The 117,363-nt window shown below is 30.9% G+C and overlaps 3 protein-coding genes across 7 annotated transcripts; all 3 read left to right on the top strand.

Moving 5' to 3' along the window:
- The first annotated feature begins 11,482 nt into the window (after positions 1 to 11,482).
- Positions 11,483 to 40,563, top strand: Npl4 (nuclear protein localization 4). Its single transcript, XM_087163193.1, has 15 exons — positions 11,483 to 11,574; positions 14,710 to 14,790; positions 15,969 to 16,084; positions 20,031 to 20,243; positions 22,013 to 22,061; positions 22,386 to 22,474; positions 24,414 to 24,537; positions 25,621 to 25,800; positions 27,098 to 27,250; positions 28,652 to 28,778; positions 31,381 to 31,541; positions 33,904 to 34,077; positions 36,662 to 36,778; positions 38,532 to 38,643; positions 40,050 to 40,563. Exons 1-15 carry the CDS (start codon positions 11,572 to 11,574, stop codon positions 40,187 to 40,189), a joined length of 1,839 nt encoding a protein of 612 aa, XP_087019319.1. The 5' UTR covers positions 11,483 to 11,571; the 3' UTR covers positions 40,190 to 40,563.
- Positions 40,564 to 46,631: 6,068 nt separating this feature from the next.
- LOC107446740 (uncharacterized) lies at positions 46,632 to 65,327 on the top strand. Of its 4 annotated transcripts, none has more exons than XM_016061470.4 (12): positions 46,632 to 46,762; positions 50,690 to 50,785; positions 51,641 to 51,992; positions 52,738 to 52,856; positions 53,741 to 53,779; positions 56,608 to 56,709; positions 58,425 to 58,620; positions 58,738 to 58,917; positions 60,306 to 60,518; positions 63,452 to 63,555; positions 63,806 to 63,895; positions 65,006 to 65,327. In XM_016061470.4, exons 2-12 carry the CDS (start codon positions 50,708 to 50,710, stop codon positions 65,189 to 65,191), a joined length of 1,659 nt encoding a protein of 552 aa, XP_015916956.3. In that variant the 5' UTR covers positions 46,632 to 46,762; positions 50,690 to 50,707; the 3' UTR covers positions 65,192 to 65,327. The 4 variants fall into 4 exon arrangements, with proteins under 4 accessions (XP_015916956.3, XP_015916955.3, XP_015916958.3 ...); XM_016061469.4 differs by having other exon boundaries at positions 46,753 to 47,315; XM_016061472.5 differs by lacking the exon at positions 46,632 to 46,762 and adding an exon at positions 46,797 to 47,972.
- A 9,199-nt stretch (positions 65,328 to 74,526) lies between these two features.
- Positions 74,527 to 113,777, top strand: LOC107446744 (properdin). Of its 2 annotated transcripts, none has more exons than XM_016061486.4 (9): positions 74,527 to 74,686; positions 76,866 to 77,042; positions 79,972 to 80,145; positions 86,358 to 86,534; positions 89,343 to 89,528; positions 92,937 to 93,125; positions 95,210 to 95,362; positions 111,813 to 111,847; positions 113,627 to 113,777. In XM_016061486.4, the coding sequence occupies exons 1-9, from the start codon at positions 74,626 to 74,628 to the stop codon at positions 113,708 to 113,710; spliced, it is 1,236 nt and encodes a 411-aa protein (XP_015916972.2). In that variant the 5' UTR covers positions 74,527 to 74,625; the 3' UTR covers positions 113,711 to 113,777. The 2 variants fall into 2 exon arrangements, with proteins under 2 accessions (XP_015916972.2, XP_015916973.2); XM_016061487.4 differs by having other exon boundaries at positions 74,545 to 74,686; positions 76,869 to 77,042.
- Positions 113,778 to 117,363: the final 3,586 nt, after the last annotated feature.

Here is a 117,363-nt window from a genome sequence, read left to right as displayed (position 1 = left end):
GTGCGCAATTAATTTCTCATATTTTCTAATAATATTTTCTTTGGAAACAATTTATATTACATCCAGAAAAAAGAAAAGTTAAGATAATTCATTAGAGAGTATTTTATAAAATAAACTGTAATGAAAACTTTTAAAACATACCACAAAGCAGGGTTTGTGATTTTTTTTTTTATAAAATAAGATTTTTTTTATTTAAATCGGACTTTTTTTATTTAAATCAGATTTTTTTTATTTTTATTCAAATACATTGTAAGAACTTTAATTTTTCATTAATAAAAAATTTTATAAATGTTTAATCAAAATTAAATTAATATTAAAATTATATTATGACAATATTTTAGAAGCTCTAACTTACTAAAATAATTTTTCATTATAATGCATAGCAACCATTTTGAAACAAATGCATGAAGAAAATTTAAAGACTAGATGAAATAGAGAATTTAAAGAATACTTCAGGGGTCTATCTAGGTTTTTTGAGAGGTGCATATTTTGTGAAAACTTAGATATAATTTCTGAAAACTATGTAAGGAAATCAACACAAAAATATGGTGAAAATATAAATGTATCGTTTCTTACGAGACTCAAAAATAAAATTTTTAAGAAAAAGTATTTCGTGAAACCATCGCTTTGAGTTGAATTTGTGAAGGTACCGCTAAATGGTAGTAAATTTGGCTTGAACAGACCCTTGTTCTTTAACTATTAAAACAAAGTTTCAATTAGAAAACCAAATTTTTTTTTTTCTTGATTTTTAAAATGACAAAATAAATGTATCAGATAGTGTTTATAAATGTATTCATTTTTAATCCTACATCAAAATAGATAAGTTCAGCTAAAAAAAATTTTTTAAAAACTCTATGTACTCATTGGAATTTTTTTCACAAAATTTCTTTATAGAAAATCTGATAATGTCAAAGATACTGTAAACATATTATGAGAAAAAAATACCAGTTATCAGTTAATAATCCCATTGCTTCAAATAGAGTTTGAAAGGCATATGGAGTATATTTTTGGCATATCAGAGTAATTTCTTTTTAATATAACCACAAGTTTTAGAAGTATACATTCAATCAAAACGTAGAGTTTCAATTAACATTACTTGCTTTTCTTTTTTTGGAAAAAATTTCATGTTTATTAATTACTTTCTACAGCTATGCAAGTCTATATTAAGACTGCATTAAATGTTTACTTTAATCTGTAATTTCGAAGGACTTGGAATTTAACACACATCAAGAAAGAATTTTGTTAACTAAAATTAATTAATGCAGCAATTTATTTAAAATAAATTTTAAAACTTAGAAAAGAAAATAATTAAAGTATCAATAATTTAGAACACTGTTTTTTAACTTTAAAAATCAATATATATATATATAAAAGTCAGTTGATTTAAATCAATGATTTCTTTAAAAAATCATTTGATTTAAATGGTGATTTAAATCAAGCTTGTAGCAACCACATAACTAAGCTACAACAGCGCCACCATGTACAAGGCAGTGGATGCTCAGACATCGAACTGAATGGACCTTCCTTTTATTTCTCTTTTCTTAATTAATTAAATTTATGTTTGTTTGTCCGTGTGCTATTTGTGTACTAATAAAATATTTGGCACTAAGCTTTTTCCCTTATTTTTAACCCCCCGAGATCTAGCAAGGGCCACACTGGCGCCCAACGTCTTCTGTTCGAAATAGTCTGAGCGTCTGCTCAATAATTTTTCAGGTAGAAAACCAGGGAAACCCTTTCCCGTTCATCATTGTTTTTGGAAAATCCTTTTCCTGCAAGAAATCATACGATTTGATATGTACCAGTGGTACTGGTTTTCATAAAGATACTGTACGGAGTCCCGCATCCGTTGATAAGTATACTTTTTACAGTAAAATATTAAGTTAAATATTTACAAACTATTGAAACTTAATGAAAATATTAGTGTTATGTTTTAAAGTGTATATATTGTGCAAAAGCTTAGAAACTGCATTCTAAATATTTAAGCATTGAATTTTTCTTCATAAAGGAGTGTTTATACAATGTTATCGTAAGGGAAACTTATGTTGATGATTATCAAAAACTAATGTCTTATTTGAATTATATATATTTAGTACTTTTTAAAGAGCTTATCCAAAGCTCTATAATATGTGTATTACTTTGAAGAAAAATAAGATAGAAAATTGCGAAAGCTCATCCGAGCTTTATTTTGTTGTTATTGCACAGTTGCTTTTGCACGATTGAGATTTGTTTACGTATTTTTGAATATAAGTTCATTATTTTAATCATAAAGTGTATAAAAGTATTTCAGAATTCACCCCGAATTCTATAATTTTAGTTAAGTTAGGTAAAAACTGATTTATTTTGTTTCATGAAAGTGATAAAAGCAAATATTTAGTTTTATAAAACATTTTTATATTTATTGAATGTTTATTAAAGATGGCGACCTAAAGTTAGAAAGTTTCACTTTCAATCGCCTACGCAATCATTCTTAAAAAGTATATTAGTAATTCATTCCAACCAGGAAGTTGTGGATTAAAAATACTATTTAATTCATGGATAAATGAGAATATCTTATTTATGTGTTTTGAAAAATGTTATCCCAATAGAAGGTTTATAAAATGAGTATTTTATTTTATTTTATTTGGTGGTTTAAGATGTCATTTATACTAAGCTCTCGTAACATTTATTGAAATAAATTGGATGTTTTATTTCCTCAAAAGTATTAAAAGAAGAAATCAGTTCTTTATTTTTTTTGTGATTATATTTAATAATTATGAAAAAAGATACATGTTAAAATATTATTCATCGCAATAATTTTGCGTATTGTTAATAAAATTACGTGTTATGATGTAAACATTTAGAGTCATCTATTAAATTGAGCTTTATATTTTTTTTGAACAAATATTTTACACATTAACACACTGTTTAATTTTTGCGAAATAAATAAATGTTTTAAAAGTTATAAATTTTATAAAACTGTAGAAGTATTCTCTATTGCTTCTTTTAATGATTTTTTTTTCTGAATCTTCAGAATAGAGATTTATTATTTTGCAATCTTGTTTAGCTTTTAAAGAAGATTATTAGAACTTTTATTTCAGTTTTATTTTCGTATAGTAGTGTTTTCTGTGTTTAAGAATGAATAATTTTATAATAAATTATCTTGAATCAGTATTCGTGCATAAAAGTGAAGGTTGATTTGTTACAACAGTTAAAAATAATATTCCATCATAGAATTTTAATTCATCGTTCTAAGTAAATATAATTTTATTTCTATCATTGAATATTTTATGTGGTAAATACAAAATTTTTTAAGGATTTTTGCAATTTTAAAACTCTTCAGACAATGTTAATTTATTACATGTTTTAATATTTAAATTTCATATATCAAATTGGAAGTGAAGGTAAATTTAATTTGAGGTATTTTAACTGATTTTAAAATAAATAAGTGGTACTTATATTAAGATTTATAGGACACTATAAATCTTTACACAGGACACTTTAATAGACATTACAACTATTACGAAAATTTCGAACTATTCTACAAAATGGCTTACCTTGCGAAAGGTCGAAAGGAAGACTTACGACGATTGGCACAAGAATTGGGTTTGAACGTAGGTGAAAATCTAAAAGTCATCCAACTAAAGGACTTAATTGTCGAGTCTGAGGGATACGACGAAGAGTTAACAAAAAATTTATTAACCACTTTAATAGAAGAGAGAATTTCCTTTGAAAAGGCATCTGAATTACAAGATATCGCTACGCAAAAGGCAAATGAGCAAGCTCAAATCTCTAAACAAAGGGAAATGGAGCAGGAGCGAATCGCCAAAGAAAAAGAAATTGAAGATGAGAGAATAGAAAAAGCAAGAGCTCATGAACTTGAAACTCTTAAGCTACAACTTGAAGCCCAAAAGTTGTCTTCACTTTCACCGGCATCACCCGTTCTGAACGCCGATTCACCAAAACTTGAATTGAAAAAGTTGATCCCCAACTTTAATGCAAAAGAGGATGACATTTCATTGTTTCTCAATCTCTTTGAAAGGCAACTAAAGTTTCTAAAAGTTCCAGAAAAACAGTGGGTTGCATATTTGGTAGGAGTCCTACCCAGTGACGTTGCAAAGATCATCGCTCGAGAACCAGATGAAAAGGCTGAAGATTACAACTTTATAAAAGATATCTTACTGAAAAGATTCAAGTTAAGTGCCGAGCGTTTTCGACAGTTATTTGCAACTCATAAGAAAAACCCTGATTGCACATGGAATGATTTTTATTTTGAACTTCGAAGCTATTTCGAAAATTGGATTAAGGAGGTTAATGTTAATACATTTGAAAAGCTAAAAGAACTCATAATAACTGATCAGATAAAAAAGAAATGTCCACCAGACTTCAAGGAACATTTTTTGGATGATTGGAGTGAAATCATCTCGCCAATTGAACTTGTTGGAAAATTAGACGCATACGACAATCTTCGTCATAAAACAAAAAGAGAAGGACCAGTGGTTACCACTAAGAGACCATTCACAAAAGCAAGAGAAGACTATCCCAGATTCAACTCTGCGAAGAAAGAGGTCTTGGTCAGAAAATTCGAGAAGCCCAAGCAAGAAGAACACTCCTCTGTTTACTGCTATAATTGTGGCACGCCAGGATTTATCAAGTCGAACTGTCCAAATTGTCCTCAAACTGAAAAGAAGATTTCAACTCGTTTCCATAGCATTCAGCTGAACAGTCTGTCAACATCCAGCCAGATGGCAATCCTCGAAGTAAACATCAATGGAATGTGGGGAACAGCATACGCAGATACTGCTGCAACTCATACCATAGCTGGTGAAAGCCTCTATCACCTCCTTAGAGAACAAGGGACTCGTTTCGAAAAGTCAAACCTTACCATGACTCTGGCCGACGGTAGCCAGCCAAAAAAGGAAGTTTTCAAAACCTATGTAAATATCTATCTGGAAAGAAGAAGATTTTCAATGCCAATTTTCGCCATTCCGGAGGCCCAAAGAAATAATACTCTGCTTGGAATTGACTTTATAGAAAAAGCAGGAATCGTTCTAAATCTCAAAGAACACTCGTGGTACTTCAGTAATAGGCCATATAAAACTTTCCCATTTGTGAAACTCGATATTTCAGAAAATCCTGATGTACTTCAACCGGAAGTCAAAAATCATCTATCTGGAATTGTGGACGACGCTACCCCAACGAATCTCTGCAAAAGCCTGCCAGAAGCTGAAGACCCTTTCTCTGAAGTTACGAATAACGCTACACCAGCAGAAAGTTTTCCACTCCAACGAGAGGTTACAGAACAGTTTGCTGATTCTGTTGAGACCAGTAAGGCAAAGAATTCTACTTTTCTTCAACCACATGAAGGGAAAAATCTTAACTCTAACCAGAGAAGACGACTCAATGCTTTATTGAATGACTACGAGCATATCTTCCGTCCAGGGGGAGATGCTACACCATATATCGAACACCGAATCGAAACAGGGAATGCAGCTCCAGTTGCATCGGCACCCTATAGACTCTCTCCTGCCAGAAAAGAAATCTTAAGAAAAGAAATTGAAAAACTCCTTGCTACAGGAGTTATCGAGGAATGTGACTCTCCATATGCCTCACCTGCAGTTCTTATTCCAAAATCAAATGGAGAATTCCGTTTATGCATCGATTACCGCAAGCTTAATGCGGTCACCAAAGCAGATCCATACCCATTACCTCGTATGGACGACCTTCTCCACAAAGCCAAACATACATTATACATGTCAACTATTGATTTGAGTTCCGGTTACTATCAGATAAACATGCATCAACCAGACAAAGATAAAACTGCCTTTGTATGCCAGTTTGGGGTTTTCCGATTCAAAAGAATGCCCTTTGGTCTAAAAAATGCCCCTGCAACATTTCAGAGGCTTATGGACATTTTTCGAAATGGCTTAAAGGTAAACACCCTCGCTTATTTAGATGATATCATAGTAATGTCATCCACACTTGAAGATCATCTCGAAGATCTGCGTTTAGTGTTTGAACGTCTTCAACAATTCAACTTGTATGCTAACCGAGAAAAGCGCAATTTCTCTTGTTCCAAAGTCAAATACCTCGGACATTATATTACCAACTCCGGTATCGAAGTAGATCCTGCCAAAGTTGAGGCCATTGCTAGTATCCCGCCACCAAAGAATGTGAAACAGATTCAATCCTTTTTACAAACATGCAGCTGGTATCGAAGATTCATTCCTCAATTTGCTGCGATTTCTTGTCCTTTGAGCAATCTTACAAAAAAGCGGACCACGTGGAAGTGGGGTAAAGAGGAACAGTCTGCATTTGAGTTCCTTAAGAAATGTTTAGTTTCTCCACCAGTTCTCAAGCAACTTGATGAGTCACAACCTTTTGTCATACGATCCGATGCATCCAATTATGCATTAGGTGCTGTTCTTCTTCAGGGACACGGTCCAGATGAGCATCCGTTAGAGTATGCAAGCCGTTTGCTGACCCCAGCAGAACGAAATTATTCCACAACTGAAAGGGAAGCACTTGCTGTGGTCTGGGCACTCGAAAAGTTTAGAGGATATATCGAAGGAGCGGAAGTTACTGTGGCATCTGACCACCAACCCTTGAAATGGCTTCTGAGCCTTAAATCCCCTACAGGTCGTCTTGCAAGATGGGCATTACAGCTACAATCCTACAACTTAAAAGTTGAATACATCCCTGGTAAAGCGAATGTCATTGCGGATATGCTTTCCCGTCCTAATTGCGTGCATGAAAAAGCGACCTGTGAAATCTGCACAATCATCGTGGACTTACCATCTAAAAGAGCCAGTGATGTTCGAGCAGAACAGTTGAAGGATGAAGATGTGAAGAAAATAATAGACAGCTTTGAAAGTGGTTCAAGAGACGAAAATTTTGCAAATTGGACTCAAAGAGGTTATGTCATGAACCAAGGTGTTTTATACCGTTACGCTCCAGATTCTGATTCAGAAGAAGCGCAGTTAGTCGTCCCCATTCACGAACGAGAAAGAGTGATGAAGGAACATCATGATGCCCCAACCGCAGGACACTATGGTGCAGAGGGCACATTTCACAGAATTTCAACCAGATATTACTTTCCTGGAATGCGCAAGTACATCACGGATTATGTTAAAAACTGTAAAGATTGCAATAGATACAAACCAAGTAACCAAAAACCAGCCGGTCTTCTAAGAACTCCAATTTATTCCCAAAGATTCGAAACATTGTCGATCGATCTTTTCGGTCCCTTGCCTGAAACCGCTGACGGTAAAAAATGGATTTTCATTATCGAAGACCCAACTACAAAATGGGTTGAACTATTTTCTCTCAAATCTGCCACTGCTCGAGAATGTGCCATGACACTTTTAGAAGAAGTTTTTCTACGCTATGGCCTTCCCCGTAGACTTATTAGTGATAATGGAACTCAATTCGTAAGTGCCGTACTCCAACAACTTTGTTATTTACTTGACATTACACAAATACTAACTCCTGTATATTATCCACAAGCCAATCCAGTTGAACGCAAGAATCGAGATTTGAAACCCAGACTTTCTATTCTTGTGGGTGATGATCATGCCATGTGGTCAGAGAAACTTCCGATGATACGTTTTGCGCTTAATACTACAAAGTGCGAAACTACAGGACAAACTGCAGCATTTCTGCAGTTCGGCAGAGAACTACGAACTCTCGATGACCTAAAACATGACCTTAGACCAGTTATTTACAATGACAATTTTGTTGAAGAAATTACACCATACTTAAAAAGATTTTCGAAATATTCGACACAAATTAAGGATTTTATTGAAAAGAAGCAAGATCGAAGAAAAATATATGCCGATAAAAGAAAAAGACAAGTTGCTCAATATGCACCTGGTGATCGCGTGTGGGTTGCTTCACACCCTGTAAGTAACAAAGCTAAACAAAAATCAGCTAAATTTGCACCTCGTCGTGACGGTCCTTATATTATACTTTCCCAACGTTCACCAACAAGTTATGAAGTTTCAACTCCTAATGAACCCAATGTTTGTGTCGGAACTTATCATACCTCTTCCTTGAGTCCTTACGTTCAAACTCCTGATACTGACACTCAGCCAATATATCCGCTTCGTAAGCGAGGTCGACCAAAAAGACCCCAAATTAATACCCTTTCCCAAAATCCACATCCAAGTGTTGCTCTTTCTGTCTCCTCGCCGGGACGTCGTCGGAGCCAGAGGGGGAGACTGTAGCAACCACATAACTAAGCTACAACAGCGCCACCATGTACAAGGCAGTGGATGCTCAGACATCGAACTGAATGGACCTTCCTTTTATTTCTCTTTTCTTAATTAATTAAATTTATGTTTGTTTGTCCGTGTGCTATTTGTGTACTAATAAAATATTTGGCACTAAGCTTTTTCCCTTATTTTTAACCCCCCGAGATCTAGCAAGGGCCACAAGCTGATTTAAATCAACAAACTCTGCCACAAAGCTCCAAATATAAAAATGTATTTTGGTTTCAATAATATTACCAGTTTCATTATATAGATCCCACTCTACTACATACGCATTTCAAAAAAAATGTCTATACCCTCATCCGAAGAATCGAAAATTATTCCTACTTTTTTAAAGATTGTGCAATAAAATTGATTTTTTTTCATACATGGTTATTTGAACTGTCAACTTATACATCAGACATACCAGTAATTTGCTATCTCATAATCTAGAGAAGAGATAGGATTTACTGTTTATAAACATTTTTAAAGGTTCATTCAAGAAGTTCATATATAAAGTAAAAATGAATTATTTAGTTACATATGATAAAACCGAGTTAAACTGTCAATTGTCAAGAACTTGCCGACCCTGTATATGTCGACTTCAATAATTAGAAATCTGACAAAGTGCCCCTTACTTTTTCAAGTAAATCGAAACAATTTTCACGAATTATCGTTGATTTCAATTTAATTTAGTTAAAAACAAGCGAAGAAAAAAAATTTATTAAATAGAAGAAATGCTTTTAATTTCTTTATTTCCAAGTGTGAAATTTTGAGAACTATTTTAACTGTGTATTTCAATTTCTACCCTCACATAAATTGATCATCCCTGCTAGGCAGTCAAAAAATTATATGGAAGTTTTTGATTTCTAGAAAAAGCCTTCTTGAATAATAGCTCTTCAGATATCAGTTTTCAACCAAAAGGAAATTTAGAAACAGAAAATTTGTTTTTTGAAAAATAACAAATTCTTTACTTAATAAAACACCAATCAATTGTTAGAATATCATTTGTAAAAAAATATCTATTTGAATCAAACTTTAAAGCGTTGTTTTGAAGATTCCTATTTTGCAATCACTGTTAAAAAGTTTTTATTGATTCAGTTAAGGATTTCAGGGTTTTTTTTTCTTTCTTAAAAAGAGGAATTTACCTCTTTTTTGTGAATCAACTGAGAACTATGTGTCCAGAATTTGAAAGACTTAACTTTGAAGATGTTTTTTAAAGATACTTATATACATTTAAAATTAAAAATTTCTAATAAAAGTTCAACAGAACGAATTTCAATAACTTTAAACGAAATAAAAATATGTTAGTTAGTTACTGAATAAATTTGGAAATTTCGCATGTATTATTCTCTGTAGCTTAATTTGCTGTTACTTTAGATGTGTTTGTGGGAGTGTTTTTGCACTCATTAAATGCTGCTGCTAGAAATAAGAATAGAACATAGTAAAATCCTTTTTCAGTCTAAAAGAGTAAGAGGCCCCTAAATAAAATTGTTTTAAACCTATAATAATAATAATATTACTAAAGATGAAAACATCCTTGAGAATGATCCAAAGACATGCCATCGCAATTTTGATCCTTCTACAGACGGGTTGACTCCCCTACTTTGGTAGCCAAATGACCTGCGCGAAGTTGAGCACTTTACAGCAGAACATTTTAGAGAGGACCGATACCGCTCACCCCTGGTACCAACGCAGTCTGATCAAATTCATCATCCACCTACTTACTGACCGCAGCCAGTGATGCTTGACTTCGCTGTTCAACTGGCTACCGTGTCTTTACGATCAGTCCACTAATAGGCTTGTTTTAAGAGGCACCTGTCCCTTGGAATTTACAATACATTAAGTTTTAAGACTATAGACACAATCGGAAAAAATTCACTTTGATAAAAGCACCCCAAGCTTTTAGCACGGGAAATCGAACCCCTGTCTAAGCCGACGTAGATGATTGTTGTTGTAGATAATTTACGTCGCACTAGAGCTGCACATTGGGCTATTGGCGACGGTCTGGGAAACATCCCGGAGGATGATCCGAAGACATGCCATCACAATTTTGATCCTCTGCGGAGGGGATGGCACCCCCGCTTCGGTAGCCTGACGACCTGCGCGCGAAGTCGAGCACTTTACGGTAGCACAGTTTAACGAGGACCAATACCGCACACCCTCGGTACCTACGCAGACTGATCCAAGAGGTCACCCACCCGCACACTGACCGTAGTCAGTGATGCTTGACTTCGGTGATCTGCTGGGAGCCGTGCCTTAACGATTAGTCCACTGTGGGACCCAACGTAGATGAAGTCTCAAAACACTACATCGACTTGGCGGCCAAATGTTTATAAATTGCGCACGAGAGAAACTGTTAGGACAAGCTTGAATGGCATATGCGTGTGAGGGCAATCCGCACTGGTTGCGATTTTTTCGCAGGTGAATGATAACCTGATTATCGAGTTTTTTACAAGTAAAAATATTTTTCCAATCAGGTAGTCATACGCCTGCGTTTTTTTCACTTGCCAAAAATCGCATCCACTGTGAATTGTCTTATTGCTGCATTGGCTGCAAAAATAGTTCTGTTCAGCGAGTTAAGGGCCACCCTGGAAAGTGCATTTCATTAATCAGTATCTCATATTCTCTAGACCAGGGGTGGCGAACCTTTATACACCAACGTGCCATTTTTTCTAAAAAAATGTTTGATGAGGTCATAGACGTGCCGTCAAATAATTTTGACTTCGTGATTATTGGGAAAAAATTAATACTAAATATTATCAACTCAAAACTCTTTATTTACATTGAAAAAAAAAATTTGCACTGGCTCAGTTATACGCGTAATTCAACTTAAAGTAACATCAGTGTGACTTCTGTTGTTGCAGATTAGATGTTAGTTATTTATTGTTAGCTTATTTTTTATGGTTATTAATTGTTTTTTTAGCATTAATTGTTAATTTTTTAATAATAATTGTTTATTACTTTGTGTGTTTTTTTGTGAATTTTAATTTAATTGTTACATATGCTTCATAGTGTAATACCATTTGTGTAATGACAAATGTGATCGGTGGCGTGCCCGAAATATTGTGTCGGGTGCAGAGAAAAATTTCATGCAGAGAAAAATGTCACTTTAATCAAACGCGTTTGAGGTTCTCTGAGGTATGTATTTTGATAGTGAAAATAAGCCACTGACTGTAAAATCAATCCTAATTGGTTTCTGGCAACAGCAACGAAAACTACAGTTTCAGTTAATGTTATCGCGACCGTAACGTTTTATATGTAAACATTCCGAATCATCTTGAAGGAATAATATTTTGACACTTTTGTGATTTTTTAAGCTAGCTTTCTTACCTGCAAATATAAAATGGTAAGTTTGTATTATTAAATGCGTTTCTATATAATTAAAATTTATTCATTTTGAAATTAAATTAAATTTTTATTCTGACTTAATTTTTGATGAGTAATGGTACCTTTGTGTTACTTCTTTTATTGTTTTCCTGTGTCCATTAATCGATTAGTGTAGTCACAAAATTTTCTACGGGTTCTTTTAGTCATTCTTGATAGAATATAATGTTATGGTGGGTAAATTTTTGCATGTTTCTTTCTTTAAATTTCTTGCGTTTATAAAACTTTTAGATTGAACAAATTCTCTCCTTCACTATATGCTGATCTAAGATAAACGTAATCACATTCCTTATCGGTTGATATTGTAATTCGTGCTTGTTACTTTTAGGATATGTTTTAACGCTTTTCTCCGTTTTTCTTTACTGTCTTATTGTGTGTACCAATAATGAAACAAAGCATATTTATCTTAATTATACCCGGATACTAAGTTTGTTTACATAATGACAGGGTTTTCCTTTAACTCACATTATTCATGGGTTATTTATCGGTTTTTAATGTTAATGTTTCGAATTTTTTATTGTTTAAAATATTTAAATAAATTATAAACTTGAACTTTACTGCGATTTAGAGTATGCTATGTCTTTTGTGTCATAAAATATTATAGTTTTTGCCTATTCTCGCTGTAATTATTGGAAGCAAGGATCAGAAAATTAATCATTAGGTATAAATAACTGTTTTTGACTATTTCTATGGTTATATTTATTTTAGGCATGTCCAAAATTTTCCATAAGTATTTTGGTTCCTTGTGCAATGAATTCATGGAATGCCTAACTATAGAGATAGTCGCTCAGAAAAAGTTTAACAATACAAATGATATTTTTCCTTCTTTGAAATCCTCCAAAGATTCCAAACCACTCCGCCTTCCATACCACTGATTTATTCATTTTTAGCCAAAATTGTACTTAAAACTTTTTATTATTATTATTATCATGTGTTTTTTGTTTAGGGGTGGGGATCAGGTGGAGGAAAAAGCATCCTGTAGAAAGTAATTAAAAAACTAACAGTTGTTATTTATTTTTCATTTTAAGTAGGAAATCATTCTTTCTTTGTTACAACTGTTCATGTTTTAGAACTCTTCATCCTTTTAGCCCATAAGAAAGATTTAACAGTTAAAATCTGCATTTTTCTTTTATCCAAATCAAATTCATGACCATATTATTATCATAAATTGATAAAAAAGCTAAAATAGCTAGTGATTAAATCAAAACAATATTGGAATTCAGCATTTCATATACAGTGAAACCACCTCTCTGCAGCGACCACTCTGTTCTGCGGTAAAATAGTCATTCCTAGAGGTTACCTCCTTTGACTTCAAAATTGTTGTGACTTTTCAAAAATGATTTTAATTAGTTTCATTTTCTTGGTACAGGAATGCCACTTCTGTTGGTGTCATGAAAAGACAGATCTATGAATAAAATTTAACGTCTATAAAAATGATCCCAACTGATGTACAAAAATAAATTTACCAATTATGCATGATAAGACTTTTTTAAAATAAAGAATTATGTTATTTGTTCAAGTTCACATTTAATTTTATATCATAAAAATTAGTTAGCTTTAAAAATTGCTTTTTTTTAAATAATTTTTTTCTAATTAATAGTATTCATTGACAGCATCGTCTTTAGTGCATTCTGACAGCAATATGAGGTTATATCGTCAAAAAAGGGCTCTCTAAATAAGCAGGGCTGACGAAAAAAAACTTTTTTTCTTTCAAAAAGCGCAACCCAGACGGGTTTTTTGATATGATTAGTATATAACCTAATTACATAGTACAATGATTTTATTACTAAATCTATAACAGCATACAGTGTTAGTATTAAAAAGCTTTAAAAACAATTTAAATTATTATGCCAATTCATTTTATTTTTTATTAGATAGGATACAGTCGAAAATGTTTCTCAGTTTCAACTATTTAATTTAATTTAAATTCTTTCTTATGAATATTTTAGTTTGGTGATAACTAAAAGACTGTCCTATCAGAAAGACACCCTATATTCTTTCCAACACATTAGCTCTTTTTATTTCCTCATTTTTTACAATTTAGGATTGACCGTTATCTGCATACAAAAAATGAGATGGCCTTTAATTATTTATCAATCACACAAAATTTTTAATTTTAAAAGTGACACAGAACCTGAAACAAACCAGACAATGAGAATCTGCGTCCATATGAAAAAATTATTGAAAAAAGGTGTAATCAAGCTCTTATTCCTTTCCATTTTTTTGCTAATATGCTGAATGGCTAATTTTAGCTCTGAGTTATAAATTTCTGCTACGTTAAAATATTTTTTATTCTTTAAAATATAATATATTTTCATGAAATGAAAAATTCAAAAATGTATTCAAATTTTTTCGCTCAATTTTTTAGCATGTAATCAAGATTATTTACTGAAAATAATAAAATCATTTTAAAAAAATATTTTGAAATGTGTGAAATTAGTAATGTATGTAGTAATGATAAGGAGAAAAAGGTTAGCAAACCTATCCTTTTTTTTCTCTTTTTGTTCTTTAAAAAACATGTGTTTCGTGTTTTTTTAGATGCATTTATTTTTATAAAAACCCACCTAGTTTTTTTTGAACAGGTGAGTGGGTGACAGCCCCGTAAATAAGAGCCTCACACAAATATTTTAAATGCATTTTAGTCTACTTATTTGTTTTGCTAAATGTTTTTATATTTTTTCATGTTTCCTTATTTGACTTCTTCCCCATTTGGGGCAGATGTTTGCCAGTCTCTGGGAAAGGTTTTAATAGTCTTTAGTAAAGGTTTTCTTCAACTTAAAATCTATGGAAAAATTCTGTGACTCCTGAAAGTGATCGTAAATAGAGGTGGCCTTTCCTAAAGGTTTCACTGCAATATAATTCAGAATTAATTAAGAATTTTTCATCACTGTGTAGTAGTGATGAAAAATTCTTAAATGTGTAAAGAGTAGGTTTGCCCAATAAGAAGTTGTCTATAAAGAACTTTGGTGTATTATCTTAACTGTTTATTACATCCTATTTTCATTGTTAACAATGAATTTAATTGAATTCAATGAACTTACAGGATATTAAAATATATCTTAAAGTAATAAAAATTTGTGTTTTTCTTTTAATATAGTTGGTTGCTGTTCAGTCGTCTGAAGGAACAAAACGTATTGAATGTAATTCTTCTGAGAGTGTTGTCTCTTTTGTAAATAAGGTATCTATATGTGTTGAATAATTGAACACTGTTTAACAGATTATGCTTGAAATTTTTACTAATGCAAATATATTTCATTAGCTGAGCTGTAATGAAAGAAAACAAATGACATACCTCCACGTTCTTAATAAAATTTTAAAAAAATTTTAAATTTTGCATTTTTTTGCTATTTGTATTTATTTATTGTAAAATTTGCCGATTATTACTGTAGTTAGCTCTGTAATAGTCATAAGAAAGTAAGGTTAACTTAAGTAATAGCAAAATGCAACACAAGATAGATTGAAAAGGCAGACTACTTTTAAGCTGTAAATTTTTGTAAAGAAATGAGGATTTCCTGTTTCAGATAAAAAAAATGTAATTTGGAATATGTGTCTTCAACTAAAGAATTTCCTACTTACTTTATCTGAATTGTTAAAGTCTTATTTTCAGTTAGTGAAATGTTACCTGGTTCTTCAATTAAACACTCAGTATAGCGTTTTGAATTTTTGTTGTTGTTCATTTTGTAGTTTGTTAAGATTTCTTTCAGTTCTTTTAGAGTAAGTCTAATAACAATATCATTCATTGCTAAATTTGTCGTTTGATGAATTCCGATATTTGCTATTGAAAAAATGGTGAGCTTGAAAATCAAGAGAAAGAAAAGACTATAGATAACTCTAAAAAAGAGCAATTGACAAAACTCCTTGGATTTACAATAATTGTTGCAAAATAAATTTTAAAAGCCATGTGAAAATATGAGGCAATTATTGCCAAAAAAAAAAAAAGAATTCAAAATGAAATCATTGCAAACAAGTGTGTCAAAATAATCTCTTGTAAAAAGCGATTACTAAAATGTGTAATTCGATAATCCGGTCTTGTAAATATATATTTTTAAAATATCAGGGTGTAATGTAATGTGACCAAGTGGTATTTTAGAATATTATGAAATTGAAATATTGTGTTGTTCTTTGCTCTATAACAATTGATATGAACCTTGAAATCTGCCTATAACTGTGTACTTCTGTATCTTAGACTTTTGTCTACCATGTTATATTTTTTGAAGTTTCAAATGGAAATTTGGATGGTCTCTCAGACCACTTGAATTTCACTACCTAAATTATTCCCCAATTTCAAAGGGTAATGACTTTAATTTTGTTTATAATTTTTTTTCGTTTCCATTTATGTGAAAATTTGTTTTTCAGGTTAAAAGTGCCTTTGACATTGAGGCTACTCTAAGCTTCATTTTATACAAAGACAGAAGTCGGAAACATCCTCTGATATCCACTGATAAAAAACAGATATCTCATTATGGCATAAAGTAAATCTCTTTTTTTTTTCTTTTCTATAATTCTATTAAAATAGAACAGAATATCAAAACTTACATTCTTATTATGTGCTTATCTATCAACAGAGCATTATTTTCAGTATTTTCTATTTTCCTAAATCATTATACCATTCTTCATAATGCATGTTTGGTTACATTTATTATTCAAGGTGGTTGCAGAACAGGGGAAATATAAAAAAGTCAGGGAATTTTATCAATCCAGAGAAATGTGAGAAAATTCAATTGAAATAACCAAAAGATCAAGGAAACTGAATAGTGAAAGTTTCAATCTCATGATCATCAGAGTATTATTTTAAATATCCTCCTAAATCATACTATTCTTCATAATGCATGTCACATTATTAAATAAATTGGTAATTCAGGGTGGCCATAGAATAGGGAAAATATAAAAAAGTCAGGGAATTTTATAAATCTGGAAAAAATCAGAGAAAAGTGAGGGAATTCAATTAATATATAACAAAAGTGTAAGGGAAAGTGAATTAAATTAAGCTTGAGGTTTGATTTTATCTTAAAACATAGATCATGTAGTAAGGTTTTGAAATTAATACAATTCTGTTAGCAATTATAAGTGTTATGTAATATATTCTATGTATAAGAACAATTTATAATTAAAAAATTACTAAAATTAATGCCACAGATTCAAAAAAAAAAAAAAAAAAAAAATCAGGGAAATTCGATAAAATCAGCTTAGAAAAATCAGGGAATTTTTTTTCCTAAGTCTTTGCAGCCACTCTGTTATTTGTTATTACCTTCATCTTTAGTTCTGTTATGTAAACACATGTGCACGGGCTACATCCTGCAGGGGTGATTGTGCTCCGGAAAAAGTCCGGATTTCCGGAATTTTCACTAACTGTGATCCGGAAGTTTCCGGAAATCGAAGGTCCAGTTGTTTTAACAAATCATTGATCACAAAAGTTTCCGGAAATCAATGGTACAGGGTTGCCTCCGGCGACTAAAAAGCTACTATTTTCGGCCTTAGGCGACTATGTCGCTTTTTTACTTTTGGCGAAGTTTTTTCGCAAAAATGAACATTACTTTTCAGTCCCCTCGCTAATACGTGCGTAGTGCTGCCTACCACGTGCATGTGCTCAGTGACGTCATCACGCTAATCACTCCCTTGTTATTTAACCCCACGGAAGAAAAAAAAAATCTGCTTTCCTTCATTATTATCTCGTTCAAGTGGAAGCGTATTTTATTTTTAATTGTATATCTATGTGATGGATTTTCTACCATACCAGTGTCCTTCCTCTTTATAATACATTTCAGGTAAGTGAGTTTTATGTTGAATTAGATTTTTCTTAATATTCAAGATATTTTTCTTTAAAAAAATTTGCCAAATTACATTTTATTTTTTGTTGCTGATATTTTTAAAAATGCATCCTTCTTTAAATTTTTTTTTCAATTGAAACTGTTTTTTTTTTTGTTTTTTTTTACTTCAACAATATATATATATTTTTTTTACCTCAAATTTTTTTTTCTCCGGATTTTTCCGGAATTTTGACTTGGGCTCACAATCACCCCTGATCCTGGTACATTTGCAGACTTTCTTAAATTTTGTAGATAGTTCTGTTAAATAAATTTTCTTTTAAATAAAAATACATTTAAGAAAAATCACATTTGTTTACTTGTCTCACTTTTATAAATAATGTTGGCTTTTTTTATATTTCTAAAAATATGCATATTATTTTTTATGCATGTTTTTGATGTTCGATGTTAAAATTGTTTAAAATAACTATGTTTAAGTCATTTTTGGAATAAAATCATACTGCTTTTAGCAAAGAGTTTGCAGATACTTTCCGCTTGCATTTGCAGGTGGTATATTATCTTTTATATTTTAATCTTACTTTGAATTATTCACAAGTGCCTGATAATTCTTTTACTTTCTATGACTATTACAGGGAAGACACTAGGCTTTCAAAATCCCGGGTCCCTGGGACCCATGACTTTTAAAAAACTGGGTCCTTTTGAAAAAAAATGGGTCCTTTACATAATTTTTTAAACAAATACAGTAGAGAACCATTTTTCCGGTATCCAGAAAACCGGGAAAAATTTTGCTCGATTTTCCCACCATTTTAAACTAGAACGAAAAAAGCGGAATTTGGACTCATCCTTGAAGTTGAGTAGAGGAAAATGTAAGGAAGGGGAAAATTTTTTTTCCCCGTTTACCCAGAGAAACGTCATTTCCTCTGTGACCTTGAAGGCAGGGAAGGGAGGAATGTTTTATTTTTTCCTTTAGGCCGTCAATCAAACTCAAGGGTGTGGCATGCTGATTTCGTTTTCTGCTTGATTTACGAGGGGGGTGGGGAAAATGCATTGCATGCATATCAGTGAACAGAAAAAGAAAAGAGAAAAATATATTTATTTGACATCAACTAATAAAAATAAAATCTTTTTCTTTTGAATAAATTCTCATTCTTTGGAAGTGCGGTATCAATTGGTTGCGGTTTTTCATGGTGTGGAATCACATCTGCAGTAATTAAAAATGTTGTTTTTATCAACAAAAATAAAATAAAATAAGAGGAGAATTGTTTATTAATTTAAACATAGGATTATTTTATGAAGCAGATTACAGTTTTGTTTTTCTGATTCCACTATGTTTGATTTTTTTTCTTTTCGCGATAAATTTCGCACTCAATAAATTAATTCTTTCTATTCATAAATTTCATCATTAGGTTTTTTTTTTTTTTTTTGAATTCCGTTTATTTTGCCTTGTTCCGGGTTTTAATATTTATGCTAGTGCCTTTTTTAACTATCGTTTAAATCATTATTTTTATTTCATTGTCTGGCAAAGTCATACTTAAATAATATGTTATTAGCTTTTTAAGATTAAGAAATTAAAAGTAAATAACTAAATGTAGCACACATACTATAATGTATTTTTATTTGAAAGCTTATCTTTTACAATCACGAATAAAATTGGGAAAGCATTCAAAATAAAATAAAAGAGAGAAAAAATCTTTAGTACTCTTGAAAATATTCCTGTACGATGCGACCGCCAGCTATGAATTTTTCGCCAAAATGGAAACCCCCATCTTGGAACAAGTTTTCAGAGCCCAAACAATAGACTAGCTCTCTCTACCCTAATATCTCCTCTAAGTGCTATAATGGTCAACATTTTGAGTCATAGAACTGGTTTCCCACCTGTGTGTCTAACATGTGTTGATCTAACTCTGGAGACAGGGTTTTTTTTTTATTTTTATACCGAGGATGCATACCGATTTATTTTTTGCGTCCCAATTTTTCGATTTTATTAAAATGTTTCGATATCAAAGATTAAAAAGTCGGGAAATTTATAAACTTTCTTCAAAAATTTACGCGTCCCGCGGGACGCGTAGCGATCATTTTTTTGCATCCGATTTCAATTTTTTGCGTATTTTACGCGCTATAGCGCGTAAATGTCTTCCCTGTATTAGTTTTTTAAACTTCTGTTAACGTCTGTTAAACGATGGTTATAAAAAAAATATGGAAATTGGAGATACTTCTCTTTTTAATATTACACACTTATATTAGACTGCGAGACAGCACATTTCTGATTTTTTTTTTCAGATTAGGCATAGGATTTAAAGAAGAAGAAAAAAATCACCTTGGAAATACAAATGAGAAATGAGTGTATTTTTTGTTATATGTTTGACTTTTTAAACTACTTGTACTCTTTAAATATGATTTATTAAGCAATTGTGTGCTTAATAAATCACATAAAAGCAAATAAAAAGCCTTCTTATGATTATGATTATTATCTTATGGTTATGATTATTACCATTATTTAGTGTAATGTTGTCTCCTAGAACTCTCTTTTTTAGAACTAAAGTAAATACTACTAAAATTTTTTATCTTGTTTGTCACTAATATTACAGTATTATTATCTAGTTTTCGCTACTGATTTTATACAATTGTTTTTACACTAAAATCTTTTTTTAAGGCATGGTGACACATTATATTTAGTTCTTCAACAAGGAAGTGTAAATAGTAAAGAGGATTCATCATCATCATCTAAGTCACCATCTAACGATAGAAGAAAAAATTCTTTATTAGATGTCAATGAAGGAATTTACACTAACCTTGTCGAAGATACAGTAGATACTTATTTATTTAAACAAAATGGTAGTATTGAGAGAGAAAGGGACCCTAAATTGTGAGTATACAAATTTCATATTATTATTGTATCATAAAATAAAATTTAGTTCCTTAGGGGGGCTGTTGACAATTTGGTATTTGTTCCTAAAAACTGGCAACTAAAAGATATTACGATTTGTACACACTTTCACTAATCCTTTAAAATGCCTCTATTAGATTATTTTTTGAAAAAAGTTAATTAAAATTAAATATAACAGTTCATAAATTCTATTTTGTGATTCCTTATTACTTTTTCATGTGGAGAAGTATGCTATTTTGTAACAATAACATAGAGCAAAATATGAAATCAAAATTCCCAAAGCAGTCTCCCTTTACAATCTCTGATCAGGAAAGTCACTTTAAGGGGAGGTGATCCGAGTCAAATTTGTATTGTCTCAGATCAACAGGCCATTGCCAAGACCTGTCACATCAGGGTTTCCGCTACAGTAGCTTTTTTCGCAAAATGCGAAAAGACCCCTCAAAAATGCTAAAATTCAACAAAGCATTTTCGCATTTTTGCTAAAGGATTTTACTAAATTCCATTTAAAAAAAAGCTTCCGCGAAAAACCATGACGCTAACATCCATGAAAAAAACTTGATCAAACAAGAAGGAGAAAAAATCTAAATATCTTTCGCAAGAAGAACCATGACGCTAGCGTTCACGAAAAAAACGTGATCAAACGAGATGAAGCATAGTGATCAACAAAAATGGCTAGAATATATGATATATATATTTGTTAATGATTAATATTTAGGGCCCTGAAAGTGCATTTAACTTTCAAGAAGCATTTGTAAAATGGGCAAACATGAAAGAAAGGAAGATTGTTAATTATAAACCAAAATGTTTTGATAAATAATAAATGTGTTTTTTTTTTGTTATAGGTATTCTTTTTGTTATTCTTGTACATTAAGCTATTCTTTGTCAGATAACTTACAGTACTTGTTTGATATAAAGTAATTTTATAAGCCTAATGGCATTTTAGCATTTTGCTAAAACTTTTTTTCAGATTTTAGCTTTTTTGCTAATGAATTTTTAGACTCAGCTTAAACCCTGTGTCACATGCTGTGGAATGCGATCATGCATACATTTATACATCTATAGTAATAAAACGGAAAATATGTCTGTCTGTGTGTGTCTCATAACTAAGAAACTGTTGGTTTTGTCATCATGGAATTAGAACACTTTTAGCCCCCAATCTTGAAAAGCATTTAAAAAATTTCAATCAGATTGTTCAGAAGAATTTTTTTATAGATTTAGAGCTAGGGTCATTGATACAAATTAAGCTGCAAATAATTTAAAATAGTAATAATTTTACTGCAGAGATTATTAGTTTTGTTAAATGCCGGCACTTGTAATTATCAAAAGTCTTAAATAATATATATAATTCTGTTCCTGGAGTGTTATTTCAAGTTATGAAGAACAAATAAATGAAAAAGTTCAACAAAGATAGAGATTTGCTAACTATTGATTCCAGTGTTAATCTTCGATAATAGTTATGCTATTTAAATAGTTATGTTATATAAATACAAAACTTATTCTAAGCATTTAATTTTACGATTAACATGTTTATTTTTTATAACTAGTTTGGGTTATAAAATATTTTATATTTTACATATTGTTATTTTAATTATACTTTAAATCACGAAATGGGTACCTGAAACAAATTTTTAGGGGGAATAGAAATTAAATCAAATTTGAGTTGGCCATTATGGAATCTTATAAATTATTTAGGTAATATGATTATTTGTTGTGCCTAATATGTTTATTTTATTTTTCTTCAATTGCAGGTGTCATCACGGTCCCAATGCAAAATGTGTACATTGTTTCTCAGTAGAGGTATTAAATATTTACTTTAAAAAATTTCAATTACCATAAGCTTTGTATAAACTCACTATTTATACTTATAGTATTTTGTTTGTTTTAAATTCTGTACTACAATTTTTCATTTGTTTGAGTTTCTGTCATACACTATTTTGCTCAATTTAGTTCATGTTCTACAATATTTTTGTTCCCGCAATTGTCGGTTTCAACTAATTTGTGAATAATTAGTTTACTGTTGTGAATTATAAATTTACCGTAATTTACTTTTTTTATGAACTATGAAAATTGTATGTAGAGTATGAATTTAAAATATTAAGTTTTTTCCCCCTCCTTTCCCAGCCTTATAGTGAAGCCTATTTACAAGAGCAGAATATTAAGCACATGTCATTTCACTCTTATCTCCGCAAGTTGACTGCTGGTATTGATAAGTAAGTTCATCTCTTTTTTTTTTATTCCTTCTTTTTTGTATCGCCCATTTATTAGCAGACAAAAGAATGTCTTGGCTATAAGTAGAGCCTAAATTTTAATGACCTAAAAATGTCCTTAATAACACAAAATTACCTAAAAAATATTTTTTAAAAATATAGCCTTAACAGATAAAAAATGACTCAAAACTCTTTCTTTTTTACATTGTCTTTAATTTTGAAGTTTCAATCTAGCAATTGTCAATGTAGTTTTTGCACATTGTGAATTCGTTAGGTATTACATAACCTGTGTCTGTCTTAAGCGTTACAGTGGAGCAATCAGTAAATAGCTAGTTTCAAACTTTTGTAGGAGAGCTGTGTGTCGTGGGTTCAATTCTGGTAACCGACTAAACGATTGGCATTAGCAGAGTGTGTTTTAATTCTTTTAGTGGCTGAAAGTACTCTCATTGGTTGTGGTGTGGAAGTGTAGAGAGAGGGGTATTGACTCGGGTGTTGTCCATGTCACCCGACCAAAATAGAAATTACATGGCATTCCTACCAAAGCTATTGAAAGATAGAATCCTGGAAAACTGAGATGAAATATGATGTGTGTGTGTTCTAGAAACTGGCATAATTAAAGATTCTTCAGCTTTTCTAGAGGAACTTTTTTAGACACCTTCCTTCTTTGTTAAATGATGACTTTCTTGATCCTCAATCAAATGCAGAGATGTTTTTATTTCATCAAGCTCTAAGATGTTTATTCCTTCCAATATACTAGGTCAAACGAAATTGTTTAAAAGTAATTATATTTTCCACTTAATATATTGTGTATAATATGTACAGGGAAAACACAGGGAATTTTTTTTTCATATTTGAATGGCAACCCTGAATATATTTTTTAAAATTTTTATCTGAAGTACTCATTAGAATGAGTGACTCAATATTGAATATATTTAAAGTTGTGCATAAATTGGTTTATGGTGACTAATATAATCAAGAAAAGAGTTCTTTCTCAGAGACTAATTATTTTATCATGATCATGTAAAATCTTTGAATTGAAAATGATTTTGCATTTTATTACTATCTATGTTTTGCTTTTTATTATTATATATGTAACATTAAAGTATTTAACCAATCTTTTAGTTTTTTTTTTTTTTTTTTTTTAAATCTAAATTCTCTCTTTTAATTTATTGTTCCAAATTAAACATGTTCTCACATTTTATTATTCACATTTTGCCTTTATTTCTAAATTAGTACTAAAGTATTCTAAAATTTACTTGTTAGGTTTTTCTTTTAACCAGAAAAATCCCTCGACCTAATTTTTTTTTAAAGAATAGAAATAATAATTAGTAAAAAAAAAAGTTTGTATGAAAAAGTGCATTTTTGTGTCTGATTTTGCAACTTGAACTATGACTAAATTCAATATTTGAAGCCTACCCAGCAAACCACTAAGAGTGATGTATGTCAATATGTACCTGCAAAAGCTGTTCAGTTGGTCAAAAGTTATTCACTTTTTTTTGTGCACTTGCCCATTGATTACGAGAGATAGCATTGATTGAGTATTAACCAGGGCTCAAAAAAACTCAGAAATTTTACCTGTCCCAGAGGACAGCTTGTCCAACAATGTACCCGTCCTCCTTTGAAACTAACCCGTAGCTTCTAAATAAATAAAAATATAACTTTCTCTTATTTATTACAAACATTTATGTAAATTGCACAATGAATTAGTAGTTACTATGATTACAAATACTGGGATTACATTATACAGTAATAAGAGAATTAACAGGATTTCTGGATTAGAGAGTCATTTTAGAAGTGAGGCGCTAGACTCTTGTAAGATAAAAAAAATTGAAATTGTATCACGAACATTAGCGAGAACGAATTCGAGAAATTTGTTGTCCGCAGGGAATTTTTGACCACGGTTTTTTGAGCCTTGGTATTAATGATGTCTTTGTTTTATTAGAGGTAAATTTGCTGCCTTAGAAAACATCAGCTGTAAAATTAAGAGTGGGTGTAAAGATCATCTACCATGGCCTCAGGGCATTTGTACAAAATGCCAACCTAACGCTTTCACTTTAAATCGGCAGGTAAGTTTTTTTTTTTTTTTTTAACTTTCATCCACATGTATAAGTGCTTCACAACATTTAGATGCCCTTGATTCTTGTTTGATTTTTATCAATGCTGATTCTTTAGTAAATTGATATATAAGCAAAGCATATATAAATATACTTTCCCTAGAGATATTTTATTCTCCTCTACAAATATATTTCACACAATTTGGAGATGCTCTTCAATAAACTAGTAAGATGTATTTTTACCCTTTATTTTTTAAAATAAAAGTTCAGCGAAAAAAGAAATGGCACATGCCTGAAATAAAAAGTTTTTTTTTTTTTCAATGCTGAAAACGCTAACAGATTAGATCCATTTTGATTTCAAACTAATTAAAGAATTTGATTGAAAAACTGTGGGCAATATTAACTTAAACACCAAAGCAAAGGAATCTATTTATTTTATACAAATATTAAATTTTAACAAAAACATTGTAATTCATAATTATCGCTCATCGCTATCTAGTAATGATGTCGCTATAGAATAGGTTTGATTGAACTTCAGTGCTTGCTTGCCTAAGCAAAATTTTTACTATATTGTTGTATCTAATTTTGTTTGAGTTTTCTTTTTACCCTAACATTTTGAAATGCTGAACAAAGTTAATTTTTTTTATAGAGATAGAATAAGAAATAAATAATGATGAAGCAAAAAAAAAAAGTAGACATATGAATAGCTGCATGAAAAAAAAAATTGTGTTTTACTATCTAGTGATTGATGCAAAAAGATCATCGTGGTTACCTATTATTTTTATCTTGTTTGCTGTGAAAAAATAAATTATCAAAATGAAGAAAAATCCAATCATTGATTTAATATATGTGCCATAATTATGGAAATATACATTTTGGAGTCAACAAGCTATAAATTTCTGAAAATTCTGTAAACAACTCTAGATGTTCTGTGTTAATTGGTCAAAAATAAGTTCAGTCTTGAAATTTTTTAGAGTGTCATCCCATGATCATGGGAGACCTATTTATATATATATATGTATAAAAACTGTAAAGATTAAATTTTTTTTTATTAATTTTCCTATCCATTTGTTTCTCCTAATGATTTATTTTTAGCCTTACAGACATGTTGATAATATTGTGTTTGAAAATTCATCGATCGTGGATAGATTTTTGAACTACTGGCGCATCACAAGCCATCAACGGATTGGAATCTTGTATGGCTATTATAAACCTCACAAAGATGTACCCTTAGGCATCCGGGCCATTGTCACTGCTATCTACGAGCCACCGCAAGTAAGTTAATCTTGGAATACAATTTATTTCTCATGGCTTCATTTGTAGTTTTTGATGTAGCATTTTTCTTAATGATAGTGAGAGAACAATTCTGATAATAAATGAAAGCACAAATTTCTAAAACATTTTCTCTAACCAAACTATATTATTGTCAGATTAATATAATTTGTATCAGATCCAATAATTATATCAAATATATTATCCAATAATTATATTAAATATAATTATTGGATTTTATATAATGATGGTTAATATAATTTTAAATCACTTTTTTTTTAAAATTGAGAATAAAATACCAAAATTGAAATTTTACTTCCACTTTAGAAGAAAGTAGAATCTTCAGTCGGCTTTTGGTTTAACCACAGATTATAGAAAGGCCCCAGTGTGTTGGCAGACAGTGTGTCCCCTGATGAAGTGCTGTTTTTGCTAACATATATGTAGCATAAAAAGCTTCAATTAATCTTTTTATGTTAGTTTCTTCGTTATAAAACAACTCCTAATTTATTACTACTTAATTCTTCAAATCGAAGCACTTTATGATACTTTTACAAAACCACATCCTGTTTCTAAATCTATTTTTAGCCAACTATACATAAATTTAAATAAAGATATTTTTCCTTTTAAGCTTTGTGAGAATCGCGTGATCTATTTAATTAACCAATAGTAATTTCTGAGATTTCCCTCTTTTCCCTAAATAAAGGCATTTTCGGATTTTTTGCAAGATTTTCCCTACCAGAAAGACAGTTTGCTGATGGAGTAAACATCACTTCTTCGCTCCCACTCAACTAAGAATGATCAAATAAAAGTTACTCTGAATTAATTAAAATCCTGTGTCTGTTTTCCTGCTCGGTCCGACTGCATCATTTTACATATATATCTTTAAAATTTTGGTTTCTAACTTTTTATTTAAATAGTTTGCATAAGACAAATTTGATTTTAGCTGCTTTTAGCGCTTTTTCATTTTGACGCATTTTAAAGTTTTATTCTAAAATTTTTCTCTTAAAATTTGTTTAAATCAATTTCATACTTTGATTGGACTTCTAAGAGTAATGTAATTGGGAACAGTGAAAACTGTAATGAATAGAACAGATTATAAATAATTGTGCAGAAATGAGAATTCCTTAATGTCTAAATGCATATTTCTTAAATTGTTTCTTAAAAGTTTTTCTATACCATAATTTAAAGACTGACATTTATCTCCTATCATCTTCTGAATCAATTGTTTAATTTTATTTTCTATTTCTTATTGAACAATTGAGTTTTTTCAGTTAATAGTTTTGAATATTTATTTATTTAGGATGGTTCTCGAGACATGTTGAGACTTCTACCAGACGAGAAAGCAGAAGTTATTGATAAAATCGCTACACAGCTAGGATTGCAAAAAGTCGGATGGATTTTTACAGATTTGATAGCCGAACAAAATGGAACTGTAAAACATATTAGAAATATTGTAAGTCTACTTTCTTTATTTCAATTAAGTGGAACTCTTGTTAAATGAGTGTTTTTTTGTTTGCTTTCTTTTTCTTCTGAAAAACAAAATACTATCACTTAAAATTATTCTGGTTTCCGAAATTTTCAATAAAATTCTCAATTAGCAAGTTCCATTAATTAAATCATAAATTTTTAATATTTTTCTTCCAAAATAGTAATGTCTTTTTCACTCATTAACTTTTAATGACATTGTAATTTAACTTTTTCTTCCCGTTTCTGTTTTTCAGAAATGTTAACCTCAAAAAGGTACCATTTAAAAAGTGGCAGTTTATTCAATGTATTTTATTAAAAGAAATATATTTTTTAAACCGTTTTTTTAAAATATCTTTAAAATTTTGAAATATGAAATTCTTTTATGCTGTTTTCATTAATGCTGTAGACCATAGCTATTCACTGACTATTTATTCGAGGTATGCTATCTGAGGCCAATGGTCTAGATCTTCTGCAAATTCCTTAAATTATCAATATGAAACTCCCACCTTCTAACTGAAAATTTTTTGAAAATAAATAATTTGCATAAGAAAATTTTACAATTATTTTAGAAATAAGTTGTAACAAGTATGTAATTCTTTTTTCTTCTCCTCTATCTTAAAAGGGCACTTTGAGTTTTGAAAAGGCACTCACTTGACACCGTAAATATTTATCAAAATATGTAATAACTGAATTTTAACCTCAACAATTTTTAAATTACTCTCTCATAATATTTAAAGTGTATGTTTCAAAAAGTAATTCCCTCTTACTATCAGAATAAGAGAAACAATTTTAATTTATAAAAATAATTTAACACAGGCTTTTTTTTTTTTTTTTTTAAGTTAATGAACAAAAGATGATTAATTGATAAGTAACAGGAAAACTTTTTTTTATAATTTAAACTGAAAATTATGAAAAAATGAACATTTAAAGGTGCTTTTTTTATTAGAAAAAGGTATTTATTTAAAAAATAGTTTAAAAATTTAAATCACTTAAAAATGAATTTTATTGAAAACCTTTCCGTTAAAAGTCACTTACAAAAATTTAACCAGTTGAGAATAATCTTAAGAAGGTAAATATTTTTAAAAGAAATCAGAATTATACCAATAAACACAGATAATTTTACTAGCGTGTTATTATCTTTTAAAGAGTGAATAAATTTTTTTTAAGTGGAATGTAAATAAAAAGGCAATGTTTTTACGGGATGGCGGCTTATTTATTACAAAAAGGGTGCATTTATTGGGATCAAAGGGCAATCATAACACTGTTCAAGTATAGTGAATGTGCATTTTTATTTGATCTTTTCATATTGCTTTACTTTTCTGCAGTTGTGATTATGACTACTATGCTATACGTTTATGAAATTCGGATTTAAATTTTTTTATTTCAGAATTCTCACTTTTTGTCTGCTCAAGAGTGTATAATGGCTGGCCATTTTCAGAACTTAAATCCGAATCCTTGCAAGTTATCTCCCGAGGGGTATTTCGGTTCTAAGTTTGTAACTGTTTGTATAACAGGTGAGTATTTACTCAAATGTTTCCTCTTTTTTTTCTTTGAAAAAAATAGTATTTTTAAGAATTAGTGGAATGTGACCGATAGCTAACAAATTGTTGTGAATAAAGAAAATGTGCTCTTTTTCCTGAGTTCTTTAACTGTCAATCTTTTTTAAAATCAGATTTTATGAAATATGTGGTTCATTTAATGTAGATAAATATCCGAACTTACTGGTGTAAGAAGAAAAAAAAATTTCCCGATTTTCAGTTCTTGATATTCTTAATTTTGTGTATCTACAGAAGATCCTCTTTTCTGTGAATTAAAAATTTTAAAATAATTGATTTGAAGAATCAAAAGATTTGTATTTTAGACCAAATATACCTTTTTATTTCATTTTAATTCAAAATGCTAGTAAAAATAGTTAAATTTGATAGTTCAAACTTAGAAACTGTTTACAAATTAAATGTCTGGATTAGGCATTTAGCCTTATCTGCAGGATTTAATTTTTTCAAACTTTTTGGGAAGTCAAACATTTTGTGAAACAGAAACTTGATTAACAATTTTTCTTTAACAAATTTTTTTGACAGCAAATTTAGGGGTCATACACTTATTTATTATTTTCAGCAAATGATATAACAAATATTTTAGAGTAAGGTTTTGTAGTTTTACTATTATTGATTCATTTCTTTAATCTGATTTTTAAAAAATATCCGTTCTAACTAACAATATTGTATACCTATCATAGGGTTATTGGATTGTTAATTAAGGGATCACCCTCTAAATTACCTTGTTAAAAATATGTTGAACAGCATACTTATTGAGTTTTTGATTCAAGATTGTTGAAACACTATTTCAAAATTATTTGATTACAGAATCAATTGTGAATTGAAATCAATTATAATTCTTAATTAAGTATTGGTATGATGGGATTATTATCTAATTGATATTGCTTATTTTTTTAATGCAGCAATTCTATAATAGAAACTTTGAAATATTGATCTCAAACTGTTGAAATTCTTGAAGCTTTTTGTTTTAAACAGAATAATTTTGAAGTTGAAAATAGAATGCTAAATTATTCTTTTGTGTTAAAACAGGGTTGGGTTTTTGCCGTCAAAAACTGGTTTTTGACATGACAGTGGTAAAAACCGTGTTTTTACCGGTAAAAACTGTCAAAAACCTACTGTTTTCTTTAATTTGTGGCATATAGCGGACAATATATTATTTTCACTTAATTGCCTTTATAATGAATGTTGTAAACAATTGCTATTGATTTTGCAACTATATACATGTATTCTTATAGAAGAATATACATTCATACAGAAATATTGTAATATACTTATTGAAAATAGTGATACTTAACTTTTATCATTATAGCTTGATTTGCAAAGGATTAAAAATCTTGCACTTCTTAATTGTTAGACATAAACAAACAAACAAAAAATCTTGGAACTATTAATAAATTCAAGAACTAAAGAGAAGAATTTAAAATTTGGCATTTCTTAAATATTAGAAATAAGCTAATAAAAACTTTCAAAACTTGTAACTACTAACAAACTCTAAGTCAGGATTGGCTTGACATTCTTCAGTAATGTAATATGCCAAACAAAATGATGCTTGGAAATGTTGAAAATTTTGTTTAGTATCCTAATATTTTACTTCAAATAGTATGATTTGATATAATCATGTTGGGAAAATGCAAAAATCTGTTCTTAAATATCTTTTAGCAACTTTTTTTCTAACTTTATTGCCCAAAAATGAATTAATTTTAAATCATAAGCAGTTAAACTTAAATTAAAATGCAGTTTTCTCAAAACTATGGGTTTTTGACATTTTTGACAGAGGGGTTTTTGACATGACGGTAAAAACCATGGTAAAAACCGTCATGTGTCAAAAACTTGCCAACCCTGTGTTAAAATATTCCTTCACATAAGCAATAATTTGTGGCGCCCTTCAGATAAGCAATAATATGCATAATTTGTGGCTTGCCCTTTGCTCCATTTGTGGCTGCCCTTTAATAGTAGTCAGGTACATGTATACTGTTTTAAAAATGTGAGAAATGTTTGTACTTTCCTTCGTCCCCTATAATGTTTATATTTGTTGCTAGGTTGTATGAGCTTTATACAATTTATTACGTTTTAATTAGGTATTTTTTTTTTAAGGTTTATCTTCTAAATTTTAACGTGCGAATTTCACTTTTTGATGTACATAGTGCAATTTAATTTATCTGCAGGTTTCTTTTTTTCCCCTTTCCTACTCATTTTGCTCTGAATAGACTCGGGATGTATTTATATTAATAACTTTTGTTTCTTTCATGAATTCAGTCTTCCCCCACTGAACATTATAAGATGCCTCTATCATATTGGTTGTATAGTTTCAGATCATATATTCAGATGTTAAAAGTGGATAAATTAGTAAATGTTTATTAATTGTGTATAGATTACAGAAATGAAGTTTATCTTTATTTTACAGTATTTTATTTATTGCTAATATTTGTCCCAGCAGAATTTTTACATAACCTGAGCATGTTCTGTAATATAATTTTCAAGTCCTTCCAACATCCGATTTAAATAGAGCTATGGATATTATGTGTCTATCAAAATTTCAAACATTTTTAATTTTTTAAAGGTGATTCAAACAACCAAATCCACATGGAAGGTTACCAAGTGTCCAACCAGTGTATGGCACTGGTGAAAGATAACTGCCTTTTGCCCACCTTGGATGCTCCAGAATTAGGATATGTTCGAGAATCCAGCAACGAGCAATACGTCCCAGATGTTTTTTACAAGGTATTTCTTTCATAACAAATTCCTATTCTCCTGGCTTGAATCCTATTATAATGAACTGCTATAAATAATTGGTTCCCTACATCAAAATTCTTTGAAAATCCTTTTTCAGCATATGACAATAGTATTGTTGAAAATAGTAATTACGATGGTGCATTTTACAGTCGGACCTATTTATCTCGAATCTCACAGGAAAGGAAAAAATTTTAAGATAAAGAGGTTTCAAGTTATACAAGGACTTTAAAAAAATTAAATTTAATTACGAAATTCTATTAAAAGTGTTTTAATTGTTTTTGTTAAATACAGGCATTTCTGAAAATTAATTATGCCACATACAATTCACGTATCTATTTACATAAAAAAATTTTAACCTACGTTTAACATTGAAAAAAATTTTTAGAAGATTTTTGATGTCTAACCTTCTTTGTTTCGATTATGCTTTTAAGGTTAGAAAGAACAGCAAATCCCTCATAGACAACATTTTCCTGGGATTCAAAAATAGTTTGCAGGAGTTCTACACATTTTCCCACCCCTTTTGCATTCACTTTTGGTTCATCAATATAATCTTCAGCTTCTTCCTCTTCATCTGACATTATCTATGATTTCCGAATCTGTCAATGTTTTGCATGTTGCCAGGCAGTTGTCCACTTGAAAAAATCTTCAAAATTAATGTCAACATTAATTCCATTTTTATTGCATTCCATTCATGCAAATCTGGCACTGCATTTACAGCGCCAATAGTTTCTTCCTCTTTACTAATGCCTTCAACCTCTTATTCATCATTTTCACAGCTATTCATAAAACTAGCTTTTTAAAACCATTTTTAGATAGTTTTTAGAGACACATTTCTCCAGGTAAAACAGTATTTCTGATGGCGTATAATAACATCTTTATTTTTGGAAGACAAATTTTTTTCATCGATGACATCTACTAGTTTGCGTACCAACTATTTTCTATAGTTCAGTTTAAAACTCCTTATTATACTTTGAATCTATTGGTTGTAATTTTGAGGCAAAAATGAATTTCTATTCCTAGCTTTTTTATCTATGTAGAAAAACTTACCCCTGATGGTCACTCTGTCTTACTTATCAACCCCTCACTTACTGAGAGAATCATTGTAAGGAAGTGCATGGATAGTGATTGAAATTCCAAGAGACGCTCCCAACCTATTCATTCCTGTGGGTTCACGAAATTCATCTCTGTCTGCACGTTCTACTGATAAAGTTTTGACATTTGTGCTCCATTATTAGAAATTCGAGAAACTGAGGTTTTGAAAAAATAAAATTTTGACATTAACATGGAAAATACACTGATTTTAGACAATAAATGTAAGGAATTTTATAAATTTTGAGATATAGAGGTTTTCGAGATAAACAGGTTCAACTGTATATGTATATTTCTCTTATGTGGCACCTTAAACTCTGGTATTTTTCTATAGTCAACACTATAGTTGTAATGTATTTTGTTAAGTTCTCTTATTTAGTAAGGTAAGTTGTGTTAGAAAATAAGCTTTACGTTATGTCTTTATTTTAATTCATTTTCTTGGGTTGTCTTATGTAAAAGTTTAAGTAATATAGCATCATGAAAAGAAGATTAAAATGTGTACAATAAGATTTTAAAAGAAATGTTATAATTAGCATTTATCACAGTCATTACAAAATTCATTTAAAAAAAAAAACTTTTTTTTATGGGATATTACTATATTGTTTCTCCTTCAGACAAAAACAATAAAAATAAAAGCAAAAGCTTAAGGTTATATGAAATAGCCTCCTTAAAATACTCAAATGTAATGTTTTATCTCTTTAAGTAAATTTATACACAATTTTAATTTTATTATAGAAGAACAATGACAAAGTTAATAACTTAAATTTTTTGTTTTGAACAGAATCTATTACTTTTTTGGTTTCGCATTTTGCACCACTAAATAACTAAATAACAGAACACTAAATACATCATAAAGAAATAAAGAAGTCCTCAAAATAATATAAAAGTGAAAAAAATTTAGTCTAGTCTAAATTTAGTTGTTTGTTACTTTCTACCTCTGTGTAATCGACTGAGTATTGTTTTGGAATTCGAAAGCTTTTTAGAATGTTTTTTACTTTTCTTGAAGTAATCAATTTATAAGGTAAAATGTTTGTTTGGAAAATAAAAGTTCTTTCAAATTAACAAAAAAATCCTCTTATCAAACTCGGATTAGTATAAAAAAATTCTAAGTTAAAGCTGGTAGATCCCTTGCAGGTTTCGTTTGAATTATCAAAACTTTGAATTATAAGTGTTTGAGTAATAAAAGTTCTGTATTACTTTTTTTAAAATCTTCTATATTTATGTTGTCAACACTGAAATTTCTCGGTGATTCTGTTTTTAGATGAAAGATTCGTATGGGAATGAAATCACTCAATTAGCACGGCCACTTCCCATTGAGTACCTGTTAGTCGATGTTCCAGTCTCCTCTCCCAGTGAACCTCAATACACTTTCTTTGTAGATCCCTCAATTAAAGAATTCCCCGTTGAAAACCGCATGATAGAAAGCCACGTGCAGGTACTGTAGAATTATTATTGCCTTGTATTTTTATATTTGCAGTGATTTTTATAAGTAAACAGTTTTTTTTCCCTTTTTTTTTGTTTTGTTTTCCTAAATTGCTTTGAAAGTTCGAGGCTCGACATATACACTAATAACTGCTGTCTCAAATGAAATCATTATTTGGGAACTTATCTTTTTTCCTGAATTTGACTCTCAACAAAAAAAAATGACCTAATCTATAATGCACTTATATTTGAGAATAATAATTATTTTAATTAAATATGCCACAGCTAAAACAAATGCGCGTAATATAAATGAATGTGTATCTGTATGTCCTTAATACACTCCTAAACCATAGGAGTGATAGCAATGAAATTTGGCATATAGATAGTTCAAAGCACGAAGAAGGTCACTGTTGACATTAGGACGTTCTGCGACGAACTGTTCGAGGAGGGTGAGTGAAAAATGAAATGGAATTTTCTTATTGGTTAAATGTTAGCCATTGTATCAAATTTAAGTATAGTCATATCAATTTTTCAAATATTTTAAAGATAACACCAGTAAGCAAAATAAAGTTTATTGGTGTGTTTTAATTTTTAATTATTTTTTATTTGCTATGCCAGATAAATTCAATGAATAAGACACATGTCGACTACGTCACTAGATTAATATTTCTAAGGTTACCTTATACCGCATGCTTCTTTTATTTATAGTAATTCTTTTAAAATGAGTTGTATAAAAGTAAATAATTTAAAATTCACGTTAACTGACTTGAAAAAATTACTTATGTATTTAAAAACAAAATTAATGGAAAATTGGTACTAATTCAAGTACGAGAAAGGTAAAAAATCACCATACTCTTATTGAAGCCAATGATTCATTTAGGTAATATATGTATACTGAAATAAAAGAAATAAGCTTTGTACTAAAAGGTAAAATTAAAGGAGTAAAGGTACTCATCTGTTTAGGGGAACCATAAAAAATCCCTATAATATTGATGACAATGATGCTTAATTAATGTTGATAATATGTATTAATTGAAATAATAAAAAAAACTATCTACTGGGAGGCAAAGTTATTGGAGAAAAGATGCGTATTTGTTTTGGGATCATTATTCACCGTATCATTGTTGACACCAATACTTAAATACTATAGGTAATATGTATTAGTTGAAATAAAAAACAGTTATGTGCTAAAAAAACAAAGTGTATGGACGTGTTTTGCTCAACTTAATAACATAAAGCCACTGGGAAATACAACAATTAATGATAAATAAAAAAGTAAATAATTTTGCTTTATTAATTGAAGAGCTTAGTGGAAAAATCTTCTAAGAGGCTATAATCAGGTTAAGAAGAAAAGAACTGATCTTCAAATTGTTTTATTACCACTTTATTAGTAAGCTAGACTAATAAATCTTTGTCTTCTTTTATTTACCACTGCCTTGTGTAGAACGACTCAAACATACTTAAAACCAGTATTTATTAGTTAAGATTAAATTAAAAGCAAAAACAATTCTGTTACATTAAAGATACCAATACTGTTGCAACCACTTAATGTTATTTTCATTGATTCATGAATACCTCTAGTTCTATAGTTGCCTGGTTCTTTAATAAAACTCTTTCATTGTGTCTGTATATTCCTTTCAATTTTGAGTTTGACTTCAGAGTGTTTCTCAGTACTGATTTATTGATTCTTGTATTTTTATTCACCCCTGGCGAAGAATGGGTATTCAGCTAGTGTTTCATTAAAATAAATTTCAGTAGTGAAAAATATTACTTACCAACCTTATATTTGTGAGATAAGAGCACAGAGACATTGGTTCTTAACAATTGATTACATCGGGCATAAAAACCTTGAAATAAAGAAGAAAAAAAAACTGAAGTATATCGAAGTATCAAACCCTAATGTTTATATGTGCAGAGATTTTAATCATTTCAGGCTGTAGTGAATTTTTGTATGCTTTCTGTAAAAATATATTCTAGTGGTAGCTAAGTTAATGTTTTAATGTATTATTTTTTTATTTATTTGATAATATTTTCTTCATCACTACATATAAATGATTTTAAAGTTCATGTGTGACGCCTCTTTGTTCCAGCTGTTTTGTGGTGAGGATTTTAGAATACTGGCAAAATTACCAATTTAAAATAAATCATTTTAATAGTAGGCAAAGCATCAGAATACAATTGAAAACGATTTGATTTGCCTTAAATGTTTGGGTTTTTAAAGGAAAAAATCCATCATATGTGTATGATGTGGTAATTCCCATCATATGTGTTACAAGGAATAATTCAACAATTGTAACAAGCTATAATACTTTGTGAGATGTGTCCCACAAGATTTCATATTTCTTTAAGGGAAGAACTTATTATGATAATTATTGCATTTTTTGATCTAAAATTAGAACTAAAATGTCAGATGTGAATTACTAACTGCGAGAACAGGTTTTGTTTTGATTAATGAATCAAAATATAAACGAAGAAATTACTTAAATTTTAAAGAGTAAACATTTCTTGTAATATTGTTAACTAGATGCACCTGTAAAAACATATACTAATATTTTAGATTTTAAACTATTTTTGATAAGTAATATTTTTTATTGCAGGATTTCAATCAACTCTTCAAATATTTAAGGCAGTTTAAGCCAGATCAATTTCTTGAAGCTATGTCAGATTTTCACCTGCTGGGTTACATTGCAACAATGGAGGTTTTACCTCTTAAGGTGTGTTACCATCTATCTTTAGATATAAATGTATAAGATTTATTTTATTTATTTACTTTTTTTTCTTTATTCATTACCTATATGATTTTTTTTAAATAAATGTGTAGCATTAAATATTGTAGAACTAGAATACCTATCCCTGAATATGAATTATTTCATTATAATATCAGCCTGTTTATATTAAACGCAAACATTTTTGTATTTTTTTTTTCATTGTAGCAATGCCCAAAAAATATAGCTATACATCTGAGTAGTTATTATCTTTTGAATTATTTCACCTGTAACTGTTATACTTTAAGTTGTAACTGTATGTTCATAAATTGAAGATATTTATACTATTCTCTGTGTTATAGACAAGGCAAATCATGGTTATATGCTTCAAAAATGACTGAAAAGTATAAATACTCTGATTTCGAATATTAACCAATGGTAGGGATAAATACCTATTGATAAATAATCTACTGAAGTTATAGTTTGCCTACGCACATCTATATCCAAAAAGTGCTTGTGATTTTGTCAAAGTAAAAATAAGAAATTGTCCTAGAATATAAAAACAGAAAAATATTGAATGGTCTTAAAATAATGATTCCAAAATGAAGTATGTGAAACAAGAAATTAAAATGCGAAATAACCACAAAAATAGTTTTTTACATTTCTAGGGAATTTGGAAGAGTCAAGATAATTTTATCTATCCGGAAAATTTGTGGAACACTCAGGGAGTTTAACTGAAAGTTGAGGAAAATTAATTAATTCAAGTTTAAAATACCTGAAAGTTTATTCTATTTTTTTAAAAAAAGAAATATTATGAAAAATGTCATTTTAAGTGTTAATTATATGGTATAAACACTAATGCTATATATTAATGCTTTGTACTAACCATGTATTTTGTGTTTGAAAATAATGTATAGCAGAAATGTTAAATAAAAAAAAATTTAAAAATTCTATTAGCATTATCTAAGTAAAACCATCTTATCATTGACTATAAAAATCAGGGAAATTTAATAAAGTCAGCCTGAAAATATCTGGGTAAAGTCAGATAATTTTGTTAATTATATTGTATAAACACTTGTACTATATATTAATGCTTAGTACTAATCATGTATTATGTATTTAAAAATAAGATATAACTTAAATGTTAAATAAAAAAAATTTAAAAAAATCTATTTGCATTAACTAAATAAAACCATCTTATCATTGGCTATAAAAATCAGGGAAATGTAATAGTCTGTCTGAAAATATCAATCTAAAGTCAGAGAATTTTTTTACTTCTGAATGTTTGTTCCCACTTTGTTATGGTATATAACTCATCATAATATTACACAAGAGCAATTTACTCCGATACGATTTGATAGCGCTCCGGTAGCGCAAGCTCACCGCCTATTGGAAAGCTGAGAGTTTTAAGTCCTATTCGGGCAGCCGGCTGAACGACTGGCATGCGTACACAGCATAGTACGTATTTAATCTGTCATGGCTCGAAGTCCTTTTGTTGACTATGGAGTGGAAGCTCGGAGAGAGTCTATAGACAGGTCAAGTGTGGTCCAAATTCGCCTGAACATTATGTTTATTATGTGGCTATGGTCGTTAAGAGATAGTCCTAAAAATGGAGCTGGGTGCTTGACCAAGGTTAAGGCAAGCTATTCTATCTTAGAATTAATTATTACAAATTTTCTGTGTTTTATAATATTCTGTATCAATAAGATTTATTGGAAGCTTGCAGTGCACTCATTATGACTTTTTGTTTTAATCTTTGTAGGATGATCTGGGTGATCTATTGATAGCTATAAAAACTAAAGATAAGGAAAAAGCCAATGAATGGTCTAAGCGTGTGCCCTGGGCAACGGCCGAACAGCTACTGGACAGCCAAGGTTTGTATGATGATGACATTTCAAAACTTTTAATTGAAATTTGAAACGGGATTTAGAGATTTTTTTTTAAAACTAAAATGTTTGTTTCTGTAATTATTAAGAATTAGAGGCTAGACACATAGATTTGATGACAAATTTAGTTTGATAATAGTTACAAATTCAAATACGTCTTTCTTCTTGCCTTATCTTTTCATTTAAATTCTGTGTTTTTAAATGACACTAAATGATTTACAGTTCATCTATCTATTAGATGCTTTGAAAAATGTTGCAGTAATCGATATCATTGGAAGTCTAGAGGGGTCCATCTGATCACCAACAGCTTCCAATGTTTGTCAAGTTAGAGAATGATTGCTTCCCATTTATTATGTTTATGATGGCATGGTGTAGGAGTGAAGTTTCTGCTCTTCACCTACTCCAGTGAACAGAAATCTTCTCCACCCTATTTGGCAGATTATCAGCCTATCCTGAAGTTGTAACTGTAATAAATGCATATCATAAATTGATATGTTGTGATCATCAAGCATAAAAATGTCATAAATGGTGTACGACCCTTGTTGGCTCAGGGGATAGAGTGTTCTCTTTCCAATGAGGTGAACCGAGTTCGAATTCTGCAGACGTCTGGTCGATACGAATTCCGCATCAACCACTGCCCTGACGTAAAATATCCTCAGTGGTAGACGAATCAAGGGTTAGAGAGTACCCTTGCCGTCAGGCTAACCTTGGGAGGTTTTCTTGGCTTTCCTTCCCATGTAACACAAATGCGAGTTAGTTCTATCTAAAAGCCCTCCACAAAGACAAATATCTCCCAATACTTGATACCGGAGTTCTGTTGTCCTCTGGATTAGGTCCAAAATTGCAAGACTTCAGACTTGAACATTGGTAGTTGTATACCCAAAATTGGGTCGGCTGTTCGACGACGGTTGTGAAATATTAAATAAAATTAATGATGTACTAATATATTTAATGTTGAATTTAGAGTGGACCCGTATATATTCATGCTCGTTACTTTTATACATAATTTTCACCATATTTCTACCATTTTATTTCTGTTTATTTTCTAATGATATGTATTTATATGTGTATTGGTATACATTTGAGATGAACTATGCTCGATCTGATTTCAAAAATGGAATCACACTCGTTTTTTTAAAGAATCATAAAGCTCGTGGTAAAGTTTTCATATGGGTATTCAATAAAATCTGGAGAGTAAATAAATGGAATGAAATCTCAAAAAATTAGGAAAAAGTCTTTTCTTTTTTTTTCATGAGTTCTTTCGGTCATCTTGAATTAATTACTAGTTTAAATAATTCTTATCATAGCATGCATGTCTTATGTGTACTAAATCCATCGACCCTGTCTCAATTCATTTTATCCTGTCTCAAATTGATATCAAATGTTCTTTTCAGGTTCGGAAAACTCTTACAGTCCGATGGAAACGCCCACGTCGGCGGCCAACGCTGACAGTTCGTTATGGATCTGTCGTTTCTGTACTTTCCTCAACCAACCTCAGGCCACAGCTTGCGAGATGTGCAGTCTCCCACAGTGATATTACATAATATATTTGTATAAATATTTCACACACAGTTTGTAAAATAATAACTATAGAGACTTATCAGTGCCTCTCTCTTTAACTGGCAGTCTGGGAGGGTTTATTATTTAATTGTTTTCCACAAACTCTTCCTTTTTCTGTGTGGTGTTCCCTTTGTTTACTTTAAAAGAAGAAGAAAAAAGTGAGATAATTATGTTGTGTCAAGAAGCATTGTGGTTTAAGTCAAAGCAAGCAAGAATTATTACTGTTTTGGAAGTTATTACTTTTATACTTAAATTCAGTCCATGGAAAGAATTTTACTGTTTCATTTCAAAATAAAATTTTGAATAGTTTTTTTCGCGTTGTATAAAAATAAAACTTTTTTAAACATGCATTCATTGTTTCTTTTTGCAGTTCAGCCTGTTATCAAAAAATAATGAAGTGATTCCAATTTTTTTTCTTCTCTTTTTTAAATGATAACCTTTTAGCAGTGTTATTAAGAAAAAGAATACTTTCACTCTTTTTATTTTTAAGGATTAAAATTGAAGAATGAACTACAGAAATTAAATGTGTAAATTACAGTTATTTTAAAACATGGATTATTTTATAATAGACCTATTACTTTTATAAAAACCTCTAGAATTATTAATTAAATAATTAACTTAGATATTATTCCATATTTTCTTTAAAATTAAAAAGAAATTTACTAATGAATTATATTGCAGAAAAAGTTTTTCTGTATTTCCTCTCCTTCGATTTTCCCAAAATTCATGTCAAAATGAACACCTTCATGAAGCATGAAAGAAGGCTTGTCCTCCCCAAGAAAGTCTGTAAATGTCACCTTAACAAAGCTCTTAATTTTCTTTTTAAATTTTATATTATTACTGGGTTGCAAAACCACTTTCTGGAGTTGTTGTAGACAGTATTAAGGAATAACTATCAATTCCTTGAATTCAGGATACACCCTTTATTTGGCCCCTTTAACGAAGCTTACTTTAATGAGTTTAGAATTCATGGGAACATTGTTTTTGGCAACGATTTGAAGTCACCTTAAAGACGCTTTCTCTGAGTTAAACAGGAAAAGAATATTTTACTGTACGGATTTAACGTCTAACTAAGGACAATCCAATGTTAGAAATAGAGTGATACGAGGAAACAAATCCTTATCATTGGCGGCATAAAAAATAGTCCCGTGGATAAACTTGCAAAAGGAATGAATGTTCTTTTTAACGATGATGCTTGATTATCAGGTATCCCAATGGCTAAAAAAAATTAATGTTCCATATGAGGAAAACGGCTACTTGCGTCTGGGAAGCCGACGGAATGATCAGTTTTCTCTGTCTCAGCAGTGGCTGTTTTAATTAGTTTGTCTTTGACTTCGTTATCAATGCATCTACATTTACAGTTCGGAGAGCCTCCTCCTCAATGAAATGCTTGCAATATTCCTCTAACCATTCATCGCATTTTAATAATTTGTCCATGTTTTAACCCCTAACGTTTTACCTTTTTTGGGAGTTCCATTTTTTGCATACAGGATTCGTTGGATATCATTTATCATCATAACATTTTTGCGTTTTTACGTGCCATTGATATTTTTAACTGCATATAAGAGTTTTAACGCAATCCCAATTTTATTCAGTTCTACAAATATTTTACCCTATTCGTACCGTTTTACATAATTCGTTTATTAAATATTATGTCCATACATTTTGTCTGATTTTATTCACTTCTTTAGTACCATTTTATCAAATTGGATTTAACGACAATTAAAGTGTAACATGCATTTTAGTTTGGATCTATTTTATCATATTGTTTGGTGCAGCATGCCCTCCTTTGGACTTTGTGCCATTAAACACAAAAATGTTATGTTCAATTCGTTACTAATGACGCAGACGGGATTTATTGGAAATTGAATTGTGCCACGACTGTCAGTAAGGATCCAAATATCCGCACTACCCGTGAAGTGAAGAATAGCTTTTAACCCCTCGTGAATAACTATTAATATTCTTCTGAAGTCACATCTGGACAGAGAGAGCATGGGTGCCACTCTTCAGTCCTGGGGACTGTCTTGAGGGAAAATCAGTAGATTAAGTTTCATAAATTAACATCTTTTTTTTTCATTTGTTTTTAATATTAAAATTTCTGTTTTTCCTTAAAAATGTAACAAATGTTTTCTGTTGAATAAGAATTAAATTTTTAAGTAAACATTGTTAATTGTAATTATTGCAAAATGATCAAATCGTGATGTAGCTCAGAAATGAAAGTGAGATTGAACTTAAACACCTGCTTGCTTAAACAAAATTCATACTATTGTTGTATCTAAATTTTTCTTGTTTTATTTTCCCCCGATGTTTTGAAATGCCGACCAAAGTTAAATTGAGTTTTTTTTTTTTTTAAAAGAAAAGAAATTTTTGGAGATTGGACAATAAATAAATAATGATGGAGTGAAAAATTTGTAGAGGAATGTGTAGAAAAATGAGTGGTTTATTATTTAGTCCAAAAGATGTGCAAGGTTAGCTGTTATTTTTCTCCAGTTTGCTGTAAAAAATAACTTTATAAAATGATGGAGAAAAAAAAACTAGATAATTGATTTAATTTATAAGTCCTTATCATAGAAAGGTACATTTTGGAGTCATTAAGCTATAAATTTTTGAAAATTCAAATAAACAACTCTGAATTGTGAAAATTGATCAAAAAAATAAGTTCAGTCTCGAAATATTTTTAGAACTCAATAGAAAGACTTTCCATAAAAATGCTATTTCCAGACTAATTTAGCCTTCTTCTAATAGCATGATGCATTGTTCAGATAGATCTAACTTTACTCAAAGGATTCATTCATTTTATAAAAAAGTAAACTCAACTTTACATTATCAATTTTTTATGCTGATGAAGAGTGTTTATTTATGATTAACAACAAATCTTGTAATGTGAAGTTTTATAGTTTCACAACTATTGATCCGTCTCCATCATCTGATTTTAAAACGCACCCACTACAGTCAAAAATACTGTAATCATATCATAGATTTTTTTTTTAAACGATGTATAAAGGGATCCTTCACTGAATTAATTTTGTACCAAAATGTTGAGTGGCATATTCATTATGTTTTCGCTTTGAAGGTTTAAAATTATTTGATGACACAAATCTTAAACAAATTTTAATTAAATGTTAGTGTAAAGGAATAATGGATTTTGAGGCCTGAAATCAATCGGAAATAGTAACCCGGATGACGAATTTTAATTCCTAGCGACATCTGTGCTTAGCTTTTCCCGGTCAACCATCCATAAAATAAAAATAATAAATTTTTCTACAGCGTTGTGGCAGGCGAAGCAATTTAATTTATTAAAAAAAAATCAGATTTTTTTTTGCCCTTCAAATTTTAGTTTTAAGAATGCCGTTTTCAATATCTCCTTTTTTCGAGCGCGAAAATGTCATCCGCCGGCTCTGATAGAGGGTAGATTATTTCTTGCATTTCTTTTGTGAATACTTATTTATAATTTCAAAGTATTATTTCAGTGTAATGCTTTTTTTGATATCAATAAACCAAGCCTATATTTTTGATAACAGCAATTTTATATTGCAAATATTATTTACATTTTTCGTACTCAACCAAATTCATTACTATTAATAGTTAAAATAAATATCAAATTGATTCTAATAATAATAATCCAAAAACGCTACAAATATTGCACACTTTTGTACCAAGGTAAAAGTTTCTTGCTTTAAGTAATTTAAAGGGAATAAAATAAAGCATACTTCAAAATAAAATCAGACAAATTCTGTATTTATAACCGAATACAAAAATATTATTGAAATTAAATTTCTTTTAACTAAATTGTAAAATTAAAATAAATATGATTTTAAAATAACTAAAATATTTCTGGTTTTCTAATGGGACTAGTGCAAGTAGACAATCATAATGTTAAACAAAATCCAATAAAATTATTTTTTCTATTGCATCAACCAATGGTTGTAATATTACACCATTCATTTTTTAATTTCATTAATAAATTTCTTCTAATATGCATTCCCTGTATATGTTTGTCTTTGTAACGTTAATCACACCAACGTAACGTAAAGATACGTAGCATCTAAAATAAACGCGAGCATGCACACTTGCTTCAGTTGTACGAGAGGAAGCTAACGTATAAGGGCGAAATATCCCTAATGTTTAATATTTTTGAAGTATATTTCAACCCCTGTACGCTCGAGTAAATTCGAGGGCGGTAAACAGGCCAAACTGTGCTCACTCGAGATAATTTGAGCAACGTTGTATTTTAAGCTGCTGTAATTTTTCACACTCGAATATAATCGAGAATTGAAAATAACAACGTGTTTTTTAATATTAAGTGTATTTTTTTTTTCATAAAAAAATGAATTTTTTTGGCCGTTTTTTTTTTCAAACTGTCTGTGCGTTGAGGATTAAACTATTCTTCAATTAAACATTTTTAATCATTAAAAATAAATATGTGTCTATTCCTCTGAGATACACAATACTTTTACATTGAGTAGGCCGTTGAGGTTGAGAAATTTTTTTTAGGGCAGAGGTGAGGAGAAGGACACATTTGAATTAGGCAGTGATAAAGAAGGTCACATAAATTGATATAACTATAAAAACTCCGCAACATAAAGGCGAATACTGAGGGATGTGGGGTTGAAGGAGAAAAGTAGGTACTGTCTCTATCAGCAGCCACCGTCACGGTGTCTGGTGGATGGCAGCAACAGGGTTAGTGTATTTCAAATAGGTATGAGCCATGGCCAAAAATTAAGAACACAACAGAAGAATTCCTATTATTGGACATTTTCAAACTCAGAAGTGCGCAAGAATAATAATTATAGAATATGAAAGACTGATAAAACTGCAACACTACAACATTCTAATCCAATGCTCAATGGAGGGCAGCAAGTTATTCAATTCCATTGAATTCTAAATTGTTGCAATCCATATAATTAAATATTAATCAATATGAGAGCTAGAAGCCGTACAAGAAACTCAAGGTTACATGCGTCCTCAATGAAGCAGGTTCCCCGCCTCTAGCTTAGAGCATATCCAATATACGGTGCAAGACTGAAATAATTTTCAATTAATCAGAATTTAATATAGTTTTTGACGTTTGAAAAAAGATTTTATGATTTTTCCTTGAAATTGTACTGTATTATGAATATGGAATTAAAAAGAGTACAATGCATAAAACGAAAAACAAAAACGGATCACTCTAAATAATTTATCTAGGTAGTAACTTATCTATGTTCCAGGGGTGGATCTCAAATATTCTAATTAATTAGTGCTGCCGATCTTTAAAGTTGAAAAGTCGTACACAAAAACGTATTTTTTCTTCATAAATTTGCCTCTTTTTTTTTTTTTTTTTTTTTTTTTTTTTGTTTATTACGGATTTGGATTTTTGACTCCCAAAGTATAGGGAGTAGAGGTAATCTGGGAAATATGATCCCTATAGTTTCATTAGGAGAGCGATGCGAAGTTTGGACCCTTTAATGTTAATTTTATTTTTTGCGTATTTCAGCATATCCGCAGAAATTGTTAAGCAAATTGAAAAATTTTTGCACACAATTATAAAATTCGTTTATCCATAAACGATTCCATGCAAATAAAAAAAAATTTTTTTTTGTAAATATTTATTATTTTATTTAATGATAATAAAAAAAATATAATTGCAAGGTATAAATTTTCTTACATTATTTTAAATTTTTTTGCATAGCAAAGTACAAAATGTGAGCGAAATCGAAATAGTTGCAGAGAAATTTTTAAATGGAGTAAAAATTGCATACCTTATAATTCGAATTTTTTTTCTCTATTGTTTAATGGAAATTAATTTTTTGCACTGTATAATCTTTGGCTAAACTAACTTTATAATTGTGAGTAAAAATTTTTCAACTCGCTTAAAAAGTTCTTAGAGATATGGAAAAATAAGCAAAAACTAAAGTTAACATTATGAGGTCTAAACTTTGGATCGCTCTCCTGATCAAACTATGGGAACCATATTAATCAGATTGCGGCTACCCCTTATGTTTTGGGAATCAGAAATCAGAATCCACTGAAAAAAAAGCTGTGTTTATTCAGAGAAAGTACGTTTCTGTGTTTGATTCCTTAACTTAAAATATTATCAGCCCTAATTAATTATTATATTTGAAGTCTACCCCTCGAACCATTCTTAATTAAGATTCTCAATCTTGATTAAGATGGAGTCCTAGGACATGAAGATCCGATAAAGTTATTCATGTTTAATTCCATGAAAATTATTCAAGGTGGTCCCTTTTTTTTTTTTTTTTTGGCGCACTGTACATAGATACTTTTGCAACTCTTTCAATTTGAATTAACTTCTATTCTATTCAAATCAAAATTCTATTTGGATTAAGTATTGAAAAATTTTTTAATTGTTCCGAGCAATGGAGATTTCAAACGGTATTCTCCTTCGCATTTCCGAGTTTCTGCACTTAATAAAAGTAGAAGTATTTTTACTCAGAAAGCACTCAAATTTTTTTTTTTTGTAAGTTATCTTTACATTATTCTAAATTGCTTTTGGCATCACAACATTGAGTTTTTGTTTTTTTTGCAAAGCATGGTGGTCCATTTGGTAAGTTCCCAGCGTTCTTTGTAATAATTTCCCAACATTCTTCTGTGTGTCCGGCTGGACTGTGGTTGGCTGAAAGTCAAGGCCTTCACTTGATACAAAAAATTAATTATAATATGTCTATATTTGTTGTCGAGAAATGTAATATGATATCCTTCAATTATCTGCTCTTGATTGATGAGCTGCAGTATCATCTAATGATTATTAAGTCGCCATCTTGTTAACAAATTACTCTGAATGCAAAATAATATTCATTTGGATTAAACTGTAAACACATCTGGAAAACTTATTAGCACTTAAGACACATATGTCTGAGTTCATCAGCTTTCGAAAATAATTGAAACCAGATAAATTCAAATTAAATTTCGTTCGGCGTACTCTTATATTCCCCCCTTTAAAATGCGCTTGTTTAAATTATTAGTATTTTATGCTATATTATTAAAAACATGGAATAAAAGTTTTGATTGTGGCTAAATCATGCATCGTGATTTCTTAAAAAGGAGAAAACTTAACAATAAGAGTTATAAATAACTCTTTGCTATTTGGTGAATATATGGTAAACACTTGCTGTTTATTTATATTTATCGACCATAATTATTCATTATCATGAAAATAAGTTATTATTTTAAAAAGTAAATGTGATAAACTCTCAACTTTCTTAATAAATTTAAAATTATATTTTTCAAAATTCAATTTATTCTTTAACTTTATAAGCAATGGTATTTGTGTCCTTTTTAGTCTTTAATTTTGTGTCCAGTTCCTTCCTGTTTCTTGTGTTCCTGATACAAAAAGTTTCTGCTCAAAAAAATTCAAAAGAAAAAAAATCTGTATTAAAGATAGTTATATTTAATCAGTAAGTGTTAAAGGCTGTATATTGATTTAAACATTGACAACTTGACCTAAACTAAGTCCAATATCTCTTGGGTGTTTAATATAGAAGGCTATAGTAAGTTTATATCATTTTCTTAAAATGAACTCAAATTTAATTTTTAGCTGGGGAATATTTTTCTATTAGAAGCCTTTCACGCCAACCATAATTGCTAAGGTGTTTAAGAGTTTTGTAAAACAAATAAACAACAAAAATGGTTTGCCCTGGTATGGCTTTGGAACCAAATGTTTTTCAGTTAGTCTTCTTTTGTGATGTTTATATCTTGTTTCTTTAGTGCCATTATTGCTTAAAAGTTGTCAAAACTTGGCTATTATTTTGGTACAGGTAATGTACTGGTAGTTTTCCCATCTATTTTAAGCAAAGTTTACAAATATAATTTAAAAAAAAAGGTTTACTTAAATTATTTTTTTTTAAAGAAAGATTAGATTTTAATTTATTCAAAATTTTGTTAAATACATCAGTTATAGTAATGCTTAGTATTGTTTTAAAAATATTACCAAACATTTAATATTTTTAACTGAAATAATTAGTAATTAATTATTACAAATTAATCACTGAAGAAGTAAAATCATAGTTACTAATGGATAGTTCAAGCTTAACACTCTTGTAAAGACATAGACCCTTTTGTTAGACATCTAGTGAATAATAAATTAGTTAAAATCTGACATTAAAAAAAAAAATCAATTTTCCAAATTATTCTTGGCTTATCAAGTCTTTCCTCATTAATTAACCTATAACTATACAAACTACTCATTTAAAAATAAATTTTAAAATGACTTGTATTTAACATAACTTGACTTAACATTTTAAAATGACTTGTAATAAACATAGAACCAAAGGTGTAGAAACTTATTTTACATGCTGCCAATGAAAAATTTCATTTTGAAATAAAACTAAGACGTAAATTTATGAACTATTAAAAATATTTTGAACTTATTATTATTATTTTTTTTTTTTTAGTTCTAATGTAATGTATGTACCACTACAAAATACAATTCCAATTCACTAGTATATAAGACTTATTAACTCGATTCTATGATGGGGTACTTTTTAATAGATGAAGGTTGACATTGTCGATATCTACTCTCTCCACATCTAATGAAAATATCAGGTTCTTTAAATTAGGGGTGCACAACCTTTTTGAGTGAAAGGCCACAGGCGCAGCAGATTGACCAATGAAGGGCTGCATGACGAAGTATATACTGTTTGTCTAATGTAGGTACTTTTCCCGCCACGAAGTCTGCAGCAGTCTGGTGCTATGAAAACAAGAGGGCATTTTAGGGAGGGTAACTTTGATGAAGAGGTCTCCTTTTCTCTCGCCGAAACCAGTCTTAAAGAGGGACCCACACCCCTACTTGAAATAATCATACCTCGTTACCATAGTCACGGCCACAGCTCCAGACGAATGTCTGGAAGAGTACCTATCTTAGACAAACAGTAGACAGACATATTGACAGCAATTTTAGGTAGTAATTGTTATATAGACATCATTGTTCTGGGCACTAAATTCTTTTTGTCAGTTAACTTTGAAATGTCTTTTCATAAAATTAAATAATTTTAAATGTTTAAAATTAGAAACTGCAAAACTGATTACTTAAGGGAAGAAAAACGAAAAAGAAAACAGAAGAACAGATTTTTGAATCATGTGAGAACAAAAACAATAGGTTGGGTGCGTGTTCATGTTCTTGCACATGTTCATGAGACGAAGGAAATTTGCATGGTTTTTTTAATTATTTTTTTGCAAAACGGACCGCGTTTAATATAAATGTACACATCTCGGTTTTTTTTTTTTTATTCTCTTCGGGAAGGTATCTATTTTGCCAAGATCCATAATTATTTTATAAGTTACATAAAAAATTTAAAACAGAATCGAATTTCACGAGTTGTAATATTGAGCTGAAATATCAGGATATTCTAAATCACAAGTAAAAATGTAGGAATAACGGGAAAAAGAAAAAAAACAAGTTCGAAAAGCCTCTTATATTTATGTTAAAATCGGTACAAATAAAGCACATGAAAAGAAATTATTTTAATGTGCGATTCAAAACGCGCGTGCTGTTAAGTTATAGTATTAAAAACTTAAGAATTTTTTTTTTTTATCACGGGGAAAAAACGCGTAGTTCTAACTAACCAAAAATTTCTCAAAATCCCTTTGATCCCTTGCAATGAAATTGGTGTAAATAAACAGTGTCAAAAATTTATGTATTTAAATACGGGATTTGAAATTAAAGTCGTAATAGCGTATAAAATATATCAGGGCTTTCAAAATCTTGTAGAAATGTGCAGCAATAATTGCCAAAATAACGATTGAAAAATAATGTGATTTGCGATAAAATCAGTACAAATAAACTACGTCAAAAAATAATCAAAATGAGCAATTCTTTACTCACGATTTGTAATAAAATTGTGCTAAAATACTGAAATTTTAAAAACCACTCGGAAACGCGTAGCAATAACTGCCGAAAAAAGGATCAAAGTCACTTAGATTTTCCATGAAGTTTGCAGAAATTAAACATTTCATAACTTAAAAATCACGATTTCAGAAACTACATGAAAATGGATAGCAGTAATTACCGAAAAGTTATTGGATTCATGATAAAATCGGCACACCCGAAGAGCGTCAAAAGTGATAACTACAATTCGTATATCGTAATAATGACATATTAAAAATATGGGGATTTTCAAAACTCTGCGCAAATCCGGAGCGTTAACCATCACAAAACTATTTTTTGTAAGTCATTTTAATTTTATATAAAGTTTCTTCCATCCCAAGTAGAAGAAACTTTTTCAGACTAAAACAAATATTAAAATAAATGTTGTAATAGCTTATAATTGCAATCTAAGTTAAACAAAATGTTGTTTAATTCCTAAGCTGATTCCAAGATGTATATCATTTTTAGATGCGTGAGTACTAAAATTTAACAATTGGAAAGAAGATAAACACAATGACTTTTAATAGAAGTTTACTTTAAAAGGATTATATAAAGATGAAAATTTATATGTAATTTTATCTTTAAATTTTTTCCTTTTCATTATTAAAGGATTGATTGATATGAACCATGTCAGGACTGAAAGAGTCAAAGGAAGATGAACTTGAGAGTCAGAAAGCGCAGGAGGTGATTGGATTACTTCTAAGAGTATGAACCTTTCTAATTTTTTAGAATAGTTAAGTGGTTTCATAGAAAACTAGTGTTTATAGCTGTTAAATGTTGTTTAAGTCTAATTTATTAAATGGAGCAATTGTTGTAATCTCACATGATTCATTTCTAAATTTCATTTCATACATTTCTTCAATTTTCATTTCCTGTGTATGTTTTTAGTTCAAAGGTAGGCTTAAACAACATTTAACAGCTATAAACAGTGGGCTTTGTAATGTCTGTGCTTATTTACGACCACTTTTGAGAGGGACAGAATTTTTTCCATAGATTCCGTGTTGAAGAAAACCTTTTGGAGAGACCATCAAAACCTCTCCCAGCGACCGGGAAATCCTCGGCAATAAATGCGAAAAGATTAAATAAAGAAACACGAAAAATATCAAAACACAAAAACAGTAACAAAACAAATTAAATAGATTAAAATGTACTCGAAATTTTTGTGTGGGACTCTTGTTTGGAGAGCTCGTTTTGATGATATCTGAAAGGCATCTGCAATCTCATGTTGCAGTAAAGATGATGCTATCAATGATTATCTATAGAGTTAAATTAGAAAAAAAAATTATTTTAGAAAAACTTAGCCTCTATTCCTAAGAGTGATTAACTTCTATTCACGACCAATTTACTGTGGAAGTTGTCACTTCAGAGAGGTTTCACGGCATATTCTGGAATACTAATAATCATAATTAAAATAGCAAAAATTATGTTTTTTTTTTTTTTTTTTACCAGCTCACATGTTTTATTATTATTACTTTGCAATGAAAAATTGAGTTATTTTTCCCATTTTTTATTTGCTTATATAAAACATCTTAATTGCCTTATACATTTTCTGCCTTTTAGAAACCAGATGAGGATTGTACTGAGGCCCTTACTTATCCAGCTGTTTGTAAAACGGAACCTGACCTTCCTAGCTCTTCCATTACGGTTTCTATTTCGGATGCCTCCCCACTGAACATTTGTCAGGTTTCCTTGACTGATGCTGCGGGAATGATTCTGGAACCTAATGATATCTTGCGACAATCTTTGGATGGAACTTCCTCCATCCAGTTGGAGGATGGGACTACTGCTTTTGTGCAGAGCTTTGAGCCCGTCGATGAAGCAGACAGTGGCGATGCCACTGCCAGATTCATTGATGGCCAAGCTGTGCAACTTGAGGATGGTAGCACAGCCTTCATTCATGCTGCTCCACGAGGTAATGAAGTTGCATGTTTTTTTTAGCAGTTTGTTGACCTCATTTATTGTAATAACTAAGTTAAAATATCTGTGTTTGTTAAATATTGTACACAAATTAATTTTTAAAACATTTTTTAATTATATTTGAAATTTTCAAAACATTTTATTTAAAGCAATTAAGTTCTGATTGAAAGAAATTATTAATTTGATAGTATATTTATAAACAGAATATTTTGTAAGTTATGTATACAGATTAAGAATTTGAAAAGTAATAATGTTTTGAAATAACTAATTGCTGGAGTCATATGAAACTGAATATATTTATTAAAAGTATTTTTTAATATATATATTTTATTTAATAATTCTGTTGCATAGTAATTTTGCTTTTGGTTTAATTTCTAATTTAATTTGGAAATCATGTTTCCTAAGAAAGTTTTATATTATCGTTCAATATTCAGCTTCAAAACTGCTTTGTGTACTCAGAAATCTCCTTGGAAACAACAAAAAATCAATATTACATTCTTTATTTTTTTCTTCTTTTAATTGATCTTAAAAATGACCCAACCAAATAGAAGTTTCATTTCGTTTATTGCTTCTTTGAAAATTTCATTAGTTTAGAAAGTGAAGTTCATTACATTAAATAATCTGGGGAGGTCTCAAATTTCTTGTGTTTAAAATATATTTAAATCGAGCAGCACGCTGGAAAAAAATAGTTTAATTGATGGATATTAATTTTTGTACCTTAAATGTATAATTATTTTCAGAGGGACTTCAGCCTGTTCAGTTGGAAGATGGAACGGTCGCCTATCTATCTCAAACTGGAGCCGAATTATTCAATGGAGAAGCTTCAACTTTGGATTTGGAACATATTTCAACATCTCAGGTATTTTCCACAGAAATACATGAATAATTTTGCACCTACTTTCCTATTCAAGCAAAGACTGGAAATGTATTCCTTCCTTTCTTAAAAAAAATAAACTTGTTTTGTTTTTTTACTTTGGAAATTTTTTCCCTTTACATCACATCCTCATACTAAGTCAGCAAAGCAAGCACAACTGCATTAGTTTTTCTAACCACTGATTTTATATATTTAAAAATTATTTATTTAAGGAAATTAATATATACCTCCAAAGAGAAAAAAAAAATCCATTGAGCAACGGATACATTTTTACATTTGTCGCTAGGAAGATACTCTGGATACACATCAGAAGTTTGTCAAGGTCAAATTTACTACTTTTAGCGGTATCTTCGCAAATTCAACTTTGGAAAAAACGATAGTTTCACAAAATACTTTTTCTTAAAATTTTATTTTTGCATCTCGTAAGAAACGATAAATCCATAATTTTACCATATTTTTGTGTTGATTTTTTAATATAATTCTTAAATTTCACAAAATAGGTTCCTCTCAGAAAAACCTAGACAGACCCCTGCACATGGAATTATTTTTATTGCTTTAGATTTCTCTTCTGAAATATTTTAACCCTTAACGAATTGATGCTGCCACTTCATAATGTCGCACATATGATGATCAAAATTATTTTTTTATTTTTTTGCTCTTATTGTAGTCATATTTGATATTAATTCAATTGTAATTAATTGATGTAATTAACTTTTATAATTATCATAATTAATCTTTTTAATTATACCTGGTGGGAAATTTGAAATAATTCTTGACCCTTCAGGATTAAATATTAATTTGAATGATCTTTGTTCTTGTTAATTTATTTTTTGTAATTTTAATTGTTTTTTTTTTATTTATTTATGTAGCTTGTTGATGCGGATGTTAAGGAAATGGACTTGAAAGTGGTAATTCTATTTTTCTTATTTGGTATTATTGCAAGATCAATGTTGGTTAGCACTCCTGTATAATTATTAATTTATAAATATATTATTTTTCTCATTTTTTGATTTGAATTAAATGTTCTGTAATTGTTTGGGCTGTAGGTTTTCTATAAATGCAGATTTGGAAAATTTTTTTCTTCTCCTGCACGGTAAAAGGGAAAAAGAGAAAATAAACTGTAAAACTAGTAGAACTTTATCCAGAGTGAATAGCTTTTTGAAAAAGTGATTATTATTGTTTTTTAAAAGCCCTTAAAGGTGCTTTTTTCATTGGGTATTTTTAAAAAGTGCTTAATTTTCCCTTTTTCAAAATGAGATTTTTCCTTTACTATGTTGATTTTTGCTTCGAATTATACACAAAGACAAGTTCACATTGTTCTATTCAATGTTTTCACAATTAATTCAACCCCAATCTATTTCGGCGTATTGTTAGTCTGTAGTGTACGAAAACGCCATTCGTTATACGTATTTCAAAATTTCATGATTTTTGACAATTGTCAAAAGCAATGCCAAAAGTCTTTTTTTTTTTTTGACATGATGGTAAAAATAAGATAAAACCGTCAATTGTCAAAAACTTACAAACCCTGCTTAATTAGGATATTTTTTTAAAGTGCTTAAAAATATTTTTTGAGTGCTTGAAAAGTGTTTAAAAGGTGCTTATTTTTTGTTGAATAATTAGGTTAGGCACCCTGTTCTCAAACTGGTATTTCATAAACTTTTCCAGTTACTGAATTAAAGCTAGTTAATAAGACTTCCTTATTAAATATACTAAAATTCTGCTACAGTGACCGGCACCTATCAAAATCATGTCAGTTTTGAAAAAACAATTGATTTGATAGAGTGGCCGATTTTGTAAACCGAAATATCTTTACTTAAAAATTTAAATATTAATCTTGACAAATACACTAAAAGCTAAACTAATTATTTCAATTATAGATTAATTTTACTGAATCTACATTTTACATTTTAACGAAACATGAGCTACCTTCTTTTTTAAAAGTTTAGTTTACAGAAGAATTTTAAAATATTCGCATTCTAACTGCCAACTTTACAGGATTTTCCAGTAGACTCCTGGATTTGGCCAATTTTTCCTGGTATTCCAGTTTAATAAAATTTCTCCTGGATTTTGTACATTTTAAAAAATTCAATGAATTTGAGAAATTTTCCTAAGAACTCCCTATCAAAATAGAATATTTGCATCTTTTTATTGCTTGAATGCTACTACGTTATGTAGCAATCCCCATTTATAGAAATCAATTCAAAACTTTTATTTGTTCTAAAATGTTCAGTTTATTTTTATTCAGAACTCCCTTTTTAAATTAAATAAATAATCTTTTAAATATCTTTGATGAATTGAATAACTGTCACTATTCAAAATTATGAGTAAACATTCAATTTCAAGTTCATATAATGTCAATCATAACTGGAAAATATTGCAGTTTTTGTATTCTAATGACTATCAAAATCCCTAAAATTCCTTGTTTGTGAAATATTTAGTGTATTATGCTATAATTATCATGAAATTTATCTAATTTTGTAAAATCTACTGTATTTTTTCCTATCCATGTTGATAGCCATTCATCTTCATTTGATTTGAAAACTTTAAAGATTCAACATAGTTTAAAAGTTTTTGCAACTTTCAATACATTTTTTCTTTGCTGTAAAGTTCTTTTTAAAACATTAAAGGTTTTTCTGACATCTATTGAAAACAGATTCACCTTATTAAATGAGTTACGATCAAAAACATTGACTGATGATGGGCACTTCATAACTTTAATTCACGAACAGTTCTTTTCTTTTCTTCAAAATTTCATTACATTCTATGTTTTATTATTTTCAACCCTCTCCCTTAAATATCCCTAAGAAATGTAATCCTTACTTGTTTTTTTCCTCAGGGGAGGTTGAAGGAAATATGTTATACATATGCTATTAAGAAATTAGGAAAATAAAAGTTTTTTTTTAAGCCCTTCAAAAATTGGATTGAAATTTGAAAATTTGGATAGTGGTTTTATAAATAAAAGTGTGGTTTTAGTATGTTTTGCTATTGTATGGTTCTATTATTATAGATTTGATTTTAAAAAGCTGCTGATTTACATTGCTGCAGTATTAATAGAGGCAGTCACTGTTTTAATATAGCAGGCACTTACTTTCCTTGTTTATCTGATAAGAAGAATTTAGTAGCATTATGTTATTTAATTGAATTGCATTCACTGTTCAGCAACATAAATATAAATGATCTGTGAATAATGTTAAAGAAATTGTTAAATTTTATCATTTTTATTAAATAATGGATAATTTTATGTTAATCAAAAAGAAGAGAAAAAGGGAGTCAAGCTTTTTTAATGAAGATCTTTATAACTTCTGGAATACAGGCAGCCACTTCTATTGAATTTTATTTTGATCTGAACAAACATAAATTATAAAACGTTGCAATTTGCTTAAATATCAAGTCTCATTCGGCAATTTCTAAAGTGTAATTTTTTTAAAAACGTTATTACTATAAGGCAGTACAGCCACTTTTAACTGTTATATTATGAAATTCTACATTTAAAAAAAAAAAAAAAATTGGAATTTCATTATGAAGAATTATATACAAAGTTAAATATCATAAATTAATGTTGTAGTTGAATATAATCAATTGTGATAATTGTAGTCAATTAGATATACAAATATGTTTCATGAAGCGAATTATGAAAGCCAATTGTTAAATTATCATTCTAATAATTATTTTACTTTTATTTGTTCTGACCTTTGCACATTTTAGTCTCATAATTGAATGAGTGAATTCTTTACAGGAAAGTTTTAACAAAAGCACTACTACTAAAGTTGCAGAGAAAGCTTTCCAGTGTGAGTTTCCTAATTGCAAAAGGCTTTATACTACATTACATCACCTAAAAGTAAGTTATGTTACATTATATAAGCATTATTTTGTTTCCAGACAGTATAGGTTCAATCAGTTTAATGCCTGTTAAGTTCTAATGTGAATGAAATGTTTTTTTAGCAGTTTTTATGTAGATTTAATAATTAAGATTTTCTAGTCTTTTGATAACCATTAAAACCTGCATTACTATAATATAAGATAGATTTCAGGTTGACACAGTGATTAAAAGATGAAAAGTAAAGTTGTTTAAATTTATGTATTTCAAAATTAGTATCACAAGCATTCATTTTCAAATTGAAATATTAAAATCTATAGACTTTGCATCTATAATTACGCATTTTTAGTAATTAAAATGTGTAGGTGAGTGGGGGTTGATTGGGGGGGGGGGGGATTGCATAAACAACTAATACTGGCTCTTAGCTCTACAATGCAGGTTCTAAACCTTCATAAATTGAATACATAAAACGAAAATATGAAGCAGTCGATCCGAAAGCTTTCTCGTCCTTGGTTTTGAAGCAGGGCTGAAAGTAGGAGGAAAAAACTGGTATCAAAACCTGGACCACTGGTATTTCATTGATAGATGATTTTTGTAATGAGTAAAAGAAGCTCTTTTTAATTATAAACTATTCATCACTATTTTTTACTTTATCTTGTATTAAAAAAAACCCCTATATATGTATTTATATACATGTAATTTAGGAGAGCATAATGTTTTTGGGTTAAAGGCCACTTGCACAGCCAGTTGACAAACAAAGGGCCATTCATGTGTTAAGATTTGAGAGGGCGAATATGGTGATCTTTTAATAAACATTATTGTTCTAAGCGCTAAGTGATTATATTTGGTAAACTAAGTGCTGAATTCTTTTATTGGTACGTTTGCAAAATAAACACTTTTAATTATTAAATCTCATCCAAAAATGAAAAAAATTATATTTTTTTAATAAAAATCCCCTTGTTAAAAAAACATTTGAGAAAATAGTGTTTTTTTTTTTTTTGATCATATCTTTCTGCAGTACTTTGGTTTATTTTAAAATTAATTCTAACAAAAAAGCTGAAAATCTCACTGAATGAAACTATCAAAAAAAAATAATAAAATTGAAAATAATATTTTAGTAGGTAATAATTTAAATTTAATATTTTAATTTAAGAAAATGTATAGTGCTTACACAGAAATCAAAAATTAAAATATCAATTATTGTATGATGCAGATAAATTGTTTCGAAAATTTGAATAGATATGTTTATTCAAATTATTAAAATAATTTCAATCCAATTAACAATTTAATCAACAATTTGATACATGCAGAACTTTTAAAAGTAGTAGATTAAGGAGCCATTTACAAATTATTAAACAAAATTCTAATTTTTAAAGTAATTTTAAATTGATTAGTATAAGATTTTATTATAAAATTATTCCAATTATCAGTTTAATAAATAATGGCATTTTGAAACTAACAGAAGAATTTTATAATTTGAACTCAAAATGCTTATAAAAACCTTTTTTATGTCATTAATATTTTATTTGTAGTTCTGATTACAGTTTAATTTATTTTGAAAATCGTTTCTGAAGTTATGTTGCCACAGTCAGTTCAAGTTTTTTCTTTCTTTTTTTCCTGAAACTGCTTTGGCATGTCTTGAAAAATTCTTAATAATTATCATTTTATTATTCTTAATTATTTATATTATTATTTATTTTAGTATCTTACGAATAACTGTTTTATTCTGTGTGTAGGTCCATGAAAGGTCTCACACTGGAGATAGACCCTTCAAGTGCAAATCCTGCACAAAATCTTTCGCGACAGGTTATGGTCTTAAGAGTCACACGCGTGTCCATACAGGGGAGACACCCTACAAGTGTCCGGACGAGGCGTGCCATAAAGCCTTTAAGACATCAGGGGATCTGCAGAAACATGTTCGAACGCACACTGGTATGTATTTTAGCCTCATTTTAAACAAATGGTTTCTTATCTCAAAACAGAAAAGTTGTATACTGTAACAAAAAAAATAAAAATAATAGATGATTTTTCTGTTGTTGTTTTGAATAGGAGAGAGACCTTTTAAATGTTCATTCTCTGGTTGTGATAGAGCATTTACTACCTCTAATATACGTAAAGTACACATCAGGACGCATACGGGAGAACGTCCATACATCTGTAAGGAGGAAGGTTGTGGTAGAGCTTTTGCCAGTGCTACAAACTACAAAAATCATATCAGAATACATACAGGTATTGATATAAACAAACATTTTTTTTCCTTCTCCCTTTTGTGTCTTGGAATTTGTGGTTCGCTAGAGCAAAAGGTGTCCTTTGGATTTATAGGGTTCTAAGGAAGTGTTAGAGGGGTTCCAAGAGTTGGGATGTTTTTTTTTTTTTACTTATTAATAATTTTTATATCCAATCTGTCTAATAGTTTCTGAAAAATCAAATTTTAAAAGAAGTCATAATTTAAACTTTAAGTATAAAAGTCAATTCGATTTCAAGGAACTATTTCTCTGATTTCGTTCAAATTATGTAAATATTTGTATAACTTTAATTCAACAATTTTTCATAGATTATTAAATGAAATTAAAAAACAATTTTATTTTTGTATGGAATCATTTTTAAATAAGCAAATTTTATAATTATATGTCATAAGTTTTTTATTTGCTCAAAAAAATAACAAAGAAAGTACACAAGTAAAACCAACATGTAAGGAGTTTGAGGCTCCTTTTTTGACCAAACTGTTAGGATCCTATTTCCTATATTTAGGACCAAAAATCCAATTCCATCCAAAAATAATAATTTTTTTCCTCCAGAGAATATAGTTTTTGTATCTGATTTGGTAACTCTAAATACATTTGTACTAACGTCCTCTCTAATTATTAATATTCATTCCTAGTACATGAAAACCTGATCATTAGATCAAAAGTGATTCAGGGTATTTCATGTTTTTTTTCCCTCCGCACTGTGCATTACATGCATTGTACTATACTTTAACCTAAATGTAAAGTCTCTCAACAATTTTCATTTGAAAAGATATATGAATTAAGTGCCATTTAAAGTTCTATGCATATTATTTATTTGGATTCATTGGGTTTTATTTATTGCTTTGTATTTAAAGCTAGTGATAAAATCCTTCCGGATGATTTTTTATTTTAATGGAAAACACGCATAGTTTTTATATTTTTTCAAAAGAATTTCACTAAAACATAAGGTTTCCTGAATAAATCTTTATTAAAAAATTTTTTTCTTTAAAAATTTGTAGTTAAAAGTTATAAGTTTTTTTGGAAAACCTTGTTTTTCTTTCTTTTTTTTTGGAAAACCTTCTTTCTCTTATTTTGTGGTCAATGCCTTATGAAAATGCTTGTTTAACTGAAAGAGCTAAACGATTAATGTCAGGACCAGGGGATCCCAGTTATAACACCACAATATTTCTTCCATTCTTTCAACACACAGGGAGTTACGATATTTCTTTCCCTTTCCAAATGCACATTTATTTTTAGTTTTTCACATAAATCTTTTCAATTTTCCTACATTACATCTTAAATTTAGAGCAAAAATTTTTTTTCTTGTTTCAAAATCATTTTTTTTAAAAATTTATTTATATTGAACTATTTTTCATGTGTTTTGAATAGGTGAAAAACCTTACCTCTGTGCAGTGTCTGGTTGTAACAAGCGTTTCACTGAATATTCTAGTCTTTATAAGCACCATGTCGTGCATACGCACTTCAAGCCTTATGCGTGCAATCTATGTGGAAAGAACTATCGGCAAACCTCCACCTTGGCCATGCACAAGAGAACTGCTCATGGTATTCTGGAACAGAATGAAGAAGAGGAAATGATCTCTGGTATTGTTCTTTTTTTCCGCATAAAACGTTTTATTTTCACCCCTTTGGTAACTTTGTACTTTATTGTATTCTTGAACTGAATGAAGAAAAAATTATCTCTGGTATTGTTCTTTATCTTTGCATAAAAAATTTAGTTAGTATTCCTTTGATAAATTTTTACGTAATGGAATTTTCATTGCTTGAACTTTTATTTATTATTTTTTTAAAATTTAGTTCATGGTGCGTAGCATTTTTAAAAAGTGCTTAAAGGTGCTTATTTTCAAGTTTTAAAAGCCCTTAGAGATGTCTTTTTTAATGGGTGTTTTTAAAAAGTGTTTAATTTTCCCTTTTCAAAAATGAGATTTTTTTCTTTTTTACTAGGCAATTTTCACTGCGTATTTTGCAAAAGCTTGGTTTTCACATTGTTCTATTCAACATTTTCACAATTCATTCAACCACAATCCATTCTGGCATACCGTCGGCCCATAGCGTATGAAAGAGTCCGCAAGTGCGTCTACTGAGTTGTGTTCGGTGAGATTCTTGCACTCTCATGTGCAACTCTTCTGCATTTTGCAAGATATTCTCAAATTTTCCTCTTTCTGAAATCAAACCAAAAAATCTCTCTATCTCTTTATGGTGACTAATATAATCAAGAAAATAGATTTTTTTCAGAAACTAGTTATTTTATCATGATCATGTAAAGTCTTTTAAATCTATTTTTCATTTTGTTAATGTATATAGTGCTTAAAAAGTACTTAAAAGGTGCTTATTTTTTGTTGAAGCATTTGGCTATGCACCCTGTAGTTGATCTTGTAATATCCTGCCTTAGGTTTTAATATTTATGTTAGCTACTTTTTTTATTATATATTACTTAAAATTATTTATAACTTTTTGCGCAATAACGGTATTGTTACTCAAGTCCAATCCCTATTTTTAATTTCCTTATCCAGTTTTAAAGTGAGGCAAAAGAAAGATGATCCTGCTATTTTTATCAATGTAATTTTACAACTACCTGACCTTTCTCAATCCCTTATAACTCTCTTCTGTGAAATGGATGACTCATGGCACATGTGGTCTTTACTGTTAGAAAGAATGGTTTTACATTTTGACCTTCAACTACAGCTGGGCACATGTAAAATTATATATACCCCGTTTCATTCATTTAACTTTCCACCTCCTTCTCTCTTATCTTTTATATCTCGGAAATTACATCATCTTCTAAGATTGGTTAAAACTAGTTAGATGAAATTCATTAGTTAGAAGTGATGAAATTTTGGAGAAAAAAAAAGAGCAAAACCTCTCCTGCAAAACGGACGCCTCTCAAGACGGACATAATTCCCCGAGAATCTTCTATGAATAAACCATTATGTACATTCTCCGCAAAGCAGACACTCCCGTAACTGGACGCAGACAGTCATCTTTGCCCTGAAACATTATTTCCTAAACCGTACTCTATTTTTCAGAATTATAAGGGAAAAAAAGTACTGTTTCTGCTTTATATTGCAAGGGAAAAAAAGTTTGCAACTTTTCAAAATTTTCTAAGTATGTGAATTTTTTAACTAAAAACTAAACATAACTAAAAATATTGTTAGGTTATTTCACAACGGAATAAATCTTTCTCCTGTCACCTTGCCTTAACTATGCAAAGAAATGTGAGAACATCATACAGCTTATTGAGACATGGGCATCTTTTGATCTTTTCATCTGGGTGATACAGGTTATGAGACTCTACAACATGAAATGATGTCTTAAATGTTCTCAATTCTTCTTCCTCACTGAAAATCACTCATTTTCTTACAAATTTGAGGACTATTTAACACAGCTAGGGTAAAAAAAAAAGAACAGAAGTATAATCTTTGAGGTGTTCATGTAAATGAAACATTTATTCAGACACTTGATACATGATTAATTGTGAATATATCAACTTCCATAGGTTCTTGTACCTTACAGATAAGCATTGATTTCTTTTGTTTTCTCTGAATTGCAAGAGGTTTACTTTCAAGGATTTATTAACCACGTTTCCTATCAAGTAATGGGTAGGTGTTAGGGGGTGTAAGCCTAATAACTGAAACAGACTAAAAGCCCCTATTTGGTATCATATGACTAATTTGAATATATGTGTTAATAAAATTATATTCATTTATCTGTGGCTACATCTAGAATTTTGCACTTGTATCAAACTTTTTCATATGTTCTTTTTGTATAGAAAAAAAATATTTTTTAAACTTTAAATGAATATCCACGTATTCTAGATCATTTAATTATTTCTACACCATTGAAAATATTCTAAAGACAATTTACAGTGTTAAGCTTTGTTATTAGCGTACCCTTCCTGTAAACAAACAACTCTCGTAAACAAGCAATTTTTTTGGGCCCAATGGTGTCCACGCAATTGAGGTTTCACTGTATTTGAATTTTGTATTTGTTAAACTTATTTTTCTTGTCTAAACTTGTAAATCATTTTATTCTTATAAATGTTATTTTTTTTTTTTTGATTTAGGAAAGCTTTTTTCTTATTTTAAAATGTGTAATTCTTTTATATTGTAATTTGGGTTCGTTAAAACATCGCTAAACTACTATAAATAGTGGATTTTTTTTAGTCGTTTTTTTAAGGCTTAGTTTAAGTAAACGTGAGAAGATTCGAAGGGAAAAAAAAAATTTTTTTTTGTTTGTATTTTCTTTTAATAGATTATAAATTATGCAGTGTTTGAAACCAAATGTTTGTTCTATATTTATTGAAAACGTGAAATCAAAATTTTTCTTTACTCTTAGCTTATGACCATAAAATTTAATCCTACATTTGGAACAAGAATCTTAAAAAAACTTATAATAATAGTTTTAAGTAAGAAATTGATCTACCTTAAATTTTTATATTTATTTTCCTATGCTGAATTCTCATGTAATTCAAATGTATTATGGTTTCATAAAATTTGTTTTACTTATTACATTTTTAGAAGCTGTGGAGAAAACTGAAGAAAGCTTGGAACTTAAGAAAAAAGCTGTCAACACCATACCAAAAGAGAATGAAAAAGATAATAAGTGTGCCAACGTACAATTAGTGAGTCTCAATTTGTACATATTCATATTATCGTTTGATTTTGCATTCAAACTTTTTGTTTGGTTTTCTTTTGTAAACAGAATAATATTTTATGCACAAAAAAAGGTAGTAAAAATGAAAGAAATTATTTTTTTTCATTGTGTAATTAATTACATTGACACACTTAGAGTTGTTATTGAATAAAATGTAATGCTTATTCATATATGCTTACAAAATAAAGTTTATAATTTTGTTTTAAATTATTCTTTAGGATACCAAAGATTCCAGTTCATCAGTCAAAACAACATTTCCTACTATCGTAGCTCTTCAGGGTGAAACTTCTGCTCAACTTTTACAAGAAGTAAGTCCCGTTTCTTCATACGGTGCTGAATACTTCAAGCTCATTTTTCTTCTGCTAACTAGCTATATCTTTCAAATAAATGTGACTAGGACTGCTTGATATATTTTATTTTATGACCGTCATTAAACAGTCGACTCAATTTTAAGTTAATGACTTTGTAGCCTTGTAATTTTGCGTCCAACCCAGAAGACTAAGTAACTTCTGGATCAAGCATTAGGAGAAATTGCCTCTGTGGAAGATTTTTCAATGGAACAAACCTGCATTTATGTTTTATGGAGAAAAAAACCTCCTACAGTTAGCTAGAGGGTAAGAGGATTATTAAAACGCAGCTTCTTTTGCGAAAAAGAAAACACAACGGCACCAGTATTCAATTATTATTATTTATTTTTCAGAAAATAGCTAATTCTTTTTACACAATGCGAATTTTATTTTATGGTCGTCGTTCAACAGACGACACCATATCGAGTGTGCGGCAACCTTGTATTCAACTTCGTAGCTTTGTAATTTTGAAAGCAATCCAGTAAGCAAGGTAACTCTTAGATCAAGTTTTGAGAGAAATTTGCCTTTGTGGAGAACTTTTTGAACTAAACCGCACTTTTTGAACTAAACCGAATGGAACTAAACCGCATTTGCTTTACATGGAGAGAAAAACGATTAGGACCTCCCACGGTTAGCCTGGTGCCTCCCAGGCAGGGAAAGCAGAAAAAATCTGAAATTTTCATGGATAACGAATTTTTCTAGTACTAGATCATCCACCGTAAATACCTGACTTAGCACTCTCAGGCTTTCATCTGTTTCCAAAACTTACAATTATTTCTTGGTGGAAAACATTTGAAAAATTGTGACAGCTTGAAAGAAATTGTTACTGATTGGTTTAACAATCAGACGGCTGGTGCTCCGACTTTCATATTAATGGTGACTGTCTACTGTTTCAATATTAATGGTGACTGTTGAAAAGTTAATAAATGTTCATATTTTAGTTTGTGATACAATTTACGTTCATAAATAAAGTTTATTTTACTCCTTTACAAAACGTTTCTTACTTAAAAAAATTAACCTTGTATTAATCTACACTAACTGTTAATAAAATGCTGTTTGTTTGGTTTATAGCATCCTGTGTATGCTGTTCAACTGCAAGATGATGGGACTCTCTCCAACATGCAACAAATAGTTCTTGTCACCGACTCCTCGCAGCTTGCGACGCTGCAACATTTGGCACAGCAAGGGCAATTTGAAACAACTGTTCTCTCTTCTGTTGCTGGGGAGGCTGACCTATCCACTAATGCAACGACGTAACGTCTTTATTTCAATGAAATAATTATGGAATGTTTTTTACCTCCCTCAATCCTGTACATTATTTAAGAAGGAAAAAAAATCAAAATACTAGTCATTGTAATTAAAATATTGTTGAATAAATTTGTTTTATTTTTTATTTAATGAAGTAATTTCATGCCTTAAAAGGGATTGTTACAGATACTTTTTTTATAAATCTGAGCATTTCATAAGTGTGTTTGCAATTAAAGAATTAAACTTATTTATATTATCACTGTATATTTATATTTTTCTTTTAAATTTATCATTATTGAAGTACATAAACGAGTTTAAATTTTGATCTGACATATATTTTATAATACTACTCTATCGCATAAAGTGTTAAATATCTTTTCTGGTATTTGGAATTTACTATAAACGATTTTAAGCATGTTTAGGAATCAAAAAATTAATTATAAACTTGTTATGAAAAATACATTTATTACCTTTAAAAAAATGCTTTTTGATTTGATTTCAACTTTACACAGACGATTATAAGATTAACAAGCTATCACTGTGTATTCTCAGTTTTTTTCCACATATTTTATTTTATTACTGTTGTTTAACAGCCGATCCAATTTAGGGTTTACGACTACTTAACTACTAGGGCTTAAGACTACATAAAATGAATGTTCAACTCAGTAGCTTTGTAATTTTGAACCCAATCCAGGAGACAAGGCTATTCTTGGATTAAAAACTGAAAGAAATTGACTTTCGTGGTGGACTTTTTGATGCAACTAACCTGTGTTTCCTACAACTTCCAACGGTTACCCTGAAGCAGGGCTGATTGTGCTCCGAAAAAAATCCGGATTTTTCACTAACAGTGATCCGGAAGTTTCCGCAGATCAATGATTTTTTGAAACGTCTGAACCTTTGATCACAGAAGTTTCCGGAAATCAAATTTTCAAAGGTGGAACTTAAAAACGCAGTTTATTTTATTTGTTTGTAGGGGAGAGCCAGAGATATACTTTATAAGCTTATATTCACGATTAATATTCATTTTTTATCAGTAAATAATTGCTATATTCATAAACTCAAGAAAGAAAGACATATTTGTAAATTTTAATTACTTCTCCAGGTCATCGTATGTATGTGTAAATGGTATAGGTATGTGTAAAATTTTAAAAATATTTTAAGTAAACTAAGAAATATTGAGAAAAAGGAAAAAAAACTTGTTTGATATTGTTAACAGTTTTATTAAAATTGGTGTGTTTGATAAAAGAAAAGCTTTTAATTTTAATGTTATTTTTTTCTGCAACTTTAAAACTAATTTGTGTTGTAAAATATTCAAAAATCTTGTTTTTTCACAATTAGTAAGGATCAAAAAAATTTGCAATAATGTTGAAAGTTTTCGGGAAGCTGTGGATAATTTTTTTAAATAATTTGAGTAGAAATGAATTTCCTTTTAATTTTTGTAATGTTAATTTTTTAATTAAAAAAATGGTTGATGGTTTCTAAGTTTTTTTATATAATTTTTTCTTTTAACAGGGCGCAATTCTTGTCTTAACTGAGCAGCCCCAGTTAAGCATTCTATTAATTTGTCTACGTATTTCTTTCTCCTGACCTTTTCCATTTCATTTTAAACTTTTACTGCGCATTATAATAGGGGGCGTTGGTTTTTCAGTTTTTAGTGTTTTCTTTTCCTCTACTTGCTTTTGAAGTTGATACTTGACCTGTGACTTAGTGAGTTTTTAATTTTCTGATGATTTTGATATCAAGATTTTCTTTTCTTAATTTGTAATTATTTTGAATGTATCTTGTTTTTCCTGGACCTCTATACAAAACCATCGGAGTACTGAGGGAGATATTTTAAGCATTTGCTTCTCCCTCAATTAGAAATGGTTTTGTTTTTAATGGCTACCGAGGCCGGTACCCCCTGAAGACGTCGGCTTCGGTGGTCATGTTTTTATTCGGTGGTCATGTTTTTATTTTTATTTCATTCGTTTCTTGTACTCAAGAAAGAAAGACATATTTGTAAATTTTAATTACTTCTCCAGGTCATCGTATGCATGTGTAAATGGTATAGGTATGTGTAAAATTTTAAAAATATTTTAAGTAAACTAAGAAATATTGAGAAAAGGGAAAAAAAACTTGTTTGAATTTTTTTTCAATTTAAACTTTTTTTTTTAACTCAAGAAATTTTCCGGAATTTTGACTTGTGCTCACAATCACCCCTGCTGAAGACAAAGGGACTCTTACCCATGATCCGTCTATCACTGATGACATTTTATGTCAGGACTGTGGTCCGTGCAAGGTTCTTAGCGACCAGCTTGTGTGAGATTCAAACCCGGCTTACCTCGTTGGAATGCGGTTCCTCTATCCCCTGAGCCGCCACAGCTCTATTGTATTATTGCAATCAAAAAAGATCAGACGATTTCATTTATAATGATCTGATGAATTAATCAAAGAACTTATAATTAAATAACATTGCCCCATTTATCAAAAAGTTATGAAATAATTTTTCATAACCCCTCTTTTTCTGTGAGCAAATTTATTTTATCAAATTAATTCAGTAAAAGCTTCTGAAATTTAAAAGTATTGAATTTATTCTTTGAGAAGCATTTGAGAGAGTAAAAAAATACAACACAAATAAACAAAAAAGCTAAGCAACAATGTCACCAATTGTTACTTAGCTAACTTTGTCCACTACATTTTAGATGTAGTTTTTAAAAAATTATGTATTAATAATGAATAAACCTGTGTTATCATTACTCTATGGTTAGGCTGTATTCCTTTTTATTTATTTTTACTTTGAAGATAGTTTTCAAAATTTAGAGTTGAGAATAAATAAAATGGAATAATTGGGATCCATATGGTGTTTTAAAGAAAAGATGCACTAGCAAAAAGTAATAAATGAAAATAGTAAATATAAAAAAGGTATAAATTAACTTGCCAATGGAATGTATGAGATCCTTTAGCAAATTTTTCTGTACAACCAAATGCACCACAATAAAACACCATGTTTTAAGATTTTTACTTCAAAATTCTCACATCGATTTTCTTTCATTGAAAAATGACAAGGAGAAAGGGATGGTAGAATATTTCTCTCTTGAATTCGCACCTGTCGCGTGGTTTCATTCTAAGGACAAAAATTATCGCGACCATTCTATTGTACTGCTCTAATGTTACATTCAGTTCAGGGGATACATACTTGCCAACTCTTCCGGATTTTCCGGAAGATTTTATTTTCATATTTAAAGTGGTAGCAATACTCAGGTTATTCCAATTAACTTTTTGAATTATAATGATAATTATAAATGAGTTTGACCACCACTGCATATAAATAATTACAATAAATATATGAAAGCATAATAATCTTTGCTCAAGCGAATTTCAACGAAATCAAAATATTAATATATTTTTGAGTCAGATTGCTTTTCTCTTATTGTTTTACAACCGTTCTAAAAATCCATTCTCGGAAAGAGTGAAAGTTGGCAGGTATGGGGATATGTAGTTTATGAAGGGAATTGATGAATGGTAGATTTTTCTGCTTCTAGTTTTTATGTTGATTAGATAATGCAGATAAATTGGTCTCTTTCTTAAAATTAAGTTTTTACTACTTTATTTTAATTGTTTTATCTTTTTTGACCTTTTTTCTCGGTCTTGTTTTTTTTTTTTTTTTTTTTAAATCCAATTATTTTTATTTGGCACTTTGCATTTCACTTCGTATAACTTTGTAGTATTTTGTATTGTTGTTGTTGCTTATCCTCTTCTGGCCTGACGAAGTCAGAACAGATCTATGAACCCGTAGACCTGAAGAAAATCAAACACCAAAAGAGGAGTAGAGTAAATGTCTTTCCAGAGAAGACAGTTCAGGATGTGATTGGTGGAAGCCCGGTGTAGATGGCATTTAGGGCAGAGGGGGTGGATTTTAGTTCCCTCAGAAAATAGTAAACCTTTAAGATGGCCGGTAGCTAGGCGGGAGATGGTGGTGCAGACTCTCCTTTCAAAGGGAAGGGTCAAAGAAGCTCCAGGCTTATTTCCCTTGTACCAATGGTGGGTGGGGGGAATCAACCAGTCTCTGAGAAGCTGGGATTTCTTCAGTGAGTAAAGTTCAAGATAGGTAAGATCAGAAGAGGTAGGGTGCGTTAGGCTGCAACCCTCTTTAATTTTGTATTGTAATGACTATCAATCCAATTTATTATTATTATTATTTTTTTTTTAATTTTTGTTGTATGAGTTGGAAAAAAGCAACTGTGGCAAACCTTAGTTATTTTATGGCAATCCAAACTTTTTTATTTTTAACAACAGCAAGGAAGAGCGAGTTTGTAAAATAAAAGTCTCTAGAGATATGGGGATGCCAACTTTCTACGCTTTGCAGAAACTTAGAGAGGAAATTCAGTTCATATGCTCCACGGATGAGTCTCGCATGAGGTGCAAGGATCTCCCTTACGAAAAAGTCGAGGTAGAAATGAGGTACTTTTCAAAGGAGATATGGTAGGTTATTTATTTACTTCTTTAAGTTGAAAAGAGTGCAAATGAATACCTCCAGAGGTATATATGCATCAGCCTCAGGTGTTTAATTTTACATCTGTAACGAGCTAGATACTTACTACTTTAAGGTGTTTCATTTTCAACCTTAGGTTATTACTTATTAACCTGAAGTTTATTTTTAACACTTAAGTATTTATTTATCAACCTAATGTGTGCCGTTTTACACTTCAAGCTATTATAAAGCTACCTCAGATATATTTTTTGACAGTTGGAAAGGTAATATTTTACTAACGTGAGGTGTATTATGTTCGACCTGGGGTAATTATTTTTCAACCTCAAGTACAGATTTTTATGCTTGTAGAGGTATTTATTTATCACCGTATGGTTAGCCGTATTACTCTTCAGGTTGTTTGTTATAAATAAACGAAAAGTGTGGTTTTCAACCGTTCGATAGCTTGATTTTTATGAACGTGAGGTGTTCGAAGTTCTACTTTAGGCTGTTATTTTTCAACCTCAGATATAGATTTATATAGTTATTGAGATATTTATTTATCTACCTAAGGTGTGCCATTTTACACTTCTGGTTGTTATAAATCAACCTCAAGTATTTATTTTCGTATTTTTAGAAGTATTAATTTGTCAACCTAAGATGCGACATTTTACACTTCAGGCTTAGATAACTCAACCTAAAGCTGTTTTTTTAATACTTACGAAGTTACTTATTCCCAAACGTTAGGTATTATACGGTCCACCTAGTTTATTAATTTTTTTATCTCACTGTATAAAGATTATATTACAAACATATATAAAGATATCGTATATGAAGAATAATGTATATCATTACATTTTTCCACTAGTAGAGTTCTTAATTAATCAACCTGAATTTTTTAATATTAAACCTTCGGCTGTAATTGCTTCTTTTGTTAAGCTATAAAAGAAGATTTCAAATGCATAATTCTTCTCCCCCGGGCATAATTCTATCGACTCCCGGGCTTTCTCCCGATGAGAACAAGCTGTCCTGATTGAATCGCGATTTATCACTGAAGATAACCTGACATCCTCCCTCCAAGACATTATGTTCTACCATGCTAGATGCTCCTTTTTGTAGTTCACAGTCTGCAGACTACAGGTTGCCTGGCATACAGGCTGCTGCGTTAAGTATCTGGGTGACCGGATGTTAATACAGGTTACGAGGCAATAGTGTTGCTGGCGCGGACCTATCCCTTTTGGCTAAAAGTCTCAAATAACGGTGTTGAGCAGACGTTGTTGCCCTTTTGCGACCTTGACCAGGTCGGGGGAGCACTGTTCCTCTCTCTGTAAAACTGTCTTCACGGTGCAGACAAACCATTTCTCGAGGTGACTACAACAGATATCCTACGAATGCCCCTCCTCGAGTCTTTCAACTAACTACCATCTCGTGGCATCGTTTAAACGATGATGGCTGACCGAACTGAACGATGAGTAAAGAAATTCATAAATACTAGGAGGCTCCGCCCCCTGCTCGCTAACGCTCGCCAACCCCCGAGAATTGCTACGCAATCCTATGTGATTCACGCCGTGAACCATGGCTCGCTGAGCTCGCTCGCCAATGAACACAATGTTCTAGCACAAAGACATAGTATATTATCATCAAAGACATAGTATTTTATCATCAAGGACATAGTATTGTACTTATGTAGAAGAATTCTATCAATGTTCTTATTGGCTTTTAAAAAAGTAGATTAGCTATTTAGATTGTACATGGTGAAAAAATCAAAACGTTAGCTAAATGAGAAACATATTAGCGAAATAAATTATCAAATATTGCAGTTACTCACCTAAATTCAACTAAATGTGTATAATAAATTAGTTAATGCTAGAAATTCTGAAAGTTTTAGAAAAAAAAATTTATTATTTAAAAACATAAACTTTAAACCCTAACTTTTCCTTGTGAGATAATAACCCTCAAAAAGTCTTTCATTTTCAAGAACACAAAAATTTGTTTTATCGCCAAATGAAATATTTTTTGGTGATCAGCATTATTGAAATCAATTTCTATATTAATTAACATTTGTGATAAAGTACTTAACATTTTAGAACAAAATAAGGATGTCTTACATACAATAAATTAAAATGCATGGCTGTTAGCATTACCCGAGAAATACCATGTGGAGGTCGCCATGCTGCATTTCCATGCTGCATTGATTTTGGCACTTCCCCTTGACTACTTCCAATACTTAATATTGCACTTGATCTCTGCAATCTATGTCTTCCATAGCATTCCTCAACACTTTCTTGAGCTCTTCGAACACGTTTCATTACGTTTAAAAGCCCTAGCAGCTTCACTAATATTCTGCATTTTAAAGCGTGAAAATTCAATGCATAAATAAACGCGAAATATAAAAAAATTCAATGCATTCAATACAAACACTTAGACGTTTTTTAGACGTTTAGGTAGCTCCCAGTAGAAAAATATCAATTCAACAGCGGCCTTTTAAAGCATTCTCACTTCAATTAATTAATTAATTCCTAATTGAGTTTAAATTAAATATTATCATGTTTTTAGGGCATGAATCTGAATTGAACAACCTGATAATGCTCACTCTGGTTATTTTTTCCGTTTTTAAAAGCGCTATATGTTGAGCCACCTCATGTGACATTTGCCATGTGACATTTTTAGCAGCAATCATTGGTCAATTTTCTAACGTTGCCATTCGGGAAGTTGTAATGAGACTTTTTTTTGGTGCTGTGTAAGAGAAATATATATATAGATGGATTGGGCTAAGCAACGATGTTTCAAAATATCCTTACGCTACAAGCTTCAGTGAGAAAAAGAACTATCTCTACACAAAGCGGTCACAATGCCACTGCCTTACAACGTCAGTGACTACTGCGTGGTAGTGGTGTCCGCGAAGTACTTAGCTAACGTGTGATACTTTACTTGCGTTACTTATTTTGTTCTTTTTTAAAAAAAAAAAAACATTCCCTTTTTTAATTGTTTTTGACAGTGTATTTTCGTCCAATGTTAAATGGTAAATAGAGCCATGGTGTCTCAGAGGATTGTTCGCTCCCACTGAGGTAGCCCGGGTTTCAATCTCAGCGATGGCTGGTCAATGAGATTTCCAGACCAGGCTCTCTCTGACCACCGTGGTGATATAAAATATCCTTTGCGGGGGACGGATCATGAGTTATAGTCCCCTTGTCATCAAGCTAACTGTAGAAATTTTTCTTGGTTTTCCTGCGTGGTGCGTGTTAGTTCTATCAAATAGTCCCCCACGAAGGCAAATTTCTCTCAATACTTGCTCCAGGAGTTCCCTTGTCTTCTGAATTGGATTAAAAATTACAAGGCTATGGAGTTGAACATTGGTAGTCGTACACTCAAATTAGGTCAGCTGTTCAACGACGGTTACAAAATTATGAAACATAAAAAAATCATATACATTTTAAAATTATTATAAAAGTTCTAAAAATTTTTATTAAGTTTAATTACCATTGGGTTAACGAGTTTCGCTATTTTGTTCTCAAAAACTACGATTCTCCAAAATGGTTCAGCCATCGTCTATTTTATAACCTGTGTTAAACCAGCCAGCCTAATTTTGAGCTTTCGACTGTCAGTGTATAAATCCGAAACCTTATAGATCTGATTCCACAGCCAGGATGACTTTTTGTTCTAACTAACTCGTATTCTAGATACATGAAACGGAAAATCTGGAAAATATCTATTGGTTAGAAGATTCTAAAACATAATTCACCTTCTACTGCAGATATTTTATGTCAGTTGAGAGCCGAATTAGTATCGACTAGTCATCGCTGGGATTCGAACCCTGGAACTCCTTTCATGGGAAAAACTTCATGGGAAGGCGAACGCTCTATCTCCTGAGCCACGATGGCTCAGTTCCCAAGAAATGAAGTAAATAGTGAAACTAAATGCTCCAAGCTTTAGACTACTCTCCTAATTAAACAATTAGCTATCACAAAGTTCGAATACGTCATCTGGGGGGAAGACCGGTTCCATGTCGTCATATCTTCCTTGCCTCTCCTCCTCTTCTCAGTTGTATAGGAATGTGGTACTGTATTTTTCCCTTCCATAGCATATTTTGTATTTAATTGTCAAAAATATTTTCTAAAATTTTTACGACGCTTTCTTTAAAAACTGTGTTTAATACAGTTTTAAGTTCCAAATAGTTTTCTAATTTGAAAGCTTTTACTTTATTTATAAATCAAGGCAGAATTTAATGTACTTCCTTCTCCCATAACTGTCCTCACGCTAATGGTAAAAGCATGTCAAGTGCTGTCATAGGTAGAGAGTTCTGCTTTTCCTCACCATGTGGCCCATTTCGATCGCCAATTTCAGGTATAGGTAAGTACTTTATTTACATCGCACTAGAGCTGCACAATGTTCCGAAGACATGCCACCACAGTTTTGATCCTCTACTAATGGGATGGCTCCCCTGCTTTGGTAGTCCGATGACCTGCGCGAAATCGAGCACTTTACGGTAGAACAGTTAAACGACGACCGATACCAAGCACTCTCGGTCCCTACGTAGGCTGATCAAAGTGGTCACCCACCAGCTTACTGACAGCAACCAGTGATGCTTGACTTTGGGAACCGTGTCTTTACGATCAGTTCACTGAGAGACATCACCAATTTGAACCCTATTTTTTAGTTCACAACTAATCCAGCATTTTAAAGGTAAAAATCCGAAACGGTTTATTTATTTTAAGAGAAAGTGCATTTCTGTATCTGGTTTCGTAACTTAATTTCTAAAATTTCGCAGTTTTCACTCTTAATCATAAAATAATGAATAGTTAAATAAAAAGAAGAATGAGGCGTACTTAATGAAACACTTTTTAAGTTTCGCTTTCTTTTTTGCCGCCATCACTGATTTCAAAGAAACACTTCCTTCCGGATGAGGAAGTGATTACATCAGCATTTTTAACAATAACAATTAATTTGTTTGAATAAAAATTCTGCATATTTTCGTTATTTATTTGTTCTGAATGAAATGTCTTCCATTTGGTTTGTGGCAGCTCTTGCTATTGAACTTTGTCTACTCGCTTCGTGCGGTAAGTTTTCGAATCATTCAAAGTCATGATTAACATACCTGCTGACCTTTATTCCACCTGAGGATGATTTTCTCCAAGTGGTAATGAAATGATAACTGAATTTCAGTTAAAGGCATAAATATTTTGAATACTGCCAGTGCTTTAAGACATTTATTTGCTTATTCATATGAATATTCATATCGTTCGTATGAAGATGGCGAGAGTCGACATGTTTTTGAGCTCTCAAAAACAGGCGCCCAATTACATCTTTCCGTTTCATTCTTTTGGGATTATTCATATTAATCCGTGATTTATATATATATATATATCTATATATATATATATATATATATATATATATATATATATATATATATATATATATATATATATATATATATATATATATATATATATATATATATATATATATATATATATATATATATATATATATATATATGTTCAAAATGAAGAATAAAACAAAGAAAAGTTATAGACATTAGTCTATAACTTTTCTTTGTTTTATTCTTCATTTAGAACTTATCTAATGAGTGCTGTTTACTTGCAGCTTAAGCGCAATAAATGATACTTATTGTTTTTCTTAACTTTCTTAGTGTTTTCTTGTATTTATTATATATATATATATATATATATATATATATATATATATATATATATATATATATATATATATATATATATATATATATATATATATATATATATATATATATATATATACCAAGAGGTTCTAATTTTTCGTCACTTGCGGCTAACTTATTTTTACACTATAATTAAAACAATTGAACTCTAAATATGAAATTTGTTTTTAGATTTATAGATAATTTAATTTTCTATAATTTATGAAATTATCTAATTTTATTCAATAATATTTATTGCGAGGAATAAATGCTGTTTCGTAATCATAAAGATAATATTACTTTTATTTTTTTTTGGATTTACGCATTAAAAAGGAAGAAAACCTCTGCATTGTTGACATTTACTATAAAAGGATTGATTTAAATTTACTAGAAATAAACTTATTGCTAGGAATTTTAATGAATTTAAAAACGTTTATTTAAATACCATTTTTAATTAAATAAATAAATTAAAGGAATTTATAGCAATGTTTATTTATCCGAAAAACAACTAGCCATACTTTTCCAAAATTGATTAAAAACAACCGTATTAATCCCAACAAATGAAATTAAATTTTATTAGAAATGTGAAAATCTGATTTGGACAAATCCGTGGCAAACAAATATTAAAATTAGATCTGTACTCGATAATGTAAATAGCTCGAAATTTTATAAAGAACTAACAACTTTCTCCAGTATTCAATCAAATAATTAATATTATTCAATACATATCGAGAATTTCTATAAAAATTATCGAATTAAAATGTTATATTTAAAATTCGACTTTTTATTCATAATAAATTATCCAGTATAATAATATTATTATCTTGCTGAAATCCAGTTTTCGAGTCAATATAAGGTAATGGACAAATCAAAGGTAGTTTTTAACTTTAGTATGAACTCGCTCGCATTATAAATATGTATCACTATCGTCTGTTTACGCTTTAACTACAACAACTTAGTTACAAAAATAATTTTAAATCATTATTGCAAATTATTTGTAAATGCATGGCATCTTTTTCCTTTATGTTCCTATTTGTGTTTTATTTTTTATTTTTTCGTGAATTTTAGTGATATTTTTACTTGCTAAAATTACTCTTACGAATCTCTCTCTTTTTAAATGAAATATTTTGATTTGGCTATATTATTACATTCAATAATATTAATAAAACAAACATATTCAAACGGAATTCAATAATATTAATATAATATTAGAATGCACAGTTTTTGCGGATAATAATCGTGTTTACTGATCACTACATTATATTTCTTCGCTGCTAATTTTTCTACTTTTTAAACGTTTTTCTTAGTTTTCAAAAAATTTTAATATATTTTAATAATTTTTAATATTTTTCTTATTCAAAATATTTTTTTTACTGTAATATATCTTATTTTTACCTACTTTATTTTTTTACTGTTAAATATTTCTTTATAATCTTTGTCTGATTACGCTGAGGTGGTAGGCAAATTTGAATTCATCTCCGTAAATGTTGCTACCATCCATAAAATAAGCCAGAAAAGTGTCGATGATTTTTGACTTAAACGTCTATCCCATGTAGCAGCCAGAGATGGTAGGTGGACAAAGTGGTCAGAGTGGAAGGCATGCAGTGTGTCTTGTGGTCAGGGTCAGAGAAGTCGTTACAGGGAATGCCGACCCACCCCAAGCCTCGGAGGAAAGTGGTGTCAAGGCAACTATAGAGAATCGAAACAGTGTAACACGGGAGTTCCATGTTCAGGTATGTATAGATACATCGGGATTTTATTCACTTTGCACTGATTGGAGAAATGTAAGCATCTCTTCGTTTGTTTTATTAAAAAAACTGATTTCATTTAAAGAACTAAATAAAACCCTTTAGAACAGGGGTTTCCAACTTACATGAGGCCGGAAGGCCGGGGGCAGCAATTAAAAATACCAGTCAAATGGCAGTCCGCAAATTTATCAAAATCTTATGTAGGACTCCTGTATGTTTGAAGGAACATTAAATATTACAGTCATATTTTTATCAAGTTCTACAAAGCAAAAGTATTGAATTACAAATCGAAATGCAAAGTAGATTTTTACCTAAAAATTTTTTTTTTTTTTTTTTTTTGCACGGTTGGTATGTTAACTTTCGCAGAAACTAAGAAATTAGGCTTTTTTGAACGAAAGAAAAGTATTTTAAACCCATAAAGAGTTTTTACGAAAATTGTCCGCAAAAAATGACTACTAATATATTTTAGTTCACGAGCCACGAAAAAGGCTTCGCGGTGCCGGGCGTGGCCCGCGGGCCGCCAGTTGATAACCACTGCTTTTAGAACAGGGGTGGCGAACCTTTATACGCCAACGTGCCGTTTTTTCTAAAAAATTGTTTAATGATTTCATAGACATGCCGTCAAATAATTTTGACTTCGTGATTATTGGGAAAATAATACTAAATAATATCAACTCAAAACTCTTTATTTACATTGAAAAAAAAAATACATTTTGCAATGTCTCAGTTATAGGCGTAATTCAACTTAAAGTAACATCAGTGTGACTTCTGTTGCTGCAGATTAGATGACAATTTATATTAGGTTGTAAGATGTTAGTTTAAGAAAGACTGTTAATTTTTTTTTTTGCTAGTTACTTATTGTTACCTTGTTTTTTATGGTTATTAATTGTTTTTATTAGCATTAATGGTTAATTTTTTTAATAGTTGTTTATTATTTTGTTTGCTTTTGTGAATTTCAATTTTATTGTTACATATGCTTCATAATGTAATAACAATTCATAGTGCAAGAACAATTGCAATCGGTGGGGTGCCCAAAATATTGTGTCACGTGCGATAAATGGCACGCGTGCCATTGGTTCGCCATCCCTGGTGTAGAAGATGCCCAGAGTGGAATTTTCTTTTGATTGTCATTCAAATGTTTGCACTAAAAACCTTTTTTCAATAAAGCAAAAATAATGCAGTTTCAAACCTTTCTTCCCAAAAAGATTAAAAATTATATTTTAAAGCTTTCACCTTAAGATTAGTTTTATTCATGGATTTTTTCCAGGCTTGAAAACCCTAAGACAACCTCGTTTTAAGGTTGTTAGGTAGAAGGTTGTTTTCCAAGATATTGTATTAAGGTAATGTGTGTAGAATAGAGCAGATTGACACAGATCTCATTTGAAGGTTTACACGTAAACTGCATTTAAAAAAAAATTTAAGTTTGCATTAAAAGGTTTCTTCTGAATGAAAATAAACCTTATTTTGCCACCTGGATGCGTTTCAAATATCTTTCACAGTCAACAAAATCGAAATTTCACGGCATGATCGAGTGAAAGGTTTCTCCGACTCCAGTAAGAACAATTTAAGGAACAATTCTATTAACCTAGGAATTGGAGCTTTAATGTGTTTACATTTTAATAAGGGTCACTTTGTTGAAGAAACAATTCTGTTTTTTCCTGTTCTTTTTGAAGAATAGCCTTTATATGCTACCCTTTAATCAAAGGAAAGCTATTTAAGCTAAAATTTTGTTTGTTCCTGTCCTTTTGAATCGAAGTCTCACTGTGTTTACCTTTTAATAAGGGTCACTCTATTTAAAGAACAATTCTGTTGATCCCGGTCCCTTTGAATCGAGGTTCTAATGTGTTGAATAAAGGTCACTCAATTTAAGAGACAACTCTGGTTTTTCCGGCCCCTTTGAAAGAGTTTTTAACTATTTACCTTTCAATAAAGGCCACCGTATTTCAGGGGCAGAAAAAGTCTTAAAAGTCAAAATGAAAGTGAGAAACTCATTGTGTATTTTATTAATACGTAGCACCACCAGTGCCCCATAGTAGTTAAATTTGGAATAATAATACAGTAAACGCCACATTTTTTTAAAAATCTCAAATCATGATTTTTTTGATGATTCATGAATCATGATGAATCATGATTTTCATGATTTTTAATATTTTCATTCAATATGGGTCAGTTATTTATCGGACACCCTGTATTGTCTTAAAGAGTTTACAATATACGCGCATTTTAAATTTAAATTTCAAAATTTGGAAGACTCCGCAAGCATGATCCTGCAACCTAAAAAATAGCTAACCGTGATATTTTACACAAATATTATATCCAAATGAGCACTCAAAACATGGCAAATCTTACACTTTATTTATGTTGCGATATTATTTTTCTGAAATTTACTTTAGGCTCACAACCAGTTAGAATTTATAAATTACACGAAACTCTTATGAATGGTAAAATGACGCGCAAATTTAAACATAAATCACATTAATAAAACTTCCTAGAATATTAAGCCTGTTCTCATATTGCCTCGTAAGCATAACATAAGCGGAGGGATACATCGGAAGTTTCTTCCGGTTCTAGGAAACTTGAAAGAAGTCAAACATTCTAAACCCATGCATTCTCATCCAGTGCATTAAGTTAATTTTTCTCAGCTACCCTAAAAGTGTAATGTCACAAATTTCTCTTAAAGAGCCAATCTCACTACATGCGAATAACACACCTCCGTTAGCCGTCGAGGAAGAAGGAGAACATGATGAGTGACATACACTTACCAGCGAAAAATGCACCAATCAGGTTCTCCTTTTCTACGATTGCAAGTACTTTAATTGTACGCAGTATCAATGTTGCTTAAGCTCTTCAGTTGATAATGATTGAAACCTATTATGTTTTAATTGATAATAACTATAAGCCTATTGTGTTTTAGTGCATGGAGAATGGGGTCAGTGGACACCCTGGACTGTGTGTTCTGTAAGTTGTGGAGAAGGAAACAGGCACCGGTACAGGGTCTGTGACAGTCCTCACCCCGCATCAGAAGGCAATGTTTGCCAAGGAAGTGCTCAAGAGTCTCAGGCATGTTTTGCTCTCAAAGACTGTCCACGTAAGTATGCAAAGCATTCACTTTTTGAGGGCTGATAGAGGGAAAACTATGGCCACTTTTTATAATATGTGACCCATTTTTCAAAAATTGAACATTTTAAATGATTAAAAAAAACTGTTGATAGTAGTAATGTAAAGCATTGTTTGGGAGGGAGGGTAGCCTAGTTGGCAGGGTATTGTACTCTCGTTCGTGAGAATGGGAGTTCGAATCTAACCGGCGGAAGACTATCCGCGTAGTAAATGGTGATTAGTGCACATTAAAAAATTGGTCGGGTCACAAAGTCCTGCATGTTCCCATAACCTCTGGATATACTGAATTTGAGATTGATAAGTCTCCGGTTCAGGTAAAAATTACGATCTGTGGATGATTGTTGTTGTAGTTTATTTACGTCGCACTAGAGCTGCACAATGGGCTCTTGGCGACGGTTTGGGAAACATTCCTGAGGATGATCCGAAGACATGCCATCACAATTTTGATCCTCTGCAGAGGGGATGGCACCCCCGTTTCGGTAGCCCAACGACCTGCACGCGAAGTCGAGCACTTTACGGTAGCACAGTTTAACGAGGACCAATACCGCGCACCCTCGGTCCCTACGCAGACTGATCCAATTGGGTCACCCACCCGCACGCTGACCGCGGCCAGTGATGCTTGACTTCGGTGATCTGCTGGGAACCGTGTCTTAACGATCAGTCCACTGCGGGACGATCTGTGGATGAATGAATGGGTACTCCCTATAAAACGTGTGTAATGCATGGGTGTGGCAGAAGTCGATTTTTTGACTATAGATGGAGCAAGTCGAAAGCAAGGACAATCACACCCCTATGCCTTAATGACCGACGACCACAACAAGGCGTTTTTTAAGCATATCTGAAATAACGGTAAATATTACAAGGTTCATAAAAAGAATGAAGAAAAGTTTAAGAAACAAGAGTGAAATAATTTTCAGAATAATATAAAATACTCATAATAATGACATATCAGCTGGCGTCTGGCTGATTATTTTCTAATTGTCATTTGTTGTATGAAGCTGCCCTGTGGACGATATAAAAAATACGGCAACAACGGTATAAAAAATTATTGTATGGGTATCCCTGTTTCCACGAGTATGATGGATCGCAGTTACTTAAACGATTCTCTATATACGTAATCGAAATGAGTACGCATAGTTTTTCAGAACAAGTAAGGAGGAGGAAGAAAAAAATTGGATCATTTTTAGCCAACAGCCTAAAAGCAGATTTTGTTTAAGAAATAGTAAGTCTCTGTGTCTGGTGGTTGAAAAAGAGCATTGCATTATGAAATTTTAAAAATTATCTTCTCAATTAGATCAATTAAAAATAGCAATTGAACTAAAGAGTGAAACAAGAGGGGTTTCGTATTGCATTGAGGGGCAAGGAGCAGCTTAACGTGTCTCTAATGACGCGAAAAACAATGTTTCTGTTCGGTTTTTGCCATAGTAGTGAAACTCGTTTGCATACAGGTAGTCCAACGGTACCTTCCACGTTCCAAGGTTGGCCAGCGGTGCGGATTGACACTCTTTTTCAGGTCAGCTTACTAACCCTCCCTCAATGATAGCCTAACCGTATCCCTAACTGTTGGAAAAATCAACCCACTCTGGTGCAACTGAGTTGTAAATTTTGCCAATGGAGTCAGTAACGCCATTTGTTTGATATTTTTTCCATGTCTGGCTGGAATGATGAATGGAGGAAAAAGTCCCCCTTTCATTTTAAGTTTGAAAATTATTTTAAACTTAAAGACTTAGACTTTAAGATTTTTTTTAGACTTAGACTGAGGTTGTGTTCTGAGTCCCTGCCAGCGGAGCCTCCTTCATCTCATATAGGGCCCTTAGACAACTAATATACTGGCATTAAAAGTGGTCATCGCAAGAAAAATAACGGAAGCTATAGCAGAATTTAGTTTGTACTACTGTCTCTAGCATCTATCTGAGATTAGCAATTGAGAAAATATGGCGGGATATTCCCGAACAGGATCACGAAATGGTCATTTCCCGCTCGTAGGAGTTTTCTAATCAGAAAATTTTTATGTTTAAATATAAAGTATTGGATTCGTATTTGGCGAAATATATCTGATATTAAAAAGTTAAGTAACAAGCTATGGGTGGAATACTCAGTGATGACATGAAGGTCATTTCACATCTCTGGGAGTATCCACGATGATGAAGATTATTTATACTTGGAAAGTATTCTGTCGGGAGAGAAGGAATGAGATGGTCTCTTATATCAATGAGTAGAAGGATTTCATTGAATCTTGCAGAGTCAGTATCTTTTGCTTTACTAAAGAATGGAGAATTTAATTTATTTATATATTCAATGATAGTCTCAATTTTTAGATCCTTCCTAATGGCATTATTAGGTAGGTAATATGGTGCACCTGTGATGCGTCTGAGGAGTTTGTTTCGCGTTGTTTCGAGCGAGCTTTTTGATTTGTTTTATGCATCCCCAGGCTGGGCAGGCATAAGTCAAGCTTGGTCTAATGCACTTCCGATATACAGGGTGTCCCAAAAGGTCGTTTACAAACTTAACATGCTGGTCTGTCATATCATGATGAACAAGATTTACATAGGAACTTGTGTCCGAAAATTAAAACTGAGACCGCTAGAGGGCGATAAGTGCACGTTTGGATGAGGAGAAAAAAAATGATATCGATAGCGGTGTTAATATCATTTTTATTATAAAACATCATTACATCACAGCAAATGCTCAAAATTCCTTCCATTCGCCACAATGTACGTTTCACAGCGTCGGCGCATGAATTCACGAACCCGTTCAAATTGGCCAGGAGTGCCATGGACACTTGCTGCCGCTTCCGCGATCCTTGCGATAAGATCCATGTCCGATGTTACAGGTGTATCGTACACTATGGACTTCATGTGTCCCCACATGTAGAAATCCAGGGGAGTCAGGTCGGGGAATCGCGGTGGCCATGGGACTGGTCCGCCTCTACCGATCCAGCGATAAGGATAAATCCTATCGAGGTATTCTCGAACAACGTAGCTAAAGTGGGCAGGCGCTTCATCATGCTGAAACCAGATGTTTCGGCGTGTAGCGGCTAGAACGTCACCCATCAGATCCGGCAAAACTCTTTCTAAAAAAATGCGATAGGTATTTCCGTCGAGGAGTTCAGGTAGAAGGTAAGGGCCAATCAACATGTCACCGATAATACCAGCCCAAACGTTTACGCTGAAACGTTATTCATGTGCACGTGTACATCTTGGGATTTCATGCGCCCATACGTGCATGTTGTGCAGGTTCACGACACCATCCCGTGTAAAGCAGGATTCATCAGAAAACAAAATCCATGATAGAAAATCTCGCTGTGCAACCCGCTGTTGCAAATACCAGCGTGAGAATGCACTGCGTTTGGGATAATCGTCAGCGCACAATGCGTGTACTTTTTGGAAGTGGTAAGGGTGTTGCATGTCATCGTGCAGTATGCGCATTATGGTGGAACGAGCTACACCCAAGACACGTTCGCCTTCTCGGCGACTTCTCTGCGGGTTGATGGCATACTCCTGTAGCAAGGTTTCCTGTACGACGGGTGTGCGTGTAGCACGTTCTCGACCGATGTGGCTACGTGCTACGAAAGCACCTGATTCACATAATCTGCTGTGCAATCGTTCAAACTAAACATGACTTGGCTGACGTCTGTTTGGAAAGCGCTCAAGGTACGTCCGTGCCGCGGCTCTTCCATTTCCATCAGTTGCGCCGTATACGTAATGCATGTCGGCTATTTCTGCGTTACTAAACTCATTCAATCTTCTCCTTCAACCTCCACGCCTGAAATGATTGTTTTTCCCACTCTCCCGTTTTCGTGCATTTATCGCCCTCTAGCGGTCGCAGTTTTAATTTTCGGACACAAGTTCCTATGTAAATCTTGTTCGTCATGATATGACAGACCAGCATGTAAAGTTTGTAAACGATCTTTTGAGACACCCTGTAGAGTTCTCTTGAGGTTCAAGGGTAATGAAGAATTTAGCATCGGCCCTAGACAGCTCCTTATTTATAACTTTTTTTACTTGCAGATTAGCCTGTCGTTGATAGTTAGCCCCCAGATAGTCGGCTTGGTTGACTAGTGGAATTATTTGATTAAAAAGCATCACCTTATCTTTGATTCTTTTGTGCCTCTTTTTACGACGAATTAGCATTAGTTTGGATGTATCGGCATTAATTGAGATTTTATCATCAGCACATCAGGATTCGATGGCTGGCATTAAGATTTCTTACAGCTAGATTGGAATTCAAGGATCTGATGGCTGTTGCAGCGACATCTGCATAATAAGATAATTTCTCTGATTTTCACAGGTCGGGAAAACACTGGTTAAAATTAGGATGGGTCACAAACTGCTTCCTTGCAGGACTACAGCGTGGATTTCGTCGGAAAGGTGTCTGTTTAGTCGTATTTGAAAGGTTTTATTAATTAAGTAAGAAACTTGATGATATTAAAAGGAAGTTTTAAAGCAATTAATTTAGTTATGAGGTCTCTATACTAGACGCGGTCAAATGCCATCTTTATCAATAGCAGTGGTTTCTTTTTTGAAGATTCCACCGCTAATAAAGTCGGATGAGTTGATTCGCAGTGGAAAGTTTCTTGCGGCACCCATTCTTCTCCTTTGAAATAAAGGTGAGTAGGGATTCTAGCCTGGTAAGAATGATCCGTTCTAACATTTTTCTTAAAGTTGGGAGGAGGTTTATGGGTCGAAAGTTTTCTGGATGTCTTTGCCAGGCTTTGGAAATAGGATAGCGTTTTTCCAAATATTGGGATAGTAGTTAAGATTAAGGCATGTATTAAATATTGCTATAATGTCTTTGATCTTATTTACAGTGCTTAATCATTCTACTGTTAATATTGTCCAAGTAAGGTGATTTTCTATTATTTGGCTTTTTGATAATGCTGGTGATCTCATCGTGATTCATTTGATTAATGGAATTTTGGCTGCTATTGCTATTGACCTAATTATTATAAGTTTATTTGGCACGTCCTCTTGCTGCTTGTTGGATGATGGGAAGGTATTTAAGAACTGTTTTCCTATAGTTTCGGCAAAAAAGATTATCTTCTCATCGTCGCTGTAGACGTTTTTATTGTTGTGAATAATATGTTTATTTATGGCTTTGGTGGATTTTAGATTTTGTCATTTTTCATATTGACTGGTCGTTTATATTTAAGTTGGAGAATTTATAACACCAGCTGACATTTTTATATTTTTCACACATGCTTTTTATTTCTTTGGTCAGCTCGTTGAGTTTTTTTTTATCTCCTGGATTTCTATATTTTTGCAATTGTTTCCTAACGTTATTCTTGCAGCTGATTCGTCCCTTAATATCTCTAGGATGCTTCTGGAAAGGGAATGCCAAATAAGTGATTTTTATCTAAACATGAACCGCACAGTTGGAGTAGTGGGTAGTGTCTTCGCTTTCCTGGTGTTCGATTCCAAATGATAAAAGCTTAGTGAGTAATCGAATACCTCTTCAACACATCGTCTTTTAGAGGATTGTAATCCACTCTCATGCAACGCCAACGGCAGTAGAGTCTCAAAAGTCTATGGATGAGTCGGTGGTTGCGAAGCATGATGCGATGATCAAGTGACTACAACTCCAACATCTGATTTGCAACATGCCTTTTGGCTTTAGTGTAGCACTGCATAGTTTCGTTCTTGCATCACTTTTGCAATTGAAACTCAGGCAGCCTCTAATATACCATAAAGGTTGCTTCAGGGCTATGTTTACAATAGTGAGATTAGGAACCTAAACGAAACATCCCGCTTTTTTCTGTACATATATTTTGTGTGTGTTGTGTATATTGCATGTTCTATATACTCCATCTTTAACACTAGAGATATTTCGAACTTGCACGCAGCATCCTTCACTTTCCCGTACACATATTCTGCGCATGTTATGTATATTCCATGAAGGTAACTCCATTCCTACGTTAACAATAAAGAGATTTAGCACTTGCACGCAGCATGCCGCTCATTCACTTACTTACATTTTGAGCAAGTTCTGTATTGAACTGAAATTTATATAGTAACTGCTCTTCGCAGAAGATATGTACATGATTCTAAGTGAAAGAGCTAAACATGTTTAATCAAATTAAATTTCTGTACTACCGTTTTCAGATCTTTAAAATCAGTTTTCATTCCTATCCGATTCCGTAAGATGTAATGACGGAATAAATCAAATTATGGGCATTTATTTTAGGTGATGGAAAATGGTCATCTTGGAGTCAGTGGTCATCCTGTTCAGTGACTTGTGGTCAAGGAGGTTCCATCCATCGCTACAGATCTTGCAACAACCCCCCACCGTCTGGAAATGGAAGACCTTGCGACGGGCTCGCGCATAGTGTCCAGTCTTGCCAAGCTAAAATAAAGTGTCCAGGTAAGAAAATAAAAATCTGACATTCCTCGTTTTTTTTTTTTAGTTTTTATTTTATAACCGTCGTTGAACAGCTGACCCAATTTTTTTGAGTTCACTACTACTAATGTTCACCTCCGTAGTCTTGTGATTTGGTACCCAATCTAGAACTCCTGAATCAAGTATTGAGAGAAAATTGCTTTCGTGGAGGACTTTTTGATGGAACTGAACCGCATTTGCGTTACGTGGAGATGAAAACCACGAGAACTTCCCACTGTTAGCCTGACGGCAAGGAACGTTATGATCCGTCTACCACTGAAGATATTTCACGTCAGCACTGTGGTTAATAAAAGCCGATTGCAGGAATTCATAGGGACCAGCCATCGCCGGGGTTCGAACCCGGTTCACCTTATTGGAAGGCGAACGCAATATCCCTTGAACCCTCGTGTCTCGTAAATTTTTTCCGCATAGAAAACTATTTCACTGTAGTTTTTTTCAGGCTTATATTATTTGAACCCAATTCTAATTGGTTATGCGGCGCATATACCGAAAATTGCTGTAATACAAAATACTAATTTGTTTAGAAAATTTGTTCATTTTGACGTAATTTTGAGGATTGAGTTAAATAGTATATATTTTTCTCTCCAGTGGAAGAAAGTCATTCGCCAAAACACAATTTTTTTCCACCAAATTTACGATTTTATCGCATTTGACTTCGCTGGCTCTGTTAATTCTTTAAATTACGTCAAAGATCAAGTTCATGACGAATGGGTAAATGGCCGAATAGCCCTTTCGAATGAAATTAGCCTATTTATAACAACGTATATATTAGCCTACTTATATTATGTTTTAATCTACAAAATCAGACACAAAAACAAACTTTCTCTGAATAAGCGTGCCTTTTTTCGACGAATTGGGGTTTCTGACCCCCAAAATGTTGGGGATTAGCCACAGTCTGGGAAATAGTGTTCCTATAGTTTCGTCAGGAGAGCGGTCCTAAGTTTGGACCCTTTAATTTTAATTTCACTTCTCCATATCTCGAGATTTTTTTTAAACGAACTGAAAAATCTTTGTGCAAAATTATAATATCTGTTTATCCAAAGATAATTCCATGTAAAAATAGCTTTTAGTGAATATTTATTATTTTATATTATTTTATTTCATAATAATCGAGAAACTTTTGAATAGTAAGGTATACAATTTTTGACATCATTTTAAAAAATTTCAATCTTAAATGGCAAAATACAAAATTTGATCGAGATCTTTCAAACAATTCCTGAGGATCAAGAAGTAAAATTAACAAAATTCGATTTTTCAATTCAAAAATTTGATTTCTCAGGAACTATTTGACCGATTTCGCACAAATTTTGCAATTTGCCATTTGAGATTGAAGTTCTCTAAAAATGTAAAGAATCATGTTCCTTACAATTCAAGATATTTTCGTTTATTATTAAATAAAATAATAAAAAAAAATTTAATATTTTATATTTTTCAAGGAATTATTTTTTAATAAATAAATTTTAGAATTGTGTAAAAATTTTTTTCAAATTCCCTTGAAAATTTCTCTTTATCTAGTGAAATACTCAAAAAGTAAAATTAACAATAATTGGCGCAAATTTAAAACCGCTTTCCTTACCTAAATATCGGGACCCTATTTCCCACATTAAAGATACCCACTTATATTGCAGGGGTCAGAAATTCGAATCCGACAAGGAAAATGTATGTTTATTTAGAGAAAGTACGTTTTTGTGTCTGATTTCGTAACTGAAAATATCTTTTCAATTAATTATTAGCCTAGTCACCCCTTCGAACCATTAAGATTGAATCCTAGAACATATGGCCCTGTTCCTTAGATGAGAAATTATTAAAAGTTGTCAGTTTTTTTTTCTCTCTTTATACATAATTCTTGTAACTATTTTATAGCTTATTCTTATATTTTGTTATTCCATATTTAAGTTGTTAATTATTTTCAACTTAATATGTCTTAACTTCATGATTTCCTTAAACTAATGACTTATCAAATTTTGGTGTCCTCTCATTCCCTACTTATATCTTCATACCAATGAAGTTGTCGTTGCTACTTATGCTACGTTTTTTTTAACAACCGTTGTTGAACAGTCGACCCAATTCTGGGTTTGAGACTACCAGTGTTCAACTCCGTATCCTTGTGATTTTGATTCCAATCCAGAAGACAAGTGAGCTCCAGGATCAGTACCTCCAGAGGTATTGATTTGTTATGGGAACTTGGAAAACTTTGTGACCCCGACGGATTTAACGTGTATCAGTCACCATATACTACACGGGGAGTCTTCGGTCGACAGGGGTCGAACCCACGACCTCTTGGACATGGGGCCAGTGCCCTACCAACCAGTCTATCCCGGCCTCTACTTCGGCCACTTGCCCACGTCAGCAAGACTGCTTGAAATCAAGCGAATTTTTAAGTCAGAGGATGCGTTTCTTGTTTCATCAGTGGAGCCATCTTTGGTCAAAAATATGACAGCCACACACATGTACAGCCCATTTTACAGGGAGAACCAGAGCACGATCAATCTCCAATTCAGTAACCCCACAGGTATTTATTTGTAATGGGAACTTGGAGGACTTTGCTACCCCGACCAATTTAAGGTGCTCCAGTCATCATTTAATTCACGGAGATTCTTCGGCTGGGAGGATTTGAACTCCCGTTCTAATGAACATGAGCCCAACGTCCTACCAACCAGGCTATCCCGATCTGCCAAAAACATTTTTTAATCAAGTAGTTATAGTAACATTACTTTTTGTGAAAATTTAAGTAATTGATAAATTTAAAATAAAAGAGACTTTTAATTTCAGTGAATGGACAATGGTCTGAGTGGACAGAGTGGACTGAATGTTCTGTGACATGTGGTGCGGGTGAGCAGAGGCGTTGGAGGGGGTGTGATGAGCCTCCTCCCCTATTCGGCGGCAACGACTGCAACAGAACAGAAGCTGGAGAATTGCAGATCCGAAGCTGTAATGGAGATTTACTGCATTGCCCGGGTAATTGATTTCACACACCACTTTATACTTAAAGTGAAAAAAAGTATTAAACACCTGCTATGTAGTTTAGATTAATATTTTTAAAAAGCTTTTTTTAAAAATATTAATCTCATTTAAAAGCGTATTTTTAAAAAGCTTTTTTTATACCTACCTATTCTCTTCGTGGCAGCTGGCACATGAGACCTCTTTTTCCAGGCATTCCTGCCCTGAGCCAGTCCTTTTACCTCTTCCCGTTTTGCACAGATCATGGTGCATGTATCTTTGCCAAGTAAGATTTGGTCTTCCTCTTTTTTTGTTTTTCATCTGGTGCCCTAGTAAGTGCGATGTTAATAGGGCTATCCCGTTTTAGACAAAGGATATGTTCAGTCCATCTTCTCTTCAAAATTTCCTCGTGAATGGGAGATAATTTCGCCTTTGTTAGTTGATCTTTATTTGAGATAGTGTTATGACAGATAATGTTTTATATTATTTTGGAATGTTCCTCGTTTTTCTGTTTCAATTTTGAGGAAGTTTCAACATTCAGCACCATTACAAAAGTGTATATTTACACAGATTTTTATGTTTGAAGCTCTCTAAATTTTTTTAAAGACAGGTTCTAGCTTTTATGTTTCTTTGGTTTATGTCATCGTTGCTTGTTTATTTACTCCCAGGTATGTAAAAGAATCAACTTCTTCAGAATTCATTTTATTATTAGATTTTGTATTTATTCGTATGATTATCGTTTTATACTTATTTATTTATAGACCTATTTGATTTGCTTATTTCTTAGATTTTTTTTTTCAAGATTGATGGATTTAGATAAAAGGAGGAATATTTTAAAGCACTAGTGGGCTGTTTCGCCTGCTCGCTTGGCTCTCTACTAACTTAGGTACATTGCAAATGCACAAAATTCTAAGAATTCAAAACAATCATTCAAATTCATGTAACAACTTTTTTTTAAAAAACAAATTACATCTTTTTAGTAAATACAAAGTCATTAAAATAAATTTGAATTCAAATAAATGACATGTAATTCGTAAAACCAATTAGAAATGTGCTATAGTATAAAATCTTAAGATAAAATTTCTAAAACTGATATCTCTTTAAAAAGGTTAAAATTTTGGCTATAATTAATCGTCAAATAAATTCGTAATATATAAATTCATGAAAAAAAAGCTTTCGATAAAATACTAAAATAGAGGTCTATCGACAAAGACTACTCACTTCTGCCTAGCTTAATAATATGAGGCTGCAGCTGATAGTGTGACATTTGGTGAGAATGCTCTCTCTGGTTATTTCAGTTTCCGTTTTTAAAAGAGCTATATGTTGAGCCATCTCATCTAGATTTGGCATGTGACATTTTTAGCGGCAATTATTGGTCGATTTTCTAGCGTTGCCATTCGGGGAGTTGTAATGAGGCTTGTCGCCATGTGAGAGAAATATATATATATATATATATATATATATATATATATATATATATATATATATATATATATATATTTTAATGATACGAGATGTGCATACATTGAACAACTCAACTTTCCATAGAAATGAAAGTGTGATATCATCAGATTGAAGTGGTATCGTTATCATTAGTAGTATCATGGAAATGTTTTGTAGTTGAAATATGCCAAGAGATATATATACGCCAAATAAATAAATTAATCAGAATTAAAAAAACTTATTTTTTTATTTCAAATTATGAAAAGATAGTCTTGTTTGATTCGATTCAAATGATCAAATAAAAATTTTATTGGGTTAGGAGTAACTAATAAAATCATCACAACAATTCCTTCAAGATTTTAAATTCAATAACTAAATTAAGAGACTAGTTAAAATGCTTTATTAAAAGAAAGATATATGTAAAATGAGCAATTGTCAGTGCCTTCTCACGATTTGTTTCGCACCAGAATAAATCTTTGATCCACGTTCGTAGGTGTATGTCTCTTAATGTTTGTTCTAACTACTTTTATAACATGCTATCTCTAATGGAAATGACCAGTCGAACAGATACAGAACTTCGTGAATTGTGAGTATCTTCTGGTTACCATTGACTATCCATATTCCATTCTTTTACTACTTATAACACTGATCAACTCTATTTCTTATTGCATTTTTAAAAATACTCTATCTTGTCTAATTCAGGTGTGGGGATCTGAAATTTGTTTTGCTCCTTACAGATTTATTTTCAAATGGCATTTCAAGCCTAATTTTTGTCGAAATGTACAAATTTAATGACGTTTTAAATAACAGGGGGTCGCTTAAATATTTCGAAAAACTTATAGAGGGCACTTCATCAGAATTAAAACTGCATGGGAAATGTCATTGTGCGTGGGTGCTTCTCAATTCTGACACCTGTTCATAAGCACATGATGAAGCAGTTCATAATAGGGAAGTGTTTCCAGAGGCGTGCATGACATTTCAGAGCATGGGTTCCTTTGAAATCCTGAGGATGTACCCTAAACCTCTTGGAAGTTTATCGCAATATTTACGTAGCCCATTGTGTAACGCTTTTGAAATTGTACATTTTGACAAAATTTAGAGTTAGAATGTCCACATAAAAGAAAAACTGTTGCTTGGAGAAAGTAACCGATTAGAAGATTTGAATTCAGAGATACGAAGCTATCTAAGATGCATTTTTAAAAAAATTTCTTGCAGTAGAAAGAACTCTCCCCCCCCCCTATTAATCAATAGATGAAATAGGGTAATTTATAGTGAAGTCAGCATGGAATTATATTTTCTCAACTTCATGAGTTAACTCAAAAGATTCGTTGAAATAAAATGCTTGATTCAACAAATCGGATTCGCTTTTACAAACCAGAGATGATGACACTTCAATCAAGGCGAAACTTGATATAGTGTGCCCAGAGAAAGATTAAAAATGTCGGGGGAAAAAATCTGATAGGGGATTGAAATGAACGGGTAAGTTTATTGAGAAGTTTATTTACTTACAAAAGTTGCCATAAGATGACGCGTTGAGCAATTGATGACCGGAGTTCTCCATTCTAGTGTATGAGGAGGTGCGTAGAAAGGTGGTTATGGAACCAAATTGGGAGTTATCATGCATTCTGTTTGTATGTGTACACCTTGTGTTTCTGCAACTAGAATATCACAGGTTAGATTACAATCGTACGGCATTTGTATTCAAGATCTCTGTACAGCTTACAGTGTCATCTGTTGGCAACTTTTATAACTAATTTACAAAATTTCTGCATAAAATTTTACGTGATTTGTATCATTTCTCCATTACCTTCTGTTTCCGAGAATTTTAATTTTGAAATCAGTCTTTTTTGGACTCTCGGTAATTGTAATTTTTTTGGTAGTTGAAATACTTCAGAGTTTCAATTATTATAAGTCACCTAAAATACAAATGCACACAGTGCTTTTGCACATTGAGTTTAACTTTTTTCCTGAAATTGTTTGCAGTGGACGGAAAGTGGTCAGAATGGGGAGAGTGGGGAGATTGCAACACTCCGAATTGCGAATCTTCCACTCAACCAGCCTATTCTTTGCGCCAAAGGTCATGTGACTCACCCCGTCCAGCACATAATGGTAGTATGTGTCAGGGGACATTCCTTCAAGCTGGTCTCTGCCTACAACCAATCAATTGCAGAGGTACATTCATTCATAATTACTATTTAAATGGGTCCCTGACGTGGTTCCCAATAGAATACCGATGTCAAGCATCACTGGCTGTGGGCAGTGTGCGGATGGGTGGCCACTCGGATCAGCCCGAAAAAAGGACCGAGGGCGGGTGGTATCGGTCCTCGTTAAACTGTTCTATCTTGAAGTGCTCGACTTTGCGTGCAGATCGTTGGATTATTGAAACAGAAGACACATCCTATCTGCAGAGGATCAAAATTGCGATGGCATGTCTCGTTAGCATGGATTCATTATCAGAAGTGTTTACCAGACCGTCGCCATTAGCCCTTCGTCCAACTCTAGAGGGACGTAAAACAACAACAACCATTTTTAATTGAAGTGTAGTTGAATTAGAAATACTTAATTTACATCCCACTAGGGCTGCACAATAGGCTATTGGCGACTGGTTTAGGAAACATCCTGGAGGATGATCGGAAGACATGATTCGGATCCTCTGCAAAAAGAATGACTTCTGTGCTTTGGTAGTCTAACGAACTGCGCGCGAAGTTGGGAACTTTACTTCAGAACAACTTAATGATGTACAGATACCGCGCATCCTTGATCGCTTCACTAGCTGATCAAAGTGCTCACCCACCCACTCACTGACCGTTTTCAGAGATGGTTGACTTCGATGGTGTACTGGGAGCCGTGTCTCACGAACAGTCAACTGTGGGACTTATTTCTTATTACAATTTCTCGAATTAACCAATAAAAATTGATTAAATTAATAAAGAAAACTGCAACTGTCATGCCACCAAAGACATGACAGTTGCAGTTTTCATTGTTGCCGCATTGCCATTGCAACCATTATGCCGTTGCAATGCTGTGGCCAAATTTTATTTTATTTTATAACCATCGTGGAACAGTCAACCCAATTTTTGGGCTTACGAATACTAATGATCATGTAATTTCGAACCCAATCCTCCAGAAGACAAGGGAACTCCTGGATCAAGTATTGGGGGGAAATTTGCTTTCGTGGAGGACTTTTTGATGGAGCTAACCCGCAATTGCGTTACAGAGAGAGAAAGACTACGCGAACCTCCACAGTTAGTCTGACGGGAGTGGGACTCTAACCCATGATCTGTCTACCACAGAGGATATTTCACGTCAGCACTGTGGTTGGTGCAAGCCGGATATGGAATTCGTGTCGACTGGGATTCGAACCCGGTTAGCCTCATTGGAAGGCGAACGCTCTATCCCCTGAGCCATTGCGGCTCCCGATGACCACATTTTAAATCCGTCGTTGAACAGCCGAACCAATTTTGGGTTTACGACTACAAATGTTCAACTCCATAACCTTGTAATTTTGAACCAATCTGGAAGACAAGGAAACTCCGGGATCACTACCCCCAGAGGTATTGATTTGTTATGGGAACGTGGCGGACTTTGCGACTCGACAGATTTAACTTGCATCAGTCACCATTTACTGCACGGGGAGTCTTCGGCCGGCGGGGAACGAACCCACGAACTCTTGGACATGGGCCCAGTGCCCATGTCCAAGAGTAACATCAAAATTTGAGTACAAAATGTTGCTTACATTCATACTAGTATTTAAATATCCGAAATATTTTCTTTTTATTAAATTTTTTTTTTGATAAAAAAAAATTCCCTTTTTTTATTCCAGTTTCTTTTAACTAGTATGGTTTGAAAAATTTTATTTGAAGTCATTGATATGTTTTAAATAATTTGTATCGTGAGCGCAAGACCTCATAGTAACTTTCTTTTTTCTTCACATTTTAACCCGAGAAAAAAATTAATTATAAACTACCTGTGCATTATTTATAAAAAGTATGCATTAGTTTAAATGGAAACTGAGCTTATTTTAAACTTCTGCAAAAAAATTCAGAATTCGAAGTTTTATATAAAGTAAAAGAAAAAAAAGTTGTGCAATGATGCTTACACGATGAATCCAAACCATTTAGGCACTTCAAAACTTTTTAGACAATTTAAATTTTTTTTGACAATTTTTTTAAAAATGTAATTGAAAATATATTGTTCATTTTGTGATAAAACACAGTTGAAAAGTGCAGTATTAATGTAGTTTTTTGTGTGTGCAGTGGATGGTGGTTGGAGCGAGTGGAGTGGATGGACGTGTTTGAAAGAGTTGGCAAGAAGGACAAGAGTCTGTAATAACCCTTTACCTTCGAATGGAGGAAGACCTTGTAAAGGATCAAAAATCGAATTTTATTCCAGAGAGGATGAGCATTACAGTGAGTTTGTTTCCTATATAATTTAAATCTCCAATGCTATGTCGGTTACATACACTTATCACTGAGGTTACTTTTATACACTATCTATCCAAAAAGCAACCGGAGACTCAAGTTTTTAAAACTATCTATCTAATCAACAATCAACTAGAAACTATCAACTCAACTATCTATCCAAAAGTATCAATCAATCAGTCTAATGCTACTTTTGATTGGATAGTATATAAAGCTAACCACTGAGTTTCCAGCTATACTTTTGATAGTCTTCAAAACTAACAACAGAATCCCCGGCTACTTTTGGTTAGATAGTGTGTAAAACTAGCCATCCAGTCATTGGATACTTTTGATAGTGTACAAAACTAACCCCCGAGTCTCCGGCTACTTTTGGTTTAGTGTGTAAAACTAACCACCCAGTCTCAGAATACTTTTAGTCAGTTTTTATACTTTATTTAACCAAAAATAGTCGGAGATTCAGGGGTTAGTTTTGTTCATTATCCAGCCAAAAGTAGCCGGTGACTCGGTGGTTAGTTTTATACACTATCTAGCCAAAAGTGGCCGGATAACCGATGGTTTGTGTTTAGAAATTATTTCCTATTGCGGATTTATACAGGAATATAAAATTTTATAATCTCTCTTACTAGTTTTAACTTTTATATTAAATATTAGTTTTATTACATAAAAAAAAGTCTGTGTTTCTGTCATAGTTTTATTTACTCCTGTCATATCATATATAAATAAATTCTACTATAAACAGAGAAATTTAAAAAAAAAAATCTTCATTAATAAAGCTTTTTGCAATTTATTCTTTATTTCAAAAGATATAATGGTACATGTCATAAATGTAAGCATGTATTTTATTCAATTTTAAGATAAATATACGAACCACAAAAAAAAAAGGGAAAAAACCGGTGAGAAATTAAAAAAAAATTGTTATCTGCTGCAACATGTATTTTTGTCCTCATTGACGAACTACATCCTAGACGAATTAACGGCATTTCATCGAACTTAAAAAAACAAACGATTACAAAGAACTTCATTAATTTAATAAAAAATAATGAAATAAAACGATAAACTCACCAATCTAACTGATAGTCGTTATAGAGTGGTGGAAACCATTTGGACCAAGATGGTGCCATTTTGGAACGCTTTATTGATAAAAAAAAAAAACGCGTCGTCTTTCTCATATGCACTAGGACAGGGATGGCGAACCAATGGCACGCGTGCCATATATGGCACGAGGCACAATATTTTGGGCACGCCACCGATCACAATTGTTATTACACAATGAATTGCTATTACACAAATGTTATTACACAATGAATTGCTATTACACAAATGTTATTACACAATGAATTGCTATTACACAAATGTTATTACACAATGAATTGCTATTACACAAATGTTATTACACTATGAAGCATATGTAACATTTAAATTAAAATTCACAAAAACAAACAAAATAATAAACAATTATTAATAAAAAATTAACAATTAATACTAAAAAAAAACAAAAAAAACAAGCCAACAATAAACAACTAGCAAAAAAAAAATTAACAGTCCTGCTTAAACTAACATTTTACAACCTAACATAGGTTATTTGTCATCGAATCTGCAACAACAGAAGTCACACTGATGTTACTTTAAGTTGTTTTAAGACATGTCAAAATGTATTTATTTTCAATGTAAATAAAGAGTTTTGAGTTGATAGTGTTAAGTATTTTTATTTTCCCATTAATCACGAAGTCAAAATTATTTGACGGCACGTTTATGACCTCATTAAGCAATTTTTTAGAAAAAATGGCACGTTGGTGTATAAAGGTTCGCCACCCCTGCACTAGGAAAAGCGCTGTGTTTTTATATAAGTAAGCTTCTTATATTAATAAAAAAAAAAATAACTCTGTGGTTATATTTTAGTTCTATATAATGCTTAGAGGTTGGTTTTTTAAGGATGTCACGTTTTAATGAACACAAAAGTACATTTTGTTAACATTTATTCTTATTTCTCACTATTTTTCTTATTTTTGCGTTCGAATGAAAGGGATTTTTATTTTGCTGATATGCATCATTAATCGTTTTAAACTAATAGAAAAGAAAATACGAAAAAGAGTTAATAATGTAGAATTTTTCTTTTCTCCGTTAAAAGTAGAATTTACCGTATCACTGAATTAAATAAACAAAAGTAAATAAAAATTTGTCAGAAACAGTACGAATTACAGAACTAAAGTCAAATAAAACATATGGAACTAATGAAAAGATTTTATAATTCTACATAAAAGCACAGTGCGAAAATTTTTTAAAACTCCAATACAACTCAACGTAATCCAATCTTAATACAATAATTTTAATTGAAATGAAGTATAAAATTCAAATTTAAAGCCATAAATCATATATATATATATATATATGATCATTAATGAATCTATTTTTCCTTACGGTCTAAATACTAACTTCAATTTTAAATCTTTTGATAATAATGAGTGTATCTATACATCTATACATAATAATAAACGCGGCTGTGTGTGTGTCTGTAATCACAATATATCGCCCCAGAAGCCTCGCCCAGGCACGAAACTCGGCACATAATTGTGTTTTGACATAATGAAGAAGTATTTTTTTTCTTTTTCAAAAATTTGGATTAGTTTCTTAGTTATCAGTCATTTTGTAAGAAAATCTATGCTTTTTCGTCTTCAAAGAGCCATATTCAAAAAACTATTCGCGATCGCAACGAACTATAGGGGGCGTTGTTGTATGAGACGCATACCTGCGATTTCTATATGAACCGTCATTCAGTTACTCTGGAGACGTCGTTAATGTAGCGTGTAGCATTGCAACGTTCCTTCTTTAATGTGGCTTATTAAATTTAAAAAAGATAAATGCTTGATATTCTTCCTTGTACAACCGAAAGCAAAATGGTATCTCTTTTTATTAGAGAAGGAATATCCAAAACACATCGAAAAAATATTTGTACATTAACAGAAAAAAATATGTATATTCTTATAAGAGTTAAAACCTAATGCCCGAGAAATAGTATTACTAAATTTAATGATATAACATGAAAGGCCCATTTAAACTTTACATTCTATAGTTTTAAGAATCATATTACTTCAAAAATTAAAATGAACAAAAAGTATACATAAGCCTCATAATTTTATGAAATTTAATTTTGTAAACAAAGTTTTGACAACAATTTTTATCAAAAAATTTCAAGTTTCAATAAAAATCATTATTTAGAAACTAAGAAACGTAAAATAAAGAATGCTGACGAAACAAAAACAAAAAAACAATTCTTTTTTGTCGCCATTTTTAGTGCTACGAAAATTCCTCTTTGGGATTTGCCAAAACAAAACAAGATGCAATTTTATTTTTTCAGGAGGGAAATATTTTACCGAAAAAACGAAAATGTACCAATTCCCACAACATGAAACTTTATCTTGGTAAACGTACGTTTTGGAAATGTTATCTCATTTGTAATCTTATTTATCAGAGTTCATATGGCGATATGCTTGTTTTGAATCTATGCTAAACTCTATATCGGCTCATTTTCCACCGAAATCCGATTGACTATTTTGATTTTAAATAAAGTGTTTTATTTTATGAATTGTCGCAAAAATTTTAAGTGTTGATAGGCGGCACTTAAAAACCGCCAAATCTGTAGCGGCGGTGGCGTTAATATGTAAGTACCGAATTTTTATTCCATACCTTTCTCAACCATATTACTTCAAACATTGGAATATACAAGAAGTATACATAAACACATAATGTTATACCATTTAATTTTTCAAAAAAAGTATTTTGAGAACAATTTTTATCAAAAAATTATAAACTAAAAAACCGAAAATAAAGAATTCTTAGGATAAAAAAAAACGATTTTTAAGAATTCTGTACATTGAAATAAAAACTTTCATATTGTTTCTTTTTTTATTATTCTTATAGTTCTTAATCAGACGTAAAAAACCATTCTGTAGAGAACCATCATCAAATGAAAAAAAAAATATTTACAAGCAAATTTTTTATTGTAAAAATCATTGCACTTACCTGATTTATGATTCCCGGAGAATTCCAAAATGATAAGTTCCTTGTTTGAAAACTTTATTCTCAAATAATAGATACATAGTTTATACCTTCATTACTTTTAGATAACATACTACACAGCAAAATTTTATAATTAATATGAATTTGAATATGTAGCTAAAAACAGAATAGCTGAATTCTAGTTGAACTTATTCTTTCAAAATTAAACAAAAACTTACCAAGAAAACGATTTAAATTAATTAAGAATCAGCACAAATGGCACTATTTCAAGTAACTTGGATAATTTTTTATTGTTGTTTTCCGAATTATATGGATACAGAAATATATACTATTCTATAACGAAGAAGAATATGCTATAACTATTACAATTCTGTATGTTCTGAATTCATATTTATTCACTGGAATGACGAAAGCAATGTTGACTTCACTTTAATTCGTAATGAATTGAAGACAGAAGAAATGCATTTTACCTTAATACACGCATCTGTAACAGTATCCGAAATCGGAAGTCATCAGTTGCAAGTTTGTTGATAATAGAAATTAAAAATTATGGAGGAATTTTTCTTCAAATGTTTGGCGTGTTCTGTTCCTGAAAGATTTACTAATATTCTGGAGATTTTTTTCAAGTTCTTCGGCCTTTTCCTTAGGGAAATTTTGTTTCTTATTTGCTGCTAAAAAATGGCGTCTGATTCAGTCAATGACTTTGATGGAACTAAATGAAAACGTGATAAATTAATGTCCGATATTTACAGGCTCCCGCTAGACGGCGTACTCGAGCGTTGCGATCGCGAATTACAAAATGCATATACTTTTCTCCACTCTTATAAATGTACGCTAATGCGAACCTTACAATTGAAATATTAATTTTCGACAACTTAAACCAATAATATACGAAGGAATTAATAATTTAATTGTAAGGTTCGCATTAGTTTACATTTATCAAAGTGGATAAAGCTTTAACTTTTGTACTAAAAATGTGGCAACATATTAGATACGTAAATAGAACGCTACGCTTTGATATATTTATCGCTGTTCATAATTGTTATAATAAGTTTTTCTTCTTCTTTCCACGCTCTTTTTTTTTTTCTTAAGCGAAGACGATAAGGGAAAATTATACTTGAGAATGCCCCTTGGCGAAATTGGTGACTTATGTTTGGCGCTATTCCTGTTTGCGCGGAACACCGTGGTAACAGAAATACGGCCAAAACATAATGATATTTCAAATCTATTACTAATTAAACCTTCATTCATACACCAGTCAATCACTGTTTTTTTCTCATTGTTATTAAAATCGTACAGAAACTTAGGATTTATCTTATTGACAGTATTCATTTTTAGTACCAGAAGCAAAAATAACCTTACCAGCCGGTATCCAAAGTAGAACTAACGGATCTCTGAAATTACATTTAAAAATTCATTTAAAAACAACGCTAAATTCTAAACTAATCAGAATCACGATTAAAATCTAAACCAATCAGAATCACGATTGGTTTTCAGCATCTCCCAGCTTGGCGATCAATCGTGATCACAACTTGACGGGGGCACCCTCAAGTATAGTCTACCCCAGTTAGATACTGTCTAAATTCATCGTGAATAGAATCTGTGTACCTCCATCGTCACATAAATTCGGCGAAATATGAATCGAAAATGGCGTTTGTGGTACCGAACTGGTGATGACATTTTTTTATAAAGTCCCTTTTTATGACTGCCCACATACCTTCGATCTTATTGACCAGAAGTAAAAGTAACCTTACCAGCCGGTATCTAACGAAGAACTAATGAGCCTCTGAAATTACGTATACCGTTGAACATTAATAACGCTAAAATCTAAACCGTTGAGAATCACGATTGGGTTTCAACATCGCCCAGCTTGGCGATCAACCGCGATCACAACTTGGCGAGAATCAAGGGGCACCCTCAAATATAGTCTACCCGACGTAAATTTTTGTAGCGATGTAGAAATAGAAATTGATACCATAAAAAAATTATAGAGAAATAGATACCATAAAAAATTAATTCGTTTTCGTGTTCTTTTCATGTATTTAAAGCAACTTTTGTATGCTTTTACAATTTCTGAAGCCTTTTTTTAAGAAAAAAAACAAGTCTCCACCTGATAGTTATATTATAGGTTAGGTTACCATAGCAAAGTTACATCTTCAAACATCCTCAAGAGCTATAACACATCTGCAGCAGAACTGGATATGAAGACAAAATTGCAGGACAGAAACACTTTAATTGTCCACTAATCTTCAGATTTCCTGCTATGTTTTAAAAAACTTTATTTGTGGAAACCTTTAGCGTGGCGGACAGCTGGCCGCCTTAGGCGGCTAGTTTATAATATTTTCAAACTTTTTAAAAATTACAATAATAATAATAGAGGAAAAAGAGGTAACAGTAAAAATAAAATTAAATATAACTTAAAAGATTTTGTTAATGATTGCATTAATTGCTATGATCAACCCAATGCTATTAAATCTATTAAAACTAAAATTCTAGGGGTTAAACTTAATTTTCACAACAAACTTTTAAATTTTTTAAAGTTAGATCAAGTAAAAATTAATTCAAAACAATATTTTTCTAATTTTTTAAACTTAGTTGAAAATCTAGCTAGATATAGGTTTAAGAATAATTATAAGCACAAGGATTTACCCAAACCAGATTATTTTGTTTTAGATTTTACCAATAAAATTTTTAATAATCTTAACATAAATGCAATTATAGGTAAAAATAAAAACTTTCTTCCTATCCAACTTAATTGTAAACCAACTTTTAGATACACTAAGAGTCTAAAAAATTTAATCTGTAATTATAGGAATATAGCTACAGATAATTTAAACTATGTATGTAATTGTGATGATTTTAAAGATACCCCTTTTTTGATAACTTCCATAAACACGTTATTACAGGGGATTTAGATATTATTGACAACGATAAAATTAAAAAATTTATGTCTTTAGGTTCAAAATTTAGACCATCTTTTCCAACTTCAAAAAACAAAGTTATTTCCATTTTTATTAAAAATCTCGATGATTTTATTTTAAAATTATCTTACAAACATAATTTCCCAATTGAAGGTTTCTTTGAATGGAGAGAGAATATCATTAAAGATTTTAAAATCAATATTAAAAGGGACAAATTAGTTTTTCAAAAGGATTTAATTTTTAACTCTGTTCTAAGACAAGATATTAAAAATATTCAAAATAAATTTTGTATTACCACTGTTGATAAAGCTAATAATAATTTTGCAATTATTTCAAAATTTTTTTACAAACAACTTCTTTCCAATGAACTTAATAGCAATATTACCTACAAAAAACTTAACACCAACAGTGATATTATTATTAATAAAATTAACGCTATCTATAAAAGACTTAAAATTAAACCAAATAATATTAACAATTTTCCTTTTCTTTTTGCCAATCCAAAATTTCATAAGACTCCAACCAAATTCAGATTTATTGCAAGTGGCGTTAATAGTAACATGAAAAAAATCGGTATTTACTTTGAGAACATTCTTAAAAAAGTGTATAACAAAATTAATAAACTTACTAAAAATAATAACTATTTAAATTGGAATATTAAAAATAGCATTCAGGTTTTAAATACACTAAAAACTTTAAAAAATGTAGATTCAATTCACTGTTTTGATTTCGAAAACCTCTATACTTCCCTTCCAACTAATAAAATTCATGATGACCTTCTTCAAATTCATAGCATGTTTAATATCAGTGATATTATTAATGAAGATAACTGGAACTTTCTAGTACATATTAACCTTAACAACAATTATATTCTTTTCAATGACCACCTTTTTCAACAAATTAATGGTATTCCCATGGGAAATAATTTTAGTACTAACATCTGCAATATTTTTCTTTTTCTACAAGAATATAGATTTGTAAAATCACATGTTAATCTTCCAATTGATTCTCTCTTTCTCAGAATCATTGATGATCTATTAGTTATTAATTTTAATGATTTCGATATTCTAGCAAAACATATTTATCCAAATGAATTAATTCTTAATAAAACAAATAATAGTAATTCTTCAGCAAATTTTTTAAATTTGACTCTTAATATTAATGCAGATAAAAATATTACATTTAAACTTGTTGACAAAAGAAATGATTTTAAATTTCCAGTTAAAAAATGCATAGATTTTAACTCTAACTTAGCCAATAAGGTTTTTTCTAATATTATTGCCAATCAAATTCATAGATTTTACAGGAATAATTCTAATTATAACGAGTTTTTATTAGATACTGATATATATAAAAACGATTTAATAATAGCCATTTTCCTAGTTCATTTCTTAAATTCTATTTCAAAAATATCTTAAAAAACTTGGTACATTAATTTTTAATTTTTATTTAATTTTTCTGTTTTAAGAATAAGCTCTGATTTTTTCAAGGTAGGAACTAACTATGATAAACTATTCCTAAAGCCACTGGACGGAATAGTTTGGATGTATGACCTTTTATACTGGATTAGTTAAATATTTTTTAGTTACTTTTTAATATTTGTAGCCTCTTAAAATTAATTTAATTTTAATTGTCCAGTATAATAAACAGTTTATTTATTTTTATATTTATTTATTTATTAATTTTGTATAAGTGGAATGGGCTCTGGTTCGTAAAGAACCACCCCAAATGAATGCAGGTGATACGTGTATACTTTAAAATTATGTAAGGTTGTATGAATGACGGATAAAACCTATAAACGGTTTTCTATCCCTGTATGCAGGCTCTGATTTTTAAATAAGTCACCCTATGAAAGTTGGATATGTGTATTCTGTAAAATTATGTAAGGATTTATGAATGAAGGATAAGACAAAAACGGCTTTCTATCCTGACAGACTGACTTTTAAATTAATTTGCCTATAAATGATTTTTTTTTTTTTTAGTCTGCTAATTTAATCAATCCGTTTAACATTTTTATTATTATTTCAATTTTATTACATTTTTACTAATTGTTTCTCATAGATGGCAGCACTAATATTTTCCTAAAAAAAAATTTTTTTTTTCTTCTTCTTCGATCAAATATATTTTTTTAATTTTATTTTATTCGATTCAAGCTATAAGCACAACTTCCAATATTTTACATCTTCGCGATTTTTGTTAACTGTTTTATTATTGTACTTTTAAACCTTAACCGCGTTTTAATTCACGCCGGTAAGTTTGATTTCTTTTCACATTTTTCTTTTATTTCATGATTTTTTACAACATAAGGTTTTTTGCGATATCGACACATATAAAGAATAATTTTTATCTTAGGATAATTATTCTTTATTCAGAAATATCGCATTTATAGCAATAGATGTGTCTTGATAACGACTATTTGCTTTTACCATTCTTGTTTCTCTATTTATTTTATTTTATTCATGTTTTTCATGTTAATTTGTGTATATATATATATATATATATATATAGGGGAGAGTCGGGTACCCCCGCCCACAGTCAATTTCATGTGTATAGAATATTTTTTCAAGTCAATGGGCCATCGGACATTAATTGTTATATTAAAAAAAGATTATTTTCAAAGTTTCAAGTATTTATGCAGCTGGTAACATGGTAAGCAATAGTTTTGAAAATATGTTGAATACAGAAGTCATGAAATTAAGGAAAATTGATTGAATGTTTCGATTAAACTTCATTTTAATACTAAAAAAATAATTTTTTTTATACATACAGCATTAAAGTATGTAGTCTTAAGTTTAATTTGCACAAAGAAAGAAGTTTGTATGTAAAAAATTGTTCTAGTAATTACAAATTTACAAAAAAATTGGATTTCGGGTAGCTTCGCCCAGTTACAAAAATTGTGTTTTTTGACTATTTTTTCAGGTGTAAATGAGAATGACCAATGTATTGACAATAGATAAACCTTATTTATCATTTTTATCACAAAATTATCTTATTTATTACATATTTATATACTTTTAGTGAATTCTATCATTTAATAACAACAAATGTCATACCTTTTATCATTATTAATGTATATTAATATATTATAATATTAATATATATTTATATTAAATATTTAATGAAAATAATTTAATTTAAGTAACAATAATTAATAACAATAGTTGTTTTTCAATATAAACTTATTTGGTTGATCTCTTCTTATAAACATAATATAAAATACTTCTTATAAAATTACAAATTCACTTTGTATTTTGATTGCATTCAAATGCTTCTGTAGATTGATTCGTTAACAAATGAGTGAAAATAAATAAGTAAGCAAATAGCTTATCATAATATTTATGATTTCTTGATATTAAATTTAATTTGGATACATCAATTACCAATATGTTTTAATATTATATGAAACATAAATTTATCTATTTAAAAATGCAAAAATTTATATATTTAAAAATGCAAATTAAATATTTTTAAAATGTAATTGATATATCCTAATTAAATTTAATATCAAGAAATCATAAATATTATGATAAGCTATTTGCTTACTTATTTATTTTCTCTTATTTGCGAACGAATCAGTCTACAGAAGCATTTGAAAGTAATCAAAATACAAAGTAAATTTGTAATTTTTTAAGAAGTATTTTATATTAAGTTTATAAGAAGAGATCAACCAAATAAGTTTATATTGGAAAAAAACTATTGTTATTAATTATTGTTACTTAAATGAAATTATTTTCGTTAAATATTTAATATAAATTTATATTAATATTATAAAATATTAATGTACATTAATAATGATAAAAAGTATGACATTTGTTGTTATTAAATGATAGAATTCACTAAAAGTATATAAATATGTAATAAATAAAATAATTTTGTGATAAAAATGATAAATGAGGTTTATCTATTGTCGATACTTTGGTCATTCTCATTTATACCTAAAAAAAACAGTCAAAAAACCCAATTTTTGTAACTGGGCGGGGCTACCCGACACATTTTGAAAAGAGCTAAAAAACATGTTTTTTTAAATTTCTATTTTTTTAAGTTAAACTATTCTTTTTTTGGTTTATTCTTTTTGCATTATTTAACTAGATGGTAAAACAATAGAAACATACAAAAATATTGATTATTACTCAATATTATACAGAAATATAAGCAAAACTCCTTAGGTGGGCGGGGCTACCCGACTCTCCCCTATATATATATATATATATATATATATATATATATATATATATATATATATATATATATATATATATATATATATATATATATATATATATATATATATATATATATATATACAGTGGAACCCGCTTAAAAAGTTCCCTTTTAAGAAGTTTTCCCGCGTAAGAAGTTATTTTTTAAAAAAACCAATTACCATAATGTTAAATTTACTTTTATAAGAAGTTTTTTTCCCGTTTAAGAAGTTTCCACTCCTAATTTCAATTTTTTAAAATTTTATTTAAAATGTCTTATTTAGTTTTAACTTGCCCTTACAAACACATGTATGGGTACTGACCACTGACCTTCATCACTCCTTTGTTACAAAAAAAGGTGACTTATCAGGAACAGGTGTGAGCAAAGGAATGTGAACCTTTAGATGAACTATGAAACTGATAAGAATGTAGGGAATAGCTTTGTCATTGTGTCCACCTTAAATGAATAGCCTGGTGACTCACGAACTTCACTGCTGTCCACACCCATTCAATAACTGAAGAGAAAGATACATCTAAACATTTAGCAGCATTTCGTTGAAAATTTTCTTAGTGTAGGCGCTTATGTTATCTTAAAAATCATCGTAAAAAGTTTGATTTTTGTGGAAAATGTCCTGTAAAGGCATTAAGCGTAAAGCTCTATCTATTGATGACAAAGTAAAAATTTTAAAAGCTGTTGACAGCTATCCTCAATTAACACGAGTTCAAATAGCAAAAAATTTAGATCTTCCTGTTACTACGTTAAATGGCATTATTGCTAAAAAAGACATCATCTTAAACTCTTCTTGTTCCGGTGCATCCCAGAAAGTAAAAAAAGTGAAGAAAGGAAAATACGAAAATATTGAAGAGAAACTGATGATATGGTTTAAACAAGCAAGATCCGCCAACATACCTGTCAACGGAACTCTTCTTAGAGGAAAAGCATTAGAGATTGCGGAGAAATTGAATGTTGATTTTACGCCTTCCAATGGATGGATTGATTGGATGAAAAAAAGAGCTGGTCTAGTTTATAAAACAATTAAAGGAGATTGTAACAGCATTGATTTACAAGAAGCTGAAGAATGGAAAGCTAAATTACCTGAAATTATTTCAGGGTATCAACCAAAGAACATTTTTAACATGGATGAATGTGGACTGTTTTTCAATCTTTTACCAGATAAAACTTTTGCCTTTAAAGGTGAACCCTGTCATGGCGGAAAAAACAGTAAAGAACGTTTGACAATTTTAGTTGGGGCCAGTATGAATGGTATAGAAAAATTACCGATTTTAGTTATCGGTAAATCGAAAAAACCAAGATGCTTTTGAAATGTTAAGTCACTGCCTTGTGATTATGACAGTAATCAAAAATCCTGGATGACAATTAAAATTTTTGAAATGTATTTGAAAAAATTAGACAGTAAGATGCGAAAAGAAAAACGAAACATCATAATCTTCGTAGACAACTGCGCTGCTCATTCCTAGGAGAATAAGTACACTAACATCAAGTTGCAGTTCTTACCACCAAATTCTACTTCTGTTCTACAACCAATGGATCAGGGAGTTATTAAGGTATTTAAGCAGCATTATAAAATGCGACTTGTGAAACGGATGCTGGAAGGACTTGAAAATACTGGAGAGCTAAAAAAAGTCAATATGTTAGAAGCGATTGAGTTAATTGTATCAGCATGGGAATTAATAACACCATCTGCCATTGCTAACTGTTTTCGGAAAGCTGGATTCTCTGACGGAGATACAACTGAAGAATATCTCTTAGAAGCTGAATATGAAATATCAGATGAAGACGAAGAAACAAACGTAAATTTTGTTAATGATTGGAAGTCATTCAAAAATAAACTTAATTTCACAGCATCGTTTGAAGAATATGTATCCGTTGACGACGAAATTTTACCTTGTGATATGCTGACATTAGAGGATATTTGTGATGTTACAAATGATACAGAAGAATTCAGTGAAACTGAAGAAGATATTGCTAAACCACATAGCTTTTCTGATGCCAGGAAAGGGCTGGATACTTTTAGGAAATTTATTTACACTGTTGAAAATGTACCCCCGGAAATGTTTAAATTTTTACAGCAGTTGGACAATTTTCACTTAAAGGTAGGTGAGAAAAGACAAAAACAAACCACTTTACATGATTTTTTCTCACAGAAATCTAGTCAATTATTGTAACAACGTATATTACATTGTATGAAACAAAAAATAAAGTAGGTTACTTTGTTTTTATTTATTAGCAATTTTTTTTCTAAATGAATATTAAAATTCAATATTTATTTCATTAGGCTGAGAATTTAATATAAGTTACACAATTTCAAATTTTTTAGTTTTTTATTAATGTGTTTTTAAGTTTCACCGTTTAATAAGTCGTTTCTTTCCACTCCCTTGAAAAACTTCTTAAACGGGTTCTACTGTATATATATATATATATATATATATATATATATATATATATATATATATATATATATATATATATATATATATATATATATATATATATATATATATATATATATATATATATATATATATATATATATATATATAATCACAGTTACAATAAAACATATAAACAAATAATAAATCTAATTTAAGTAAAAGACATTATTGACGAGAAATAATTATATTTTAGCTAATTTTATGAGTGATACGGGGTTGTATTTAATTATCTTCATGTTAACTGACATTCTAACGTTATGTCGAGAAACTCAGCTCGACTTTAGCACACCATTTTATTCAGCAAACGATCAGCTGGTGCTTAAGTCATAGGTCACGTGTCTGTGCATCAGTGATCGTCTTCTTTTCGAGTTGCGACTTTCAAAGGGGACAAAGAGGAATGAGTGGCAATTATGGGAGTTAGTGAGGAGAGCGAGCAATGACCCTTCTAGTTTAACTAAAATTTGTAGTGGAAGATAATTTGTTTTGCTAGATGTTAAGGCCTGGCTTCTTAGGACAGGACGCCGTCAGCTGAAAATCAGCGCTAACCTCTGATTGGTCCATTTGTGAGTTTGATAGTATACGTCATCGAACGCTCATCTTGAACTACAATTGCCGTCCAACTCAACTGCTGTTGGATTACAACGTGACGTTAACCGCAGAAGCAATGGCGGACAACATCCAACAGCACATTGAAATCAGCCAAGATTTTGATTTTTACATTAAACATAGCTTCTTCATTAAACATGGCACTCTTCATTTAGCTCAGCTATAATGTGTTTTTTCTTGGACAAAGTCATTATTTGTTCTCTAAAACACTGGTCGGCAATAACAAAATCAATACAAATTCAAAATAAATATTTGTTTACATTATTAACGCATGCGCAATGAGAGATAACGTCTGCGTTGAACCGACTGCTCACGCTGAGCTAACAAAAAAGTATTTTTTTGGCGTCAGCTCTACGTCAACTTTCCGTTGACGCCCAGATAAGGCGCTTCTCCTAAGAAACCAGACCTTTAGTCTGCAACAGAAAAATATTCTCCTTCATTTACGCTTTAGCTGTATTTATATGCTATGAAAGTATTATTCCTGAATTCATATTTAAAAAAAGGAATAATATTTTTCCGTAAAATAGGCGTTATTTTATATTTTATAAGTTTAAGTATAAATGAATCTAAAATAAGGTAATTTCTGTTAGTTTGTTACAACAGCATCATATTAAATATTTATTATAACTTCAAGGAATTTCTTTTATTTATGTAACTACATATTTTTCTTACATAGCGACAAAAAAGTCCTTTTTCCTTTGTTTTTCTGTGGGGGTCCATAGGGAACTGAAATGATAGACTGAAGTCGTGAGCATTTACGTTTAAAAATACGTGTTTATAAAATTTCTGCATGTAAATTCGTTGAAAAGCCTAGACAAACTGACTTATAATTTAGAAAGAAATGAAGTGTTATAAAACGGGTAGTTCACGTTATCAAACTTCTCTGCATCATCGCAATGTATATAAATTTAATTAAATGTTTATAATTTCACTTGTTTTACAAGATGTATAGGTCTTATATTTTAAAACTCCATTTTAAAAAAATATATTAGATAGCATACATCAAAAGCTTCGCTTCCTCTTCTACTAGCACTACAGCTCATTTCTAGCAGATTTAGCCATCTCGATCTTTCAGGCGTAAATACTCTCCATCTTACACTCTTCAGACACTTTTCCATATTACCTAACTATTTTTTTTCATGCCAACCTCTCTTTCTTTTTCCTTCTGGTTTGGGAAAAGTTAGTGGGTCTTAAACGCGAGCAAGTCCATCCACCTCGGCGAGATAAAAGCTAGACTAAAATTCATAAATATTCAAAACGCGAGAGAAGCAAATTCGATTATAAGGAAATTGCAAAAACAATACTGGAGTTCGGAGAGATCAGCGTGCAGGGGGAGGACTCTAAAGATAATTATAGATACAGTTGTATGGTTTATAAGAACAGAACTAGATATGCTGGAATTAATTTTTTTTTTTTTTTTTTTTTGTATTTTAAAAAAAATAACGTGAGGCTAAATTATTTATTTGCTATTATACTTTCTAAATTATTACTTAAATCCAATTTCTTACCCCTCTGATAATTTTTTATTGTAATTAAAATTGTTGACAAACGAAAGTAAAATAAATCTTATTGCCGCGTAGACAATTACCTTGTTAAGAGATACAAACAGAAAAGAAATCGGAAAATATTTTAAGTCGGAGAAAAAAAAATTTTTTCATTATAGATTTCAAATCTGTAATCGGTATCTCTCTACAAGCTATAGTTTTAAATAAAATTTTATATTTTTTTAATTCCTGATCAAGATTTTTTAAGATAAACTTGAGTTAAAACTAAGTGTCCTCACTTCTCCGCTATGTAGGGTATGGTGTTGCAAAGTAGGAGATAATGCATTTCAGTTTATAACGTGATACGTTAAAGTCACATATTTTTTGTTTTAAGTATTATTTTTAAAGGAGCAGACAAAGGTTTATGTATGAATATAATTCTAAAAACTTTTTATAAACTTGTATATCCTAACAACAAACGAAATAAAATAAGAACACCCTTTTGAAGAAAAACAAGTGTAGCTTTCTGAAAAAAACTAATTTCACGTTTGAAATAGCTACACCTGAATCAATTAATATTAACTACTTGTATAAATGCTATAAAAAAAATTTGTTCCCCTGAGTTATTATTATAATTTCTCTGTTATAAAATTTTACCGAAAAGTATCCACTATATTGGACTCAGGGGGGGGGGTAACTGTTACTATGGAATTTTTCAGACACTTCAATTAGTAATACTGCAATATTATTATTTCAGGTGAATTGTGCCCAAATTTTTCAACAGACGATGAGGTATTTATATCTAATTTTATGTTTTTACCTTTGTGTTAATATTTATTTTAGAACATTGGCGACAACAATATATATATATATATTATTGTAATACATATACACTATTAAGATGAATAATACAAAATGAAAAGGCGATTTACTTTGCTATGAATGTTCTAATTTTTATGAATGTTCTAATATATGATGTCACGTCAATTGTTCTATTTTTTACTATGGAGCGAAGGAAAAACATACCTGTGGATGAGCACCATCACAATACGACACATCAGTAAATCCAAAGTTTGCACTGAACATCTGTATTAAGGCAAGTAGACATAAAAAATCACACTTGTGCTTCACTATAAGCATGGTCTTTATTTTTTTTTTGTCGAGCATCAAAGAAAATTCCATTTTCTACAGGTATTTTTGGGAGCATTCCGTTAGTTTTTGATTTTCCCTCATCACTTTAGGCGAGTGGAACTGGAGACAGCTAAATCAGTTGCAAAACCATCAGGATGCATGGGATACGGGATCCCCATTCTTGAATGAAAGTTCCCATTATTTTTTTTCTTCTTTACTTCCAAAAGAACCAAGGAAGAAACAAAACAAGGCCATGTCGAAAGAAAAAAATCACTGCTGAGCAGGACCGCCAAAAGCACCCACGGGGGGGTGGAAGAAAAGAATGTGGAAAATCTCCGTCTCTCAAGGAGAGGAGGGGGTTGAAATGAAAAATCCCTGTTAAGGGATCGTAGATTTTGAATGCCAACAAATCTCGAATGCTGCCCGCTCCCAAAAATGGGCGGTATTTAAAGAAACAGCAAGAAGTGGAAGTTAAACTCCCTAAAAAGCAACAAGAACCTTGCTTAAGGAGAGAATTGAAGTGAGTTGACTAACCCCTTAAATTTAAGCATAATTAAACACTAACGGTGACCATACAGTAACTAAAAACCATGTGCTGACATCAAAGGCTGCCGAAGGTCACAGGCGTGAAGGTCGGCAGACAGTGAGGCGTCACAGTAGAGGGGTCAGGGGTCACACACACACACATATATATATATATATATATATATATATATATAGTTTTTCTTAACTTTCTTAGTGTTTTCTTGTATTTATTTATTTATTATATATATATATATATATATATATATATACAGAGAGAGAGAGAGACGAAAATGTGATGATGTATCCAGAGTAGCTCCGGAAATTGACCAGCCCCACACTACCGAGAACTCTTAGCATTTAAATATATATAGTCTGAAGAGTTGCAAAAACCCTTTTTCCAAGTTTATATTGCTTCTTTTGATTCTAGCATCCGGAACACAAACTTCTGATTCGCGAGTCTTTGACCTTTTTCACGAATTAAATCCTGCTTTATTATCCATGTTTTATTCAACTCATAATGTTAATGCTTTTAAAACGTCAGATGGTGTGCGAAACTATTGTTGTGTGATTTATTGAGCACCACAGAAGGGAAATCAATGTTCAACTTTAATGTTCACAATTTATTCTGCGTTGAAGTGAATGACTGCTTTTCCATAGATTGAAACTGCTTCAATATTTGACTTGAAATAACTTTCTTTTTTCTTTCCATTTAATTTTAGGTTTCTTAATTTTTATATACCATTTTTATCTACCAGTTTATGTCTAGAAAAATATTTCCGTCAATAAATCGATTTTGTTAAACATAAATGGATCAGTGAACAAGGCACTAGAACAATTATATATTTTTAAAAAAAAGTTATTAATCGTTTTAGCCTAATAACAGCCTGTTATGTATTCTGTTGATTACTGTTTCAGGATTTGAGCGGTTTTTCCGGATCTGGCAGTGGAATGCAGGTAGAAAGTGAAGAAGAGGAAATAATTGATCCCAGAATTCTTTGAAGAAGAAACGAAGATTCACCTGAGGAGACAGAATTTATTTTACCCAATAAAAGAGAACACCATCCAAGTTGTTATTCTTTATTATTTTCATATATATATATATATATATATATAGTTCAAAATCCAGAGAAAACAAGGAAAAAATTACAGAATAATGAAAAAAGGGAAAAATAATAATAAAAATAACAAAAAACCGGAAAAAAGGGTAAAAATTTTTTTAAAAATCTGGAAAATAAAAGATATAATCTTTTCATCAGCTCACACGATTATATCCGCAAAAAAGAGTGCTTTCTAATATTGCATCAATATAGCCAAAGCAAAATATATCAATACAATAGTGGGAGAAGCACTCAAAAAAGTTTACCCAAAAATTTCAACAAATTAAATCGAACACAATAAGTAAAAATATCACGTAAAAACAGAAAATAAAATATAAAGAAAAAACCAGAATAAAACATGAAATGAAATCTATAAAGCGAGCAGCGAATTCAAATGAACTCACATGAGCGGGAAATTTTTCAAGAATGATTTAAAATATTTTCGTAACTTGCGAGATTCGAAACGAAATATTTTGATTTTGTTTATAAACATCATAAACATATTATTACTGGTAATTTAAATATTATAGAAAACTTAGAACTTAGGAATTTAATGATAAAAGGCACAAAATTTAGACCCATTTACCATATATCAATTCGAAAATACTTTATTAATGATCTCAATAGTTTTTGTTTAAAGATATCAAATAGATTCTCTTTACTTTTAGGTATGCTAACAGAATGGAAATGGGGTGTTTATTATTACTTTAAAAACTTTGTTTTCAATAATAAGGATCATTTAAATAAGAGTAACAATCCAACAAATTTTTGTAATATTGTTCAATCAATTAAGAAACTTAAAAAAAAATTTGTAATTACTCTCATAGACAAAGCTAACAATAATTGTGCTATCTTCTTTAAAAAATTCTATGCTGAACTAAAATTCGGAATTAAAAAATAGTAAAAATTTTAAACTTAGTAATTTAAATAATAATATTGTCATTAAAAAAATTTTAGAGTTATATAAGAGATTAAAAATTAAAATTAGCAATACACAATTTCCTCATTCATGATCAGTCCTCAATTCATGATCAGTCCTAAATTTCATAAGATTCCTGTAAAATTTAGAACTATCTCATGTGGATTTAATACTTATCTAACTAAACTGGCACCATTTTCTCTAACTACTTAAATAAAATTATTAACAATATTTCTAAAGAAGGTTTCTCTTGGATTATCACTAATAATCAACCGATTTTAAATTTCATTAAACATAATAAAATAAATTCTCTTGCGACTTTTGATTTCCAGGATCTTTTCAATAGCATTCCCCTTTCTAAACTAAAAGATGTCCTTTTGAATTATTACTATGATTTAAAAAATATCCTTTGTTGCGATTTTGATTATCGGTAAATTCTGATAAATTTTTGTCTTTTTAGTAATTATCCTTACAATTTAGGGATATTTATCTTCAAATTGATGGAATACCACAAGAATCTAATTATTCATCTCTCTTAGCTAACTTATTTTTGCAATATTATGAAAAAAATTATACTCTTAGTATTAAATTTGTTTTTAGATTTATTGATGATTTAATTGTCTTTAATTTTCAAGATTATACTATTTTATTAAATAATATCTACCCAGAGGAATTAATTTTGCTTCGTAATCATGATGATAATATTAATTTAAATTCTTTGGATTTGGGTATTATAAAAGACGAAAATATCTGCTTTGTTGATTTATACGATAAAAGAAGTGATTTTAATTTTATTATAAATAAACTAATTACTTGGAATTCTAATGTTTCTAGGAACTTCTACTTAAATACCACCTTTAATGAATGAATAGAATTAAAAGAATATGTAGTAAAATTTTTTTATCCAAAAAACAAATAGATAAACTCTTTCAAAATTTGATAAAAAAAAACAATGGATACCCAACTAAAGTAATAAAATTCTATATAAAATCATTGAGTTAATCGTATATTATTGTGGATATATTTACTAAAAATTTTCTTTGCTAATTTATATAATTTTTCCATGTGCAAATCCATTTCGGGCAATTCCGTGGCCAAAATTATTTACTAAAAAGTTTCTTTGTTAATTTATATAATTTTTTCCATGTGCAAATCCATTTCGGGCAAATCAGAGACAAAAGTTATTTACTGAAAAATTTCTTTGTTAATTTTTTCCTTGTGCAAATCCATTTCGGGCAAATCCTTGGCTAAAATTATATGGAAAACAGGCAATTCACTTTTCCTTCTCTTTTCTATTTTATATATTTTTTTTCTTAAATAAATATTTATTTTCTAAAATTATTTGTTTTCAACTTCTTTAAGTTATCCAGCATAATATTACCTTGCGCACATCCATTTTCGGGCCCTTCCTTGGTAACTAACAAATCAAACGCACTTCAGTAATGCAGTAAGAACGCACTTTAATGCAAAACTCCCTTAGTTACGCTTATAGCTCAATTTAAGCTTTTGTTTTCATTTTTTGCATTCTGGCATTTTAGTTACGGAAATACAGTCCCGGACCCATTTTGATGTTTAATAACTCATAAAATTATAAAGATAGATTATTATTTTATGGCATAATAGACATAAATGGTTAGATAGACTCAAAAAGTTTCATAACCCTTGTCAATGAACTTCCACGTGTGCTCCCTTCGTCTCACGTATAATATCAAGTCGATAGTCAATCTCACGCCTGGTAGCGGCAAGCATGTCGGCATCCACAAGGGCTATTGCGGTTGGTATTCTGGCTTTTAGGTCATCAATGTTCGGCACGATCCTCCTGTAAACATTGTCCTTGATAAGAATGTTCCCCAAAGAAAAAAGTCCAGCGGCGTTATATCAGATGATCTGGGTGGCCAAGGAATTGGACCTCCTCGTCCAAACCATCTTTCTGGAAAATGGTCATTCAAAGAACTATGAACGATGATACCCCAATGAGTTGGTGCACTATCTTGCTGCAAAAAGACATGTGGCTGAAGCTCTTCAAGTTATGGAAATACGAAGTTTTCCAACATGTCTAAGTATACCACTGATGAGACCGACGACTGATGAGACTGGAAGATGGATTGGGCGAGGAGGTCCAATTCCTTGGCCACCAGAACATAATATAGAGTTGTATAAATGTAACCAAAAATTGTTCCATCGTGTAATTAATATGCAGCACCCGCCTTCGGGGGGGGGGGCTGCAAAGACAAATCTTAAACTCTTACAGAGTGCTTATAACAACACCCTCCGTAATATCACAAATTCACCCTGGTATTTCAGGAATAAAAATATCCGCAATGACACCTGTACGCCTAGCCTTCTTGATTTATACAAAAATAGTTATCTTAAGTATTTTCTTAAGAGCACTGGACACTTCAACCCCTTACATGGTCTTCCTCTAACTACGACCCAGATGACCCTAAGTGCAGGAGATGACCTAAGGCAATTCTCCATTACTATAATAATCTCCAAGACATCGTTTGAGTCGTATTGCTGATTTTTCTGTCCCCCTGATTGGCTCCTCATCTACCCTTTTCTACCTTTTTGGGTTGACCCAATCCTACGCGAAATTACTGCGACTCATTCTGATTCAATTTACTAATACAACTACT

Source organism: Parasteatoda tepidariorum, chromosome 5, assembly GCF_982258835.1.
Source record: "Parasteatoda tepidariorum strain Cologne lab strain chromosome 5, Ptep-v5.0, whole genome shotgun sequence".
NCBI lineage: Eukaryota > Metazoa > Arthropoda > Arachnida > Araneae > Theridiidae > Parasteatoda > Parasteatoda tepidariorum.
This window is presented reverse-complemented; position numbering and strand designations above follow the sequence as displayed.

Bases quoted from the DNA above. Each gene is read 5' to 3' on its own strand.
- Npl4 (XM_087163193.1), top strand. The intron at 25,801-27,097 runs GTAAGTTAATCT...TTATTTATTTAG, and splicing joins CTATCTACGAGCCACCGCAA to GATGGTTCTCGAGACATGTT. The intron at 27,251-28,651 runs GTAAGTCTACTT...TTTTTATTTCAG, and splicing joins TAAAACATATTAGAAATATT to AATTCTCACTTTTTGTCTGC.
- LOC107446740 (XM_016061470.4), top strand. From the start codon at position 50,708: ATGTCAGGACTGAAAGAGTCAAAGGAAGATGAACTTGAGAGTCAGAAA. The intron at 56,710-58,424 runs GTAAGTTATGTT...TTCTGTGTGTAG, and splicing joins CTACATTACATCACCTAAAA to GTCCATGAAAGGTCTCACAC. The intron at 58,621-58,737 runs GTATGTATTTTA...TGTTTTGAATAG, and splicing joins ACATGTTCGAACGCACACTG to GAGAGAGACCTTTTAAATGT.
- LOC107446744 (XM_016061486.4), top strand. From the start codon at position 74,626: ATGTCTTCCATTTGGTTTGTGGCAGCTCTTGCTATTGAACTTTGTCTA. The intron at 80,146-86,357 runs GTAAGTATGCAA...CATTTATTTTAG, and splicing joins TGCTCTCAAAGACTGTCCAC to GTGATGGAAAATGGTCATCT. The intron at 86,535-89,342 runs GTAAGAAAATAA...TTTTAATTTCAG, and splicing joins AGCTAAAATAAAGTGTCCAG to TGAATGGACAATGGTCTGAG.